Raw genomic sequence first — 126120 nt, 5'->3', positions numbered from 1 at the left:
GTGTTTAGGAAATCTGCAAGCAATATTTGTAGAATTATCAACAATTTAAAAGGTGTTTAAGTGCGGTTAAGCCTAATTTTTAAATAACATAGCGGACATATTTGTTTACATTTGAAACAGCAGAATAGTAGATTTGTTGCCAATCCAGAGAGTCTAAGCTTTGAAACAACAAAGGTAACGCCTTCATTTATTATTGCGAATTAAATGATGCTTAATCCTTTCTGGAATTTTTCGAGGAAAAAAGTGCTTAAGATTTACTTCGTAATTTTTAATATAGATATTTTAAGTTTTTATGCATTTTGTCTTGTCGCGAAGGGAGAACTAAATTAATTGAAGGAGATATACTGAATCGTCTGTAAAAAACTTTTTTTTTTTTTTTGTTTTTGTTTTTGTTTTATTTGCTTAATTTCTTTTATACATCGTTCTAGATTTATTATTATATTTGAATAGAACATGTGGCAAGGATTAGATAATTCTTCAAATGATATAAATTTATATGCATTCTGAGTTATAATATGAACAAAATGTAACGCTGCTAAGTGAACCTAGTGCCAGAGTGTCGCTATGGTAAACAATAACACTCGTAAATTTATGCGATCTGAGCTTTTGTTCAAGAGTGGTGGTGGTAGTAGCATTTTATAGTGGTGGTACTAAAGGTTTTCCATTCCGATCCACAAACCTCATTCCGATGAATTTCTGGTTCTAAGGTGTATTTTCTGTTTCTGATATCTAAGGTATACACAGCAAATCCACAAGATTTGTCAGAACTGAAAAGATGCCATATAACGGGAAGTAATACTGATTCCTTCTACGATTCCTGTCCGTCATTGTTGTCAAGAATCTGCAGCATGCTTTGAGATATCATCTGCGAAGGTGGACACCTTGAAAACTTGTAATTGCAATAAAAGTTTTTGTCCCTCTTCTTTGTGTTCATAAGTGCTTTAGAATGCTCTTCTTTGCAAATATTTTACGCCAGTAGTTTTCATGTCATTTCACAGCCGTTTGTTTCAAATCCACTGATCAAATCATTGTAGGGTAAAGTGGGTAACAATCGAAAATTCTAAAATTTATTTTTACATAACTGAAACCGTGAAAGCTCTATTATTTTAAATCCTCAAAATCTCGAGGACATACCTTTAAATAACAATATCTGAAATTTAATTTTGATTGCTTGAGTGGATAGGCTGCTAGGGGTTCATATATTGAGGAAGTTTTTTAAGACCATCTGTATATAATAAAATATATCCGTATTACAAATTTCAATAATATGTACTGCTAAATAGTAATTGCAGCTTCTGTTAAAATATTGTCGGAATTACATGAACTGAAATTCATTCCGTCACTAAGTAAAAACAGACTACAATTAATGAAGCGTATTAATTAAAAAAATGGTAGAAATCACACTAAATAGTAAGGGTTTCTTGTTATAGGTCCACTGCTGAAATTTTAACTCTGTTTTCTGCGAGCTATGTCATCAGTGTTAATAATAAAATTTAATGATAATGATGAAATTTCAAATTAACATATGGTTTATGATTTTCAAAATTTCCTTCCTTATTTTTATTTATTTATTATACAAAAGCGAATCTTCTTTTTAACACAGTAATTTAGTTTTTTATATTTTCATATGTTTCTCTTTTCACTGTTTTAAGTTGAAGAAAGGTAATGTTTAAAATTAAAAAAAGGTATGCACATATAAATGTCAACTAGAGCTTTCAAAATTTAAATTCTTTTGATTTTAAGCTTATATAATAAATTTTGTTATAAGACAGAGGTGTTAAAGATAATAGGTGCTAAAGACTTATTTTAAGTTGGGGAAGAAAATTAAAAAAAGTTTTTTTTTTTTTTTTTTTTAAAGGAAATTTTAAAAAATTTGCCTAAATGGGCATTAGCCCCAGAAGGGCTATGAGTCTCGAAACGGCATTTTGAACTAAATCACTTTTAAAGTCACTTTTCAGATTGCTGCCACAAAATATTATCGCTCTGTATTATATTTAAAGAAACTAAATAATGAAGAATTTACATGAATGTATGTTCCCCTCATTGTGAAAAAACAACGGAAACTAGTGTCATCAAATTTTGAATAACATACTCCTCCACCCGAATATGGGCACCTGGAAACACTTGGAATTTTCTTATTGTATACGTCATATTTTGTAAAACTTTAATGAATTTTTGATTAAAAAACTCAACAATTTCAAAGAAAGCAGTGGCAACACTTTAGGGAATAAAACAAGCCTAAATGCTCTCGAAATGTGCATATGTCTGTAAATGGGAGGGGGGAAAACAAACAAAAAACGCCCATTTAGGCGTAATATAAAGTCTGAAAGCTCTCAGTTTTTTTTTTTTTTTTTAATTTGTTTCCCCCATATCAAGAGAATAAAGAAAGGATGCTTTTAAATGCTGCTTTGGATTTGAAATCAAGGCCCAGATTTTGATAACATAGGCAATTTTTTTTTTTTTTTTTTGTTGTTGTTGTTTTTCGTACATGAACATGCTTGAGTATTTTCCTCTTTTAAAGCATTTTTTAAGTTTTTAAAGTATTTTTGAAAACTTAAAAAATACTTTTTAATGAAAACTTAAAAATTAAAGTATTTTTGAAGCGTTTTACGGCATTTGGGGGGGGATTTCAGAATATTTTGAGGAATATTCTGGTAATCAAACTTAAAAGAGAAAAAAAACATTCCTTTTAAATAACCCTGTATCAATTACTGTGAACTCATTCTTACTAGGCAAGCTTATCTTATCCACAGAAAACTGATTGTGTAATCTGTTAAACCTATTCATCACGGCAGACGTTTTCCTCAAAGTATGAGTGTCACTTCTAAGAATTTTTCCATACCGGTATTTCTTACCTCTTTGAGCCATTTTGTGCGTGATCAGTTCCACAGGACTACATGTAGAAAGGGAAAAGTATTCCACAGGAACATTCTTTGTTTGGTTTGGCTAGTTTATTTACTTACGGCAAAACACTCGAGGGCCATCTGCCTAAATGAAGGACTGCATTTGGGGGGACTTTCTACAGGTAACTGGCTCGTATTCACGTTACAGATGGGGGGACTTAGAAAACGTTTAAGCAGCCAGCCCATTCTCCGGGATTCGAACCCCGGATGGAACTACCAATGTTCAGCGATTTTTACCGCTTGAAGGAATGTTCTTGGAATTACACATTCTCCGCTGAATACAATACGTTTTTTCTAACCTTGATAAATCCACTTTATCTTTTTATTCTTTTTTTTTTCCCCCTTCTCAGCTCGTTTAGTTCCGTTTTGATTCAAATAGCACAGAAGTTTTATCCGCAGGAAACTTCCTTCAGGATCATTATTTCAACTATTACATCCTTACCAGAGCAAAATACAGAACTTGTCGATGCAGTATATTACTTTGATACATTAGGAAACGTTTTAAAAAAAGGCAAAAGACAAAATTTCGAACTGTGACTTCCAAACCATGGTAGAAATATTTCTCTTCTTAAACAGGAGGAGCACAATTCTTTTGAAACTGAAGACAATTTAATGACAAATGATGCAGTTTTTTTTTTAGTCCAAAGGGATTTGTCCCTGAAGGACTATTGTTTTCGTTTTGCGATTTTGCGTCGGACTCATAAACGTCGGTTCACTTTTCAAACTGTTGCCACAAAATGTTAGAGTCCTGCATTATATTTGAAGAAATTAAATAATGAAAAATCTGCATAAATGTACGTATATTTCTCGTATTGTGATAAAACAACGGTACATAGAGTCATCGAATTTTGAATAACGTAATCCTCCAACGAATATGAGCATGTGGAAGACCAAATTTGAAATTTGAAATTTGTTTTATGATCGATTTCCTATTTTTTAAAACTTTGACGAATTTTTGATTAACAAACTCAAGGATTTCAAAGCGAGCCATGGCAACGTTGTGCAGAAAAAACATTTTTATCTCCAGCGCGTGAGTCTCTGTATTGGAAATTCTAAAGATATGCTCGTTTTAAAACTATTTTGCGATATTGCTGTTGCACTGGATCTTATGGTTTAAGTGCGAGGAACATGATATTTAATAAAGAAAGGTAACACACAAAATGTTAAAAAACGCCCCTCTGGACGTAATTTAAAATCTGAAACATTTCAGATTTTTTTTTGTTTTTTTTTTTCCCAAGTGTGCTTCTATAATTCCAGTAGACCTTGAGAAAAGCTATTCACGATATAAAAAACTTATTGACAACAGAAGACCCTTACTTTCGAAGTACTTAGTAATTCAATTGTAATGCATTTGTCTGAAGTTGAGAATTCGGAAGACAAAAGGAAATTCAAGACACAGGTATGCGTAAATGTGTGGGTTTTAATCCCTTTGTCAATCGCGTCTTTTTTTTTTTTTTAATGTTATTACTTTTAGTTTTGGGGGACATTAAAAAAATTTTTTTGAGGACATTTTTTTCTATTTTAAGCACATTTCACTGCCATTTTTTAAGGCATTATCAGCTAAATTTTGTTATCAAATTCCTAGCTCTGATTTTAATATTACCGTAAATTGTACGTAGAATTAGCCCATCTCAAAATTTTTTGCCCGGAGAGGAGAAAAATATTGTTAAATAAATAATAAAAATTCTCCAAAGCGAGCAATCTTCTGCCAAATAATGCAACCACGCGCCAAAAGTGCTGCGGGCAGGGAATTCGGATATGGAGCGGATCTTTTTAGTAGCAGACGATACCCGCGGTAGACAAAGAGTCGCCACTCGAATCGCGCTAACTGCAGCCAACTCGCTCATCTGGTGGTTTAACGGGCAGACGATTAAACAGGGTTTTGGGAAGGAAGGGTTCCCACTGCAAGGACGTTCAAGGATGTCAAGTTCCTTTCTTTTCCTGTATTATTCCATTCACAACTTTTATGCATCCTCCGAATTTTTCTCCTCCTTTTGCTTTCGAATTCGAAAACTAATTTTTTCCAACAGTTGGATGGTAAGTTTTCTTTTCCTACATCAAAATTAATTAGTTAGATAAATTTAGAGGTGAGAAAATTTATAATGGCTTTTATGGATATGTATAAAAAGAGAAGAGTAATTTTCATTGATTATATATATTTTTTAAATATGCATAAAAAAGACGCAATATTTTAATGCGCAGACGAGTAGTCTGTGTTTTATTTAGTTGTAGTATTTGGAATTATACGCTTGTTTCATATTACTCTTTTCCTAAGTTCCTAAGAGCATTAAAGTATATATTCATTTATTTTTTTAATGTAAAATATTGATCAGTTCTAGTTCAAAAATGAAGAACAAATGGTAATATCTCATCACCACTTAACCCATTAAAAATACTTAAAACAATTTTAAGACATTGCTTTTATTAGCATAAATTTTATTACAGAATTTTCTTATTTACCTTTTTTTATATTCTTATGCTGCTTTCATACGCATTTCTTTTGCATATTGCGTTAACTATGTAAGTTTAAAATTATGTAAAAGTTAACGAATTATTAACAGAAGTTTTATTGAGAAACTGAGTGCATTTCAGAGCAACGTAACGTAAGTCTCTCTTTTTCAAGCAGCAGAAATATTTTGAAGAATACAATACTTTTCGCTTAATTAATCACTACAATGTAAATAATTAATTAATAATATCGTAGAATATTTTTAATTCTTTCAAAACTCAATACCTTTTATTCATTAAAACTGATATTAATCGGAGACACAGTTTTGCATAATTTCAAGTTCAGATGGCATATATCATTTTGCTATTTTAATAGATGCAAATCATTTTTATTTAATAATTTAAATTTTGTTTAAGCAGCCCTCATTGCTGAATAATATATTTTATCATAAAATTTTAATCCATTTTTAATTTGTAAGAATATGTTACTGAAATATGTATTGATAGTAACGTATGTATTATGCATTGATACAGGACGTCATATTTTGATGCATATTTCTTTTTCGTAAGTAATGCAGTAATAGGTTTTGCAACATCTAAAAAAGTGTGGAACATGTTATTAGGTTGTATGACGAAAACTTATCTACAAAATTCTTCTTTTATCTTTTGTAAACTTACGGTGAATGTAAATATCGAGTCCGAAAAATGTGATTCGGATTCCATATTTATTTCTTCTGAAAATTAAAATTGCCCGTTTCTTTTCTTTCTTTCTTTCTTTCTTTTTTTTTTTTTTTTTTTAGTCCAAAGGGATTTGAATCCCGAAGGACTATTAGTTTCGTTTTGGCATTTTGCGTCGGACTCATAAATGTCGGTTCACTTTTCAAACTGTTGCCACAAAATGTTAGAGTCCTGCATTATATTTGAAGAAATTAAATAATGAAAAATCTGCATAAATGTATGTATATTTCTCGTATTGTGATAAAACAACGGTACATAGAGTCATCGAATTTTGAATAACGTAATCCTCCAACGAATATGAGCATGTGGAAGACCAAATTTGAAATTTGAAATTTGTTTTATGATCGATTTCCTATTTTTTAAAACTTTGACGAATTTTTGATTAACAAACTCAAGGATTTCAAAGCGAGCCATGGCAACGTTGTGCAGAAAAAACATTTTTATCTCCAGCGCGTGAGTCTCTGTATTGGAAATTCTAAAGATATGCTCGTTTTAAAACTATTTTGCGATATTGCTGTTGCACTGGATCTTATGGTTTAAGTGCGAGGAACATGATATTTAATAAAGAAAGGTAACACACAAAATGTTAAAAAACGCTCCTTTGGACGTAATTTAAAATCTGAAACATTTCAGATTTTTTTTCCCCCTTCTTATTTCTTAAATAAAAAAATGCAGCTGCGTTGTGTAATATAAAGATATTAATTGTGAAAAACAGCTTAAAAAATTTATTATGCTAATTAACAAATAACGTGCAATGGATGTAACGTCATTAAAATGAAAATCTCTGATAATTGAAATAATGATTATAATTGTAATAATAAAAATATTTCATGTCTTAATAAGTTTAATAAAATCATTAGTGTTGTAATTACTCTTAGTTAAATAATATTACAACGATAATACCAATAACAACTGCAGTTGTACCATTCATACAACAGTAATAAAGAATATAGCTAGAAAGATTGTTACTTAAATATATGCATACTTTTTGCACGTATGTACGCAAAATCTGATTGAATTATTGATTATTTATTCTAATCTAATTACAGTAAACTTCCCTTAACACGAACTCGTTGCGAACGCTTGGTAAACACTAAGAAAATTTTCGTCCCGACAGCGATGCTCATGATCGTATAAGAAGTTGTATCGGTTAACGCGAATTTCGGTTTGCACGAATTACGAATGTTTTTAGTCCATTGCGTCATTGGATTTTTTTCATGGACCTTATAAGAAATAGACTAACCCAGTGGGTGGGGCGCGCGTCACCGACATGTCGGCAAAAAAGAGTAGGGACGATCTGGTTTACTTTAACACTGAAACCTGTGGCGTAAGTATCACATAACTCTTTTTAATTATTGAATGTGATACGCTGTATAGTGATGAGATTATGAAAGCCACAGTTTTTTCCAAATAGGATTTAATATATCTCATTAAAGCACTTTTTACTGCATTTCGCGCATTTTTTTTTTCACGCGTAATTCTTGTACAAACATCTTTACTTTGGTAAAACTGTAAAAACACTAAGCACAAAATTTATGAACTTAATTTTGCGTAAAAATAAAGTAAAATTAAATAAGATTGAAAGTACGCGATGGTTTAAAATAAATAAGTAAAATAAAATAAGATCTCATAATTTTTTTAAAAAATTTAATGAACATTTTCAGGCAGCGATTTTTCAAACTCTAATAACATTACAAAACGATCACATTTATTTGATTATATGATCATTAAATTATTAACATTAAAGTGGATTAGTTATTTTAATAATTCATAAAATACGGAGCATAAAATTTTCTGAGCATAACGAAGGAAAAAAAAAATATAAAATAAAATATAGAAGCACTCTTTTTTTAAAGTTTTGTGTGTTACCTATATTTATTGAATATCATGTTCTTCGCCTTTAAACCACATACATATGAAAACAGCATATCTTAAGAATTTCCGCACTAGAGATAAAACTGTTATTTTCCGTACAGTGCTCGCTCTGAACTCGTCGAGTTTGTTAATCAAAAATTCGTTAAAGTTTTACAAAATATGAAATAGATTAAAACAAATTCGAAATTCGGCCGTCCAGATGCCTATGTTCGAGTGGAGAATTACATTATTCAAAATTTGAATGCTCTAGATACTGTCGTTTTTGTCACAGTGCGAGAAACGTACATGTATTCATGCAGATTCTTCATTATTTAATTTCTTTACATATAATACAGGGCGATAATATTTGGTAACAACAATTTGCTAGGAGATACGGACATTTATAGTAAAACCGCGCAAAATGCCGCTTCGAAACTAACAGCCTTTCTAGGCTACCGCTCCTTTGGGCTAATAAATTAAATTAACAGTAAATAAAAAAAAAATCTTATGCAGAACTAAAAATAAATTCAAAAACTAATCACAATACAAGCAAAATTAATTATTACGGTTAAATACAATTTTAATATTAGAATTAAATGTATAAAAATTTTTAAGGAGTCAAAAGTGTTTATCACTATGATGTATTATGAAATATAATTGAAATAAAATCCCTTTATAGAAATTGTGCTATAATACTCATCTATAATTTTAAAAAAGCATCACAATTTAGAATTTTAAACAAAACTTTCAAAAATCCGTTTTTAAATATTTTAGTATTTTTTACTTATTTATACTAATAAAAAACATAAAAATTGCAAGATAAAATTGCTTGTTTGAAATTTTCTATTAGTTCAGATTTAAAATATTATTTTCTAAAAGAAGTAGTTACAAATTCCTTACAGTATAGGAAAAGCTAAAAAAATATCCAGTTCTGAAAGCATGCAATAGCTTTATAATTATTTGCAACGTTAATTATGCTTGATAAATATACTAAATTTTTAAAAATCGATCTCAGTTTCAAAAATAAAAATATGCAGAAATTCTAATTTGTGAAATGAGGCACTACAACGAGCTTTTTCTTGATAATTATACACGCTGCAATAGGCAACCAATGTTAAATTTCTGTAAGTCGTCCCTACTCCTCCGGATGTGATCAATGTGACAGCCGGGAACGCCTCAGACGAGGGAGAAAACCCATTTGGGATAGTCTATTTCTTATAAGGTCCATGATTGTACAGGATAGATTGGTCGGACAATGATGAATACTGCTAATGAACACCGAAGAATTAGCACTGGTCGCAGGTAGTTATTGAAATCACATTTGAAAGGATTATACGCAATAAACATCGGGCAACACATTAACCCAGGGGTCACCAAAGTGGTCTATATAGACCCCTAGAGGTCTATTTAACAACAGTAGGGGTCTCTCTGACCCAAGGGGTCGAATGGGGGTCTATTGGGACTCGAAGGAAAAACAGTTCTTAATACGCAAATCACACATATCTAACTGCGTACGTAAAAATTTAAAATATTTTTATAATTAATATTATATTCTTTATAGAAAATAAAATAATAAATCAGAAAACAATCTGCGCTTTTTTCCTTATGGGTTTTCGTATGTATACCGTAACGTCACAACTTGACCTTGTGACCAGTTTGAGTAGTTTGTAATTAAAAATTTAACAATACATAAATTTTGGACTAATATAAATATAAAGCAAAAATATGTGAAACTACTGTGATATGTACGTACGTGCGTACGTACGTATCTCGCATAACGCAAAAACGAGTAGCCTCAGAACGGTGAAATTTTGTATATAAGACTACTATAACATCTAGATGTTCATCTCGTATTTTGGTTTCAATCGGCCGCGCCAAACGTATATAAATATATTTAAAAATATATCCACTCTGTTACCCGGCTCAGTGATCTCAATTTCTTTACTCTTATATGTTTGTAAACTGTACATTTCTTGCTTTAAAAATGATTGAATTATGTTGTTTTTATCTTCCGTTTAAGGTTTTTATGCCTTTAGTAAATCTGTGTGCAATATTTTTAGAATTATCAACAAAGTGCCGCTAAGCCTTTTTTTTTATGGCGGCCATTGATTGTTTACATTTGAAACAGCAGACTAGTGGATTTGTTGCCAATCTAGAGAAACCTAGCTTCGCAACAACAAAGATAACGTTTTCATTATTGGCAATTAAATCATGCTGAATCCTTTCTAGAATTTTTTCGAGGAACTAAGTGTTTAAGATTTACTTCGTAATTTTTAATATAGATATTTTGAGTTTTTATGTATTTTTGCCTTCTCGCGACGTGAAAACTGAATTAATTGAATGAGAAATACTCAATCGTCTGTGAAAAACTGTTTCTTTTTTGTTTTATTCGCTTAATTTCTTTTATACATCGTTCTAGCTTTATTATAGTATTTGAATAGAACATGTGGCAACGATTAGATAATTCTGTTCTTTAAATGATATAAATTTTGTGCATTATGAGTTATAATATGAACGAAATATAATACTGTTAAGTGAATCTAGCGCCAGAGTGTCGCTATGGTAAACAAATACTAGATTGAATTTTAAAGAATGCATTTATTCTATTGTGGTTTATGCGCTGTCGGCGAAGTAGATTTAATTCAATCCAATAAGTTTAAATGAAATGCAAGAAAAAATGCGTAAAATTTAATATTCCTTACAAGGAAGTCATGTGGTGTACACATCATATTTTTTTGACTTGACATAGTGAAATAGGAGCAAAACGTTACATACAGTATCATGCATCAAGGAAATCAAACGAAAATGAACGAACATTTTTTCATTCTGTAAGAGCTATATAAATTCTATAAGAGCTATATATATTCTATATAAAGCTATTTTAAATTACGAAAATCAATAACGACTAGATAAAAAAAAGTCATTGAGATTAGATGAATTAGATGAATCAGTAACGATGGGTCCCTCATTATCATCTATTGCCCAGGGCCCCTAAGACTCTCAAAGACTACGGTCCTGAGAGTCTGTTGACTAATCCTTCATCTTCGAAGAAGACATTGTTCTGTGAAATCTAAATGTTAATAAGGGATATTGAAGATGAATCACAAATGAATGATAGATTAGCAGTAAATGAAACCTTTATTAAACATCGCGAGGAAACTTTTTTAGATTGATTATTATTTTCATTTCCTGGATTTATCATGGCAGAACAGAAAGTATTGTTACTTAAGAAACAAATATGTCTCAAGGCTCATGCGCATGCGATTCATTAAAATAGATTCACACCCATGCTTTGTGTAATTAAGTCTTTTCTTTATTAAAGAAATCCACAAATCTCCACGTGAAATAATTTACGGTGAAGTAATATAATTATGAATTTTTACTTTATTTTTGACCAATTCGTATTTTTACTTCCTTGTACTACGTAAAGGAAGTATTGTAATCACAAAAAATTTCGGGTATCATATTTGAACGAAGATATCCTTTTTGACCGCTATCGAATTCAATTTAACGATGTTTTTGAGTGACATCTGTACGTAAGGACAGAGTAAAGGACTTTTCTCCCCAAAACGGATAATAAAATTGATTTAAAATTGATCAGAAGAGATTTTTTTCGTGACGTCTGTACGTACGTATATATGTATCTCGCATAACTCAAAAACGAGTTGCCTCAGTTGCCATATATGCTTACTCCGTTACTCGGCTCGGTGAGCTCAGTTTTTTTTTCCTTATATGTTGGTAAATTGTGCATTTTTTGCTTTAAAAGTGATTCAGTTATATTGTTGTTATGTTTCGGTTAAGGATTGTAAGTCTTAGTTAAATATGCATGCAATAGTTGTAGAATTATCAACAACTTAAAAAGTTGTTTAAGTGCGACTAAGTATAATAGAGCAGCGATATTTGCTTACATTTGAAACTTTACATAACAGTGAATTCAGTTTCTGCACTTTCAGTGTTTTTTTTTACCGAGTGGAACCAAAAGTAAACTTTCAGTTTTGTGCACCGAAAAATCTGCCTTCTCGCCCGCTGGTCAAATCGCTTGTTTTTTCGTAGAAACTCTAATTTTAATTGTAAAAAATATTTTAACTGTTTTAATTGTGTTTGGTGTTTTATGTTTTTCTATATTTTTCAATTTTTAATGAAGATGTTTCCAGTTTTTATGTATTTTTGCCTTGCCGCGAAGTGAGAACTGAATTAAATGAATGAGACGTACATCTGTAATGAAATTCGAGGAAATAAGTTTAAATGAAATGCAGCAAAAATATGTATAATTTAATAGGCCGTACAAGGAAGTCATGTGTCCACATCAAATTTTTTTTTACAGTTGGTAAAGAATTAGTACTACAGTACTTCCGAAGAAATATACAGTTAGCTAGCTACAAGATTAGAAGAGAAGATTTGAATTTGAATAAAAACTTCTAAGCAACTGTTATCTAGTCTACTGAGAGATTAAAATCAGGACTTGACAGTTATAAACGAATAAAATCTTCCACCTGGATTTACGTATTTGTATGAAGTTGTTTGTTACACATTTTGTTTACTGTGAGACATCCGTTTAAACTGAATGCGGAAACAAAGAGGACTTGAAACCGGATCTAAAAAGCTGTTTATCGTAATACATGTAACAGGAGTTTAATGAAATCTAGTGAAATATAGTTAAGTGTATTGGGTACGTAAAGAACGTACTTTTTACCTTTGTTCTTTATTTAATTTATGTACAGTTTATATTTTTGAAAATCTACAGATAAAATTATATATTTGCGATAGATGTTTTTGTTATAAAAGATGCGATTTTGTATAAAATGTTATATATATACGCAAATACGTAATTTCCATTTGCAAATAATACTATTCATATTTAAGATTCCATATTATTGATTTTTATTTATACAGATATTTTCAATATACAGGCGCTTATTTTAAACTAAACCAAAAATATCACGATCTGTTATGAAAAACCGTTGGAACTTGGAATACCACCAAAAAAAAAAAAAAAAAAAAAAAAAAAATAAAATAAAATAAAATAAATAAATAAAAACAAAATCTGAAATGTTTCAGATTTTAAATTACGTCCAAAGGGGCGTTTTTTAACATTTTGTGTGTTACCTTTCTTTATTAAATATCATGTTCCTCGCACTTAAACCATAAGATCCAGTGCAACAGCAATATCGCAAAATAGTTTTAAAACGAGCATATCTTTAGAATTTCCGATACAGAGACTCACGCGCTGGAGATAAAAATGTTTTTTCTGCACAACGTTGCCATTGCTCGCTTTGAAATCCTTGAGTTTGTTAATCAAAAATTCGTCAAAGTTTTAAAAAATAGGAAATCGATCATAAAACAAATTTCAAATTTCAAATTTGGTCTTCCACATGCTCATATTCGTTGGAGGATTACGTTATTCAAAATTCGATGACTCTATGTACCGTTGTTTTATCACAATACGAGAAATATACATACATTTATGTAGATTTTTCATTATTTAATTTCTTCAAATATAATGCAGGACTCTAACATTTTGTGGCAACAGTTTGAAAAGTGAACCGACATTTATGAGTCCGACGCAAAATGCCAAAACGAAACTAATAGTCCTTCGGGATTCAAATCCCTTTGGACTAAAAAAAAAAAAAAAAAAAAAGATACGAAAATGGCGACATTGTTTGACTCGAGGACTGTTATGAGCATGGTTGCCTGAAGAATGATTATGCGCATGGTTGTCAGAATTTGGCACATTCTGAAGATTTGGCGATTTCTGCTGAGGTGCTTGTGATAATACGGAAGTAACAAAACTAATAATAAAGCTCGAAATGTTGTGAGAATTAAAGTTCTTCCGCCAGATTTAAGAATTGTGCCCTTTAAATAACTTTCATCTTATTTTATTTAGTGTTCTTTCTTATTTTTTATGATAGGCAAGTGACTTACTTATTTCAATCTCAGCACGATTGTGTATTAGCCCGTACTGCAAGCTAAACTAGTTCGATCTGCAAAATAGCGCTGAGAAACTTAATGAAAGATTATAAAAAACACAAATTATAAATATTTTTTGCTACACTTCATTTAAACTCATGGTACTTTTCTGTTTTGCCGGCGCAAACAATAAAGTCGCCAATAATGGTACAACAGATGCCAAACGGAATATTCTCGCTGGTAATCTTTTACACCTCATTTTCAAAACAAGTCGCAGCCATTTCTTATCAGATTCATTGGTTCTTTCAATACTGGCATACAATTACAAAGAAGTTTTATCAGATAGTACAATTTTATGCCCTAAGGCCATTCGCGGTAATTAAGTCAATTAGAATGCAATCACACCGCTCACCCGAAGGCGAAAATATTGGAAAGGCAAACTCAAGAGTTAAATTCATCCATTCTAATGAGAATACACGAACGAAGTAAAGCACTGTGGTTTTACATAATTTCTGAATAAGCTATTCGTAAGAATTGAAATAATTCTTGCATATAAACTTGTATTCCAAATTAAGATTTAACTTGAAATTAATGTAGATAATTACTGAGAGAATTAGATTTTTGTAGCGTAGTTTACGTGAGATGAGATCACTTGGGGGCACGTGATATGAACCGGAGAATCAGCTTGCTGAACCATGAAAGCTTAATAAATTCTTAAATTAATGTCTTTTTACAAATTTATTGTCTTTATTTATTGGCTTTTTACAAAATTTTAAGCGATATTAAAATGTTTACGCCTTCAAAATAAAAAATTCTTAGAAATAGCATTTGTTAACATTTTTTATGTGTATACTGTGTGTTGTCGCTAATAAACTCTGCTTGGCGAGATTTGCGGCGGCGGAACGGAAAAATACCAAACTCATTTCCTCGAATTGTTCTAACTTAAATAAACGATCGTTCAAGGCAAATTGAAAAAGACATCAAAAACTGCAGTTTTAAATTAAAATATCCCGATCAACTTTTGTCGTACGGGAGTCAAATTTCTTGCTTTTTTTTTTTTTTTTTTTTCAAAATAAGTACAAAGCTGTCCCAAATGTAAGCATAGGAACCGGACCAACCGCGTTAAAAGTTCGATTTCGTAATCTGTCCTTCTCCTAGAGCTGGTGTCACCAAACTATGGCCCACGAGCACTATACCAAATGTTTTTAAAATAATTTTATAACATTTAAAATAAGCAAGGTAACATACACATTAAATGTTCTTTATAACAACCAATCTATAAATACATTGCCTCTTACGCATATTCTTCGGAAATCATGTTATAAACATTGTACAATCGTGTCTAATGAGTGCAATGCAATAACGCTATTAAAAATTTGTCATTGTATTCTTTTACAAGACTAAAGGTTTTTTTGTATTGTCTTTACTTACCTTCACAGTAGTATTCTAGGTTTGTTAATAGAAACTTTTAGCATGGATTTTGTGTAAGTCTCTATTTTTGTTCTGTATATGTCAGGGGTGGCTAGCGAAACTCGCGAATCGCGTGCGAATATCGCAGGCGAATGGTACAGCTCTTATGGAAATAAAATATATGCATGAATCATGGTAAACTGAAATTACCGAATGTCCAAAAAAAAGTGGATAATTTATTTCGTTTCCTTTTACAAAATTATCAGACGTTTCGTCTTTCATTACTTTTAAAATGGTGTAAATACGGACTTGTGGCTTTTAGAAAATTTAGTTGCGGCCCTCGAACATTCCTGAATTCCAACATGCGGTTTTTACTGATACGAATTCGGCCACGCCTGGTGGCGAATTACAAATATGCTGTAATTTATTTTAATTTTGAAGATGCTTTCTTCACACGAATTTTGGCCAAAGTTTGAAACCTGTGAGTGAAACTTAAATAAATCAAAAGTTTGCACTTGTGATCAAAATGTAGACAAAATGCGCTGAATTATTATAACGATTAAAATTGAATTATCATCTATTTATCGCTGAATTATCATCTATTTAAAAGTAAACTTGCATTACAGACTGTAGAAACCTGTGATAGTCTGGGGCAAGAATGTTTGTGAAAATGTTTAAACAATTTTAAGAAATTTATGTTATGTGAAACTGTATGTCACATAACATAAATTTCTAAAAAATGACCCTTCGTTTTATCATAGTGGCATAGATCCAATCGCAAAAATTTCGCTACCTTGCATAAAAACATGTATATGCTATTCGTAATAGTTACATCACCTTGGTATAATGACTAACCAGGTCTTCCTCTCGAAGCTTCGCCCACGAGCGGCCGAGCGGTAAAGTCGCTGAACACTGGTAGTTCGGTCCGAGGTTCGAATCCCGCGAACAGGCTGGCTGCATGGGCGTTTTCGTGGTTTTCCCCATGTGTAACGTGTATACGAGCCAGTTTCCCTTAGAAAGTCCTCCACGAAGGCATCCCTTCCTTAGGCAGATAGCCCTCGAGGCTTTGCCATAATCACACACACCACACCACACCACCTCTCGAAGCTTCGTGAAAGAACCAATACGGCTGCGGCCTAAGAAGTTTGGAGACCCCTGGTCTACTGTACTGACTATTTTACGATTAATCTAGTACTGGTATGTAACATTCACCCAGCAACTATGAATTTTATTCCTTAAATACGGGCTGCTTTTTTGCCATGTGTTTGCATGAACTTCTATGTAAATCAAAATTATTATTTAAATTAGCAATAGCCCCTTAATTCTTCATTTTAATTTGAGTACTTCCCCTCTTTATTCTAAAAGTAGTATAATAACTTTTATGGACTGCGTCATTTTTAGATCAATCCGTATCATATGACTTTTAGTACATAACGATGATGACGTAGCCAAGTCGGAACTTAACTGAAAATTTCGAGAACCAAAACTAACTCATTCTGAATTAAGATCTCGTCCTGAACACAACTGACTTGCTTTCTGCACTTCAGCCTAGGTGGATTGCTGCTGGCTGCTTCTCTTTTTACCGCAAAGCTATCCAAAGTATAAATAAATGTTCGTGAAACGGCACGAGTAGTATGCCAGTTTGTTTGTGGCCGTAAACTGCTTACCGAAATAAAAATGAATGTTTACTCTGCCTCGGCTGCCAAGTTGCACTTCATTATGGATCAGCATTGTATGCAATCATTATTTCTACACCTAAGTTTCATTCTAAGTCCTATAATTACTAAAATAGATGGATGGATCTTCAAAATAATGTGATTGGTTAATAAATTATACGCTCAAGCCATTCTGCTTAGCTTTTCACAGAGCTAAACATTTATTTTGTGCCTATAAATATTTTAATCATCTTTTCAAATCCTCGCTTACATAAAATGCTCAATGGAAATATCCAGAAATGGAAAGAACAAAATGTATTCTATCATCATTCACTGCGGTGCTTAAAAATTCAATCCGAATATTTATACTAAAGTGATTTCAATGACAAGGCCAGATGTTTTTCGCCTACTTGACTTTTAAGCCCCGTTCACATGCAACGCTCCTTCGCACAGCTGCCGTTAGCAAGGGGAGAAAAAGGAGACATGAAAGAGTTTCGTCTTTAGGACCCGTTCAGAAGACCACCGTCTTCCTTCCCCTTTACACCTAAAGCTTCTGTGAACAATCATGTCTCCGATTTGGCAGATTTCTAATACTGTTTACACATTTTTAACGTGTTTTACTGTTGTTAATTTTGTAATCTGTACTTTCGCAACTGGTACCTGAACTTTCGTAATGGTTCCTGAAAAATATATGCTTTTTAATTATTATTATTATTATTTTATAAGCTGTTATTTAGTTCACTCTTGGTGCTTGTCGCTATGGTTAAAAGAGGGTAATGGATTTTTAAACTGCTTCCCGATAAGATATAGAACTCAAACTTTGTACATACACTGCTTGTGGATGTGGTGTCACGCTTTTGATTTTTAGAGAATTAGATTTTTTTTCAAATTTAAAGTTGAAACGACTTTTTGCAAATATTAACAGATAAACTGAGAATCTCAGAATATTATAGTTTGCACCATAACACACTGCGAAAGAAAAAAGAAATTAAATGAAATTTTAGCGTAATTTTTTAAAAAAATATTTTGGGAGAATTTTGTACTTTTTTGAAAGATATGCAATGAAGCAGAATGGAAAATATTAGTTCTTCTTGGGCATCAATTCGAAACATCGGTTTAAAAGTAATAATCTCATTATACCACACTATTTTTATGACATTATTTACGCTATATAAGTTGTTATTGTTACCAGTTGTTAGTTCAGCGTGAGATTGGAGATATTTCTGAGTTAACTTTCTCTTAAGATGCGTTTTGCATTCCGTTGTGTTTAACGTTCTTTAGATTGAAGCATAACTACTGATTATACTTAGTGATATGCTAAACACTTGTACGAGTATTTCTGTGGAAAATTCCAGAACTTTGAAGTGTTTATGTTGATAAAATAAACTTAATTAAGCTATCATCGGATTTGAGTGCAATTACAATCATTTACGAACTATTATCAATCTATTACAAACCCATACGCAAGCAGCAATATTAGAAGTAATTAATGTATTAAAATTGTTTTGAACGTGTTTTACAAAACAAAAACAGGTAAAGAAAAATTCTGCTTGCGTTTTATTAGTTTTTGCAATTTTTCTGGCCACATAAGGTTTTAAAAAAAGGATTGTAATTTATGTTTATATTTACCAATTGAATAAATAGCACTAGGTTTGATTTATATACATATGTTTATATTGAAATTCAGTAATAAAATTTTAAAGATTTGAAATGATTAAATGTCTATTTAGACAGTTTGAATTCTTTAAACTGCAAATGCAAACTGAGAAACTTTTGCACTTTTTTCAATAAATCCTTTTACTCCTAAAACATATACACGTATGGATTAAATTTTGTATTATTTTTACTGCTTATATAGAATTATATACTTTATAGAAACAAGGATGGATTTTGCAAAATACTTTCGGAAAAAATTATTTGAAATGAAAATGTGACTGAGATCATATTTGTTTTAAAGATTTTAGATAAAAGTGTATTTTTTTTCCCTCAGAAACTAATTCATTAATTGCAAAATCATTCCTTGAAGTTATTACGAACACTCTAATAAATACAATAAAAAAACTGGGGGGGGGGGAGACATTGAAAATTGTAGGAGAAGAAAGACATTTTAATTGTAAAATTTTTCTTCAAAAATTTAAATTAAAAAAATGCTAGCAAAAACTTTTTTTCAGCTTAAAATTATTTTGTCTCACAAAACCATTTAATAATATTCATAATTATTAAATGGATGATTCATAATTATTAAGTAGATGAAAATGCTTAAATTTAAAAAAAAATCATTCAAAAGGTAGAGTCCCTTTTTGCGTTGAAGCCGATATGCACTTGTTTTAACTTTAGTTTTAATTTGAACGATATTTCTGGATTACCTAGCATCAGATAACCTTGTCTGTATTTGCCTATAATTTCCGTATCTTGTACAGTTCTATCTAATCTGGGGGGGATCCCCAGACATCTATCAGCGCGATTGTTTCGCTGACAGTCCAGCGAGCAGTAACTAAAATTAAGTGAACCGCGCAGTATAGTACGGGAAATCTCCCCATTTGCCCTGCTCCCGAGAGGTAAGAAACATTCAACCAAGTTCTACCTCCAATTCGGCGAGGCAGTTAATGCTTGTCCCATGTGAACGGGGCACGTTGGAAGAACCGGTTTTCGCTACCGGTCGAATCTGCTCTTGTGAACGGGGCTTTAGATGTAAATGAACAGAGATGTCTTAGATCATGGGTGTCTAAACTATGACCGTTTGAGGGCCGGAATGCAAAGGAAAAAAAACTGCGGGGCCGCATTGCAAAGAAAAAAAAAAAAAAAAAAAATGCGGGGCCACACATACAATATTTTTTAACGAACTGAAATAAAAATTACCTCTATGTTGTTTTATTAAAATAAATTAACTTTTTATTATTAATTTTTAAAATTTGAATTAGGTACATATTTATTATTAATTTGTAAAATTTTCGTGTCATTTAGTTTGGATTCATAAAGATGGAAAAAGTTCAGACTAATGAGATGGATGAATTTGCTTTTGTTGAACAGCAAATCGATATCGGGTTCAATAGACGAGGTTCCAATTCTTATTGTACTTGTATTTTCAAGATGTTTGTCAGTGATCTTTGTCCTATTTTTGTTTTTTGTATGCTTCATTTTTTAAAATAATTGTTCACAAATATGGGTACTGCCAAAAGCCGAATATATTAGAAGATTCAGAAGTCGAACAACAAAAATCAGCGTTATATTTTCAAAATTTTCACAGGACTAGTTTCGATGGTTTTACGGAACCACCATCCTCAGCTGCAAAACCACAAATGAACAAGATAGGAAATAATGATTAGATGAGATAAGAAAGCGTGGACAAGAATAAGCAAGTGGCGCCATCTGTTGGTGAAACCAGAATTAAAACACAATTTCTTTAAAGGCCGAAGGCAAAGATGGATTTGAATTAGGATCGTTAACTAGAACAGAAAGATTTTTTTGAATGTGAAATGCCTCTAGGAAATCCAGTTCTCCAATGGAAGATGTTTTTTGAATAATTTTGGCAGCAGAAAAATTGAAAGTGTGATTTTCGGACCAACAATGTTGAGTGACAGAAGACTTCTGTGTTTCCTTTTTTCTAACATATGCCTCATGTTTCTTGACTCGAAATTTTAAGGCTCTCCTAGTTTGGCCAATGTAAATTAAATCACACTGCCAAGGAATCCTATAAATACCCTAGGAATTCATATCCGGAATGGGGTCCTTGAGTATGGAATCGGAATTTTATTGATGGGAGAATAAACGACCCGAAAGTTAAATTTCTGCAAAATGTTGCACATATTTTGCAGAAACTGTATTTTCTAGAGCCATTTCACATTCAAAAAAATCTTTCTGTTCTAGTTAACGATCCTAATTTAAATTTGACTTTGCCTTCGGCCTATAAAGAAATTATGTTTTAGTTCTGGTTTCAACAAAAGATGGCGCCACTTGCTTATTCTTGTCCATGCTTTCTTTTCTTATCTAATCATTATTTCCTATCTCGTTCATTTGCGATTTTGCAGCTGAGGATGGTGGTTCGGTAAAACCATCGAAACTAGTCCTGTGAAAATTTTGAAAATATAACGCTGATTTTTGTTGTTTGACTTCTGAATTAGTATTGGTACTTACGTATTATCGCAACCAGGTTGGCGCGATTTGTAAGTTTGAGTAAAAAGTATGAATGGAAAGAAAATGTACATTTATTAATTACAGATAATTTTTAATACAGTTTTTTATATTATTTTGTTTTAAAATATAAAATAGCAATTAAACCCGAATTTCGAATTTGAATAAGTTGCAGAATTATTTTTTTGGGGGGGGGGCGGAAATCTTTTGGCTATTGCTTTTAGCACTGATTGAAAACCGTCTTCGCCATTAACAGCTTGAGCTTGGCGCCATATAAATTCGATAAAGTATGAGTCAAGATGATGACGGGCTGTTCCTCTCTGTTTTTTGTTTCGCCATTTGGCTGAGCCCTACATGCGCTCTACATGTTGTGTGTGAACGCCCGTGTTGGGATCCACAAAGTTATATTTGTGATTAACAGTTCCATGCAGAAATCCAGCATTTTCGAACTCACTTGTATGGTATTCTTTCCAGCAATCCGAATGATGCTTCCTTCCTTGATATTTTCGCAAATTTTTTCCATGAGGGTAACGGCGCTTCTGTTAGGTACAGTAACCAGAAAAGTCTCTTTCTTTTCTCGGTAAATTCCGCCGAAAACCCATTGCTGTGGTAGTAGTACACGCCCAGTGTTATTTTTCTTTTTACAAAACTACGTATAACACGTAGGGTTGCCGTAAGTAGGGTCGCCAAATTTGGCGATTTATGCGAATTTCGGCCTGGTTGCGTTAAGACATAAGTACCTTAGTATTTGTTCGGCGTGTTATTGTGTCTTAACATTAGAAGATGCCAATTAATAAAGCATGATTGTGAAAATTAGGAAATTTATCGCAGAGTTTAAAACTTCAGTAAAGAAACATTTTTCAAATTTTTCTTTCAGTTGAAAATTGAATTTGTTTGGAGTTAATAACATCATGATACACCAAGATGTTTTTATTAAAATTTTTTATTTTAAATAAATGCTAACGAATGGATTATATATGAATCAAATTCAAATATTTATTTTTTTAATAAAAATGTGTAAATTTAAATACTTTCATAATTTGCGGGCCGCTCTTTAGACACCCATGTCTTAGGTGGAATAAACAGCGCTTCAGTTTTTATTCCATCCAATTCTATCGCTGCTCAGTAATGCGAAATTGATAAAAGTGCTATGGGTTTTTAGTTTAGCACGATGCCTTCGATTTAAGAATTTCGTAGCCTTTCATTTAACAATTTCGGAAAAGCATTTTGCTTGTGCAGTCAGAAAATGTGTGAATGCATTTAATGTTGTTACCTTGTTTTCCCGCACATTTCTTCAACATCGAAGCTGACGTCACGTCTTGATTTCTCCCTTCAGCGCATGCACGCTGAGAATCTCTTAATCTGCAGGACTGTCAAAAACACGCTTCCTGTCTGTTTTACAAGTTTATTTACACATTTCGATTTATTAAAAAAATTTACTTTTTACAAATTGGTGTTTAATAATTATCTAAAAATTGCAAGGAATTGCAAATGGAAGATAACAATAGTTAAACCATAATTTCTGCAACATTACTGTTATACTATTTATGATGTTAAAATATTAATTTATCAATATGAAACTTAATGTCATAAGTTTTCATATGCGTTACAGTTAATTAGAATTAGTAATGGTTGTGTAAAAGCTTTTATTTGGTATACTTGAGAGAAAAACAAGCGTGTGAAAAAAAATGACCCTTGCTTGAGTCTACGGAAAAAGTTTAAGTTTAAAAGTGCTAAATTGTCTAACTGAAATTCTAAAGTGTTTGAAATCAATATCAAGAAAGAAAATAGAAAAAAAAATCTGAAAGCCTTCAGGTTTTATAATTCGCCGAAAGGGGCGTTTTTTCCATTCATACAAACATACACGTTTCGAGAGCATTTGGGCTAACGCCCATTTAACTAAATACACTGCTCGACATTGAAAATGCAACACTAAGAAGGAGTGATCAGAAAGTGATGAAATTAGGAAAAAAGACAGGGACAGCAAGCAGCAATACGTGATCTTTATTTCAAAATGATAGTCAGAATATAGAGCGAGAACGGCGTCGGCTCAACAGGATGTAGGACCACCGCGGACAGCTGTGCACGAAGAAACACGTCTAGGCATTGAGTCAATAAGAGTGTCCTGAGGGATGGCTCTCCATTCCGTTTCAACCATTTGCCACAGTTCGTCTTCAGAATGAGGCATAGGCAGAATCTGCAAACGGCGTCCAATCACATCCCACACATGTTCGATTGGTGACAGGTCAGGAGAGTACGGTGGCCAGGGAAGCATCTGTATACCTTGCAGAGCATATTGGCAGATGCGAGCACTGTGTGGTCGGGCGTTATCCTGCTGAAAAATTGCATTAGGCAGCCTCTGAAGGTAGGGGATTGCCACCGGGCGCAGTACATTATCCAAGTATCGTTGGGCCGTCATAGTGCCCTGAATACGAACTAGAGGTGACCTGGAATCGTAGGCAATAGCGCCCCAAACCATTATGCCACATTGTCGCACTGTGGGGCGTTCCACAGTTACTGCCGGATTAGATCTGTCTCCACGTCGACGCCACACACGTATGCGGTGACTGTCACTGGATAAGCAGAAGCGTGACTCATCTGAGAGCACGACGTTTCGCCATTCTGTCATCCACATCGCTCCAGTCCGGCACCATTCTAAACGTTGGCGTCTATGCTGTGGGGTCAATGGCAGTCTTCTTAACGGACGCCGTGAGTGCAGGCCATGTTCAACCAATCGACAGGAAATGGTTCTGGTCGACATGGGAACATCCAGGGTATCTTGTACATGCTGCAGAATCGCGGTGCAAGTGACTTGCGGGACCGCCACAGCTTGTCGGCGGATGCGTCGATCCACGCGTGCTGACGTCACTCTGGCTGCACTTGCACCCTTCCTTCTTCCCACATTTTCTTGTTCCAACCACGTTCGCCATAGCCGATGCACCGTGCTCCCATCCATGTGGGTATCAGCTGCGATTTGACGTAAGGACCAACCCGCTGTTCTCAGCCCGATCACCATACCCCTCGTAAAATCGTCTATCTGCTGGAAGTGCCTTCGTTGACGGCGGCCTGGCATTCTCTCCTATTACACGTATCTTCCAGGACAAAAACCAACTTTCTTCAATAAGTCGTCTGGCAGAAATAACGACACGAATATTGCCCATTCTGCACGTTCATTTCCTTATATCTTACTTCACGTGCGTCGGAGAGCTGGGCATTTCGCATCATAACTCAGTGACGTGCGTCTACTCTAAAATTTGCATTAATTTCTGACCACTCCTTCTTCTTGTTGCATTTTCAATGTCGAGCAGTGTATATCTAAAAACAGCACATCTTTAGAATTTCCGATAGAGAGTCTCGCGGAGTCCCGATAGCGATAAAAATGTTTTATTCGGTCAATATTGCCACTGCTCGCTTTGAAATAGCTGAAATTTTTAATCAAAAATTCATTAAAAATTTTACAAAATATGAAACACATAATAAAACGAATTCAAAATTCGGGTTTCCAGGTGCCCATATTCAGGTGGAGGCTACTTATTCAAAATTGGATGGCTGTAGGTACCGTGTTTATTTCACAATACGAGAAACATACATACATTCATGTAAGATCCTTCATTATTCAATTTCTTTAAATATAATACAGGTCGGTAATATTTGGTGGCAACAATTTAAAAAGTGATTCAACGGTTTTAGTAATTCGATGCAAAATGCCGTTTTGAGATTAATAACCCTTCTGGGCTAACCCCCCCCCCAACCTTTGGGTTAAAGATATCATTTTGCTATGCCTTTCTATAAGTTAAATTTACAACTTACCTCTGTTTTACAACTAGTGATCATTTAAATTGTAAGTAAAAAGAAAATCATCCATCATTAATATTCTAACAAGTGATTCAAAGCCCTCAGGCTAATGTTTCATCTGCTTCCGTTTGCAATATGCAGGAAATAAGGTCATCGATCTTCGTGTCATTATTTTACACATTAGCTACTATTTAATAGGCTAATGTCAATCACGTTTTTTTCAGATGAGCAAGAACGAGAATTATGCTAAGGATTGCATCTAAATTTAGTGAAACATTCAAAGGAAATTTGATGGTGTTTGTAAAAAGAAAAAAAAAATGTTATTTAAAAGATGATTCAGTTTTTCTGAAATGATTCTGAATTTATAAATTTGTTGAATTTAATGTGATTTTGTTACTATGGTATGCTAAACGTTTTCATTACTATGATTACTTCGTTACTATTAAGTAATTTTAATTAAGTATTACTTTGAAATTTATATATTTAATACTGTCTTTTTTATTATATTATATTTTAAAAATTAAGTACTATTTTTATGAAAATAGTTCAAATTTTATGGTACCAAAAATGTTAATTTTCATTATTATGTTTAATAAAATTTAATGATGAATTTAAATTATTTTATTTAGGGAAGGTTATTAAAAATTACTGTAGTAATATTTAGAAATGAGATTATTGTTAAAAAATTTGAAATACTTTAGGACTGAGGTAAATGTAAAGATTGAAGTAATTTTGAAATATCACTACAGAAAAATAGATATAAAATTGTATTTTGAGTATAATATAGAAATTTCATATTTTGATAGTGAATATTGTTTAACGAATAAAGAAATAGAAAAATTTTAGAAATTGAGTATGAGTAATGTAATTAAAAATAAAATGTATAAAAAATCAAACTGAAATTATGGTAAATGAATGTTATAATTAATTAACAACTGTATAACGTATATTTGATTCATAATTTTATTTAAAGATACAGTATGTTGAGGGAGTACTGGTTCAGAAACAGAGGCTTGTTTTTACCTCTGTATAAGAGTTCCTTTTACTATGCTCATACATATGAGCTTTAAAGGCTCATACCTCATTTTTCATATGCAATTATTATTTTCATAATGGAGTGAAATTTAATTTTCTTATATATATGGAATTAGCAGTTTTAGAGCAGTTAAAGAAGGCCAGTTGCATTTAAATAAGGAGCGGAAGCCTTTTAAAAGTAACTGCCACAGCTTCCCTTGGCCACTGGTGCAAAACAAAAACACCAGTTAGTTCAAGTGTCTTTTCCCATAAGATGAATATCTCAGTATTTAGAGAAAGATGTGGATGTCTTCCAGTTTGTGTCAAATAAGAAAATTAGAAGTGTAATAATAATAATAATAATAATAATAATATTATACTCTGATGATGTTAAAATGCAAGTTATAATAATAAAAATTAGGTATGTTATGGAATTTTGAAATTTGTGGTGGTAATTCAAAATATGTAACGGATTTACAAAACTATTGTAACTGTGTGCAAAGTTTTGAAAAGCCTTCCCTGTGAATATGATTTTGTGGACTCTAAAACACAAAGACTTTTGAACTGAAAATTTTCATAGGACTATGAAATATTACTAAAGTTTATATTTTTCAGTTATTCAAACAATTATTTTGGACAAAATTTTATGATTTGTATTTTTCAAATTCTCTTGATTTGCTAATGCTTAAGCACTTTGTTTCTTAAAAAGGCTTTGTCGCCAAGCCTTTTTCTCTTTGAAGAGAGGGAATACGTAAGATAAAAAATATGTTAAATCAAAATTATAATTTAAATTAGCAATAGCCCCTTGATTTCTTATTTTGAGGACTTCTGTTCTTTAATCTAAAAGTAGTAGTAACTTTTCTGAGTTGCGCCATTTTAAGATCAATCCATATCATATGACTTTTACATAACGATGATGACATAGCAAATTCGGAACATATATTTCGAGAACGGAAACTAACTCATTCGTAATTACGATCTCATCCTGAACACAATTTACTTGCTTTCTACACTTCGGCCTAGATCTACCTAGCAGCAGCAGATCAGCAGTGCACTGGTGGTGACTAGTGATGAGTCGGTACTACCGAACCGGGTATTTTGTAACGGGTACTGAAAATCGGTACGTCCAAGTACCCGTTACTTCAGTACCGAAATCGGTACTTTTCGGTATTCGTTACTTCTGTACCGAAACGGGTACTTTTCGGTATTTGTTACTTCTGTACCGAAACGGGTACTTTTCGGTATTCGTTACTTCTGTACCGAAATAGGTACTTTTCGGTATTCGTTACTTCTGTACCGAAACGGATGCTTTTCGGTATTCGCTACTTTGTAACGAAAATATGCGTCTCTTCTCGGTATTTCGGTATTCGTTACTGGAGGATCGATGAGGGTTCAGCTCACTTCGGTTTTGGTACGAGCACAGTAGTATTTGGTTGTATTTGCGAAATGGTGATATGCGCTCCTTGTGTCCATGAATTGACACACATTGAGACACTTCCGTAGTTGACATGTTTTCTGCTATTCAAAATCTTACTCCGTACAGATAAAATCAAACACGTGGTGACGTGGCAGAGTTCCTTCAGTGCCCAAAATCGTTAGCTGCGTATTTCGGTACTCCAAATCGTTACTAGGGCACTTCGGTACTCCAGATCGTTACTAGGGTACTTTGGTACTCCGGTACAGCAAACCGTTACTAGGGTACTCCGGTACAGCAAACCGTTACTCCGGTATTTCGTTACTTCGGTACTCCAAATCGTTACTTGGGTACTGGGTACTTGAAATCGGTTTTCGGTACTTTTCAAAGTAACGGTTACTTGAGTAACGGGTATTTTGTACCGGGTACTTGTCTGTACCCGTTACTCTCGTACCGGGTACAAGAAAGTACCGAATTTGTCCATCACTACTGGTGACAGCTCATTTTACCGCAAAATGTAAATATTCTTGAAACGCACGCGTGCGTTTGTTTGTGTGCCAGTTTGTTTGTGGCCGTAAAATATTTACCGAAATAAAAATGAATATTTCATTTGTCTTGGCTGCCGAGCGGCTCTTCATTACCTTAATTTGGCTTAGCCGCCCAGATGGTATAGTGTTTAGGAGAGCCTGACAACGATACCCCTTTCAGGGGCGGTGGTTTCGCCTTGAAACCACATTTTCAACATTTTTTTCTAATTTAGAGAATTTGGTTTTATTTTCTCAAAACCGCTGCTAAAATTAAATTACTTCGTAAAGCTGATAACAGATGGCAGCACCAAACGTTTTTGGGCATTCATTAATTGATATGAATCATTCAAAAATAACTTGTTTTAGACACTATTCTTTTTGGGCTATTTTAAGAACAAAAAACCCAACAATTTTTAATTTTTCCACAATATATTTTATAAGCATGCATCAATGATTAATGAAATGTCCTTAGTTCACAAAAAAGTAATGGAAGCCTTTTAATTTTGAGTGGTTCGCGGTTCATCGCGGTTTCAGTATGAAACCATCGCCCCTCTGAGACATCGAAGAAAGGATCAGATGACGCAGTCGCGAGATTTTTTACAGTTGTGTTTATTGCTTTCGGATCACTGCTGTAAACAATTGCACCATATCTTCGTTTGAGTGGCTTCAAAGGTGAGGATTTATGGAGCTTTTGAGAGAGGAAAAACATTTCTTATTTTTTACAGAGACACAGAGCACACTGAAGAACACTCACAGTTGTGTTTTTATTCTACTTCTCTTAGCCGTCGCTTTTCTCTTTCTTCTAGTTCATAGTAAAATATTTGTATACATCTAAGTTTATTTTATTTTCACATATAATTTTCTTAGTTTTTAACATAATTTTTAAAAATATTTCATAGTTTTATGTAAGTAATTTAGTGCATTATTAGTTACTTTTTGTCTCGTATTTTTGTTTCCTGTTTTAAATTTTTTACTTATAATTAAACATGCGTGTTTATGCAAATATTACTTACTTCATTAGTTGTTCAGTAATTTACTAGTAAAATCTGCAATTTGGGTGACGTTCAGATAGTTTCCAGCAAAGTAAAGATAAATAAGCAATTGTTTAGTCTTAAATGCTGTAGACGAACGCTGGTTTCAATCGGTCCCCTTTACATAAAAGGGGACGAAAAAAAATTTTTTTTAAACTCATTTATGTTGTCTATAGGACAATTGCATGTCATTATGCTTACTTTTCCATAACTTTTAAAAAATCATAACATTGCGCCCCTGAAAGGGATACCGAAGGGCTCGGCTTCGAATCCCGGAGAAGGCATGAATGTAAAATTGTATATCCCTTCATAGGAGGTAACGGTGGCTGCCTGTTAGGTGCCTCCGCAATAAAATGGCTAACACTTCTGGCCTTAAGAGTGACCAGTGCCGTTATGGGGAAGTGGGCAATGGAAGAAGTCCCATTGGGGGGGGGCTGGAACTTAATTTGGCGTCGGTGTTTTAAGAGAATTTATTTGTTCCTGTAGAAGAAGAGTATATGTCTGCTCCTTTCGAAGCCGATAGACTTACTGATATAACAATTCCCTCCCCTCATTTTAAGTGGTTGACTAAAATCGAAACCAGGTTATATGCTTGGTTACTTAATCCTATATTCGACGACATTTATGTATATACATGAAGTTTTTATAATGCATCTTAAATTTATTTGGCGACTTAACTGCTTACGAAAAAAATTTATTCTATAATATTTTGTTCATATTAACCGAATTGTTGATCACGGAAAGCGATCTGTTTCCCATGTTTTCGTACACAAAAGGGCAGGATTTGGGCAATTCGATAACATTAACCGTGATCAGGGCCGGATTTGTACTTGATGAGGTCCTAAGCTGTTTAAAATATGGGGTCCTTTAGAAGTCTGTTATGCTATATTTTAATACTATATTTATACTATATTTTAAATATTTTGGGGGTCCCCAAGAAGGGACACAAATAAGCTAACTTGTGTGTAAATCCTGAACTGACCGTGATCACATTAAGCGACGGCTGTTGTAGTCACTTTTAAGTTTAATTTACGCCTAATGAAGGCAAGTGAACACAACAGTGAACACTTTGAAAGAGATTTCTACATCGTGTCCTTTGAATATGGACTTATCTTAACCTAAAATTAAGTTATTCACAGCCATCGAAATAACATTGGGCCCGCCCCATTGTATTCCAAGCTTACTCGTCTCCCAAACTTTGAAAATAATATTCATATTGCCACGACTGTCGTATTATGTAACAGTAAATCTTTAAAAAAAAGTATTTAAGATTAACGATTGGCCCACTTGTAGCCGACCGGTAAAACCGTTAAACGCTAGTAGTTCGGTTCGGGGTTCGAGTCCCGGAGAACTTATTTCCTCGAATTTCATTAGTCTTATATTTCTAATTTATCAATTCAGTTCTCACTTCGCGGCAAAGCAAAAATACATAACTCAATCTTCATTAAAATTTGAAAAATGCAGAAAAACCTAAAACACCAAACGTAGTTAAAACAGTTAAGAAAACAATTTTTAGAATTAAAACTGAAGTATTGTAGGCAAAGACAAGCATTTCGGCCTGCGGTCAAGAAGACAAATTTTTTGGTGTACAAAATCTTAGGTTAAATTTTGGTCATACTGTGCAAAAAAGACACTGAAGATGGTGCGCCGACTGACTTAATTCACTGTCCTACTAAGAGTGTCAAATGTAAGCAAATAAAGCACTCGTTAGGCTTAGCGCCTCTTTAAAGTTTTAAATTGTTGTTAATTCTACAATTATTATATGCAGATTAACTAAAGGCATAAAAACCGTAATAACAACATAAGACCAACATAAGGATTTTTAAAGCAAAAAAATGCGCAATTAACCAACATATCAGAATAAAAAACTCAGCTCATCAAGCCGGGTAGCAGAGTGTCAGTATGCTGACACGTTTACATACTGATACCATGGATCTTATAAGTGCAAAAATTTGCTTTTTGCGCTTTTGCAGCTGAGGATGCTGGTTTGGTAAAACCATCGAAACTAGTCCTGTGAAAATTTGAAAATATAACGCTGAATTTTGTTGTTTAACTTCTAAATTAATATTTGTTCAGCGTGTTACTGTATCTTAATTGTGTTCATATACGAGGGCTATCCAGAAAGTAGATTACGTTTTGGAATAAAAAAATAAACAAAGTATAGGAAACAAATTTTATTATATACAGATGAAAGCCACACTCAAATACTACTTTTCTACATAGTCACCATACAAATTAAGGCATTTATCGTAGCGATGTACGAGCTTGGAAATTCCTTCGTCGAAAAATTCGGCCGCCTGCGCCTTCAACCACTTTGTTACCTCTTCTTGCAGCTGTGCGTCGTCATCAAAACGCTGCATAGCCAGCCACTTCTTCATTGCTGGGAATAGGTGGAAGTCGCTCGGTGCCAGGTCGGGACTGTACGGCGGATGAGGAAACAACTCCCACTTAAAAGATTCAAGAACTTTACGAGTGACATTTGCCGTGTGGGGCCGGGCGTTGTCGTGAATCAACAAGATCTTAGAGCTCAACATTCCTCTGCGCTTGTTTTGAATTGCTCTTCTGAGTTTTTGGAGAGTTTGGCAATACCTTTGAGAGTTTATTGTAGTGCCTCTTTCCAGGAAGTCCACCAAAATTACACCTTTTCTGTCCCAAAAAACAGTCGCCATCATCTTCCTTGCCGACATTGTTTGCATGCATTTCTTGGGTTTTTGGGGAGAACTTGTGTGCCCCCACTGCATTGATTGCAATTTCGTTTCACAGTTCACATGTTTCACCCATGTTTCGTCACCAGTAACGATGCGATCGAGTAAAGAGTCACCATCCTTATGGTAAGCGTCCAAAAAGTTCAACGCTGCAGCCATTCGCTGATTTTTGTGGTCCTCTGTCAAGATTTTTGGAATCCATCTTGCACAAAACTTGTGGTAACCAAGCTTTTCGCTGATGATTTCGTGCAACAAACTTCGCGAAATTTGTGGAAAACTCAAAGAAAGTTCCGTTATTGTGAAATTTCGATTTTCACGGACTTTAGCATCGACTTTTTCGAGAAGTTCGGCGGTCACTATGCTGGGTCTCCCACTTCGATCTTCGTCGTGAACATTGGTTCGGCCATTTTGAAATCTTATGACCCACTGACGCACTCCACCTTCAGTGATAATGTTGTCCCCATACACTTCACGAAGCTGCCGATAGATTTCTATCGGTTTACAGTTTTTTGCAGTCAGAAACCTTATTACTGAGCGCACCTCGCAGCTCGCGGGATTTTCAATTAACGCAGACATTTCAAACCGTCACAGTATCTGAACGGAGCACAGCACGAACCTCTCACTAGCACGGCTAGATGCAGACTGAGCTGCGCAACGCTCTGACCCCAAGATGGCCGCGCTAGCCCCGCCCCTAGCGGACACAGACGGAAACGTAATCTACTTCCTGGATGGCCCTCGTATTTGAAATTTAAACGCTCGCGAGTGGTGAGATAGAATAAACTTAAAAGTGTTTCAGTTCTATGCCTGTTTGATGGCTAGATATTTTGGTGGTGACAATGCATCTCACAAATGTAACATCTTATTAATACAGTGTATATTTATAGTTATGTTATTTAGAACACATAACAAGTGTTACAACATAAGTATTTAGAAATGGTAATTTTTCCAGAATGTTTACTTTCGATTTCTTTCTGTAGGCAGTAATTTATAACAGTTAATTTCAGGTAGTGAATCCATAAATATCATCGACATTTTCTCCTAGAGGTAGTGCGCTTATGTAATCCTATATCAGGTATGGACTTTCAAGTCAGGCTTATTTTTTAATCACTTAAATAACCTCACTCTTCTTCAGAGCATCTAAGAGCTAAAAATATGTCTTTCAAATGCTTTACAGTCCTTTGTAAGTATCAGTTCATATTTACAGTGACAATTTTGAGTGATGGTCACAGGTAAGATGAGTAGCCTTTAATTCTCCAGACCTGTTCTCTGAGCATTAAGAATTAGATTTTTTTTATAACACCCTCAAAAAAAATCTTGATAAAATAAAAATATGAAAGCTTTCAGATTTTATATTACGCCCAAAGGGGCGTTTTTTAACGTTTTGTGTGTTACCTTTGCTTATTAAATATCATGTTCTTCGCACTTTAACCATACAATTCCATTCAACAACAATATCTCAAAATATTTTAAAGAGCATTTCTTTAGAATTTCCGATACACAGTCTGGAGTGCTGGAGATAAATTTTTTTTTTTTTTTTTTTTTCCGTACAGCATTGCCATTGCTCGCTTTGAAATCGTTGAATTGGTTAATCAAAAATTCTTTAATGTTGGAAAAATATGAAATAGTAGATAAATAGATAATAAAACAAAAACATAAATATGAAATAGATAAATTGATAAATAATAAAAATATGAATGATGATATGAAAATATGATAAACAAAAAATATGAAATAGATAAATAACAAAAATATGAAATAGATAAATAACAAAAATATGAAATAGATAAATAACAAAAATATGAAATAGATAATAAAACAAATTTTGGCTTCCAGATGCCCATATTCGAATGGAGGACTAATATTCAAAATTTGATATCTCTTGGTACTGTTGTTATTTCACAATGCGAGAAACATACATAAATTCATGTATATTCTTCTTTCTTTAATTTCTTTAAATATAATGCAGGACTTTAATATTTGGTGGCAACAATTTGAAAAGTGAACCGACGCAAAATGCCTAAACGAAATTAATAGCCGTCCTAGGCAAATTGCCTCTGTGGGCTAATTATTCCGTAAAAACCGTAACATATTATCATTTCTCATATTTTAAATCAACAAAAATATTAAAAGCATAAAAGTTAATAGCTAAATTTTATTTCACTTACAAAAGAAAGCAAATATTAGTCTGGATATTTTCCCTAAGCATTAAGAATAATATATGTTTTTGCAACCTTCCCAAATAAGACTCTTGATATTATTCTGTAAAAGATTATATACCGTAAAGTATTATAATTCCTCGTTATTTTAAATCAACAAAAATATTAAAAACATAAAAATAAGAGCTTAATTTTATTTCACTTACAAACGGTTCACTTACAAACGAAAGCAAATACTATATTTTGAACTCCAGGACGTCTGTTATATATTTATTACAGTAAAACTTTATAAATTGTGTAATTCTACCTAAGACATACGACATTCGCTTAATCGTTTAATCCAGATGAGTTGTTTTCGTATTCGTAATCTGAGATCTGTAAAGATAACGTATCTTAGTGACGGAAATTTAAAAAAGTCTCTTCCGGGCTTGAAACCTGCGCGGAGTTTGGTATGCAGAGGTAACAGGCCTCACTAACCAGACCAGTGTGGCCCCTGGACACAGACAGACGACCCACCAGATAACGGCACATTTTGTCTTTTGTTACTGTGACCCACTTCACTCTTTCAAGTTCGAATTCGGAGCGAGCGGTTTCTTCTTGTTTCCGATCCGTCGTCTGGAAAGAGAGGCAGAAGAGAAGATCCCTATCGGTTTCTTTCAAAATCTCCGCCCCTCCCACGTTCAATTTGAAGGCCTTTTTATTATTATGATTACTATTTAATTATTAATTATTATGATTACTATTTAATTATTATTATTACTATTTAACTATTTGGTTCGAATAACTTCGATTACTATTTAACTATTAAGCTCGATTTATTGTGAATACTATTTATCTATTAAGTTCGAATTATTACTACTTGATAATAAATAAACACATAATATAACGTATATTTTTCTGGATTCCAGTCATTGAATCCTACTATAGGAACTAAGTATTCTTATTTTGAAACCACTTGAAAATGAAATTAATTGTTGATTTAAAGAACATAAAACAGGGCAGTTTTTTTTATTAGCTCCAAAAGAGAAGGATTAAGAAGGATGTTTTAAGGGTTTATAGGATTTTATTTTTTATTAATTTTTATTTTTTCTCTTAATTACTATTCTGTTATTAAACAAGGGCCTTATATATTCAAAGCCGACATGATATAAGGTATTTCTCCCGCTTTCCAAACGTCCTTCGTGGTATAGTGGTTCTGCACGCTGGCCCGGTATTCCAGAGGTCCATGGTTCGATTCCCGGCGAAGGCGTTGCTAATTTTTCATCTTGCCTGCTTCCAAAAAAATATCCTAATGACTCTACAAGTGGCGCCCGAGCTAAAAGGGTTGTGGATGATGATTCTCCACACCCAGGATTTGGCGACTAGGTCCCCTAAAACCCTAGTCGCCCTTTAAAAAGGGGAGTATATAAGGTATTTCTCCCGCTTTCCAAGCGTCCTTCGTGGTGTAGTGGTTCTGCACGCTGGCCCGGTATTCCAGAGGTCCGTGGTTCGATTCCCGGCGAAGGCGTTGTTAATTTTTCATCTCTCCGGCCTCCAAAAAATATCCTAATGACTCTACAATGATAAGACCTTTTACTTTTCTAACAGTAGTTCCTTTACATCTTTTTTCAACCTTTTTCTGTAATTTTAAATAACAAAAATTAAAAAATCTTTTGTCTGAAGTTCCTTAATAAATAATTTTTGTCTCTTGCATCGATTTATATGCTCATATGCAGTTTTGAATGCATGTATCAGGATAAGGATTGATGATATATGTATCAGGATAAAGATTGCATCAAAATAAGAATTATCAGGATAATGATCTGCATGTATCAGGATAATAATGTATGTATCAGGATAATGATGATGCATGCATGATGATTGTATCAGGATAATGATTCGCATTTATTAGGATAAGGATTGATAATATAAGTATCAGTATTAAGGTGCATTTAACTAACACATTATCTTAGGTTATATATGTAATCATTTCAAAAACAGATTACAGAAATGTGTACATTTCTTTGCCAATGTATTAATAGATAACTGTAGTAATTAACGTCGTTAGGAAGAAGAAATAGACCTACGCAGTATTTTCTAATGAAGAAATTACAATAAAAAGAAATTTACTAACAAATTTCATGTTAAAAACTCATTAGTAACAAGAAATTTACTAACAAATTTCATGTTAAAAACTCATTAGTAACAAATTTCATTTTTATAAACCTAACAATTATCGTAAAACGAACTGAAATACATATCCATAAATTTTATTCTAGAATTAATGCAATTTGTAATTTTTTATAATCATGTGAGCTGAACATGTGCAAAATTTCAATGATTTTTGTCATCGCATGGTTGCATTTTTTTAATGTGAAAAATGTCCTCTTGAGATTCCTGGATGTTTCTTTCTTTCGAAATTTATGCATCTAGATCAGGACTCTCGCCCTGTTAAGTATTTTGTATTAGTTTATGAACATAAAAAGCTAGTTTTAGTCAAGTTTTGGTATTTATCAACGTTTTCTATACTTTTTGTGTTTAATTTATAACATACGTTAAAAATAATTTAAATCTAAATAAATAGGATGTATATGTATTTTTCGAGTCTGAAAAAGGAAAGTGGGCGGAAATGATTTTCTAGAAGTGGTAAAAGGGGTGCATAGAGCAAAATAGTTTGAGAACCTATGATCTAGATGAGCACAATTTGAATGAAACATTTTATGTATTTTTAACTGTATTATGTATAAATGTTACGGTGAAACACCGAAATCTGGAGAATGTCGACTTTCACCGGTGAATGTCAACATTCACATAGTCTCTTGGTGTATGTCGGAAATATTTTCCAAATACTCTTATTTCTGACCGGTCAATGTCGACATTCACCATGTACTAATGGTGAATGTTGAACATATAACAATATTATATTTTCTTCTCCGTCATTCAGTCGGGAATAAACGCACTTGACACTTGAAATAAGAACTTAAGAACATGAGAACCTAAAACACAGAATACATTCAAAATGAGAAAGGAAAATAATAGAAGTTAAAAACTTACGTAATTATACAGTACGTTCTAAATGAGAAAATAAAATAACAGTAATAAAAAAACTTACTAAATTATGTGATTCAAATCTTATTTATTGCAGCAACTTAAACTATTATGGCACTTCATGACCTCTCTTTTCGACTTTCACCAGAGCGTATCTGTGCTTGTCGACATACACCGGTGAGGGTCCGAATGTATAAGAATGTAGTGAAATATTCGGGCTTTCACCGACGTATTTGGTGAATGTTGATATCCTCCGGTGAAAGTCGACATTCTCCAATTTCTGTCTTTCACGGTAACATATGTTTATATATATCTTATCATTTTTATTATTTTTAAAACAGCCTCTTTACATTATAGGCCAGAGCATATCTGCGATTGTCGACATACACCGGTGAGGGTCCGAATATACAAGAATGTAGTGAAATATTCGGTCTTTCACCGACGTATTTGGTGAATGTTGATATTCTCCGGTGAAAGTCGACATTCTCCAATTTCGGTCTTTAACGGTAACATATGTTTATATATATATATCTTATAATTTTTATTATTTTTAAAACAGCCTCTTTACATTATAGGCCAAACTTAAAATTATATTCGCATAAGTTTTGAATAAAAACTCTATCGATTTCTTGGGAGATTAGATATCAGATCTGAGACTTCAGGAGCTTTGAAAAATTGTTCAGGACTTTTTAAAACAATGTTTTCAAATGTATTTTGCTTTTGAATAAAAGGGGTTTATGCCTTATTGCCCTTTAAGTTGTTAATTTCATTAAAAAAATCTACTGTAATTAAATTTTGTCTATTTACCTAGATTTAAAATACTGGAGTGTTTCTTTTCCATTTAAAAATACCCTTATTATGTATTTATTATTTCTTTAGAACTTTAGTTACTTTTAAAATAGCATTTTTTACATATTTTTCCTTCCTTCTACGAAGTAAAAAGGAAGTATTGTAATCGCGAAAAGTTTCATGCAGCATATTTCAACGAAAATATCCATTTTGATCGCTATCGAATGCAATTTAACGATGTTTTTGCGTGATATCTGTACGTAAGGACAGAATAGAAGACTCTTTTCCTCCAAAAAAATTATAAAACTGCTTTAAAATGAATTCTGAAGAGAATTTTTCGAGGCGTCTGTACGAACGTATGTACGTACGGCTCTCGCATAACTCAAAAACGAGTAGCCTCAGAACGTTGAAATTTTGTATATAGGACTGCTAATACATGTAGATGTGCACCTCGTATTTTGGTTGCAATCGGCTGTCACCAAACGTATATAAATATAAATATATATATATATATATATATATATATATATATATATAAGTATTTAGTATATCTGTATGCAATATTTTTAGAATTATCAACAATTTTAAAGTTGTTTAAGTGCCGCTAAGCCAATAATGCTTTTGATGGCGGCCATTGCTTGTTTACATTTGAAACAGCAGGATAGTGGATTTGTTGCCAATCTAGAGAAACTTAGCTTCGCAACAACAAAGATAACGCCTTCATTTATTATTGCGAATTATATCATGCTTAATCCTTTCTGGAATTTTTTCGAGGAAATAAGTGTTTATGATTTACTTCGTAATTTTTAATATAGCTATTTTGAGTTTTTATGTATTTTGTCGCGAAGTGATAACTGAATTAATTGAATGAGAAATACTCAATCGTCTGTGAAAAACTGTTTCTTTTTTGTTTTGGTTGCTTAATTTCTTTTATACATCGTTCTAGCTTTATTATAGTATTTGAATAGAACATGTGGCAACGATTAGATAATTCTATTCTTGATGATATAAATTTTGTGCATTCTGAGTTATAATATAAACGAAATATAATACTGTTATGTGAACCTAGCGCCAGAGTGTCGATATGGTAAACAAATAGAGTGAATTTTAAGGAATGCATTTATTCTATTGTGCTGTCGGCGAAGTAAATTTAATTCAATTCAAGAAGTTTAAATGAAATGCAAGAAAAAATGCGTATAATTCAATATTCCGTACAAGGAAGTCATGTGGTGTACACATCAGATTTTTTTTATCATTTCTATTATTACCAGTTGTTTATTATCTTCTGTGATTTTTTAAACTACATTCTTGTGTTTTCTTACCGTTTCTGTTACCTTTAAAACCGTATTCTCATGATGTTTTGATTTCTGTTACGCTTAAAAAAATATTCGTACGTATTTCTTATTTCTGTTAAAGCTGTGTTTTGGTGTGTTTCTTAACATTTCTATTACTACTAAAACCGCACTGTTATGTGTTTTGTACTATTTCTAGTACTTTTAAAACAACAGTCTGATGTGTTTCTAATAATCCTATTATGAAAAAAAAAAAAAAAATCTGAAAGGTTTCAGATTTTAAATTACGTCCAAAGGGGCGTTTTTTTATAACGTTTTATGTGTTAGTGTTACTTTTATTTATTAAATATCATGTTTCTTCGCACTTAACCTATAAAATACATTTCAACAGCAATATTGCAAAATAATTTTAAAGTGAGCATATCTTTAGAATTTCCGATACACAGTTCCACGCGCTGGAGATAAAAAGGTTCCCCCCCTCGTAGATTGTTGCCATTGCTCGCTTTTAAATCGTTGAGTTTGTTAATCAAAACTTCGTTAAAGTTTTACAAAATATATTAAATGGATATTAAGACAAATACGAAATTCGGGCTTCCAGATGCCCATGTTCGGGTGGAAATGTACGTTATTCAAAATTGGATGGCTCTAGGTAACTTTGTTTTACCACACTGCGAGAAACATACATACATTTATGCACATTCTTCATTATTTAATTTCTTTAAATATAATACAGGGCGATCATATTTGGTGGCAACAATTTGAAAAGTGAATCGGACATTTATAGTGAACCAACGCAAAAGGTCAAAACGAAAACAATAGTCCTTCAATGCAAATTGCCCCTTTGGACAGTAGTCTATGGATTTCTTCCTCAACCTTTGATTGAACGTTACAAGACCACCTTGCTGTTTAAAGGGCATTTGTGAATTATGATACTAGTTTTGAAGACGCTTGGATAATTTCACACTGAACATAATATGGAATTATGAAATTATTTAAATAAGTTAATAATATCACACTGCTGTTAAATGAAATTATTTAAATAAGTTAATAATATCACGATTATTAATAGTGATCAGTGTGTTAATAATATCACACTGATCACTATTAATAATCGTGACAAACGTCTATGAGCCATGATTATATTGATTAAAGACGTTTTCCATGCGTTGTTTACATTCATTATCATAATACATTTCTAAAACTTTCCTTAAATTTGTTACGCGTGTGTTGTACTAACGCTCTCATGTAACCTACTTCTGTTATTTAAATATTTAAAAAAAGTGCCCGGAATTGCTTTCGGGCTTCTGTGGATGCTTAGATGTTATTGATAGTTAGTGAGAAGAGGCTGTACTTGGTGAACTTTGAAGGTAGGTGTCTGTTCTCATTTCTACGTGTACAGATTTAATAGGCAATTTAATAATATTTTTTTATTTATAAAATATATGCAATGAACTAATTAAAATAAACAGCGATATCTTTATTATTGAATGTAAGCAAGGTATAAGTTTGCAAACCATATAAGCATTCTTTAAAAGGTAAATTTTATGATAGATAAATAAAAATAATAATAATAAAAAAAAATCTGGAAGTTTTTCAGATTTTAATAGTCGCCCAAAAGGCTCTGCTAAGGTTTTGTACGCTCTCGCTGAGCTCAGTTTTCTTGATAAGACGGCTTGCAAAACTTTTTTTGTCTTTTTATTATTAACATTTTGTATGTTAATTTTATTTACTAAATATCTTGTTTTTTGCACTTAAGCCACATTAAATTCAACAGCAAAATGACAAAAATATTTAAAAAAAGCATGTCTTTAAAATTTCCGAAAGATAGTCTTGCGCGCTAAAGAAAAGAATGTTTTACTCCGTACAGTGTTGTTTAGGCCCACCAGCGGCCGAGCGGTAAAGTCGCTGAACACTGGTAGTTCGGTCCGAGGTTCGGATCCCGCGAAAGGGCTGGCTGCATGGGCGTTTTCGTGATTTTCCCCATTTGTAACGTGTATACGAGCCAGTTTCCCTTAGAAAGTCCTCCACGAAGGCATCCCTCTCCTTAGGCAGATAGCCCTAGTGTGCTTTGCCATAATTAAATACGCCACACACCGTGCAGTGTTGCCACTGCTCCCTTTCAAATCGTAGAGTTTGTTAATAAAAAATTCTTTCAAATTTTACAAAATATGGAATAAATAATAAAGAATAAAGAACGTCATAGCATATTTTTAATTAGATAGATCATGAATTAAATGCGTTTTTATTGCTTAAATTAATCCGATTCCAAAGTAAGAAACGAATATTCTTAAGAGCTGCATTTGTTGCTTTGAAATAACTTAGTTTGTTAATCTACAAAAGACGATTCAGTCTAAAAGATAAATATCTTACATTTTACCAAATAATAACAGACTCGAATGAAAATTGGAACGATGTATTTATATTGATTCGAACGCAAAATCGCGTTTCGAGACCAATAGCCTTTCTGGGCCAATAAATTTAATGAAGTATATATCAAGACCTTGAAAGATCAAGACCTTGAAAGAGTACATATCTTTTAACTGGACGTAAGGACAAAACAAAGAATATTTACGTTTGAAAGCATAAAAATTCTAAACAGTATAATTATTTATCAATGAGAGAATTTTCATTTTATTACACTTCTTTATTAGAATGTTTCAGTTTCAGTATTATTGAATAGAATTTTAAGATATGTGTGTGTTAGTACGTAACAGGCCAGAGTCCAAACATTTTCGTCGCTCCAGACCAGGGTCTAGCCCATAGGGAGGCTAAAAAAGAGGATGAGATTTTACTTTTATATTTCATATTTTTGAATGAACTAGAAAATTTTACTGAAAAAGTAAGAAGGACATTTAAACATTTAAAAATTAGAAATGGCGAGAAAATAAATGCTACTTATAGCACTTAATGGAATTTTAAATTTACATAGTTAATTAATAAAGTTCATTAATAAATTAATCATTTTTTATAAAGTTTTACTCATAATTTTTCATGAGAAATACAGCCTAAGAATATATAGAAAAAGGAAGATAAATAACTGTATGAGGTTACCTCTTTAAAAATTGCTTAGTTAATTATCAAATTAATTTCTTTCATGTTTGTTAATCTGGTATATTGTTTTGGTGAAAATTATATATTTTCTTTTGTTTTCGCTTATTCTTAAAGTGTCATTAACATTTCTTACGCTTCCAAATCTTTATACGAATATATATTTACAACTTTTAAAACCTGAAAAATGCATTTGTGCGATGTTATCGTCATGCGATGATTTGTAGGTGCTTTATTTTTTACCACGATATTTTCGACGACGATGTTTTTAAACTTCGAAGTTTTTGAACCGTTTTATTTTCGGTCATGATATTTTGTACCACAAAGTTTTAGAACGACGTTTTCTCTTTTCTTTCTTTCCTCCCACGACGTTTTGTACCACAACGTTTTCGCCTTTCGTTGTTTTCTCTGCGACGTTTTCGTCCGCGATATTTTTGCCGCCATGTTTTCGGCGGACACCGCCGGAAAAATAGGGTTACAGGGGCAAGTCCATTTAACATCGAGTTAAATAATATATATCTCATCAATACCGCTAGTCAAGCGATTGTTTTGGCGACTCATTTTTGTTGATATATTAGGCAAGTAATCGTTAAATGTCGCCAAACTTGGCGGCGACTTAGCCACATTTTGGTTCGATCTCTGTGTAACTGCAACTAGTCCGATCCTTATATAACTGTAACTATATCTGACCCTATGTAATTTTAACTATATGCCTCCTAGCACTTTCGAGAAATCGAAGGTACTAGAAATTTCTCGGTGACTGAGAAGACTGAGAAAACTATCCCCGTGCCAGCTTTCGCTTTCCATTATCGTGTGCTCAGCATTCTTAATAGTTAGAAATGGTAACTACTGATTCTTCTTCGTCACACTGAGAACAGCTGTACGAGTACTTTTGTGTAAGAAGTTCAAGAACTGAAAAGTGCTTTATTTTAAGTAAACGTCATCAAGCATTCATTGGTTATGTGTGCATTCAATCCATTACGAACCTGTACGTAGGCAACAATAATAATTATAATAATAATAAACAGCTGTGCACTCTGCGCAGAAAAAAAGAAAGTTTGACAGTTCTATATCTACCGTTCTGCAGGGCTGATTGACGAAATTTGATTTGCATTTTTCATGTTTCGAAAGTTTCATGTTTCATGTTCATCACTTACAATATATATTAGATTATTTATACATAGCATTGCTCTAAAATAGGTATTTTAACACAAAATCGGACTTTTTCTGTAATGACGTACCAATTTAAAAACATATTTCGATTCTACGGCTCAAATTACGCCCAAATATTAAGTTTCACATCATTCGATGAAAAAGGCGCCCCAAAATTTCAGAATTTATTTTGGTGCAAATTTTTCAGTTTGTGCCAAGAATAATTAATTTACTTGGCAAAATTCTTAATTTATAGTAACTTATTTTTCCTTTCCCATTTTACGTTCTTGTACGAGGTAAAGGGAGTACTGTAATCTCGAAAAATTTCGGCAACCATATTTCAATGAAAATAGCCGTTTTAACCGCTCTCAAATCCAATTCAACGATGTTTTTGCGTGCCATATGTACCCTCGGACAGAATAAAGGACGCTTTTTCCCAAAGTGCATTATAAAATGGTTTTAAAATGGATTCAAAAGAGATTTTTTCGTGACCTCTGTATATATTTCGCATAATTCAAAAACCAGGAGCCTCAGAACGTTGAAATTTTGTATATGATACTGGTATAACATGCATTTATTGCTTTAAAACTGATAGAATTGTATTGTTCTTATGTTCTGGTTAAGGTTTTTATGCCTTTAGTTAATTTGCATGCAATAGTTGTAAAGTTATCAACAATTTAAAAAGTTGTTTAGGTGGTACTAAGCCTAACGAAGCCGCCATTGTTTACATTTGAAACTTTTACTAGAATAGTGATTTAAGTCACTTTGTGCACCAACTTCGGTGTCCTTTTGCCGAGTGGGACCAAAAGTTAACTTTCAGGTTTGTGCACCAAGTCTGTCCGAGCCGAATTGCTAGGTTTTCCGTGGAAACTCTAATTTTAATTCTAAAAATCGTTTTTCTTTAACTATTTTTTCTGTATTTCGTGTTTTATGTAGTTTACATGATATATTTTATGTATTTAATGAAGATGTTTTACGTTTTTATGTATTTTTGCCTTGCCGCGGAGTGAGAACTGAATTAATTGAATGAGAAATATATCTCTAATGAAATTCGAGGAAACAAGTTTAAATGAAATGCAGCAGGAAATATTTATAATTTAATAGGCCGTACAAGGAAGTAAATATGGTGTCCACATCAGATATTTTCATTGTGCACGAGCGGAAGGAAAAGGGTGCATCATTCATTCTTTCAAGTAATTTGAACAAAGTGCGTAAAGCACATTTGGCGTTATTATCGCTTGTAACATATATGCCAAGTTTCAAAACCCGCCAATATATAAATTAACATAGCTTTTTGGAAATTTTGAATAAAACTCTAATTTTTTGCTGGTATGCCTAGAAATACATCTACTTTAAGGTGATGGTAAAAATTTTAAGTTATAAATCAAAATTTTTCGAAGAATTTTTAAAAATTAATAAAAAATAGTATGGAATTTAAAAATAAAACTCGAAATAGGTGCGAATTTTTTTAAAATTGAACCTAATTTCGGATTTCAAAAGAAGGAAGTTTAATAACAAAAAAGATCATAATAAATATATGCCAAATTCAATTAACATTGAGGAGCTAAATTTTTGACAGTCTATTTTTTAGAAACTGCGCTTGCGATTTTTCGGAAACATGGCATGTGGCATAATTTGGGTCGTTGAAAAAAATATGGGAGAAAATAGGTATGGCATTTCAGAAAACTTCCGGTTTGGGGTTAAATACCTATATTAGAATAATGGCACTGTGGCATAATTTGAGTCGTAGAAACAAAATATGGAAAAAAAATAATTATGTCATTTCAGAAAAAGTCGATTTTGGGTCAGAATACCTATGTTAGAACAATGGCACTGTGGCATATTTTGAGTCGTAGAATCAAAATTAGAAAAACGATGGGTATGCCGTTACAGAAAAAGTCCCATTTTGGGTCAGAATACTATGTTAGAACAATGGCACTGTGGCATAATTTGAGTCGTAGAATCAAAATATGGAATAACGATGGGTATGCCGTTACAGAAAAAATCCGATTTTGGGTCAGAATACCTATGTTAGAACAATGGCACTGTGGCATATTTTGAGTCGTAGAATCAAAATTAGAAAAACGATGGGTATGCCGTTACAGAAAAAGTCCCATTTTGGGTCAGAATACTATGTTAGAGCAATGGCACTGTGGCATAATTAATAATATTAAAAAACGATGGGTATGCCGTTACAGAAAAAGTCCCAGTTTGGGTCAGAATATTATGTTAGAACAATGGCACTGTGGCATAATTTCAGTCATAGAATCAAAATATGGAAAAAAAAATAGGTATTTCATTTCAGAGAAAGTCCGATTTTGGGTCAGAATACCTATGTTAGAACAATGGCACTATGGCATAATTTGAGTCGTAGAATCAAAATATTAGTAAAAATAGGTATGTCATTTCAGAAAGAGTCCGATTTTGGGTCAGAATACCTATTAGAACAGTGCTGTGTATGGATCTAATACATATACTAAGTCGCGCTGTCGTGACGTGAAAAACGCAAGTAAAATTTTGTCAATCGCCTGGTAAAACGGGAGATACAGAATTGTTCCATTATTTGTGCAAAGTTTACGATGAATAGAGAAGGCAATTCATAAAAATTTTACAGATTCATAAAAATCTTTCTGATATTCTTCCAAACGCAGTGGCCTTCAAATTTTGGCGACTCACGGAACCTTTAGAACTCTTAAGGTGTTTTTAGAACCCATCCTACCCTTAGAAATGTATATCTTAAAATAATATTTAAAGTAGATGAACATGTTATAGGTATTTATATAAAGAGAAATAAAAAAAAATGTTCCGTATTTTTATTTCTTTGTAAGAAGTAAAGGAAGTTCTGTAATCGCGAAAAGTTTGAGGTATTATATTTCAACGAAAATATATCCATTTTGACTGTTCTAGAATCCGTATAAACGATTTTTTTTTTTTTTTTTTTTTTTTTTTTTCGTGACATGTACGTACGGACAGAATAAAGGACTAGTTTTTCCAAAACGGATTGTAAAATGTATTTAAAAGACTCGAGAATTTTTTCTTGAAATCTGTGAGTGCGTACGTATATATGTCGCATAACTCAGAAGAGATTACCCGTAGAACGTTGAAATTTTGTATATGAGACTGCAATGACATAGTTGTGCATCTCCCTTTTTCTTTGCAATCGGTTGCATCAAACGTGTAAGAAATAAATAGGAAGGTGTTTCGTCCTTTACTCAAGTAATAAGGCGATGCCAAACCGGCAATTCAAGCTAGGCTAAACATTTCCGTGAATAGAAGGGATTAAGAACTAATGCAGAGAACCAAAGAACTCATTCCGATTAAGCATTTTCGCTAATTCAATTTTGAGTGAAAAGCAATTTCTGCAGTAAAATTGATAAATTACTCGAGTAATTTTCCCCCGACACCCTCGTGTTTATGCATTTTAATTTAAAACTATTTTTAAAAATTAAACATTGGAAATTGGCATTATGAAATAGATCTCAAAGTAATTGAAATAAACATTAGAAAATTACGAAATATAAGAAATATAATGCAATCTTTGCAAAAACAAATCAAAAAATAAAAATTTAAATTTAAAGTATATATAATAAGAAAAGGGAATGTATATGAAGATATAAAAGGCCAGAAAAAGCATTAATTAACTTACGTTCTTTCTAGTGGGAATTGGGCAAAGTATTTTCTTCGCGTCTGACTCGGAAGGGTTGTGTTTCCGCAGTCGGTTAGACTTGTGTGAAGTAATTTATGGGAGTAGGAGTGACTAGGAATTCTTGAGGGACGTAGGTTGTGAAGTTCTTATTTGAGTGAAACCGTTTGTTAAAATTTTTGAAAATACTAGTGAATGGAAATTAATTAATTTCTGGCTAATTGTTGTGTCGTAACGAGGAAGAAATTAAGAAAAGTTAACTAATTTCCGATCAATGGCAATGATTACTTGCTTTTAATTTAATGACTTGCTTTTAATTTATTTCTTTTTACAATTGAAATTTTGTTATTCATGATTTAATTCAAGTCCCCGGTAAACATTTTTAACAATTTACATTCAAGTTACTTTAAAACAATTTTCGGAACTGAGCTTACTAACTGTGGATTCACTCTTTTAAGATAATTCTACTAAAATTAATCTTAAGAGATAATATAATCAATATTTCTTTAGTAAATGAATTATTATTAACTTACTTTGCAGCAATTGCGCAAGTAGTAGAATAACTCGATTTCGCACCAAGTGAATTTAAGATCATACAACTATTTATATATATGGATATCAGAGTGGGAATATATATGCAGTGCTGGCCATTAAAACTGCAACACCAGGAAAGGAATGATTTGACGAATGTCAAACTCACTTGAAAGGAAGAAGAGGTTGGAATATGCAAATGATTAGTATTTCAGCTCATTTAGACGACGCAGGACTGAGAAACGACATCTTCAGCACTGAATAAAAGAAAGTTGTGTTGTGAATTTCTCATTCGGAAAGCGCTTTGTAAGGTCTGAATTTGCTCCGAATATAGTGTTATGCTGCGAATGAGAAGAAGAATGCTTACCAGCAAGTGTCGGAATTCGGATCGTTGCCTATCGAGAGTGTGGATTATCGTTCCGTGATATCGCCCGTCGACATCCAACCGCTGTCATTCAAATATGCAATCACTGGGTTGCTGAGGGTCATACAGGGTATCACCGCCCTCCCATGATTAAAGTCCGAGAGGACAGACATATTGTGAGGTCAGCCCTGCAAAACCCTACTACCATGTCACGGACTATTAGTCAGGAAATGAGCATGTTTGTAGCATGCCCAGTGTCCGCTCGTACGTTTGCAACAGCCTGGACTATTCATTCGATTCCCGTCACTATCCAGCGTAGAGAGAGACGGAGACTTTGGTGCGTGGAACGACAAAGCTGGATATGAGTAGCACAATGTCGTCTTTTCAAACGAGTCCCGGTTCTGCGTGAAGTATTCTGATGGCCGTATACGTCATGTCTGGAAGCTTCGAGGAGACCGCACGTTGCCTACTTACATTCGATATCGGCGCAGGGGCCCTACACCTGGCGTGATGGTTTGGGCAGCCACTGGGTGCACGACACGCACATCTCTAGTTCGGATCGACGGTAATTTGAACGCAGATTGGTACATTTGTAACATCTTACGTGCAGTGGTTGTGCTCTATCTTCGAGGCCTGCCAAACGCCATCTTCCAACAAGATAATGCAAGACCACATGTTGCATGTCGTGTTCTGACCTTCCTCGATACACAGAGTATTCGACTGCTGTCCTGGCCTGCACGTTCTCCAGATATGTCCCTTATTGAAAACATCTGGTCATGGGTTGCTGAAAGACTGCTTTACCACCCCTCTGCAGCTAATACGCTTGATGAAGTGTGGTATAGACTTGAATCATCATGGATTGAGTTGCCCATTTCTGTCATCCAAGCCCAGTTCAACTTCATGCCTAACCGGCTAAGGGTCGTTTAGCTGCCTTGGGTGGCAGCTGTTTTTACTAATTTTCCTCCCCTGTAAACCCTCAAATTGTCCACAAATTTCTTAATTTTGACTTTACATACTGTTTACGTACAATACATATCTTTTTTGTATTTGCTTTCCTTAATGGTGTTGCAATTTTAATGGCAAGCAGTGTATATTTTCCCACCCTGTCATCCGGCTTGTTTAGTTCAGTATTTTTATTCTCATGTGTCGGTAAATTGTGCATTTTTTGCTTTAAAAGTGATTGAATCATGTTGTTATTATCTTCCTGTTAAAGGTTTTTGTGCCTTTAGTTAATCTGCATGCAACAGTTCTAGAATAATCAACAGTTTAAAAGTGGCGCTAGGCCTAACGAGGCTGCCATTTATTTACATTTGAGTTGGTGCCTGTCATCAGTGTCTTTTTGCCCAGTGGGATGAAAAGTTAACTTTCGTTTTTTTTGCACCGACGATTTGGGCTTCTTGCTCTTTGGCCGACTGGCTTATTTTGGCGTAGAAACTTAATTCTAAAAAAAAAAAAAAAAAAAAAAAAAAATTAATCTTTTGAACTGTGTTTGCTATTTTATATTTTCCTGTATTTTACAATTTTTAATGAAGATGTTTTGAGTTTCCAAGTACTTTTGCCTTGCCGAGAAATGAGAAGATGATAAATAAATCAAATTCGAGGAAATAAGTTTAAATGAAGTGCACGGAACAATGTCTATAATCTAATATGCCGTACAAAAGTCTTTTTCTACACATACTACTCTCGAAGTCTATCTGTAATGTTTCTGCAGTCGCATTTCATATTCTGCATTTAGTTTGTTTCTATATATTTTTTCTTTTTGTTGCTACATGAGTTGGGAAATATTTTTCACTTAAATGCCCTGTTCTGAATGACATCGTAATGTTTGTACCTCAGTGAGAAACTTTTCCAATAAAAATTTAGGAGCTTCTGTTAAATTTAGTTTTGAACGTTGATATGCTCATACGTCGATAAGTTTTTCCTCTTTCTTCATTAGCAAGATTTCTGATTTTTCGTTGAACTGTAAGGGATATTTTATCTAGTCATACTTAGTTTTTCCTTCTTGTAAATGTTCTGGTATAGTGTTATTCAACTGAAAAAGGTGCTCCATTATATAATTTTTAACACCGTCATTTTCCTTTAGAAAATTGTTAAATTTTGCAACGCATTGCATTTCATCCTTTTTGACATAAAATAACCGTATATTAAGTTTTAAAATAATCTGTATCTAAATGTACCTTTATGTATTTTAGTTAAGAAACATTAGTCAACTAGTATGTGAGGGTTTATATGTTTTCGAATTTTTATTTTGACTCGCGGAACCCTGGGGTTTGACTCGCAGATCGCCGGAATTCCCTGAAACACAGTTTGAAGACGACCACTGGTGTAACGTAAGCACACTTTGGATGAATATGTTGTGGTTCAGCTGTTAGAGAAACCGCAGTTATATTATTAGAGATACCCATGTTTCCGTAAATTCAGCGAAGTACGATCAAGTGCAGTCTGTATTAAATTTTGTGGTAATCCTAATATTTGTCAGGAGTTTCAGTATGCATATGTAGAAGACGTATGAGTTTTGCGTAACTCATCTATATACGTATCCGAATAAAGTCTTTAACATATACAAAGAAAGTTATAAAAGTTTAATCTTTTGCTTATAAAGTCAACATTTGAATTGCTCTTGTCATATTTATGCCTTTGCTTTTAGGCTGAAGTGGAAACAGATGTTTATTCTCAATGTGAATCTTAAGCAGTTGCAGAAAGCCTTAGATTGCATTTTTAAAGATACGGTGTTTTAATCAATATTATTTTTTTAAATGTAAGATGAATTGAAGAGCAGGTTTGATAGTTTGTTCATTGGGAAGTGAAATATCCTTAACTTGTGGAAACTGTCGAAAGAACTGCTATACATATACCTAGGATGTCTAGCTTTGCTTACAGATGTTTAAATATCTGCTGAATAGACAAAATACGAACTGTAAAACTCTAGACAGAGAGAGACTTATTATGTAATTAAAGATAAAATAAAAGTCCGTTTGAGTCCGTGTCCATGAAAGTTATTTTGCGGCCTTTCCATAACCGTCGGTCGTAGATATATATATCCAGTAATAAATATGTTTTAAATACGTGGATATTCTTGTTATGCTAGTTTTAAATTTAAAAAATCCGTTTTGTAAAAGTTACATAATCTAACATTGTTTACTCTTCCCCAGTCGCTGTATTTATTTATGTTTAGCAAAAGTTTGTTCTCATAAGTGTTATTTCCTGTGACATAAGTGTGAGTTCCTGTGACAGAAGTTGACTTAGACATTTATCGTTTACGATGACGTTTTCTAAAACTTAAGGGGTCATATATAAATTGAAGAGGGAAATATTTAAGTTTGCATAAAATGAAATATTAATTTAGGAAATAATTTCTAACGTTAATAGATTCAGTGGTCTCTAACTGGCGGCCTCCGGAGCAATTTTATACGGCCTTCGAATATATGTATTTTATGAAATATGGTGGTGTAAATGTTCCAATATCCTTTTCTAACTTTCATAACATGTTGAGGGACAATACGTGCTTCTAAACATAAATATGTCCTGTTGTTGCTGCTAATTCTTCAGATCTGAGCGTCATCCAAATCAGGTCCACAAATTTTACCGAGGTGAGATAGCGCGAAATTGGCAAAATGATGCAAAGCTGGCGATTGTTTTGGAGACTTATTTTTGTCAGCTAAATGTCGCCAAATTAATTTTTGTCACCAGAAGTCACCAAGCTTGGCGAAATTTGGGCGACAGTTGTGTAACTTTATCAATAGTTGCACGTGTCGCTGGGCTAGGCCTTGGAGACCTTGTTATCTCTTACGAGTACCTGTTATCCAACTTCGACCCAATATTGACGGAGAATCATTCCCCCTCCCCAAGGACGTATCCTATCTTCCCTTCATTCCTACGAGTACCATCTGTCTCTCGAGAGGACATTCAGCTTGAAGTGCTACTTACAACCATACCGTCAACAGAATTGGACACTGAGCAGTCGGCTCATCTACCACTATGCCAATGGGAGGGTAGGCAGAAAATGCGTGATGTCTGATATATGAATTATCACTGAGATTTCCATTTAAAGCTCAAGTGATCCCATAGATATCTTCGCATGGATAATGCTTATTACATGCCAATTATTTGTATTATTACAGTTGGCGCCGCGTAATGTGATGTGCAGGATTTGTCCACGGCTATTTTGATAACATTGTCAGAATAATCAGAAATGTCTCATGTGTACAACACGTGACTTTCATGTATGGAATTATTCAGTTATACACAATAATCAATACACAATAACAATACACCGTAATCAATTGAAACGCATAAAATTGCTTCGGGTGCTACGCGCAGCTCGCAGGCCGGCAAATTGAAACCACTGCCATAAGTCATTGAGGTACTGCTGGTAACTGTTAAGCTTTGGCCTCAAACTCTGAATTCTGATACAGAGGACCCCAGGGGCGGTCCGAAAGGTTTCACCTCTCGAGAAGAGTTTGTCTCACCGTGAGATTTTATTTGTCGAAAAGACATTATTCACTTACAAACGTCCATGCCTTTTCCGGGTTCGAGCGCGGGTCCTTTCATGCGGCAGTCAGCGTCAGTAGCCATTGTGCAGTCTGGGCAGTACTAACAACGAACAACAGAAATGACATATATACAAATTATCACTTCCAATTCGCTTAAATTTCTCTTTGCGTTATAGTCTCATCTTCTTTGGTAACATGAACTAAATGAGAAGGCTGGAAGACTTTAGAGAATCATCACCATGTCTTGAAATTTACAACAGAGGCTTGAGAAAAGGTGTAAAACACCGTTTTAATAACTCAGATAAATCAAGAGAAGGCACAGCTTGTACTTACAGAACCAGCCTGCATTTATGGTTAACTAAAAAATAAAGAATTTAACTTAATAAATCGTAAGTTAGCCCAAAGGCTACACAGACAAATTGCTGGCAAGATGGCTCATACCTAATATCGGCGTGGCAAGCCTAATGACCAGAATAACCAACGTAATATAATGCAATAATCTGCTGTCAAGAGATTCAACTAGTAACGTGGCCTTCAGCAGGGAGAACACGCTCTGGTTCTACAATTTGAAACCTTCTTTTAAATACTATCACTTTTCTACCTCATTTAAATACGTGCGAATTAGAAATTAGCATTCTAGCAGGAAAGCGGGAAAGACAATAAAGATAATGAACATAAAATAATTGGCTCGTAAAACTAAATAAATCCTTACAGAGTAATTAAAATATTCTTATGCGTGCTTTTAACTAATACCAAACAATTAAAAGCCTTGATTGTTACACTGAAGTCATTGTATATGCTATAATTAATGCATGAAATGGTTAGTTACTATGAAACGGCCGGGTAAAATTATAATTAACAGAAGGGTACCGTGAAAAAAAGAACTGTTCAGGAATTTTTTTATGAACGACATACAAAGCACTGTTTATAAGGTAAATGTTTATAAGGTTCTGCTTGAATTTTCAGTTTTTCTTTCTGGAGACATTCCTTTTATTTTGAGAGCTATGTTGAAATTCTTCCAGATATGGCAGGCATATTGTCTGAAAATCTGAGATAATTAAATTCGAGCTTAGTTTGTTCACCCACGTGGTCTCTTGTCCTTTGTGTCACGTGGTCTCTTGTCCTGTGATCGCACTTGCATCTATCTTCATTTTCCTTTTTCAATGGTTTCCTTTGAGCCGCTATAACAAAAAATTTTGGCATGATAAAAATCACGATATTTGTCTATGAACTTAATCGTCTTTGTCTTCCTCCATCCACAACTGTGTTTTCTCCTATTTTGTTTACAAATAAGTTAACACAAGCAATGAGGCTTGCTGCTGGTATGTTTTTATTGGCAGAAACTTCCTACTTTCAGGGAGTCGATCTTTTCGTTCTTGAATCACATTAAGTTTTTGACTTCATTAAATGTTTTAAGTATGATATTCAATGCATAAAGTGCTGAGATTTTCGTTCAAAATATCAGAAGATTTTCATCTAAATCATGGTTCTCAGCCTTTTTTGCCCCATGCACCTTTTCACCATTGCTAGATCATCCTCCCCTTTCAAAAACTCAAAAAATATATTGAGTAGAATCCCTTGTAATCAGCCTAAATGGGATTGAGGTTAACCGAAATTCCGGATAAAGCAGAGAGTGAAAAATGTATTTAATTGATGGAAATGCACTTTTGTATAGTTAAAATAAGTATTTATCAAATGTGTCAATTGATTACGAAAGTTATACACACCATTTGCATAGTTTCGCCATTTTTTTTAAAGCGTCACATCAGTGGTCGAAGCCGATGCTTGTTGTTCCACATAGCATAAGCCATTTCCAATGCTTTTGCTTCATCTGTATGTGATATGACGGAGATTGCAATGTCATCGATGTTGGAGTCACCGTCCTTGTAAACCACATTTGCATAGCTGCGATGATGTCGTGATTTGACAAAGTTTCTTGCTGAAGATCCCTGTCAATGATCAACCACCGCTGGACGTTTTCAACATCAACATCTTGGCATCCAATGAAACATTTGAATGACGACACAAAGTTTTGCGGTTCTTTGATACGGTGGCCAAAGTTTCCGCCAGGATTTTGTCACTGTAAATTCGGCAACCTCTTACCATGATTCAATTATCATATAAATAGCTTCCTTTATAGTAATTGCTTTCAACAAATCGATGATGCTTAAATCATAGTTAGCTTCCTTAGAGAGAGAGCTGTCAAAAGCTTTCTTCGATACCGTCTCTTTACATTTTCTGTCATATCGCGGTTCATGGGCAGATGTTACGCTTCATGGGCAGATGTTGATACATATGTTACGTGAGATGGCCAGAAGACTTCCTCAATATCACCCACTTTTAATTCATCTTAACTAGAATAAGAAGGAAGCATTGCCCAATAAAAGCAGTGTTAAGTTTTTTTTTTGACTTGATGTGTTTTATTGCAGCTGGAGAAAACTTACAATGAAACGAATATTTGAATAGCTGTTCATTTATCTAAGCAGTCCTTATAGCTCAATAGTGGACCTGGCAGGGACTTGAGGTTAATATTTTTAAACGCTCTTGGCTTTTGCTGATTTGCCAACAACCATCAAAGGGAGTTTATGAGTTTCAGCAGCGTTGCGGCATGCATGCAGTCTTTCTCTCTTTATATTTTTTATAGCCTGGTGCAGCGGCTTTTTTTATAGATGTTAATTTTTTTTACAGACCAGTTTCATTTACATTGTAAACTTGTACGTCGGATAAATGTTTTTCGTTAATAAGAGATTCCCATGTTTGTTTGAATTTTGTTGCAGCTTCACAATCGGCTAATAATTTTTCTCCCGAAATCGTGAGCATATGAATTCGGTTTCTTTGCTTCCATCTGTTAAACCACCCTTCTGCTTGCCTTAAAAATCATCGTCTCCGTGCATTTTCTGATGAAGCAAAACAGCGTTTTCTTTTCATATTGGTCCACTGATTGGCTTTCCCTTACTACGCTCTTAATTAAATCATAGGAGCAAAACATTGTCTAATTTTTCTCGAATCCCGGTTTCTTTACAGAGGATCGAAAATCGAGTGCACCTGTATCATCAAGTTTACTCCAAAATTACTTGTCGCATTCCTATTTTTCTTCCGATCACTTACATAAGTCTCGACCACACGAAAAGATTAAGCAGTAGATTTAAGTTTTTCATTTCTATCTATCCTTTTCCTCATTTTATCGACCTTCCATCGAGACAACAACGTGTTTTCCTTTACAGCAACTTGCCATTTTAAACAATTTTCCAAATCAAACAAATTTTCAACTTCCAATACGTTCGAATACAATCGGAAACAGTGTTTGGGAGATTTGGTCATTTTTTCTTTATTCCCCCCCCCTGCAACTATATTGTGACCATCTGACCAATCACCATTCTTCGAATTGCGATATGTGCGTGAGGGTCAACACGTGTTGTTTGTATTGAACTGCATTCTTGTCGACATCTTCCCCACCCATATTCCGGCATCCTTTTATTTTTGGAGTAAGAGGAGTGTCCGATACCATTAATTCACCAGGTATTTCATTTTCTTTTTAAAAATTTTATTTATTTTTTATTTCGTACTTAAAATATATAATTACGGAATTATCAATTTTTTTGTAATTGTTTTGCTTATTTTTTTATTTTCGTACTTGAATGAATTGCGGCCGGTTAAAGCGAAAATCCGATTAAACGGAAGCCGGTTAAGAGGGAGTACTCTGCATATACATTTATTTGGATTTAGTTTACTTTTTAACGCGTTTTATAAATTGAATAATAAAAAGTGTAGAAAATTTTATTAATTTTTTTATATTTATAAACTAAAATGTATTTATGCATTTATTTAGATTTAGTTTATATTTCAACATGTTTTAGAAATTAAACAACAAAAAAGGATAGAAAATAATGATAAATACTAGAAATTGAATAAAAACAGTATAAGAATAGTTTATATTCATAAACTAAAATGTAAAAGAATTTTTGAAGGTGTTTGTAAGAGGGAAAATTTTTATGCAAGTATGAGAACCTTATTTAATATGAACGTTATGTCTTGGAGGAATTCTGCAAGAATGATTATTAAATTGTTTAAATACTAAGCCTTGGTAATTCATCATGACCTGTTTTTTAAATGTTAGATTGACAGTTGAAATGTTGATTTATACGGTATAACAAGTATAGTAATGGGGATTATTTCATACATTTAGGGCAACGCAGCAGATAATTATTATCATGAGGATTTTTCCCTTACTGCAAAATAAACGTATTCCTTTTTGTAAATGAATACTTTTAAAGCACTTAACGCTTTAATTTTAACTATATGTTAACTTGAATAGGAAGAAATTCTTGAATCTCAAAAATACTGATCTATACAGGGTGTCCAGAATTGCCTACAGGCGAAAAAGTAAAAAAAATGTGAAAGTTTGTGGCGTCCTTAATGAAATCAGTAACAAGTATCGCCACCAAAGAACATTATATTAATAAATTACATATTTAGCCACATCTTTACAGTAGTTTTACAATTTTGTAAATTTTATTACAACAAAACTTGTTTCACATGTTGTCCATCCTTTTCGGCTGTCATCTGAAATCGCAAGATGGCACGTTCCACCGTTGACAGAATTGTGTGTTGGGAAATGCTGAGCACGTGCTGTGAAATGCTGGCTTTTTCAGATCAGGTAAAGTTCTTGGATTGTCACGACTTACCAGATATTTCATATGCTCCCAAAACCAAAAATCGCACAGACTGAGGCCTAGAAATAGGAGAAGCCACACAGTGCGAAAATGCCTGCTGATGACACATTCTTCTGTAAAATGACGTTTAAGAGTATTCGTAACACACTGGGCAACATTTTGCATAAAGCTCTATCATGTGGAAGAGCTATATCTTTCATAAAAATTGTGTGTGCAAGGCTCTGACGTGCTTTCAGAGCCAGAACAATTTGGTTCTCTAACAGCATTGCATATCGATGTCTGGTGATCGCGCATGTCACTGAACCTGTAGAGCTTAACTCCTCGAAGAAATACGGGCCGAAATTGAATGATGCAGAAAACCCACATCATACCGTTACTTTTGGTGAATGCAACGGAATCTCTAAGATAGGTCGCGGATTTTCTGGTTTCCAAATTCGGCAATTGTGAGTATTCACTGTACCATCCAAATGAAAATGCGCGTCGTCTGGCCAGAGAATATTCCAAGGCCATTCTGAATCGACCTCAAAGAAAATAAGAAATTGAAGTAAGAACCGAAGTCGAGTCTCAAAATGATGTGGAAGCAAAGGTTGCACCAGTGAAAGTCTGTAAGGATATTACGTAAGATCTTAGGAACAGTTGAACGTGGCCTACCCAACATCTCTGCTACACGTCGGACACTTGTGCTAGTCTCAAAGTGTGAAACTGTGTTCTCTATCACATGAAGCGCAGAAAATATCCCAAGGCCATTCTGAATCGACCTCAAAGAAAATAAGAAATTGAAGTAAGAACCGAAGTCGAGTCTCAAAATGATGTGGAAGCAAAGGTTGCACCAGTGAAAGTTTGTAAGGATATTACGTAAGATCTTAGGAACAGTTGAACGTGGCCTACCCAACATCTCTGCTACACGTCGGACACTTGTGCTAGTCTCAAAGTGTGAAACTGTGTTCTCTATCACATGAAGCGCAGAGAATATCCCAAGGCCATTCTGAATCGACCTCAAAGAAAATAAGAAATTGAAGTAAGAACCGAAGTCGAGTCTCAAAATGATGTGGAAGCAAAGGTTGCACCAGTGAAAGTTTGTAAGGATATTACGTAAGATCTTAGGAACAGTTGAACGTGGCCTACCCAACATCTCTGCTACACGTCGGACACTTGTGCTAGTCTCAAAGTGTGAAACTGTGTTCTCTATCACATGAAGCGCAGAGAATATCCCAAGGCCATTCTGAATCGACCTCAAAGAAAATAAGAAATTGAAGTAAGAACCGAAGTCGAGTCTCAAAATGATGTGGAAGCAAAGGTTGCACCAGTGAAAGTTTGTAAGGATATTACGTAAGATCTTAGGAACAGTTGAACGTGGCCTACCCAACATCTCTGCTACACGTCGGACACTTGTGCTAGTCTCAAAGTGTGAAACTGTGTTCTCTATCACATGAAGCGCAGAGAATATCCCAAGGCCATTCTGAATCGACCTCAAAGAAAATAAGAAATTGAAGTAAGAACCGAAGTCGAGTCTCAAAATGATGTGGAAGCAAAGGTTGCACCAGTGAAAGTTTGTAAGGATATTACGTAAGATCTTAGGAACAGTTGAACGTGGCCTACCCAACATCTCTGCTACACGTCGGACACTTGTGCTAGTCTCAAAGTGTGAAACTGTGTTCTCTATCACATGAAGCGCAGAGAATATCCCAAGGCCATTCTGAATCGACCTCAAAGAAAATAAGAAATTGAAGTAAGAACCGAAATCGAGTCTCAAAATGATGTGGAAGCAAAGGTTGCACCAGTGAAAGTTTGTAAGGATATTACGTAAGATCTTAGGAACAGTTGAACGTGGCCTACCCAACATCTCTGCTATACGTCGGACACTTGTGCTAGTCTCAAAGTGTGAAACTGTGTTCTCTATCACATGAAGCGTAACCCTCTGTGCTGCTTCTGCAGAAACGGGTGTCTTTTGCTTCACAAACAGAAAACGATCCTGTTCCATCAAATTTCTTTATCCTTTTTCGAAGATTTTTAACATTCATTGGACCTCGAATCTCTTTCGAAGTCCGAAATTTCTGTAGAGCAGCTATTGAGGAATTACTGTTTTAGTTGCCATCTCGTAAACTTATCGTCATCGTGAGTTGTAAGCACATTTTAAACAAAATCTTTGCGAATGTTTCTGGGTTTTATAACAGCAGCTGAAGCCGACAAAAATTTACATACTTGCTACAGGTTTCCAAAGTACAACGCCCTCTGGTAATGCTGTTTGTAACTAATTTTTTAATCTTGCTGAAAGACATTCCCATCCGTTCATTAAATCCGTCACAAAACTTAACGACTTTCTGATGACTGGTTTCGGATGTACAGGCAGGTTTGAAATAAGGTTTTTTTAATTCGAGACCCCCTGTATTCTGTTCTTCAATTGTAGATATCTAGTCTGAGAACAACAACATGAAAACTATTATGCTATATCAAAATATCTGAAAATGTGCGATTTTCAGATATTTCAGATATATTTTCGACATTCAGAGCTAACACTCACATCTTTTAGGTATTTGGCAAATGTCCATTCAGAAATTTCGGCAAATATTTGATTAGAAGTTCTGTAAATGTAAATTAGATATCAAGTTGAAACAAAAGAGTTTTGGTCAATATTTTATGATATTAACAAATCGTGTTTTTTTATTTAATTAGGAAGAAAGAAAAATTGAAATTCCACCTCACTTCTATTACGTAAAATGAAAGTTTTTATTACTTGTCGCAGTGGATATAAGTAGCATAGTAAAAATGGAAATATTTTTTCCGGAAATGTCGCATCACTAACGTATTCTATTTGATTGCCACTTCCGCTTCGGTTGTGATATGCGGAACTGTTGCCATCAGGAAATGATGAAAGCATTTCATTGAGAGATCTCGATGTGATTATGAGCTTCCTGTGAAAAGCTGACAGACTATGTAATTTTGAAAAGATAATCGTTTCTCTTTGTGCTTTGCCGTAGCTAAAGATATTTACAGATTTCTCTTCGTTATTGTGAATTATTTCATTGAATCCTACAGTTGCAATACTGTTTGATTCCTTTGTTACTTCTGCACAAGACACGTTATCTACTATATTCAAGCAAAATTGAGTCATCAATAATAATAATAATAAGTAAAAGAAAAGTTTGAAAGGGTTCAGATTTTAACGATCGCCCAAAGGGGTTTGTTAAGTTTTTTAGCGCTTTCTCTGAGCTTGCAGTCTACCAGTCTGGTTGTTACACTCACTCCTGCTAAACCAGTTCTTTTTGTCTTTTTAGCTTTATTATTACGCATCATTTTCTTCGCACTTATACAATTTAACAGGAAAATTACAAAAATTTTAAAAGTAGCATAACAGCATTATGTTTAGAATTTCTAAAGCAGTGTTAAGTGTTGACATGCATTTTTCTATATTTTCCAGTCTTTTCTCAGTTTATCGTATCAATCTTCAGTTTTCTTGGTAAGATTTATTTCAAAACTTTTTTGAATCTTTTTATAAGGAACGTTTTGTGCGTTAAATTTATTTATTTAATATCATGTTCTTCGCACTTACTGCACATAAAATTCGATTTAACAGCATAATTACAAAATACCTAAAAACAGCATATCTTTAGAATTTCCGACATACAGTCTTGCACGCTAGAGATAAAAATGATTTATTCCGCAGAGTGTTGCCACTCCTTGCTTTCAAATGTTAGAGTTTAATAATGGAAATTTTAGTAAAGTTTTACGAAATGTGAAATTTAAAATTTCAGGTGACTATGTTCCAGGTGTTCATGTTCGGGTAGTGGACTACGTTATTCAAAATTTGATGGCCGTAGGTACAGTGGTTTCTTCACGGTGTAAGGAACATGCGTACATACATGCAGATTCAGCACTTCGATGAAGCTTTTAAAAAATCAAAATACTTCGCCACAGTGTGTATAGCTTCAGCGATTATGTAAGGTTCTTTATTAAAGAAGAACATACATGCAGATTCTTCGTTATTTAATTTCTTGAAAAATAATACAGGGTGATAGTATTTGGTGGCAACAATCTGAAAAATGATTCGTCGTTTATAGTGTGCGATGCAAAATCGGATTTCGAGACTAATAGCCCATTCGTGACTAACTTTCTTTTCGGGCTAGTACTACTACTACGACTAATAACAATAATGATTCATCAACGTGGTTTTTATTGGAAGCTTTGAATACGACTTTTTTTTTAATTTACCAAAATAAATTTTACCGTCTTCGTGTAAATTTTGTTTTTACAATATGCATCTAAATTACATGCAAAACTTCTGCTTTCGTCAGAAGTTATGATTTATTTAAAAAATTCTTAATTACTGTCTGTCATATATTATATTCGTACTGGTTTTATTTCCAAGTTTTTGAATCTGTACCAGCATATATCAGCTTCAAAAACTGAAACGAAAAATTTCTGTTTAAACTTCTTTCAATAGGGTTCCGATAACGAGTTGGCTGCAAGGCATTTTAACTGTTTTGTAACATGTATAGGGTACAAGATTTGGAGGAGTTTAAATCAATGTCTTTCAGTCCCTAGTATACTACCAAGCTAGTTATCCCTCCATTTTGAATGACAGAATGCTGGGAAGATTAAAATAACCTTTTTATTAACTCTTTAAATTAAGAGTAGAAACCTCTTGTGCTTCGAAACAAAAGTCCTCTATGGGTTATTTAAAATGATATGAGTTGAAATCTAAATTCAAGTATCACTGGCAGAACTGGCGATAATACATAACTGTAAGCGAAGTTGCCAAAAGATGTTAACTCTACAACATTTAGAACCCTCGAGTTAAACAACTAATATGCATTCTGGTGAGAAATACGGAAAGGAGAAGTTATAATAAAAGTTTAAATCATAAAAAAAAAAAAAAAAAAAAAAAAAAAAAACTGAAATTTTTCAGATTTTAAATTACGTCCAAAGGGGCGTTTTTTTTAACGTTTTGAGTGTTACCTTTATTTATTAAATATCATGTTCTTTGCACTTAAACCATAAAATTCAGTTCAAGAGCAATATCGCAAAATAATGTTAAATTAAGCATATCTTTAGAATTTCCGATATACACAGTCTCGCGAGCTGGAGATAAAAGTATTTTTTTTCTATATAACGTTGCCATTTCCGCTTTTAAAGCATTGAGTTTGTAAATCAAAAATTCGTTAAAGTTTTACAAAATATAAAATCTATAATAAAACAAATTCCAAATTTGGGATTTCAGATGCCCATATTCGCAGTAGGATTTCGTCATTCAAAATTCGATGGCTCTATGTACCATTGTTTTATCACAATGCGAGAAATAGACAATCATTTATGCAGATTTTTCATTATTTAATTTCTTCAAATATAATGCAGGACTCTAACATTTTGTGGCAACAGTTTGAAAAGTGAACCGACGTTTATGAGTCCGACGCAAAATGCCAAAACGAAAGCAATAGTCCTTCGGGACTGAAATCTCTTTGGACTAATAATTGCTTAATTAGCATAAAATACATTATACATGTAACGTAATTACGAAATAAGCATATGTAAAGCATTATTATGAACTATTAGCATGCGTAAATATATTAGTTCTAGAGGTGTAATGTATCTAGGTTCCTTTAGAAAACTTTTCAAGGCAGCTCTTATAAAGCAGTTGTAGAAAGTTCGTAATTCTAAACATCTGTTTTTTCATTCATGACGCCAGTATGAATCGTTTATTATTTTTTTCCAACATAATTTGGGGAAAATATTGAAAGTAATCATAAAAATAATAATTATTTATTTAATAATAAAAATGGGAATAATATCTAATTTCCACGCGTATTTTCCCCTGTAGTGTTTTAGCTGTCGCAGACTATTAGCCGACGACACATTTAGGCGACAGCAGTTAGCCTCCAGGACAATAACTGCCCTGTGTCGGCTAAATTTCCGTGTCATTTAAATGTCCTGTAAGTTAAATGTCCTTGTCGGCTAAGTGTCTTGTCGGCTAAATGTCCGTGTCGATTAAATGTCTTGTCGGCTAAATGTCCGTGTCGGCTAAGCATCCTGTCGGTAAAATATCCGTGTCTGCTAAATGCCCTATCGGCTAACTATTCGTATTGTTAGTTAAGTGTCACGGACGCACGTTTAAATGCTAGGTTCTGAAAATTTAAAAATATTCGCATAATTTTCCCTTATCTCAAGACGTTCAGACAGTGAGCTCCCCTAAAATTTAAAATGGATTCGTCCACGCAGTGATTGTTTTCATTGAACTAATAAAGATAAACCCTCGCAAACTACGTGCGAAGGTCATGCCGAACCTTTCCTTTCAAACTGCCAAAACTGTTGAACGTTATGCCAGTTTAATACAAGAATCGACCGATTACAACGAAACAGACAGGAACTGAAGTTCGATGGACGATTTCATCGAGTCAGCTGCATATTCACCTCCTCTAATTATTTGTTGGACGATCTATAGCAGCAACAATAGTAAGAACGGGCGAGATTCAAGCTAGTGGCAGTGTAGAAATGCAGATCTTATTAGAATTAAAATAAAATATTAAAATAAGTTTTAGATTTTGCTGTAAGTATTTGAAAGTAAGAAAGATTCATTTTATTTTAGGGGTTGTTTTTCATATAGACATTTCATTATCGAATACTTGCTTTAATTGCGGTGTCTTATTTAGCGGACCATATAATGTTAATCTTAATGGAATCGATGATCTGACATATCCTAGGTCATGAGATTTTAGAGACATATAAAACTTTTTTTTGGGGGGGGGAGGGGTCGATTGACATTGGTTAGGTTCATCGATTAAATGAAAGTACACAAGAATTTATCTGTCTGAGGGAAGGAACGCATTCTTGGAGGACTTTTTAAAAGAAACTGTCTCGTATTCGCGTACACAAGGGAAAAATAACAACTTCCATGTAATCTATCGGTTCGCTAGAATTTAATACGAGTCTGATTTGGTGACGATGTCACGGATGTAGGTTCCTGGGCATCGCCCTACGACCCTGTATGTAGTACGTGAAATGAGGAACGTAACTTTGGATAAGCACAGCATATGGCTTTATCGGCGTCTGATTAAACCGAAGTTCTGCAAAGACTTATTGGCATAAGTACGTGTAATCCCAAAATACCTTAAGTACGCATAATCCGTACCATACCATAAATATGCATGCATTAATACATACCTTAATTAGTACCTAAGGTCATAACTAATACCTTAATACCATAAGTATAAATAATCCATGTATATCCTTGTCTGCCATATCTACTATCTTCTGTCAAGTTACTATAAGACATTGTACACTATCAGCAAGTTGGTGCCATTTAGCTGATGCTTCAAAGTGACCCCTAGAGATGGACAAAATCGTTTTTAATGAGATCGGTTCAGAAACGTTCTTTCACTGAAATGGATCAGTTCATTTTTTATGACTCAGCTCTCATTAACGATAACCGTGATGAAAAAGATCCGGAACAATGGATGAATCAATTTAAGTTAGTAAGGACGCAGCGAAGAACGGAAAGAATCGAACGAGCCGTGGGATCGGTAAAATCGATTTATTCAAGTGGTAACTGCCTGTTTTTCAACTGTAGTTGGGAAATTCCTTAAATTCTTCTTTCTGCACAGAATTAACAATAAAATTCTAGAACAAAAAGTTGGGAAATGAAAAAAAATTAACTCACTTTTTTAACATGAGGGGATATGTATTCTTTTCTTCCTAAAATGGAATTTTCTGGTACGTTTCCAGCCTCCTTCGCCTCTTTTTTCGCTCATCAGGCTTTTGCATGCTATCCTGGAAGTGTAAAAACTTGTTTCCTGCAATCAATGAGTAAATTCGCTAAGAAAAAGTTTTTGAATCAGTTCCGGAGCGAATCATCCAGCTCTAGGAACCATCATAAAGCTAGCACAACCTCCACTTTACTGTTGCAGTGGATCCTCGAAGTAGGAAGCGACCCATATCACTTTAGCGAAGAGGACAGACCCATATCAGCAAGTAGGGCCAACAGCCCGGCCCCTTATAAAAGACCTGATATAGTGGGTATTCGAGTACCTTGCATCGCCACTGCCGCAAGAATTCTGTGACAGCACTCGCATTATGATTTCACTCACTGTCATTGGGTATAATACGATTCGTCACCTGAGACATCATCAACAGGACAGGGTAGGGCTAAGTGTGGGAAGCACCAACACATCGCTATTGGCAGAACTGGCGTCGCTCCTTCACATTAACCGTCTTGAGAAAAACACCTCCACAGGGCGTACTTACGCCACGCATCGGTGTTAACTGAAACGTTATCATTAAGGCATACAGAACTTGTGGGCCGAAAGATACGGTTGCTGATGACAAAGACACCTGTACTCAGGAGAAAGCGAATCATGTTGATTGAGGACGAAGACCATCCTCTTCTATGACAATACACAGTGTCATATTGCGAGCGTTATCACGGATTTACTGTCACGGAAGGTACTAAACCACCTGCCATATTGGCAAGATTTTGAGTTCGTGTGACTGTTATCTCTTCACCAAAATGAAAGAAGGCATCAATGGATGTCCGATGTGCTGATGATGTAGGATGCCTTCCAGTAATAATATAGTAGAATAGTAGAGACCAGGCATGTGATGTAGTTGACGGACTGTCAATGTTTGTATCTTTGGTAATAAAGTCTTTGCAGGATTATCGAAGTGGAAAGGCGGTACGACAGTGCCCACGAAAAACGCGATCAGCATAGCTTTCAAGATACGGCACGAAAGTTCACGAGTTCAGTCCTTTGCCTAGCAGCATTAATCCAAAAGAACACGACCTTCTCAGGCGCTTCCTGTTGGCCAAACATAGCCATTAATATCTACTTGTATAGACTAAGGAGCAGTTGGTTCACAAGACCGATTATAGATGACCCCAGGAGACCGGCGGAGTCTAAAAACAACTAGCGGCTACAAAACCTCCCCCGCGGGTGTCTTGACATTACTTTTATCAAACCTTCTTAACAGTGTTCAACGGTTTTATCCGTACTGCCATTGTTTGGCTTGTAGAGGCATTATGTTATTTCGAAGCAGGAGACATGAAAAATGTGCAGTGCCCTCGCTTGGACTCGAACCTCGGACCTCTCGAATACGCGCCGAGTGTGATGTCCGTTACACCACGAAGGCATGCTAAGAAGGCAGGAGAAATATCTTATGTATTCCTCCTTTTATAGGATGACTGGGGATTAGGAGACACAATCGCCAAATCCTGGTGGTGGAGAATCCTCATCCACCACCTTTTTTACTTCGGGCGCCACTGTAGGTTCATAAGGTTATTTTAGAAGTCAGGAAGTTGATGAAATATGCAGTGCGCTTGCCTTGACTCGAGCCTGGACCTCCTCTCGAAATGCGCGCCGAGTGTACTAACCATTACACAACGAAGGCATGCAGAAAGGAGAGAGAAAATTCCCTACAGGCTTTTGGATGGAAAGAGGAGTAATGTAATTGATATTGAATTCGTGTGACCTTTTACCAGTAACCTATTTTATGTGAAAAACCACAACGTTGCTAATCTGTGAATAATAACAAAAGATATGCTAAAATAAAACACGAATTTGATTATTTGTTTCACATTGTCCGTGTAAACTAATGGAGTCGCGTACGAAAAATGAAAGTAAAATGTAGACAAAATAAAAATAAAATGTCTGTCTCACTTTCATTCTGTGTATTATTTATCATTCTGGTGTTAAAAATTTAAAATATAAAGCCATCTGTATGTAGTCATGCCAATCATTCGAATACCACTACATGATGTGAAGGGGCATTTGTTAGAAAGAACTAGAATGCAGTGGAGCTTGTGAAAATGAATCAGCATTATTAGGAGAAATATATAAGTTAGGTGATCTAGAAAACTGGGCGAACCGTAGCATTTGCTCCAGAGGCTTAATTTCCAATCATATATTCTATTTTCCGTATAATCTATGTATAAGGGAGCGCATCGTAGCTCACCAAATTCAAAATGAATAAAAAACTATACTTCAAAACAAAACTGCATTTTCCTAACTTTACTTATAAATTTGTGCTGATCTAGTGCAAATATATAGTCCTTAATGGAAGTTCGAGTCCAGAACTTTATTACCTGAAGATGAGCATTCTGCTCTGCCTAGCAAAGTCGGCATCCAGCTTCTAATATCTTCTAGAACAGAGGTCGGCAACACGGTGCATGGGCCTGTTGTTCAGATACCTAAATTTTAAATTTTAGATATTATGACAACGAACTCTCGTAATTGTAATGAATAATTTTATTAGAAATTCTTGTTTTATTCTCCGCATTTTAACTGTTGTACAAATTGTGTAATTGAACTTTTGTTAAAAACTGAATATTAGCGACATCTAGATAACACCACCACATGACTAGACGAATCAATTTCGACAGCCATAAAAATTGGGTCCCCTTTTGCAGTGAATAATTTTCTGTACCCATTATCCTCATACACTCTTTATAACCACGGCGTCCTACGCTTTACATCCGTAATCTCCGTTCATACATAAACCTATTATTTCATGAGTTTATATTTTCAGTTGTAAGCAGAGTACGCATTGAACTAAAATAATGATTATTGAAGGAATTAAAACAATAAGAATCAGCGTAATGTTCATAAATTTGCAGGAGTTTCGCTGGTTTAAATATAGAACCTTCTTCAGCTGCAGACATATAAATGAGAAAAGAGAAGCTATATTGATAAGACAAGGTAAGATACGGCGATAAGAATGAGAGGAAAGAAGTCCAGCTGCTGGCACCATCTATTGGTGAAAAATGAAAACAACTTGAAATAATTTCCTTGAAAGCTGAAGTGGTAAAGATGGATTGGAATTGGGATCGTTAGTGAGAATTGAAAGATTTTTATGAATGTGAATCGCTTCTAGAAAATCTAATTCACCAACGGAAGATATGTTTTGAATATTTTTTGGAGAAAAAAATTAAATGGGATTTTTTTTTACCAACAGTGTTGGGCACCAGAGGATTTATGCGTGTCTTTTTTCCTAACATATGCTCCATATTCCTTATCGCGAAATTTTTATTTCTCCTATATCGACTTCGAGAATTTCTTTTCTCCTGTATCGAAACTCATGAATAAATTTCCCTTACTCGACTCTAGCCGAAACTTAACACATTTCGTTTTCCAAAATAACTATACAAACGAACTGAGGGATTAACCATGCGAAGTCTTCTTAATCCTATCCCTTCTAATATTTATATGCATTATGAGGAATCAAAATTATTTGAAATTTTAAACTTCCAATTTGGTTTTCCGCTACGTTCTCCATATCTTTAGCCTATTGGATGGCAATAAATATGATTTAAGATTTGAATGAAATTCTTTCAGTAATAAGTTCTACTGATCCTGCCATTCAGTTCACTTTTGAACGTAAAGCATCCAATTCAATTCCGTTCCTCGACATTTTGATCACAAGCAACATATCTAACTTCAGTACTGCTGTTTACCATAAACCTTCTTCAGATCATGTCATTGGATTAAAAATTAGCTTTATTTTATTCCTTCTTTTTCCATTCTTACAAGGGCTTTTCACTTAACATTATTGACTAAGCGGTTAAAAAATTCTCATCTCAGCACATCAAAGAGCCGCAAAATACCGCTTAATGTGATTTATGTTTACGATATCATTCGGATAATTTTACCGAATTGTCGAAGTTTCACCTATTTGTTTATGAAAGCATGGAAAATGTTTCTCTTATTGTGATCAACAATTAGTTTAATGTAATCAGAATATTACAGAATAAATTTTATAAACTGAAGTAATGTCGTCAAATAATGTAAAAACGGATCTTAAAAATTGGGAAGTGACGAAGAAATGTCGCCAAGTAAGAGATTAAATCACCAGCTTGGTTTCGATATTAATCAACCATTTAAAATGAAGCAAAAAAGGCAACCTTAGTTTAGCATAGATTTTGTGTGCGGACAGATGTAGGTCCCTCTTCTCCGGTATCCCCCCTTCCCCGCCAAAAAACAAAATTCTGCAGAATTCTTTCTCCTTTTCGTTCCTTCTGAAAAAAAAAAAAAAAATTCTGAAGACATCTACTAAAGTTGCTACTTATGCCTAATTTTTAATTTTGAATTGGCATATTGTTTTTCAAAGAGGAATATCCTCAAAGATTAGAAGTGCAGCATCGGTCAGACAATTTTCATAAACAGTATGAAAAATTTATAAACAAACTTTCATTTTAAACAGTCCGTAAACAGATTTTTGCCTTTTCCTAATCAAAATACTGGAAAGTTTCTATTTATACGTTTCTGGTTATATTTTTGTTAAGGTACTTAAATTCCATTACTGATAAGTCTTATTTTTTCTTATGGTTTAATTTTATCATTCGGCTAATTTATCAAAGTAGCCGTGGATAAACTTGATCACATTAAGTGGCCCCTACTGTACATACTCTAAAAAGTATCTTCTCATTCAGACAGCTGTGAACAAACCTAGAAGCTTTACACACCTGGAGTTTTTTCAGTGGCGAATTTTTATCCATCTTATCTTTATGAAGAATTATATTTTCGTGAACATTCGTTTATTTTTATACGCATTATCAGCTTAGTTCCTGTTTGCCCCCCCTTCCCCCCGTAAACTGATTTGACATTTGCTGTGTCGGTAATTTCTCTATCTCTAGAAGGGTCTATAAACACACATTTGGATCTATAAAATGTCAGACGTCATAAGTTTGTTACCTGTTGGGTATTCTTAATCACAGCAAATTCAATACGCCCAAAAATATCGTTTTGGGTGTGGTATTTTTTGGTTTCGGATACTACTAAAGTATTCATAGGCAAAAATGCATCCAGTTGCCTTTTTGGCAATTCATGCTTAAAAAAAGTTCTGTTGGAGGACTAAATTTGAGGCCATTGTTGACCGAACACTTACAAGCCACAAACTGTAAGGTAAGCATTGTGAGAAGAACAAACTTAAATCTCTAAAGGCGATAAACAAAGTACTTGATACATATCGATCATAGAATGCTTAAAATGTCTCCTATCGATTAATCTTTAATCGATTTTTTTCCTTCATAACTCTTCCTTTGATTGTTCTATTTTCTCTCCTCCAGAGAGGGTTTCTCGATTTTGTCTCATTTATTTAAGTTTCCGAATTTGTATCTTAGTTATTAATAAAATAACTATAAAATTATGATCATATTAAAATACATTTAATGTGTTCTAAAGCACAGACTTTATTCGTACTGTAATGTTGATGCTTTTTTTTTTTTTTTTTTTCATTAAAGATTTTAACACCTATAGGAATTTTTTTAAAATGTGCTTGGTAACTGTGCTAAAGCTTTAAAATACTCGTCTTGATGAAGCTAGGAAAATAATTACTTTGGCAGACGTTTGTTAGTCGTATACTATATTTCGGATAATGTTAATTGTATTTTGCATAGAATTTCTATGTGGAATTAGGAAATGAAGTTTTCTGAAACTCTGAGGGGGTATTCCTCATCTGGGAACCCTTGAGCTAAAACTATGATATCATTTGCTGTCGCTGCTGTTATCTCACTCATTTTTTCTTTTGGTACTTTCTACAGACACTTTCATTTTACGCCGATGGCTTGTCTTAATAATTTTTCCATCTTTCCATAATAAATAAATTTACCTTTCTATTTCCTTGTATGAAGTAAAGGGAGTATTGTAACCGTGAAAAATTTCGTTTATCAGACTTCAACGGAAATATCCATTTTCACCGTTCCGCAATCCATTTTGACTATTTTTTACATGACGTCTGGTCTTGCGAATAGGATAAAAGACGCTTATTCCAAAAAGGATTATAAAATGAATTCAAAATGGATATTTTTCGTGACGATCTGTACGTACACATGCGTATCGCGTAAGGAAAAAATGCATAAAAACTGGAAACATTTTTATAAAAAACTGTAAAATACAGAACATCAAAAATAGTTACAAACAGTTAAAAAACAGTTTTTGAATTTAAAATTAGAGTTTCTACGTCAAAACAAGCAATTGGAACAACGGGCAGAAGGACAAAATTTTCGATGTACACAATTTAAAGTTAACTTTCGGTCCCACTGGGCAAAAAGACACTGAAGTTGGTGCACCTACTCAATTCACTATTCTGCTAAGAGTTTCAAATGTAAAGAAATGGCAGCCTCGTTAGCCGTAGCGCAACGTGGACTTTTAAATTGTTGATAATTCTACAACTATTACATGCAGATTATTTAAAGGAACAAACACCTTAAAAGCGGAATATACGAGCAACATAATTCAATAAGCAATTTAAAGCAAAAAATGCACAATTTATCAATAAAAGATTTGAATGTTATTTTCTATATCGAATCTCCTATGACATACATCCATAAAACAACAGCGTAATTCACGTTTGGTTGTATTTTTTTCCTGCTTAGTTTGATGGAAAATGTTTTTGCAGTTTTATGTATTTTTAAATTTCTTTTGAAATCTCTAAGCGTATCATGTGAAGGCAAACGTGAACCTTACAATCAAACACTGATCCTTACAATTATTGCTTTATATTCTTAACTAATCTATAAGATTTTAATTGAAATTAACGTAGTATAATTTTTGTTTTGTCCTTCCATTTTCTTTTAAAGTCGTCTTATATAATTAAATTAAGGAAAAACATAAAAGATGCATCATGTTAATTATTAGCGAATGGTATCATGTAGTCTAGGCCAATGGTCCAGATCTAGCCATTGATCTGATGGCTCTCCGAACAATTTGATGGCACTCAAATACATTTGTATGTTAATTAACATTAATATAATATTATATGTACTGAGTAGTCAAAATAAAACTGACGTAGCAAAACGTTTCGTGAAACGTACTCTAAACAGAAAAGAGATCATTGCGGCCAGTTTTATTTTGGCCAGCCTATGGCAAGCATTTAAAAAAGTTTAAGATTGTTTTGACTTTAATTCCAGTTTTACGTTATTTGAATTACCATTAAAAAAGAGAACGTAATTTACACTTTGATATATGTCTTATTCAAAGATTTGAAGATACAGTTGAAAGTAAAGGAAGTATTGTAATCGCGAAAAATTTTGGGCGTCATAATTCAACGAAAATATCCATTTTGATCGCTCTCGAATCCTTTCAAACAATTGCCTGACATTTGTACGTACGAGCATAATAAAGGGTTTCTTTCGCGACGTCTGTACATGCGTACGCATATATTCTACTCGCTTAACTCAGAAAAGATTTGTCGTAGAACGTTGAAATTCTGTATATCGGACTGCTATAACATGCAGTTGTGTCCCTGCTTTTTTTTTTTTTTTTTTTCTTCTATCGGCCCACCAAACGTGTAGGTTTGTAACTGTTTTACTATAAACACAAACGTCGGAGTTCTAAACGTATTTATTAACAGAGCACAGGAACAGTTACAGAGAAAATACATATGGGAACAGAATGTACACTAAAACTAAATATCTAACATTTAGAATTTACATTTAGAATTAAACGTTAGAATTACGGAGACATAATAGATAACGTATCCTCATCGCAGCTATACGTCGACTGACTGTAAATCTTTTCGTCGCCACTAGATGGCGTTCGATAGAATAGTTCGGTTACAGCTAAATAGTTCTCATACAACCTCTCCCTCTGACTTTGTAGACGTCTCGGCAAGATTTGTCTACTTTCTGCAGGTAGGTGGAGAATAAGGGGAACGTGCTCAAGTTTGATGAGTAGCAGGTTTAGATTCAGGAACATCTTTTGAAATACACCCATGTCCATAAATTAAGGATAATTCGGAGTCACGCGGAAATCGAACTCTAAAATAAATATATCACCTGCAAAATTACTACACACATCTTCAAGAATCATATGCAAATTTCAGGAAGTAACCAGATGACACCGATGGTACGTTACAATGACGAGAGTGTAAGAGAGTGATATATAACGAATACAGGCAAAGAAGTAAAATTGTTCGCAGGATATCACCCGTATGGCCAGCATTCTCACCGGACTTGAATCCAGTAGAGTATGTGTGGGACATGCTTGGCCGACGAGTTACAGCCCGTCAACCTCCTCCTACATGTCTACCGGAACTTCGGAGAGCATTGCTTTTTGAGTGGTGTAATATCCCCCAATGTCAGATCGATAATTTGATACTCAGCATGCCTAGGCGTTGCACGGACTGTATTGCATCGTCTGGGAGACATATAATGTATTAACAATCATACCAACCATGTAATATTGTTTTTATGTAAATAGTTTGTTTTTGTAATTTGCTCCAGGGAGAAAAAATCGCTAATTTTTTTAATAATATCAAACATATAGCATCTTTTTTTGCTATTTACCTTTTGTTTAGTAAATAAGCTTTACAAATAAGTCAAATTTGTTTTGCTTCTAACTCTTCCTTTGCCTGATTTTCCATTATCCTTAATTTATGGACATGAGTGTAGGTACAGATTCAGTGGGTATTACACGTTTTGGGCGTCCCCTTTTTGTAAAGGAGCGTCCGGAGTTACACGACCTGAAGTCTCAAACTTATATCGATCTTGGTATGATTTCAAGGCTGAAATATGATATTTACCGAGAATTTTGTTTGGTTCGTTGAGATCAGCAATATCAAAAGTCGTTGGAGCTCTGGTAGTCATTATCACGTAGGGACCTTCTCGCCTTAGGCATGAATCTAGTATTTTTCTTTAGAGGGCTTTTGCTGATAGAGTAGAGATTAACCCAGACTTTATCTCCAGGAGTAAATTTCGGTCATTTATTGTCAGCACACCGCTTCTATTTATCTTGGTGCAAATGGACTCTTTCTCGTACCTGTTGTACACTTCTCGCAAAACGTTTCAAATATGGAGTGATTTCTGGAACAAAATTATCGTCTCAATTGTGGCTTTTATATCATATTTTGTATCATTTAAGGTTCGTAATTCTCGTGAAAATTGGTATCAAGTTGAGTCACACTTAGCTGTGTTGAAACAAATCTTATTAATGGCAGTTTATCCTTCAATGCTCGATGGTCTTTACCCACAAGTATTGCTAAACGAGGTTCCGAGGAGAAGTATTCCTTGTTCTCTCTTTCAGCTGTGTTAGATTGTAGGTAAAGGTGATAGAGCATACAACTATGCTATATCTTGAACACCAGTGTTCAAGATGTAGCATAGTTGTTGCATGACAGCGCTCGTAAATTGAGCACCATTATCGCTTATTATTTTCCTGGGTAATCCGAATCGAAGGCCGACGTCTTCCAAAAAAGTCGTGACACATTCTATAGCCGTTGCGTCCTTTAGAGCAAATAGTTCTGTCCACTTCGTGGCACAGTCTTGCAATAAAAGCACATTTTCCACCAGATGTTGTTTCAGGAAGGAGACCGAAAAGGTCAAATGACGACAGGGTCTCAAAACTTTGAGCATAGACAGAAGTTTGAACTAACCCAAATGGCTTTATAGCGATATTGTATTATTAGGGGCTTTATAGCGACAGCATTCGAGACAGCTTTTGACATATTCCGCTATATCTCTTCTCATTCCAACCCAGTAGTATCGTTTTACTATTCGATGAAATGTTCCTTCAGATCCATAGTGAACTGCCCGTGGGTGAATCATGATTTTCTTTCAAGACTTCTCCTTTTATAATCGGTATAACTAGTTGTTCCTCTTCTTCTTCTGACTAAGGAGAATATCGGTACAATACACCTCTCCTCGTAATGTATCCTCTTCCAGTCAAAGTTGCGCAGTCCACTTCTTTCTCTGGACTCTCAAAAACTTTCAATGATCTTTAAAAGATCATAGTCTTCTAGCTGTGATTGATCTAATTCTGCAGGACTAGTAAGGATTTTGACGGCGACAACACAAAGTTGACAAGAATCTATAATTGTTCAGAAATAGGACTAGATAATAATAGATCAACAATAAAGTTCAATCTTTCAGGTATGTAATTGATAGTTAGATTGTAGGACTGGATTTGTAAAGCCCATCTTGTGAGCCTACCAGCTGAGGACTTTAAAAAGACATCAGTCACTTCAGTGGTTAGTGGTCAGAGGTGATTGTTGTAGGCTGACTTTCGACGTATCTTCTAAATCTGGTTGAGTGTCTGTAATATTGCTAGGTTTCTTTTTATGTGGTGTAATAGTTTCGTTCTGAGAAGGAGAGCAAGCGGCTGTCATATTTTATAGAGTATTCTTCATTTTTCTCCCCGGGGAACAATACTGCTCCAATGGCTACATTACTAGCATCTGTCCGAATGACAAAATGCTTCGTACCATCCGTTTACGAATTGGCGGGCTAATTAATTTTGATTTCAGCTCTTGAAAAGCATTTTCTTGTTGTACTTCACCCCCCCCACACACACACATTGATTTCTTCTTGGTTAAATAAGTCAGCTATTTGATAGAAATTTGGAATATATCGACGATACCAGGAGCAGGTTTATACAAAAGATTGTACTTGTTTGATATTTTTGGCGACGGTATGTCTGCCGTGGCAGCAATCTTCTGTGGATCTACAGATATACCGCCCTTGGTAAAGTAATGGCGTAAGTATTTCACTTCTGCACAGCAGAAATGACACTACTGTCGGTTGGCATTGAGCTTGAATAACGATAGACGTTTGAAAACTTGTTCTAAGTCAGAAAGATGTTTTTGGAAGGTAGGGGACAGCACGATGAAATCATCTAAATATGACTAATGCAAACACATTATTCAGGCCGGAACGGAACTGATCTGTCAATCTAGAAAAGGTGGCTGGAGCATTTTTCAATTCGAAGGACATTCGAGTAAATTTATATGTACCAAAGGAACAAATAAAAGCAGTCTTGTTTTGATCTCAGACTCTCTCATCGAGACTAACTCGATGGTAACCTGACCTCAAATCAGTAGTTGACATGTAATGTGTGGGCTTTGCTTCATTAAATAAATCACCTATTCGTGACAAAGGATAAATGTCTGGAACAGTCTGAGGATTCAAATTGCGATAATCAATGCATAGGCTCACTTTTCCATCCGGCTTGGGAATAGAAACCACAGGAGAGCTATAGGGACTTTCACATTCTTCTATGATATCTTGTTTTAGTAGAGAATCCAGCTCCTTTTTCATCGGTTCTTTCTTACTTGGGCTCATCCGATACGGAGGAACTGAAACAGGGGGATTGTTTCCTACTATGATGTTCAATGAGTGTAGTGGCTTACCCCCCGACTTTAAAGACAGTCTGATATTTGTTAAGTAAAGCATTAGTTTCAAGCCATTGGAATGTAGTTAACTGTTGTCCTTCATTTTCTCTTAGTTGGAAATTATTTGCAACCATTAATTTTTCTTCCATTCCTTTGGACTGATGTGGTTCCACAAAGCTACATTTTCTTCGTAGTTGGAAATTATTTACAACAATTGGGGTTTCTTCCATTCCTTTGGACTGATGTGGTTTCACAAAGCTACATTTTCTTCGTAGTTGAAAATTATTTACAAGGAGCGCAGTTTGTTCATTGCAAAGTATACCTCTTTTTCAGATACCAAACAATCAGCGAAAGACACCTGTAGTGTCGTCTTTTCAAATACTGCACCTAGTTGCTGCAGAGTATGAGTATGATAAAGTGATTCACTTGCTGTTGAGTGACTAGCACCACTGCCGGCGAAGGCAGTACCGGAAACGCCTTCAATACTTATTCGGAATGCAGCAGTCCATGTGGGAGACAAACATGGTTGGATGTTTCTCTCCCGCATCTAAATTTATCAAAAATAAGATAAATTTGAAGTCTTTGGGAGGTTGCAGTTTGTGCTATTTGACTTGATAAAAACCAATCTTTCCTCACCCATAGCATGTCAAAGGAGGTCGGTGTTCCCGTCTGTGCTGCTCACCAAAATTTGGATGGGTTTTACTAGTTCTCTGCACATCACCTGTTCCATTTTCTATTTTGTTTTTGGATGGATTAGTCACTTTAAAAGATTAGTTCCGCCTTACAGGGGGTTTATTTTTACAGTTCATATTTTTAACATGTACAGCTTCGTAATCATCCAATTTCTGTACTAATTCAGACGAACTCTTTATTTTCTCCCAAATGTTAACAAAATGATCCTTAACATCTTTACTGACTCTCTGAGCTTTTACGATTTTATCTAACAGAAAATCGTAGACAGTCAGTTTGTCTGAGAAACTCGTTGAAAATGATTCATTTTCTTTGTTCGCACATTCCAAACAGAGTTCTAAGCATTGTAAGCAAGCATTTTACAGCACGTGCTAAGAAATGAAGTGGACTTTGAGCAAATATATAAAAATATAAATCTTTGTTTCATGTAAATGCAAATCCTTCTTTTATATAAATATAAATGCTTGTTGCACATTAGTGAAAGCTATAACATTCACTTTAAGTATGGTTTCGACAGATAATAATTATGTTTTGGGAAACCGAATGTTACCCGACCAAAATTTTAATTCACCAAGCGTTCTTAATAAAATACAGGCCTGGAACTAATTTGCCATTTTTTCATGCAGAAAAGTATTCCATGTATTAGATTTTTATGATACTTATATTTTTCTTTAAGTATGATTTGAGAAAATAACCATAATTGCTTGGGAAATCGTATACTGCAAGACCGAAATTTTAACTGAGGAAACTTTCTTCGTAAAACACAACTGATTTGCCATTTTTGTTTGCTTGGCATGATATAGAAATACTAAAAGTATTCTATATATTAAGTTCTATGATATTTATATTTTACTTTAAATATGGTTTGAAAACATAACCATAATTGCTTCGGATATAGAACGTTGCATGACCGAAATTTTACGCAGCAAGCATTCTTCAAAAATTACAATACTGGAACTAATTTCCGAATAAGTATTTTTGTTTGCTTGACATAATATAGAGTATTCCATATATTAGATTCAGGGATATTTATCTATTATCATTTTCTTTCTTGACGGGCATAACTCCACATTTTAAAATTTGGATCACTTCCGTATATTTTTGATGATCCAAAATAAATAAATCATGTTTATAGATCTCCATGACGCCCATCTAAGCATACGCAGGGAGGGGTGAAAAGTTTTGAGTCGTCTCACAGAGAAGAAATGGTGTTAGGCAGTGTCGATGCTAGACCGTCGGCCGCCCACGTGCAAACTAAATAAAATTGGCTGTAATTTTTTACAGAAAAATTTTCATGTTTGATAATCATTTTGTTGCTCTTAAAATTGGTCGTCCACGTGCTGTGCACCATCTTGCCCTCTGCTAGGATCGGCCGTGGTCTTAAGTACCCATATATATTTCCGACTATAAGCTGATCCGTGTTATAAGCCAAGAGTGTGTTTTTTTCTGAAAGCATTTACGCATATAGTGATGATAGACTAAAGTCTATTAATTCTATCTGAAGCATCTTGAATTAGCGGAGAAGCCAAAATTCAGAAAGGTAGCATGTGCTCATTTTCCTTTACCCGGGCACAAATTTCGCCAGCGTTAGATTTTTTGTTTTGACGACGATCAGTCAGCAGTGTAATCAATTTCGAAAATAGAACAATATAAACGATCATTTTCAGAAAATTTAATAATTCAATCCATTTGAAATTTCTTTTTGTAAACTGAAGAAATAATTATAAACTAAAGAAATAAGAAGTGTACTATATTTGGCGATTTATCGCTTACGCCTGGCTAACGGAAAAGTACCCACGTTTTTGCAGGATAAGCGGATCCGAATATAAGCCGACCCCCGTAATTCTTCTTTTTTTATTTTGTCATCTATTAAAAGATTGAAATGTATAAAACTCTTTATTGTCTTTTCTGAGACCCGGTTCCAAGACCTTATGTTAACTTTAATAAAAATCTAGAAGCATGCCGAATTCATCCCTTATTTGATGACATAGCACTGTCATTTGGCGATCCGTGTGCTTTATTTCAACCTTGTCAGGCGATTTTAGTCTTTTATTTGGCGACATTACTTCAGTTTAAAAAAATTTATTCGATAATACCCCCCCCCCTTTTCCATTATCATTGGTCTGCCAGCTTCTGTCATGCATTTGGCCTTTGCATCGCCATTAGGGACAACCACTTCATGATAACCGGCACACAGCTTGCGTAAATAACTGAGCGTAGCTTGCATAAATGCAAGCAAGGCTTGGTATACATCGGAGTTAGGAAACTTGGAATTATTTCGATAACATTAAACGACTTGTTGATCACTATAAACGACGCATATTCCGTATTTTCATGCACAAATAGGCGAAAATTCGGCAATTCAGTAACAACGTCCGAATGATAATATTAACGGCGATCACGTTAAGCGGTACATACTGTATGTAAAGGTCAATCATTAAGATTTAAATAAATAAATAAATAAATAAATATAAATATAAATAAAAATCTGAAAGGTAGATTTTGTCCAGAGAAGCGTTTTTTAACATTTTGTGTGTTGCCTTTATTAAATATCACGCTCTTCGTACTTAAAAAACTTCATTTTTTCATTAATAATTTTTATTTCAGTTCAAGAACAATATCGCAAAATAATTTTAAATTGATCATATCTTTAGAATTTCGGATACACAGTCTCACGCGCTGGAGATAATACTTTTTCTGTACAACGTTGCCATCGCTCGCTTTGAAATCCTTGAGTTTGTTGATAAAAAATTGGTCAAAGGTTTACAAAATATGAAATCGATAATAAAACGAATTCCAAATTTCAAATTTGGGCTTCCAGATGCCCATATTCTCAGAAGGATTACGTTATTCAAAACTGGATGGCCTTTAAGTACCGTTGTTTTATCACAATGCGAGAAACATACATACATTTATGCGAATTCTTCATTATTTAATTTCTTTAAATAGAATACAGGACGATAATGTTTGGTGGCAACAATCTAAAACGTGAAACAACACTTGAGTGAATCAACGCAAAATGCCAAAACGAAATTAATAGTCCTTCTGGGCAAATCGCCCCTTTAGACTAAAAAAACTCGAAGCTATTTAAAATTATAAAGTATTAGGAACAAAAATTCAGAAAAGAATTCATGAAGTACTCACCAAGTTCTTGAACTCAACAAGAGAGTTTATGAGTTTAAGTAAGTCTAATAATTAAGCACTCAATAATTCATATATTGAGGCAAAAACGAAATAGAGATATTTCCATGTTGCAGAGGGATTGTAGACTCATATTGGTATCATTAATTAATTTTAACCTTAACTCGAAATGGCTAGGAATTTTAAATACATCTTCATGATGTTATTATTCACTGCAAGAAAGAATATTTTAAACTTTGGTTGTTAGTCTGTCTGCGCATATAAATACGGGTGCGCAACTATGCTGTGATGTAATTTAAAATTTCCTTTCTTGTAGATGGAAAATTTTAAACCAAAGAACACCATCTTAGATTCTGTCCGATACGGTGTTACGCTTAAAAAAATAGCAAAACCGTCTGATATTTTTTTTTTTTTTTTTTTTTTTTTTGCGAAGTGAAGAGAAAAAAAAAAAACTGGAACGATTGTTGCAGATTCCAGAGCCGAACATTAAGAATAAAGAATTTTATCTAAGTTCTGAAATCCGACAAAAAATCTTTTTTCGATTTTGGGCGCTTCATTTGTTACACGGATCTGATGCATCAACTATTTAACCCTTTTACACACGTGCCCAAAAGAATTCCAAAACACGCGCGGGAATTCCTGGAGCGTCTTCCGGAAAGAATAAATAAATAAATAATTTCAAATCCGCTCTCGTTCCACCACGGACACGAAAGAAATAATAAGTGGCGTATCAAACAATGCGGTAGAATTTTCCACGTCTCGTAAGTGCTAAACAAAGGTGAGTGAACGGCATTGGCCTTGACCCACTTGAAGGAAGCAAGCAGGATGTTTCAGCTCCATTGGGCTCTAGGAACGCGTGGAAGACAACGGCAGGAATTTGCATAAAGAAAAAATTTTCCAGCGGGGTAGCTCCGCAAAATGGGGTTGCAGGTGGTGATGCTCGTCAGACGTTGTTTCTGTTTTTCGGGGAACCTTTTGGATTGATTCTTAGCAATAAATTAAGCCTTTGACACTGGGAGGAAAATTGTTGGTTTTATATCCCTGTAGACAGTGAAATAAAATAGGTCAGGATCGGCTTCTAAAAAGGATACTTTCTTCGCAAGTGACTCCTCGCAATGTAAGTCATTTAAAATGAAATTTTGAGTAACTGGTGCCCAGTGTTATCCTTTCTGTGGAATATTTAAAACGAATATCTTCGCATAGCTTTGAAACTGTTTATGGATACATAAAAGTCTCTTTCTGGTTCGTGATTTATCCCGAAATTGACAAAATTCGATACTCCTGGCAATGTAAGTAATTTAAAATGAAATTTTGCATAGTTGTTGCCGAATGTTACCCTTAGGAATATTTTTAAAGAAATATCCTCGCAGTTTATGTGAAATAGTTTTCAAACTGTTTATGGATATGGATACCTAAAGTCTCGTATATTTTACATAATTTGTCGCAAAAATGACAGTATTCGATTAAGAGAAAACATTTAAATTATTTTTATGTTACGCAAACTGATAAAAGTAGAACTTTTTACGAATGCGAAGTGCAATATTTTTGCCATTTTCCGAGAAGAATTATATTTACTTTTGATAGAATATTTTTGCATTTTAAAATGATCCTATCGTTTGGACATAAGAATTAATATGTTTCTTTTTTCCGAAATCATTAAGATATGAAATGTTTCGTTGCAGGTTGTTTATTTGAAAGTTAATAGCGATATTTTTAAAGTTACATTTATATGGTAATGTGCTATGGAATATCGTTTCCTTGAAGAAGTGTAGTTTTTTTACTTTGTGTGTTACATGGAATTAGTTTAGAAATTCTTGAAAGCTTGAAAGTTTCTGACGAATATTAAATCGACGAATAAGCGTAAAATACTTATGGTAAAAAGCATTATTTATTTACTTTATACGAGGATTTATTTTATAGTTTTGAATTAATAATTTTGCGATAAATTTTTAATTCAGAACTATAAAAAAAATTCAGGATGTATGGTATTTTTTTTTTTTTTTTTCGCGGGAATTGAAGATATTTTCATGCGATTTCTAGTACCTGATTTTTTTTTCTATGAAAGTATAAAGTCAAAATACTGATTTTTGAAGAGAAATTGGAGGTAGCTACCGCATTCAGTCAGAACAGAACGTCAAGCTTCAATGTACTAAGATTATGTTATATTTTTTAAGGAAGATGTTTATTACCAACTTTCTAAACAATAAAAGAACGTTATAGGCAATGATAAAAATTTTTCGCTTGTAATTCCAAGGTCTTCTGTATATATCCCTGTATAAATATCTTATTTCAGCATTCATTATTATTAGTGTCTTATGATTTAGCAGATATTCTTATTGATCTCGAGTTATAACTTAACTTTATTACTCAAGAGAGAAAGAGAAAACATACATACAATAATCACCGCCTTGTTAGTTTGCAATTCTGGAATGTATTCTGAAGTAACTTATTGATTTTATGTTTCGTTATTACTTGTTCTTTTAGAAAATCTGCGATTTTTTCGTTAATGAATCTCGCTATCGTTTGGAAACAATATGAGTATTAGATTTGTGGGGTTTTCATCCGCAGAGAACCCGTTCGGGAGCGAACCCGTTGGCGCCGTTCCATTTTTACTCGCCAAGCTCGCGTTTCATCGACGCTTGAGGCGAGCCGTAAACGTGATACTTTGTAAACGTGATTTTTAGTGCATGTAAATTCTAGTTAGCAGACTAAACAATATATTAAGCATATGGTAGTAAAAATTCACAGATAATAAGCATGTAGATGTAAAACTAACAGGTTAAATGTGATATACGGAAATAAATTGGTATTAAATTTAAACAGAAATTAATTATTAACTTTTGTTATGAATTTTGCTGATTATGATACTTCTCATTTTAACCTATGCCATTTGACATAAAATCAACCTGCTACTTACTAAACCGCTAGCCTCACCAAGTATGTGACATTATGAGACAAAAAAAAAGTTACATAAAGTTAGTAAAATGTAAATGTCACTTCTTTCAAATATGCCCAACTATTATAAGTGTAAAATATTTAATGCTACTTGATCAATTACTTAAAGTTTATTTCATTTTCAAACTTATTAATAATTATGTTAATTCATGTTTAGTAATAATACATACTACTTATGGATCTATTTTATTTTTAGGATGGTATTACAAATGTGAAATGCAGGCATCGCTAATATTTTTAATTGAATTTATTCAGTTCGCGTTTACTCATAGGTCCTGAATTTTTTTCCATTAATGGTCCTTAATTTCTGTGTGCAGAAATGTGTATGAACTCTGATTAACAGTTTTCAGTATTTTTTTTTTTTTTTTATGTTACTTGCATGCAGGTTAAAGCAATTTACATTGAAACAAATACCCATCCTTTTCATAATTTATTTCACAATACTAATAACCTTCAACAGTAATCAAATTTTCTTCAGTAGCATTGTTAATAAAACTTGAACATTACACATTTCATTACTTTTCAAGAGTCATTTGAACTATATTCCTTACACCAGCAGTGGTTTGCTAATTTTGATGACCATGGGAATACATCAAACTATTCTGTCACAGATAATCAGTAATAAATAGTATTTATTATTAAAATTTAATAATCTATTTATGTCACACCTGCCATCCTCTGAAAGGTTATTGTAAGAAAAGCATTAACAATATATTGTTACAATTTTACGCCATAAAAATTGATTTATTATCATAGTTTTAGGTGAGAATAAACAATAATAAAAATAAAAGCATTACTTAATTATTTAAAACGCACATTTTTGCGGAGTACGAAAACGAATTATTTGAGCGTTTCGAACCTCATGGTTTTGCGTGCGTACAGCTGTTAATAATTAAGAACACAACGTGAACAGCCGTGTTACAAATTAGCATTCACCCCTCCCGCTTTATTTTCTTCCTTTCATCCCGAACCGAGAACCGGGATCCACGAAAATATTTCTATCTATTCGTTGTTAAAAAATTAAGAAAAAAAGTAATAAATAAAAGAAGAATAATAGAAATCTGCAAATGCGAAGAACCACAGTGATAACGAAACAAAATGGACGCAAGATGAATGGTTGCAACAAGCGAATAGGTTGAATCCGCTGGGTTACCAGATTTTAACTATTATCGCCAAATTTGGCAATGTTTACATTCACCGGGTTCTCTCCGGAAGTGCTTCCGATTTGTGAATGGAATAACGTAAATACAACTAATTTTTATCTCATTTTTATTATGAAAACTAAACTTTAATTAAAACCATCTGCATATAAAAGTGAAAGAAATTTCTTTTGTGTATTTTAGAAAAAAAATTAAATCAATCAAAGCATTTATTAATGTTTTTTCGGAGTAAATTAATTAAAAATTCTAATGCCTGACACATTACAAGATAAGAAGAAAATGCTCTTCAATACAGCTATGGAATTTTACTAATTTAATTTAAAAATATTAAGAAATATTGAATTGATAAGTTTCACAGCATTTAGTTAGGAAAATGCATAAGTTTTCGTATAAACTGTTCATAACGTTTCTGGGAAGAGTCTGACCGGTGCTGTACCCTAAATCTTCCTACTCGCTGAGCATTTCTGATATCAGTATTTATACGGAAATCACCGATTTCATGTTCACGTTCTTCAAAATGTTTATTATATGATGTGTTTGGATTTGTTTAGTAAATTTTAAAATTTATTATCTTATTAGCCCAAAGGAGAGTTAGATGAGAAGGGCTATTAATTTCGTTTTGGCATTTTGCGTCAATTCACTACAAACGGCGAATCGCTTTTGCAATTGTTGCCACCAAATATTATCGCCCTGTATTATATTTAAAGAAATTAAATAATGAAGAATCTGCGTAAATATATGTATGTTTCTCGCACTGTGAAAAAACAACGGTACCTAGAGTCATCCAGTTTAGAATTAGGCACGTCTCCACCGGAAGCCCAAATTTGGAATTTGTTGTACTATCTATCTCATATTTTGTAAAGCATTTATGGGATTTTGATTAAAAAAACTTAACGATTTCAGAGCAACCAATGGCAACACTGTACGGGGGACATTTTTATCTCAATTTTACGGAACTCAATTTTACGGTTTAAGTGCGAAGAAATGATATTTGATAAACAAAGGTAACCCACAAAATGTTAAGAAACGCCCCTTTGGACGTAATTTAAAACCTGAAACCTTTCTTTCTATTTTTATTTTTATTAGTCCAAAGGGGCTTTGTCCCTGAAGGACTATTGTTTTCGCTTTGCGATTTTGCGTCGGACTCATAAACGTCGGTTCACTTTTCAAACTGTTGCCACAAAATGTTAGAGTCCTGCATTATATTTGAAGAAATTAAATAATGAAAAATCTGCATAAATGATTGTCTATTTCTCGCATTGTGATAAAACAATGGTACATAGAGCCATCGAATTTTGAATGTCGAAATCCTACTACGAATATGGGCATCTGAAATCCCAAATTTGGAATTTGTTTTATTATAGATTTTATATTTTGTAAAACTTTAACGAATTTTTGATTTACAAACTCAATGCTTTAAAAGCGAGAAATGGCAACGTTATATAGAAAAAAAAAAAAAAAAAAAAAAAATACTTTTATCTCCAGCTCGCGAGACTGTGTATCGGAAATTCTAAAGATACGCTCTTTTAAATATTTTGCAATATTGCTCTTATGTTGAATTTTATGGTTCAAGTGCGAAGAGCATGAAATTTAACAAATAAAGATAACACACAAAACGTTAAAAAACGCCCCTTTGGCGTAATAATAAAATCTGAAAGCTTTCAGATTTTTTTATTTCTTTTGGAAGGAGGGGGGAGAATTTACATCGGTTTTAAAAATTCATTCTCTAACATTTTGATAACCTTAACTGAAATGTTGATCACAATAAGCGATTATTTTCCATGTTTTCGCATACAAACGGGCAATTCGATAACATAGCAGTATCCGAATGATAATATTAACTGCGATCACATTCAGCGGCGTCTACGTCAGTATAAATAACTTGCATAATATGAGATACAGAAAATGCGTTAAAAAACTCTCCTAGTGAGAAGTATTGAACTATAAATGATAAGAGAAGAAATGAGGATAATTCTTGTAAACATTAAAGAAAGAAGTCCAGTAAAGTAATATCTCTTCCGATAAAATGTAATCTTTTTCGTTTTCCATCTGGCGACCCGGAAGAAGTGCGGCCCGCATCTACGCTGTGGACGATCCGGAAATTCGACGTCTGGATCGACACAAATGATACATTCTATCACCACAGGCCGGCTGGGATGGAGCTACCGGAGAGTTATGGGGAAAGGGTGTGGGCGGAGGGGGCGTCTAGAAAGTTTGGTCTAGCCGGGGTGCCAATCGGCAGACGTTTGGCGCCGTCGAAAAGGCCACTGACCCAAAAGGGTTGCCAGGATCTCGGAGTTCGTAAAACTATTCTAAACTTTCTAAAATTGCCACTTCTATTCAAAAAGCTTCGAAAACTAGCAATTTCGATGAACATAATTCATCATAATGCTTAATTTTAGTATTAATAACTAAAATCTATTTAATGATGTATATTTTACAATTCTAGCTTTTGTCAAGGTATGTATGTAAATTTTCTAATTTTTGTAAAGATTAATTATTTCTATACTTTTAAAGTTACTCTAGAATTCAAGCATTATATTCAGTTTTTTTTCTTGGCGAAAAAAAATTCTGAGGTAGAGACAGATATAATTCAGGGATTGTGTATGCACTGAAATAAATAAATAAATAAATAAATAAAAATAAAAACTAAAAAATATAATTATATACATTCGCAAAAATGACCAACGTATATATGATACAGAAAAGTTACTAATAATTATTAATGAAAATTATCTCGCTATTAATAACAGGCATTTTCAAAATGTAAGATTACTTAATAATTAAATAAATTTTTAAAATAAATAAACATTCGAACGTTCAAGCTTCACAACTGTGAGAAACTTGTTTTCAAAATTTTTGATGGCGAAACAATTCATCAAACCATCAGTACTATCTTGCGCAACTTTATTTGTTGTTTAAGCTTTTATTATTATCATTATATATTATTGCTTATGTTTTTATGTATTATTGTATCATATCTCCCTCTTTTTATTATTATTTTACGTATTATTTTATTATCATTATTAATATTATAGTCCTCATGGTATTATATTTTATTATCCTTTATCATAGTATTATTTCTAGTTTTATTCATGTTACCAGCAATATATGAAGTGCCGGAATTCTGTGGAATACCTAGGCATTTTATAGAATGCCTAGCGTTTTTAGGCAAAGTATGAAATGCGAGAATTATTATATAGTTTCCCTATGTGTTGTATATAATATATAGGCATTCTGTAGAATGACAAATGCTATTTAGACAAAGTATTAAAAAAGGTCATGATGAGTCAATTATTTAAAAGATACGTATTCCTAAAAATATACTGTTATTTAAAAAAAATAATGAAAGAATGTCATTGAAAAATTTTATTCAAAATACGTAAAGAAAAATTAAAGTTGTACAAAAAAAAATTATATCTTTCTTGGGAAAGAAAACAATGTATAAGAATGTGGGAAATTACGGAATGAATGTATTAAATATATGGGTTATGTGTGAATGCATTAAATGTATGTATATTCGAAACGAATCGGAGATATATTTCATATTTTGCCGCTTTGTCATTTGGTATTCTATAGAATGCTTAGGAAATGTATGAAATGTTAATCTTTTCATGTATTAATTTCATTCTTTGATTCTCTTAGCTCTTCTAAGGTCTATACTTTTATTTCCTAGCTTTTAATTGAATTCTTTTTTGTTCTACTCGGGGCAAAGCTCAGGAAAATCTTAAAATCATAAAATTCTGTACATTAAAAACTAATTTCAATTTTAGATACCTGAGAAGTATTCATTATTGATGAAAAGAACAAATTGTTCTACCCTAAAAACTTACTTTTCTTCGAAAGAAGGTTGTAAATTATTTGATATTTATACTATGAGCAATAGTATAAATTTCATGTTATTTTAATATATTACTGCATTTACCCAAAATATGAGTGCGTATCCTGAAACATCTACGCAGAATACGAGCACACATACGCCATTATATACGTTTTTTTGTTTATTTTGATATAAACAATTTCTACCGAATAAAATCTGTTATGAAAAAAAATATTGATTTCACGTTCTAATCAAAAGTTTTAAGTTATCAATCATAGTGGAGTTTTATCTGTCACATCTAATTATTTAATTGAATGTAAATATCGTCTGCTGCGGAATTCTTAGCTATTAATTAGCTATTTTATCATTACTTATTAATCTTTTATTTATTAATTTATTCATTAATTTTATTTACCTTTCCTGACAGTCCGTTTTAGAAATTAAATCTTGATTTATAACTAGTTATTAATTGATGGGTAGGTTTTTTTCTAATGGTGCTTTGGAGAATTTATATCGATTGAAAATAAAATCTATAGAAATCCTTAAATTGGAATCTTTAAATTTTCTACTAAACATCATCTGTTAGGATTAAAGTTGCGATTAACTGATCTTTTTAAAGTGTATTATAAAGCCTTTTTAAATTTTTGTTTCAGGTGATGAACTAGTGTTTTGTTTTGCTTTTTATTTCACAAATTTGAGACAAAATATTTCTGCTTTTATGAAAGAAGAAAGTATCATGAAACTTATAATACCAGGGATATTCTGCTTTATGATGTTTATTCAAGTGAGTACTCAAATTCACAGTGTAATTTAACCTTATGTCACAATATACCGTGCTAATACATTTTTATCGTATTTATTTTTATGTCTTTATTATTTATGTATAAAAATAAATTTCTTAAATGCCTTTTTTTAAAGTTCAAAATTTATAGGATTACAATGAAGGAAATATTTTTAAAGTTATAATTTTATTATTTCCCCCCATTATTTACGTCTTTGTTAAAGTTTAATAATTGACTCCTTCATCAATATGAAAAGATAATTACTTGTGCAGGGAAAGTAAAATACGCATATTTAAGAAATATTTTGCATTTCATGTTTTTCAGCGAAAGAATTCTGGGGAAATATTTATGTTTTATTTTCAGTGAATTTCGAAATCTCTTTTATTTCTTCTTAATATATGTGTTTCTTTACAGTATTTATTAATACCATTTGTTATTATATTTTATCTGTTACTAAAAGACGTTAAAAATCATGCTGCAACTAAAGACACCAATAAAGTTATAAAATAAAATTCGAAATATTATAACTCAAAACGAAAATACTATGAGTTTTACTGTTAAAACTCATTTCAATGATTGTATTAGCTGTTTCATAATTTGGCTAAGTACTATTATGATACTGAACAGTAATTTTAATGCAAGCATTTTAATATGAAAAAAAATCTGAAAGCTTTCAGATTGTATATTACACCCAAAGGGGCGTTTTTTTAAAGTTTCATGTGCTAGCTTTATTTATTAAATATCATATATTCGCATTTAAACCACACAATATTCAATTCAACACCAATATTACAAAACACTTAAAACAGCATATCTTTAGAATTCTCCTGTGCTGGAAATAATTTTTCCCCCGTACAGTGTTGCCATTGTTATCTTTGAAATAGTTGAGTTTGTTAATAAAAAATTCGTTTAAGTTTTACAAAATATGAAATAGATAATAAAAATAATTCGAATTTCAAAATTCGGGTTTCCAGGTGTAACAGCTTTAAATAATATTAAAATCTTGTAGTTTAAATAATTTAAATAGATGAACATTAAGGTATTTGTGAATGGCAATATTTGAAATCAGACTCGAGTGCCTCGTGCGACTCTGGCACGAAGAATGTAATTTATTTTTAAATGTGAGAATATGTTTTCTTTTCTTGTTTGTATGTCGCCTTTTTGAGTGTTAAATAAAAGTTATTGCTGTGTTCCATCATTGGAGTTGCTTCATATCGCCAAAGAAGCATCACAGTCTTAATTATTTTGGGGGCACCGACCAAGATCGAATAATCGTGCTTATTTTTATTTTATTAGTTCATCACTGAACGCAATATTAGTGATACCAGATTATTACTTTCTGTTATTATTGAATTGCTTTATTTTATTAGTTCATCACTGAACGTAATATTAGTGATACCAGGTTATTACTTCCTGTTGATATTGAATTGCGTTATTGTATTAGTTCATCACTGAACGTAACTTCCTGTTGATATTGAATTGTCTTATTTTATTAGTTCATCACTGAACATAATATTAGTGATATCAGGTTATTACTTCCTGTTAACACTGAACTGCCTTATTTTATCAGTTTATCACTTGAATGTAAACTTAGTGATACCATTTTAATGCCGTTTCTACTAGAGCTCAAAGGAAAAGAAAAATAGCTGAAGAGCAGATCTTGGAACCGATGAAGGAAGAAAATAAAGCATCCAGAGATGTATTTGAAGAAGTTAAATCACCAGAATTAAACGTGGAAGATGTTCACGAAAATTTGAAAACGATAAAGAAATTAATATTGAGAATCATTTTGCAATGCAGCGTTATCATCATCTTTCGGCTTTTGATTTAATATCAAAGCCGCTACTAATAGACGAAGAAAAGAATTGTCGAAAGCAAATGACAAATGAATATTATCCGAAAGGCACAGATGAACTTAGGAAAGGCTTTGCTGTGAATTATAGCCGAGGAACTGGTCCACCAGGGAAGAGATCTAGGCGCCGTCAAGAAAAAAAAAAGAAGACTAATTTGAATACTGTCCATTTTCTTCCTATTTAAATGTGGTGTAAAAATATTTGTTTAAAATTTAAAATTTTCGGCCTGAAAATTTGGAAACTTATGAGAGAAGTTATCTTTTCTCTTTAAAGCAATGAACAAGCCGAGCTTATAAAACTTTCGAAATTTACAGAACTTTTCCCTTCGGTAAAAGTCTCTCCGTTGGGGGAGAGGTTGTAACAGCTTTAAATAATATTAAAATCTTGTAGTTTAAATAATTTAAATAGATGAACATTAAGGTATTTGTGAATGGCAATATTTGAAACCAGACTCGAGTGCCTCGTGCGACTCTGGCACGAAGAATGTAATTTATTTTTAAATGTGAGAATATGTTTTCTTTTCTTGTTTGTATGTCGCCTTTTTGAGTGTTAAATAAAAGTTATTGCTGTGTTCCATCATTGGAGTTGCTTCATATCGCCAAAGAAGCATCACACAGGTTCCCATCAAAACGTGATGGCTGTAGGAACCGTCGTTTTTTCACAATGAGTGTGTGTGTGTGTGTGTGTGATTATGGCAAAGCCTCGAGGGCTATCTGCCTAAGGGAAGGGATGCCTTCGTGGAGGACTTTCTAAGGGAAACTGGCTCGTATACACGTTACACATGGGGAAAACCACGAAAACGCCCATGCAGCCAGCCCGTTCGCGGGATTCGAAACTCGTACCGAACTACCAGTTTTCAGCGACTTTACCGCTCGGCCGCTGGTGGGCCTTTTCACAATGAGAGAAACATACATACATTTATGCAGATGCTTCGTTAATTAATTTCTTTAAATATAATACAATATGATGTTCATATGTTCCGGTGATGGTTTATATGCCTTTAGTTAATCTGCATGCAATAGTTGTAAAATTATCAACAATTTAAAAGTTGTTTAAGTGTGAAGTGGCTAACAAAGCCGCCATTTCTTTACATTTGATACTTTTAGTAGAACAGTGAATTAAGTCAGTTTGTGCATCAACTTCAGTGACATTTTAACCAAGTAGTACCAAAAATATTTTCAGTTTTGTGCACCGAAAAATTGGTTTTCCTACCCGCTGGCCGAATTGCTTGTTTTTCCGTAGAAATTCTAGTTTTAATTGCAAACATAGTTTTTTTTTAACTGTATCTGATGTTTTATGTTTTTCTGTATTTGATGACGAATTTTAATGAAAATGTTTTGAGTTTTTATTTATTTATTTAATTTTTTTTGACTTGCTGGGACGTGCGAACTAAATTGTTTGAATGAGAAATGTATATCAAATTAAATTCGAAGAAATAAGTTTAAATAAAGTTCAGCAAAAGAGGTGTGAAATTTAATAGGCCGTGCAAGGAAGTGAGTGATGTAGTGTCCACATCAGATTTTTTATTATTAAAAATAATCGTTCATAAGTTCCAAATGCAGTGTTTTTTTGAACGTTAATCGAAAGATATATCATTCATCATTCATATACTATTTCTGGAAACAAACTATATTAATTATCACAATTTTAATCTACTTCTAGATACAAAAAGAATTTGTTTCTCTGTGTTTACTACTGAGTAACTAAATTTTGAAGCCATACAACATTTCTTTCCATTCTTCCTTAAGAAGTATTCTGGAAATCAAACTCATTTCGGAAAGTATTTGCGTCTTGCTTAAACCTGAATGCATCATAAAGTTTTAAGTATTGTTTTCATGTGTTACTTGAAACGCAGTTTAAAAATCCCTCTATGTTTGAGCAAAACTTAACACAGAGCTTCAAAACATTTTCAGACTAAGTTTAACTTCGTTTATTGCAGATCTGCATATTTCAGCTTTTGAGTATTAAATATCAGTATTAAGAAAAGGAAAGAGAAAAAATAATATGGAGAATAAAAGTTTAAATTAGTCTCAAACGTATGTCCCCCGAACCAACTTTGACCGCTCACAAATTTATTTCAACTATGTAATTGTTGCAAAGATTATCAAGATTTTAGTTATTTGATGTTCGAGTTTACATTATTTTCATTACCATTAAAAGCAAATATGCATAATACATCAGAAAATCTATAAATGCAGCTAATTAATTTACAAAATGATATAAATATTGTTAAAAGATTTGAAAATGTATATTTTATTAAATTTTATTCACACATGTAGAAAAATAAATGTACTCAGTTGGAAAATTTTGCACTAAGAATAATGGTTTGTATAGGAATACATTTACATGTGACAGGTGTTTTTTACTTCCTTGTACGAAGTAAAAAGGAAGTATTGTAATCGCGAAAGGCTTCAGGCAGCATATTTGAACGAAAATATCCACTTTGACCGCTTTCGAATGCAATTTAACGATGTTTTTGCGTAATATCTATACGTAAAAACAGAATAAAAGACTCTTTGCCTCAAAAAAAAAAAAAAAAAAAAAAAACTGCTTTAAAATGTATTCTGAAGAGCATTTTTCGTGGCGTCTGTACGAACGTATGTACGTACGTACGTGCTACCGTACGTATCTCGCATAACTCAAAAACGAGTAGCCTCAGAACGTTGAAATTTTGTATATGACTACTATAACATGTGGATGTGCACCTCGTATTTTGGTTTCAATCGCCCGCGCCAAACGTATATAAATATATTTATAAATATATCCACTCTGTTACCCGGCTCAGTGATCTCAGTTTCTTTACTCTTATATGTTTGTACATTTTTTGCTTTAAAAATGATTGAATTATGTTGTTTTTATCTTCCGGGTAAAGTTTTTATGCCTTTCGTAATTCTGGAAAGAATATTTGTACAATTATCAACAATTTAAAAGCTGTTAAGTTTGAAATAACATGGCGGACATATTTGTTTACATTTGAAACAGCAGAATTGTAGATTTGTTGCCAATCTAGAGAGACTAAGCTTCGCAACACAAAAATAACGCCTTCATTTATTATTGCGAATTAAATCATGCTTAATCCTCTCTGGAATTTTTTCGAGGAAATAAGCGTTTAAGATTTACTTCGTAATTTTTAATACAGATAGTTTGAGTTTTTATGTATTTTTGCCTTATCGCGAAGTGAAAACTGAATTAATTGAATGAGAAATACTCAATCGTCGGTGAAAAACTGTTTCTTTTTCATTTTGTTTGCTTAATTTCTTTTATACATCGTTCTAGCTTTGTTATAGTATTTGAATAGAACATGTGACAATGATTAGATAATTCTTTAAATGATATACATTTTGTGCATTCTGAGTTATAATATGTATGAAATATAATACTGTTAAGTAAACCTAGCGTCAGAGTGTCGCTATGGTAAACAAATACTAGAGTGAATTTTAAAGAATGCATTTATTCTATTGTGGTTTATGCGCTGTCGGCGAAGTAGGTTTAATTCAATCCATTAAGTTAAATGAAATGCAAGAAAAAATGTGTGTAATTTAATATTCCGTACAAGGAAGTCATGTGGTGTACACATCAGATTTTTTATAGTTGAAACTTCGCAAGAAATAATCCCATTCATCATGAGCATCTACAGTGAGTGATGAAGATAATTTCCAGTAACTACTCTCCAAGGCTGCAGACTTTATCAAAATCGAAACGTCGTCAAGTGTCAATCTGTTGGAACTTTGTGACTATGCTGGACATCAACAGAGAAACATTATCCTGCTCTCGCCATTTCGTCATATAGTCCCGTGTAGGTCCTGACAGCGAAGAAACCTGAAGGGATCAATCTGTAGTAAGAACTAAAAAGTTTATAATACAAACATTTGTATTTTTATTTATGTGCCGAAAAAAATTTTAATAAAAAAGAGACTGGGTTGTCATTGTTTATTCTCAAGTTCTGTTCCATTTATAAAGTTTTCATAATTTGTTTATTTTTGTTTAAAGCAAGTCTTTCATGGATTAATCAAACATGTTATAATTATTTAAACGTGAAAATTAATATTAAGTTTTTGGCATATTTGAATTAAAAAGCGTAACCAACACAGTCCTAAAGGTTCCAACTTAAGTCCTAAAGGTACGTAGCGTATTCGGAAACTAAGTACCGTTTCATTCTAGCGCCGTCGCAGCGCTGTGGTAGGCGTCCCGCGCATGCGCACTAGTCTTTCTTGTTCACTGACTTTCAATTGTCGCCATTTTGGTTGCTCTATGTTGTGTTTTCAGTTTGCTGTGCACATTCAAAATGTTTAAGACAATTAGTTCTTCCGCTGACTGTGAGATTCGTGCCGTGATTAAATTGTTGAACGCGAGGAATGTTAAACCAGCCGAAACTTATCGTCGACTGACACTGACCGCTTGAATTATCGTAAGTGGCAAGCGCTTTGGATCTGACGATGACACGAAAAATGCTGTGGAGTCGTGGTTATCGAAACTGGCGGGAAGTTTCTTTGACGATGGTATACAAAAACTGGTCACCCGCTATGACAAGTGCTTGATCATTGGCGGAAACTATGTTGAAAAATAGTTTAAGACATGTATTTTCATGTAAAAATAAAATTGGATTCGAAAAAATTGTTTTATTTATTTATTTTTTTTTTCCAAAACGGTACTTAGTTTCCGAATACGCCTCGTAATAAACATTCGATTTCAAATAGAAAATAAATATGAATTTGAATTTTTACTTCGGGATATTATTTTTATCGTTTATGTACGTTATGATAAATATTTAGAAATGTTTTATTTATTTAAAATATTTTTTATTTTGTGAAAAGAAATTCTCGTCCGTCAACATTTAGGCCTTCCCGCTGGATTAAAGAGTAATCAATGATGTAAAATTCTTTTCAGAAACATAGAACACATTTAACTTTTTAACACTATCTTCAGTATAACGATCTTGATGATTTATAGCTTTTTACTTTACATTCTGCGCACATAAAAAAAGTTCTATATCTCCCTTTCTGCTGCAACGATTGACGAAATTTAATTTGTCCTTTTTCATATCTCTACAGCTCAACTCAAGACATATATATGGCATTGTTTTAATATAGGTATTTTGACGCAAAACCGAACTTTTTCTGATATATATACCGATTTTTCCATACTTCGATTTTACGATTAAAATCATGCCCAAATATTAAATTTTGTAAAATTTGGTGAGAAATTTACAAATTTATATTGGTGCACTTTGTCAATTTGCGCAAAGGTTAATTCAGTTGGCGAAATTCTTAATTTGTAGTAACCTATTTTTTCCCTCTCCCATTCATTGAACGAATGGGGAAAAAAGTGTATCTTTCGTACTTTCAAATAATTTTAAGGAAGTGCGTAAACCACGTTTGGCGTTATTACCTCCCAAAACAACTATACCAAATTTCAAAACGCGCCAATTTGTAAATTCATGTATATCTTGGGAAATGTTGAATAAAAAACTCGAACGTTTTACATGAAAGTACATCTACTTTAGAGTGATGGTAAAAATCTTATGCGTTGTGATTAAAAATTGCTTTTAAAAAAATCATAAAAATTACTAAAAAATACAAATTTAAAAATAAGAAAATATCTACAAATTTTATTGGAATTGAACCCAAATTTTGAAATGTGAAACAAAAAATCAACTAAATTTAATAAGAAATCCAAGTCGAGTGAATGGTTAGGCGGCATTTAGTAGCCTCTGCTACTTTAACCGTCTCTGTTGGAGATATGCCCTAAGGCGTTGGGAAGAATTAAAAATTAAGGTGATTTACACCGCACTGACAAAGGTGAAGCAGGAACATGTGCTAATGCACGTGAGTTGGTCAAGTAGACTTTGGAGAAGGAGGGTTCAAGCATCTGGCCGCCGTATAAGCTGTGATGTGTCTTCACTAGTTGAAGAAAGATGATACGTCGAGGCCAGTCACGTGGGTGGTCACCCACCCAAGTACTGACCCCGAGCTCTGCTGCTGTAAACAGGGGAACCTGTGTTTTTGAAAAGTGAAAAGAAATCATAAACATAGTGAAATTCCCTCAAATGCTTCTAAGCTGGTGATTATTCTTCACTTTCAGCAAATCTCATCAGTGTCATGGCTGCTTTGAACCCGGCAGTAAACTTTCTCAGCCGTGGTTTTTGCAGCGCGGATCTTCTCAACGTGCTCAACCACACTGTTCAGAAATTTTTTGACTTTAGGATCTTGGATCCAGTTTATGATATCCTTGTACTCTGTGGGTGGGTTTTCCAATTTTTTCTTTACTCTATCACTATAGAGAGGTTTCATCTGGGTTTTACTGCTGTTTTCCTTTGTTTCGATGAATTTCGGAAAATCTGCCGGCGTAGGGATCTTAGCTGCTGGCTTCGCCTGCTGCTTCTTTGCTTCATATCGCTTCTTGTACACGGGGCAACCCCTGTATGAACTTACATGCGGTAGTGAGCAGAAGATGCACTTAGGTTTTTCTTCTGGCTTTAGAGGGCATTCTTTACTTCTATGGTGCTGTCCACACTTGCAGCATCGCTCAGGATTTGAGCAAAGATGTTGCGAATGTCCATATTCTTGATATCTGTAGCATTGAATTACGCGTTTTTTCGGGGCAAACTTCTCGATCTTGACATTAACACTTAACATATTGTTGAGTCTATGAATTGCACGTCCTTCCTTCGTTTTCTTCAGCTCCAACAGGAAAATCGGAAGTTTCTCGATAGCGTCTCCTCTTCGTCTGGAAAACTGCTTGACTTTGCTTATCGGGAATTTCCTTCTCTCCAGATCTGCCTGGATTATTTCTTCCTTCATCGTCGATGGGAGGCCCTTAAGAACAACCTTAATAGGTTTTTCGCTGAGTAACTGGAAAGTATGAAATGGTATATTTCTTTTCTGAAAAAAATTTAATAAGAAGAAAGATTAATCTTTATATATATAAGCAGGTAAAGTGTGTGTCGCCGATAGTTTATTGTTGCCACTCGGAAAAATGAGCGCGGAAACTAATGTTTCCGCAGTTTTTAATTTATATCTCGGCCTATTAAAGTCGTACGAAGATGAGAACGGTACCGATGGGTTCGGAGAATTTTTTTGGAATCCGAGGATACGCGTCTCGAATTTCAACTCGGCGCCGTTCCGTAGATATTCGAGAAAAAAGAATTTGGCACGTAGGGAAAACCCAACAAAGAAAGTGGAAAACTTAGGGGAAAATTAGTTTTTAATTAATATATCGGCTAATTAAAGTCCCACGAAGACACGAATGGTCAAAATAGCGTACCACGGACCTGCAGAATACAACGGTGTGCTTCGCTAAGCCCGGAAGCCAGCCGTTTCGGAAGAGATGATGTTACTTCTCCCCATATATATATATATATGCGGCTTCAGTGTCTGTTTGTCGCCGATAGTTAATTGGTTGCTTGCGTACTAGCCAATGGGGTGAAGTTGCCACAACACACGGTTGCCGTTTCAATTGAGACGCAGACAATTTCCTGTAAAACTTGCCTTTGCTATGACCGTCCATAAGTCTCGGGGCCACACGCTTAAGCGTGTTGGCATTTTTTTACCTGAGCCTGCATTTGGACACGGTCAACTTTATGTTGCCTGTTTAAGAGTTCGTGAAAGAACCGATGTAAAATTAAAAATAATGGACGGTCCTCTGCAAGGCGAGCTTAAAAATGATGGAAAGATCTACACAAGAAATGTTGTGTACAAAGAGATCTTTGACATGTGAATTAACATTTTATTATTTAAATCGCCTTTATTGATTGAGCTAGCGGTAGCTCTTAAGAAATGTACCACCAGTGGTTTCCTTCATTGCACTCTACTTTAAGCAATTAAGAAAGTAGAAGGGGGAAACCCCGTGGGGCAGTAAGCAAAGAGGCATCATCGCCGCCTGCCCTGAGTAATTCAGTTTAAATTAGCAGACACCTTTGCACAAATCATTTTAATTACAATTTATAATATCTAGAACAGCGGTCATTTCGTATGACGGCCGGACTTTCTAGTAAATTATACCAAATTCAATTAATGTTAAGGAGCTAATTTTTTAAAAACTACTCGTGCAATTTTTATGAAACTGGACACTTTGGCATAATTTGAGTCGTAGAATCGAAATATGGAAAAAACGCGGTAAGTCATTTCAAGAAAAAGTCCGATTCTGTGTCAGAATTATGCTATATATAAATCCAATACATATCGTAATTCGCGCATTTAAGACACGAAAAACGCAAGTTAAATTTCGTCAATCATCCCGGTATAACGAGAGACATAGGACTAACCCCCCCTTTTTTTTTTTTTTTTTTTGCGCAAAGTGTATGGTCATGAAAAGCATGCGTCCTTTTGAAACATCAATGAATCTTCGCATGCCTGAATCCTAGCAATGACAGTTGTTAAGAGAAGGTCAACGAAACTCGAGTTAAGTGGCAATTTGTCCCGTTGCAAAGAAAAACGCAGTTATTTTCCAATTTCGGCTTGGTAAGTACAATTTCCGGAATGGCATCTATTAATAGCTTCGCTTTTTACGTATGGCTTCACCGCTGACGAAGGAGAAAAACAGTGAAAGCAGCTATACAGGAACTAATGCATCTGGTATGCGGATGTTATTTTAGTTAGACATTTCACTCTTAAACCATGTTTGTGAAATACTTCACGATATTCTGCAGTAATTTTGAAATTTTGATTTTCCTGGTGATTAATAAGTAATGGCAGCAAATGATAACTGAAAAGTTCATTGATGTTTTCGAAACATTTGCTAATTTGTTGGCTTGCTGTACTTTGTTATTTCTTCCCTCTTCTTATCTTTCGGCGAACGGAGTAAAAAACTTCGTAAATAAGTACAGAAACTGTTTACACATTTTTAGATGATTTTAATTGTATTTACAGGAATATTTTACCTGAAATTTTTATGTTTTAGATGATCTACTTGATAACCTTTATTTTTCACTGTCTTTCTACACCGTAATTTCCAAGGCAATAAAGCCTTTTCTAGTATTGGAAAACGTACTTTATTCCTTCCTCTTTGAACAGCTTTCCAAAGTATAAGGAGGTTGCAGGTTGACACTTGGTCAATCCCCTTTTGGACGTTTGTCCAAAAGCGCAAAAAACTGTGGGTCTGGAGATTTAGTAGGGCTATGAGTGATGGTTTATGACCTTGATACACGTTTCTGGTTGCATTTTTTTAGCAAATTATCAGTGGATTTTGGCATGCTGTTGCTTGCTTTGTCTTAATGCAGTTCTACTGATTGATATTACTGTGGATAAAGAAAGACAAGGTATTTCATATTTGAAAATTGGGTATAAAATATGCACCTGGTAATATGTGGAGTTCATCTTAAAATTTTTTTACACTTTATTATTCGTTTGCCGTTATATGAAAAATCAGCATCATTCTTTTTTCCTTTGAACCGTGTTTTAAGATTTTTTTTTCCTATTTGATGATAATAAATGTATCTCTTTTTATTGCGGTTATTTAAATATACCCAAGATTCATCTATTGTGACAACATTTTTCAATTTTTTTCGAATAATTGTTTCTCATAGACAATTCTGCAGCGCTTACTTCTTTGCGCGATATATCATGGAGAAAGACCGCGTATTACGTTTTTTTCACCTTTTTAAGATTCAAATCAGCATTGATATCTTTGATTACAATTGCCACTGAGCATTTTAATGATTATGCAACTGCCCTTTGACTTAGAAGATTTTCTTTTAATATTAAAGTTCTAATCTTTGCAACATTCGAAACATTCCGTTTTTCCCTTGGATACGTATTTGGAACACTTTTTTCCACATGAAGCCAAACTTCGATAATTTTTTCTTTTCTTGGTTGGTAGTATTACCTATCGTAGCTTTAGATACCGAAACACCATGGCTTTCACAGCGTTTTTTAATAATTAGATACGAATAATTTTTTTGGAGCAATAATTTTCTTCGGGAAGAGCATAAACATAGCCTTCGGTCCATTGCTTCATTAAAAGCGCCATTTTGCATAAAAGAAAACTGTCAAGTTGCAGACGATAATTCATACCTTCAAAGTTACAGTGAAAAAACTTTCTAATCAAGCAATTTTTTTGCAGCAAAGGAAAATCGTCTAAAAAATGAGCCCCCAGGAAATCTATAAATAGGAATTATTTTATTTACAATGTGATATAAATGTTATTCAGAGATTTGCACATACAGATTTTGTAAACATTTTTACGTCCTTAACAAAACGTCAGTACACCTAGTTTTGAATTTTTGCACTAAGAATAATCACTTCTTTTTAGAATATGTTTATACTTGAACAGCGTGTTTTCATAGCTAAACATTAACACGAAAAAATCAAATGTTATGATTTTAACTTTTACTGTAGCTTCTTCTCTCCGTAGGCCTCACCCGAAGGTAAATTAGTTGCTTGAGTATTTAATTGTAAAGTTCGAATGTTTCAGTGTTAGAGCTTTCAGAGGCCTTGCAGTAGCTTTCCCTAGGATTATTTCGGATTTAGCCATTTTGCTAGCCGATGTTAAAGTTGCGCCTTTAAATGTTTGAATCATCTTAAGTAGATCATTTACGCAATTTCCGACTACGTTACTTCAAGTATCCGTAAGTTGCGTCGTTTTGTTTAGTACGGACAAGACCTGCTTTCTGTTTAATTTAAAGAATTCATAAAAATGGTTATTTTAACCTTCGTAGAACTTTTGTCATCTATTCGTGTCCTTCCTTCCTTGTGTTTTGTATTGTCACTACCAGAAAAGCGTAACCGATGTAATAAAACACCTTGTATAGAAATCGCTTGTAAAATTTGAAAGGTTTTAATATTCACTTGCAAGACATTGAGAATATGGTTGTGTCAGCATGGCTTATAAAATCATGGAACTGTGACATATCTGATCTTATCAAGAAGAGCTAATTGCATTAAGGGTGTTACTGAATAACATTATTGAATTTCCCCTTTTTTCACCTAGCGAAAAGCAGCTTTAGTCAAGACAATACTTCGGAAAGCAAGAAACAGCGTGAATATTTTTGAAAAAGGGGATTTTAGATTTGCATTAAAGAATTGTATGCCAATTATTAAAAAAATGTACCAATTCATGAACCGCAGCCATATCGTATTCATTAAAATCGAAGTTTTGTGCAATTAGAATCTGTAAACTTGTTTCTGCAAATTTGTTTATATTTCTAGAATTTAATATAATAATAATAAGCAAAAAGTCTAATAAATCATTTTATTTTCAATGCTTTTGTTCGTATGCTTATTCTAATTTTTATCTTTAAGGTATTTATATGTAATTATTTGTATTATGATTATGTGGGATACAGTATATTAAAGAGAAAAATTTAAAGGAGTCGTTAAAGAAAACCATTCTTTTAAAAAGAGTAGATGGAAGAAAAAGGTTGGGAATCCCTGCTTTGACACAAAGCGTAAAGTAAATTCTAGATGTAAACTCCACACAAAAAAGAGGGGAGGCAGTTATATATCCCCCGTTATGTTTCGAAAGCGCGACTTGGGATATATATTAGATTTATATATAGCAGTTCTTCTAATATAGATATTTTGACATAAATCCGATTTTTTCTTAAATGACGATCCTACTACTCAAATTATGCCTAAATGTTAAATTTTTTCAAATTTGGTGAGAAGCTTACCAAAAATTTCAAAATGCTGACTTTTTTTAGTTCGCGCCACTTGGGGAAATTCTTCCCTTACACTGCGCACGAGCGGGACAAAAGGTGCATCTTTAATTCTTTCGAAAAATTTTATCAGAATGCTTAAACTACATTTGGCGTTATTTTCCCTTATAATAAATATGCGGAATTTCAAAAAGCGCCAATTATATATTCACGTATGTATTTATAAGCTTTGAACAAAAAAACTCAAATTTTTTGCAGGTATGTCTTGAAGTACATGTTTTTAAAGTAATGGTAAAAATACTATCATAGATTATAATTCAAAATGGTAATGAAAAACTTACAAAAATTTCTAAAAAATACGAATTTTAAACATAAATCAGAAAACGTCTGCGAATTTTATTTGGATTGAACCTAAATTTGGAACCGTGAAAGAAGCAATCGAAGTAAGTTTAATAAAAAAAAGTTATTAATAAATATGTACCAAATTCAGTAAACATTACGGAGCTATGCCATTTCAGAAGAAGTCTGGTTTTATGTCAAAATACCTATGTTTGAACAATGACATATATAAATCTAATATAATCATGATTCGCGCTTTTGAATCATGAAAAACGCAAGTTAAATTTTGTCAATCGGCGTTCTAGAACGGGAGATACAGAACTGCCTCTTTTTAGCCTAAAGAGGCAGGTAAATAGGTAAAAGTGCATAAGGCAACAGACACTTCACTACAGAATCGAATATGTGTTGCCCCAATACACTAAGCAGCTAGAATATGAAAAACTTGAACTGACTATGTGCTATTTCGAAGTAATACTGGAGTTATATGCATCGAAGTTGTTACATTTAAAACATAAGAGGAAAATAACATAAAATTACATAAAAAGTTATATTACAAAGTTACATAAATAACAAAAACTGTTTGGTGTATTCATTAAAATATTGGAGTAAGTGAAAATAGTAAAGTTGATATTTTGGAGATCATTGCACTGAAAATTTTGCATTTTTATGTAAGTGTATAAACATATGGGATTTGATTTTGCTAATATATTGTGAGTCAGATTCTTGTTATATGCGCAGATGGGTTATTAATTTCGTTTTGGCATTTTTCGTCATCCACTGTAAAACGGCGTTTCACTTTTCACATATAAGAGCCGTGCATTTTATTTAAAGAAATTAAATAATGAAGAATCTGCATGAATGTATGAATGTTTCTGTCAATGTGAATAAAAACGGTACCTAGAGGCATCAAATTTTGAATAACATAGCCTTCCACTCAAATATTGGCATCTGGAAGCGCGGATTTGGAATCTGGAATTTGTTTTATTATCTATTTCATATTTTGTGAAACTTTAACGAATTTTTAATTTCGGGAAAAATTATCTTCAGGCACGGGGAAAAAATTATCTTCAGGCCGCGAGTCTGTGTTTCGGGAATTCTGAAGATATGCTCTCTTCAATTATTTTGTGATATTGCTGTTGAATTGAATTTTATGGTTTAAGTGAGAAGACTATGATATTTTGTAAATAAAGGTAACATACAAAACGTTTAAAAAATCACCCATTTGGGCGTAATATAAAATCTGAAAGCCTTCAGATTTTTTACTTTTTATTGGTTTTATTTATTATTTACCTGCTCCCCCCCGTATGCAGAGTGTGCATTGTTCAAGTAAAATCACTATCTGTGGAGGAAAGATTCTGGTAAGTTAAATAATTATGCAAGACGAGCGACCAGCAGCGCTTGTTCTTCGTTTGGAAAAGGAACCGATTCAAGATTTTAGCTGGGGTATGAAAAAAAACAACCTTTTCTGGCTTTGCTCTATTAAGCTTGGCTTGCGTTCTGACTGTATGGTAGTTTTTTTATCAGCCCTGGTTTCATTTTTAGTTATGGTTACACATATAAGATATCTTTTGATTTTTAAACTAGAAAATCTAAAGACAGGAAATTCGAGGTAAAGGAAACCATCAGCTTACTACGTAAGATTATTTTTAATTAGCACTTCATCACTGCTTATCATGCAAATCAGTTTCCTTCATACGGGCACAACCTTTTATCGGTCACAGAAGTTACGCTCGTGTAGCCGTTTTTTCCGTCTGCATTTCAATAAACTTAATTGCCAAGATTCTTGCTCTGCAAGAACATGATCTGATGCACTTTTTACTCACCTCTCTTCTATTGGTCGACGCTGATAAAAAGGTAATGAATGAAACAGTAAATTTTCTGGTGCTTTTAATATTTTGCTTTATTACGATATACAAGGATTAGGAATAATATACAAGGATTTGTTCTTTTGCTTATGTCTGCGGCAAGTTATAATATTTTCTGTAACGCCATTTGTGTCGATATTGATTCTAGTATTATCCTTCATTTTAATTATAGAGGATGTTTATAAAGTCCCGGACCCATTTTGATGTTTAATAACTCATAAAATAATAAAGATAGATTAAAATTAATAACATAAATGGTTAGATAGACTCAAAAAGTATCATGACCCTTGTCAATGAACTTCCACGTGTGCCCCCTTCGTCGCACGGAGAATATCAAGTCGATATTCAATTTCACGCCAGGTACCGGCAAGCATGTCGGCATCCACAGAGTCTATTGCGGTTGTAATTCTGGCTTTTAGGTCATCCATGTTCGACACTCTCCTCCTGTAAACGTTGTCCTTTACAAATCCCCAAAGGAAAAAATCCGTAACATTGCAATAGTTGCCATAAACAAAAGAGAGAGAAATGCAATTAATAAGCAGACGATATTTAGAAAAGTACAGATATTTACACTGGAAAATGAAATTATCTGAAATTAACCACATGCGCAGACGATATTTACAAAAGTAAAGCTATTCAAACTTGAAAAGGAAAATATATAAGTTATTCCATCAATAAATGCCATAAGTTTGTTTACATCTTCATTATTTTATGAGTTATTAAATTTAAAATTAAATTATTAATTATTTATTAATTAAATTATTTTATTTATATTTCGTACGTTATTAAACATCAAAATGGGTCCGGGACTTTATAAACACCCTGTAGTTTCTTCTATCTTAAGATACTACATTCTTTCGAGAAATATGAGAAATTCTGTATTAAATGTTGCCTATCTGGAAAGGTATTAGAGACTTAACAAATTGTGATTACAGATGATTTTGATTCATTGATAATTGACAATCTGATCATTAAATAATACAGTGTGATTTAAAAATGGAGTCTCAATAGTTACTACATGTTTCTGTGAGTTACTGACACAGCTTTAGGTAAGTTTTTGTGACTGAACTTTGGGGGTTTTATATGCAAGTTAAAAGTGGCTTATAAATAGTTGATCAGAAATCAAATAATTGCAGAAATATTAATAATTAAAATGAACTAAAATGTGATTTTCATTTTATATAATCATAATGTACATTAATCAAATTAGCCAATATCAATATCCTACTCAGAATTTTGTGGAAATTCTGAGAAGTTTCGAATGGGGTCAATAGTGCGATCCGCTATTTCACGATTACTGTTGTCATCCGTTTCGTACGTAATATCATCTTCAGTTCCGTTCATAGCATTACTAATGCAACAGATTTAAACAATAGTTTCTGGTTTACGTTCGAATGTATGTGGACCTGACGCTCATCTTTAGCTCGTCTGATAGTTCTGGAAGGACAATTATTCGAATGCTTAGCGATATATAGCAGTGTGATACTTCTTTGGCAATATGAAGCAACTCCAATGATGGAACACAGAGCAAAAACTTTATTTAGCACTAAAAATGTCGACATACAGTGTCTCACAAAAGTGATGGGACACTTGTGCTTTACAAAAGGAAACTGTAGTAAAATAAATTAAAAAACATGTAAAAATTTTTTGTGGGTGTGTTTCATACTTAAATTTAGTAACAATTATTACATAACATACATTTTCTCAAAATATTAAAATAATAATTTCATAAAAATACAATTGTTTAGAACGGAGCAAAAAATAGCTCACATAAGTGATGGGATACCATTAGATACTACTACGTACTACAATAAAAATATTTTTTTGGGTTTTTATTTTTACTCAAAAGCAATTAGCAATAATTTATAAAATCGTCTACAATCTTTCTCTCCAGTTTGTTTTGGAATTTTTGTGTTTTTTAGCTCTGTGCAGCCATGAATGTTAAACGAAAAGAAACTTTGCCTGGAATTCGAATATTAGTTATTAATTTGCGTATTGAACGTGGAAAATCTATTAGAGAAACTGCTGAAACAGTTAATATGAGTCATTCAACAGTTTTCAATATCATTAAACGATATAAAAAGAATCATATGATTCAGGATAAAAGAAGACCTGGCCGACCATCAAAGCTATCCAATGGAATAAAGCGAATTATTGTTCAAAATATTAAAAAAAAATCCAAGAATGAGTGCTCCTAAAGTTGCTGCTGATTTACAAGCATTATATGGAGTAATTGTTAACCCTGAGACTATTAGAAGAGTAATTCGATCTGCTGGATGTCACGGTAGAGCAGCCAGGAAAAAATTCTTTGTAAGTGAAAAGAATAGAAAACTCAGACTGGCTTTCGCAAAATCCGACATAAATAAGAAGTCTGATTACTGGAATGAAGTTATATTTGCTGATGAGAGTAAATTTAATATATTTGGTTCTGACTGTAGAATCTTGGTGTAGAGAAAACCCAGGAAAGAATTTCGCAAACAGAACTTGGTGCGAACAGTAAAACATGGTGGAGGAGGAGTTATGGTATGGGGGTGTATGTCGTCCGCTGGAGTTGGTAATCTTGTTTTTATTGACAGTATAATGGATCAGGACAAGTATATTGACATTTTAAATCAAAATTTGAAATCTTCAGCACGAAAATTGACCCTTCATAACGATTTTAAATTCTACCAGGACAATGACCCCAAGCACACTGCTTTGAACGTTAGACTCTGGCTGCTGTATAACTGTCCTGAAATAATAAAAACACAATCTCCAGACTTAAATCCCATAGAGAATATTTGGCAAGAATTGGAATCAAGAATTCGCAAACACACCATTTCTTCAAAACAACAATTACAATCATTGCTTCAAGAAGAATGGGGTAAAATCACTCCAGAAATCACAAAAAAATTAGTCAAATCCATCACAAGAAGACTAAATCACGTTTTAAAAGTAAAAGGAAATCCAACAAAATATTAAAACATTTTAAAAAGTAATATTTTTGGATAAATATTTGATGGAAAAGTGAGTATCCCATCACTTATGTGAGCCATTTTTAGCTCCGTTCTAGACAGTTGTATTTTTATTACATTACTATTTTAATATTTTGAGAAAATGTATGTTATGTAATAATTGTTACTAAATTTAAGTATGAAACACACCCACAAAAATATTTTACATGTTTTTAAATTTATTTTACTACAGTTTCCTTTCGTAAAGCATAAGTGTCCCATCACTTTTGTGAGACACTGTACAAAACAAGAAGAAAAAAGAATTCTAACATTTAAAAATAAATTACATTCTTCGTGCGGGAGTCGCACGTGGCACTGGAGCCTGGTTTCAAATACTGCCATTCACAAATACCTTAATGTTCATCTATTTAAATTATTTATTTTAAACTACAAGATTTTAGTAATATTTAAAGCTGTTACATCAGCTTTTGACTTCAACAGCTGCAGTTGCAGCTGAAGGAGGCCATATTAGTCAGTGACTTAAAGCTTTAAAATAAAAACAAAATAGATACTTTATTAATTTAACGATAAAATTTAACGATAACTGTAGTTGCAATACCTTGTTTTTTATTGTACGTTATTTAGAGCTTTTATTAAAAAATTCCTTATCAGTTAATGTATAGATGCTTTCTACCTGTAGTGATAACGTAAATTTTTTATTTATATTTTTACTTCCTTGTACGCAGTAAAGGAAGTATTGGAATCGCGAAAAATTTCGATTATCCGATTTCAATGGACATATCCATTTTGATTCCATCTTGATTAGTTTTTTTTTTTGCATAATGTCTGTGCGTACGTATAGAATAAAGGGCTCTTTATTCCAAAACGGATTGTGAAATGAATGATGAATGAATGCAAAATAAATTTATTCGTGACATTTGTACGTACAAACAAAGACTGTATCTCGCTTAATTGAAAAATTATTAGCCATAGACCGTTGAAATTTTGTATATGGGGCTGATACATATGAGGAAAATATTTATATTTTTTCAATGTAAAATTTAAAAAAAAAAAAAAAAACCATTTTCGACAAATAACAAAATCTAACTTATAATGCGTTCTCCGAGTTCCAATATTTATATTTGGGAAAGTTTGTACTCTTTATGAAAAAATGCAATTATTTAACTCCCGTACGACAGAATGTGCTGGGATATTTAAATTCAATGTTTGCAATTTTTTATGTCATTTTCAATTTGCCTTGAGACGTCGGTTAATTAGAATAATTCAAGAAAGTAAGTTTAAATGGAGTGCTACAAAAAATTTGCATAATTTATTAGGCCGTGCGAGGAAGTCATGTAGTATCCACATGAGATTTTTTATCCTAAATATCTATGAATCGCCTCAATTATTTATTATAATATTTTGAATAACATTAAACAATTGTATATTTGAAGCTACCGCATCTTCCATAATACAGAGAAGACAGTAAAAATAAAAAGGCAGAATTGCTGGCAAAGATACATTTAGCTAAAATGTATTCATTTTCCCAATTAATGTTCAAAGCATTTAACTCAGTTTTTCCCGTTGGGAAAAAGACAAATCATTTTCTAGGAAACATATCATTCTTTCGTGTTACGGAAAACGTTTTCTCATGAGCTAGAAAATGTTTTTGCTTCTATTTGAAAATATTTTCTCATTTTCCTTCTATTGTAAGAACTTTCGTGTCCTAGACAGGCAATATTAAGGAGCTTCCAAATGCTGTTGTGGGGCAACGATTAGAATACCGTGTCAATTATATTTGGATAGTTTGAGACCCACTCCTAAGTTCTGTGTGGGCATTTAACTAAAAGGGGAGGACGTTTATTCGTCATATACGTAGGATTGACTATCTAAGCTTTCCTGTGTCCCCGAATCGTCTTTAGATAGGAAGACTGGGAAGAATTAGAAGCACTCCGCCTATCTGTTATTGTGATGCAACATTTAGCTTGTAAAACACATTATTTGGAAATCGTGTGTTAGACTTCGGGGAAGAAAAAATTTAATTTCAGATGTTTAAATTAAAATGTGTTCATGTGTTGGGAGAAATATATCTTTTCTGTTTCGAAAACATTCATTGCCCTGCTCGACATATTTCCTTTCAGTTTTAAAAACATTCACCTCATGTGACAGATATTTCCTTTCTGTTTCAAAGCCATTCGCCTGCTGTGAGAGATATTTGCTGTCTGTTTAGAATACATTCGTGTGTTGCGAGAACCATGCCTTTTTTCTTTCGAACACATTTATTGTTTGGCACACTTATTTTCTGTTTCTTTCAAATACGTTCATGTGTTGCAACGGACATATCCCTTTAGTTTCAAAATGTTCTCTTCGGAAGACTTAATTTATTATTTTAATTTTAACGTGGATTTAGGTTCCTTCGTGGTAGTTCAGATTAAGAAAGTGTGTACTATATCTAATTATTTTTTTCATAAAAAGTTAACTTTGTGGAACGCGATTTATCTTGTATTGTATCTTTTACTGTATCAAAGATTTGCTCTATCTGTATATTTTAGTGTTCAACAAAGTGAAAGGTAGCACGGTCTGAAAGTAGCTGACGGGCCGCAATTAAAAAAAAGTTTTCTTTTTTGTTAAGAAAACAAATTTGTTAACTAAATTTTTAAAAATTACCAGATATTTGTCAAAACATAAAAACGACGCAAAGAAAAATTTGCAAATTTATACTTATCTTCTGCCTGAAAATCTGACGTTGGTATTAGCAATAAATTTTTATTGGTGACAGTTTGTAATTCAAACATATTGACAGCTAAATATTAAAATTTTCAGATTGACATTTATTTAAGTAATTATAATGTACGATGTCTATCATTAAGGGACCCTATTTCAAAACTTCCAACAAATGAAACCACTGATCAGAAGAATGTTGTGGAATTTTGTGGCGCACTTAATGAAGGGACGAGAATTTCCCTCAGCGAAAACTTAGTTGCAATTAGCATCACCAGAGGGCATTATATTAATAAATTATACATTTAATTACACCTTTACAATAGTTTTACAAATTTATAAATTTTGTTAGAAAAAAAAAACATGTTTCACATGATGGCCATTATTTTCAGCTACCATCTGAAATCGCAAGATGGCATTGACCTAAGTGTGTGCTGAGAGATGTTCAGCACGTGACGTGAAATGCTGGCTTTAAGATCAGGTAAAGTTCTTGTATTTTCACGACTTACCAAATGTTGCAAATGTCTCCAAAGCCGAAAATCATATGGATTGAGGTCTGGGAATCGGGAAGGCCACACATTGCGAAAGTGCTGGCTAATAACACGTTCTTCAGTTAAATGATGTTTAACTTAACGTTAACATCACCCTTTTAAACGCAAATGCCATGGCCAAAGACGGATTGAAGGAACTTTCGATTCCAGTAAAGCCACCAGTTCCATAACATCAACGGAGATTGGCTTATAACTAAAATCATTGTAAGACTTAGAACTGGCCATCACATAAGACTGAAAATTGAAAGAGAGAATAGGAAAATCTACAGGAACTGTGACAACTGCCTGGGTACAGAACTGACAACTGCATACATTTTTCATTGTCTGGCTGTCCTTGTTGAATTCCTAAGAATTGGAAGCTCGTTTAAGAGACCGAACCTCTATGATGATAACATTTTGCAGATTGCCAGGGAACTATTTGAATATATCTCCGCCCATGGAACTATTTGAATAGGCTTAAGACGACAACAAGAATAATAAAAAAGAGTTGAAAATTATATGTAATATATGACGATGATTTTTATTCCGTTTTAAATATTAAACTTATTAATAGGTAAATAAGTATTTGATTTGGTTAACTGATTCCAAAAAGCGCTCGAATAATGTAAGTGCTAAAGAATAACAATAAATTTGTTATTTTAAAGTGGTGTTTCTTGATAGGTTTCAAAAGTTAACGATTATATTAATTTTTTTTAAATGTGTTTTGCATGCAGTTTAACTCCTATGCATATATCTTTTGTTTTCGGTTTGTAATATTATTTTCAGCATTATATATATTAGTGTTAAATTTTATTTCTTGAATTTTCGTTTGTTTGGGTTGTCGTTGATGTTGTGACCAATCTCACTTGTCTGATATTAGAACGAGCTCATGGAATTCATTGCGGCAAAGAGGCAATACTGCGCCTGTCGTTGGCAAGGTCACCATACAGGTGACAGTGCGACAGTTCCGCCCCCAGTTTTGAAAGAGAGCATCCGAGAGGGACGGGTACAAGGGTCTCCCAGCCCTCTCCCCCCTACGACAACCTTTGGAGAGGACTTTCGGCTGACCGCAGATTTCCGCATATTTAAAGTCCCTCCATGCGACTTTGCTCAGTTCCTGTACTCACGTATGCTTCACCGGCCTGATGTACCGCATCTAAGTTTGATTTCCCAAAACTCCAAACATTCCAAAATATCTTCCTTCGAAAAATCACGGGCGCGCCCTGTTTCATCCGTAACGAGGATTTACACAAAGATCTAAAAATCGAAGATATCAAAACACACAGCGGACATATTAACAATAACTTTTTCAACAAAGCGATTAGCAACGACACGGTTCATTTTGCCGATTACTTTAAGTATGAACTCTTAGAAGATGATTTAAACCTCCGCCCATATGCCACCCATCTATTAACATTTGATATCTGATTCCTGTCCTTTGCACAGTCACTTTTTATTTCTCATCTTTTCATATTCACAAAGGCCCTAAGGGACAATGTTGGTTTCACGTAGTAATTTCACACACATGCATCATACATAGGACATATTATGACACCTCACATCTCTGTGTTCTTGCAACACAATAATTACAGGAAAGGGCCTATATTTTTTCTCCACCTAGTTCACCCATTAGTGGCAATCCAAATAAGGTCTCGTATGCGTGGAATCCCTGTTAAGGGGCACCTGAGGTGCTGGCAAGAGCGCGATGAAGTTCGCGCTGAGACCAGCCTAAGTAATAGTAAACATCCGTCTCCAGTTTTGAAAGAGAGCATCCGGGAGGAACGGGTCCAAGGGTTTCCCATCCTTTTCCCCTACGAGAACCTCTGGAGAAGACCTTCGGCTCGCCGCAGATTTCCGCATATTTAAAGTGTCCGCTCGGGCACTAAACATTTACAAACATCCATGCCTTCTCCGGATTCGAACCCATGCCTTCTCCGGATTCGAACCCATGCCTTTCGGTATGGCACTCATCGCTTGTTTGTATCTCATAAATGTATATCTGTGATAAAGTTCTCATAAATGTGTGTCTATGACTTTTAACGGAGCAGCTTATCATATCATACATAATGCCGTATTTTCTACAAGATTGGCAAATATTGTTAGTTGAGCAAAGCCCAACAGAAATAGATGGTATTTATATTTTATATTTCTTCCTTTTTTGCATGTAATGATAATTTCATGTGGTGACGCAGAATATAATGACGGAGATGAAGCATAAAAATGTAATTGCTGTCATGGGTCGTTGACTATTTTTCATTCTTGACAAACATTCGGTACTATTTGATTTTCACGCCCCCCCCCCCGAGAAGCCGCTAGATATGTAAACCGCGTGAAATCATAATAATCTTTTTTTTCAATTTAACTTCTATTCGCTGAATGTGACAGACTGCGCAATATCGTAATTGTCTTTTTTCGGCTTACATATTTATGTAAAAAACGATACTTTCGCTTTCGATTTCTATTTGCCGAATTCGATGAACAGCGTAATATCGTAGTAGTCGTTTTTAAATTTAAACATAGCCAAAAGTGTTGACAATTTTTGATTTACCAAGGAGTGAGGAAGATGTATCGCGTTTCCAGGAAAAATATATATTATCTGGCAATCGAATATGCGTAAATGGCCACGAAATGAAATTATATGTAAAGGAAAGTATGTGGAGGTGCAACGTGAAATGTTGTAAACAACAAAAAAAAAAAAAAAAAAAAAAAAAAAAACATTCGATTCTACGACTGGTTTAGTAGTTCCAGAATACCATTTCTAACAGCGCGGTGTTTTGCGTACTGTTAGGCAGAGGAACTGACATCGCTCAAGTGGTGCGATAAACAGCTCAACGAGTGTTAAAATCCCACGATTGAGACTGGAACAATTTTATGAGTTTGTTCGCTAGATTTACTTCGACAACCTAAAGAACAACCTGAAACGTGGTGGACCTAGAAAAATAGATGAAATTGACGAGAGTTTGTGTTCGATTGGCGGAAAAACGACGATGGCAGGCTACTTCAACAATAATGAATATTCGGTAGGTTATGCCGTGAAAATGGCAAGTGCTTTCTTTGTTAGGTTCCATATCGGAAGCAAGCAGACTGGTATCAACGATTGTAAACCACATAGTGGAAGGATCAACAATAAATTTAGATTGTTGTTGAGCCTAGAAGACCTGGAAGAGGCTGGTTACAGGCATTTAACTGTGAATGAAATTGAATTTTGTTGATCCAACAACGAATGTTGACACACAAAATGTGCATCGATTCTGGGGCTCTGTTAATTGGAGAATCAAAAAGCACAGGGGTACGGCCAGATCCCCTAGATATTTGAGTTCTAGGGGGTGTTGGTACGGTTCGACATCATCTAGAGTCGCATCTTTTGGAATTCATGTGGGAAAGGCCTTTTGATGCCATAAAGCAGTCGCTTAGATATGGCAACCATAAACTATAAGCGAGTAGTTTAAACTTGGCGATCATCTTGATGCCGTTTTGATAACGGAAGCCGTGAAAATCGAGTGGCACCAAACCTTCTTGAATAAAAAATACTCGATGCAGTTTAACTGTACAAAACGCATTCTTGCTTTTAATAATTGCATACCTACTTTCTGCACTTTTATAACTGTGAGTAAAAAAAAAAAAAAAAAAAAAAACTGAAATGTTTCAGATTTTAAATTACGTCCAAAGGGGCGTTTTTTAACATTTTGTGTGTTACCTTTCTTTATTAAATATCATGTTCCTCGCACTTAAACCATAAGATCCAGTGTAACAGCAATATCGCAAAATAGTTTTAAAACGAGCATATCTTTAGAATTTCCGATACAGAGACTCACGCGCTGGAGATAAAAATGTTTTTTCTGCACAACGTTGCCATTCCTCGCTTTGAAATCCTTGAGTTTGTTAATCAAAAATTCGTCAAAGTTTTAAAAAATAGGAAATCGATCATAATACAAATTTCAAATTTCAAATTTGGTCTTCCACATGCTCATATTCGTTGGAGGATTACATTATTCAAAATTCGATGACTCTATGTACCGTTGTTTTATCACAATACGAGAAATATACATACATTTATGCAGATTTTTCATTATTTAATTTCTTCAAATATAATGCAGGACTCTAACATTTTGTGGCAACAGTTTGAAAAGTGAACCGACATTTATGAGTCCGACGCAAAATGCCGAAACGAAACTAATAGTCCTTCGGGATTCAAATCCCTTAGGACTAAAAAGAAAAAAAAAAAAAAAAAAGAAAAGAAAGAAAGCAGTAATGATCTGCGTTCTAACGAGGTAGAGAAAATGAGACGAATGCGTAGATTAGGATATGGATTAAGAATAGAGAAATTATGATTCTGCTTTATTTCTGTTGAGATGTTAAGAGTTTGGGTTTTCAAACTTGAACATTATTACTGCCCAAAAGACTTCAGTTTCACTTTTGTCTTTTTATAAATACATATTCTGAGCGTTATATAAGAATCTTATGACAGGGATTTATTTTCAAATGCCGCTGATAAGACAGATTTATTATAAGCATATTTCTTTTTTTAGTATAGAAAGAAGAAATAACCAAATAAAAAACCAGACTTGCCAATTAAAGTAATTTATTACCAATTAAAGTTACTTACCTATATCTATTTACTTATCAATTACTTATCACTAATTTAACTTGGAATTTTATCTTGTCTTTTCTATCCATACATATACCATATTTGTTTATCTAATCCATTCATGCATACATGAATATAATGATATTTTAAATACAGTAACGCCTTTTTATTTTGCAAACTAGGATCTACTTACGCATTATGATCTAATTTTATCTTTACTGTATATTGAACTCTAAAATTTGCTTCAATAATCTTCATCAGAAAATTATTGAAAAAATTAGGAATTTCGTAAGATAAACTTGCTACACAATTTCGAGCAATTAATGACAAATATTCTTCAGTTACTTTAATCAACAGATAGTATAATCATAAACTAATCTCTCTCTCTCTCTCTCTTTTTTTTTTTTTTTTTTTTTTTTTTTTTTTTTTTTTCTGCAGTATTGGATTAGTCTAAACGGTTTATTCAAATGCGCCTGGAGAATTGATAAAAAAGAGATTCTTTCGATGCTAAGAAGGATTATTCATATGAGTTCGGTCACCTTTCTTCGAAGGCGGAAAACAAAACAAAAAATACTGTAGATTGTTAGTAAAAGAAATTGCGAATCACCTGAAATAGACAGTATATGATGCAGTTGTTAATGATTTCAGGTATCTTTTGGAAAGATACATCAAGAAGATTATGATTTAATGGGTTCTTTTATGGGGAAAAGATTATGATTTAATGAGTTTCGATTATAGAATTTGATTTTTATGATGCTTCATCAACACTTTGTTCTTATGCGGCGTTTTTTAAGCAACATTTAATACGTAAAAGAATTTTATGCATGAGTGCGTATAGTATCTTGAATAGTTCTGCAGTTCTTTTCTTCTTTGAATTGTTGTGAATTTTGTATATATATGTAAGTCATTTTAATAATTTTATATGTGAAACTGTAGTTTTGTTTCCTGTATAATGTAACATGAAATGCTTAAAAGAGACAAAGATGTATCGGAAAAATAAGATTACAGAGGCAAGACCATTTCGAGGTAAAGGGCTATATCGGTAAATTAGCGAGATATCGATAAGCTAACGATGGTCTGGCGACTAAATTTTTGTGGCAAATTTGGCGAGAAATCCTCAAACATCGCCAAATTTGGCGACATTTTGGTCCGGTCCCTGTATAACTAGAATGGATATTGTAATTGAATAACTGTAACTGATGCTCTGTGTAACTGTAACCGTATTCGGCCCTCATATGCCTTTCAGTAATTTCTAGAAGCAGAAACTATATCTCGGCGGCCGGGAGAAATCTTGTAATTGATCCCTATATTTAACTGTAACCGTATCTGGCTCTCATATGCCTTTCAGTAATTTCGAGAAATGGAAGATACCAGAGATCTCTCCGCGGCCGAGGTAAAACTTAGCTTCGTTGTTTAGATGCGATTTGCATTGCGTTGTGTTTAACGTTCTTGTTGGTTTGAAGTGTAACTACTAATTGCGTTCTGTGATACTGAGAGTACTTTTATGGAAAGTTCTCTAACTGTAAATTATTCCTTTTGATAAATTAAATTTTATCAAGCTTTTATCGTTCTGTGTGCATTCATCTATTACGAGCCCGTATTCACTTAACAGTATCCTTTATTCAGATAAGCTTTATGAAGTTGCCAAAGAAGTAGGAGATTTTTACTTTCTTGTTTAGGGCAGGTTGTTAATCTGTTAAATATTTTATATTAACTGCAATCGTTATCAGTTTGTGACAATTCACTAGCGGTCTAAATCCGGTTAATGCTAGCAAGTCGACCCAAAATCAGATGCCTAGCTGTAGAGTTTTCGTTGTTTTCCCTGTGCATAATGCGAATGTGAACCAGTTTCTCTTAAAGATCCTTCACGAAAGCTTACCTCCTCTTAGACATGCAACCCTCTCGAATCTCTTGCTGTAATCAAATAATGGCAAAAGAAACAGAAGTATAGATGTTAAATAAAAATGAGCGAAATATGAAAGATAAATATAAAAAATCTGATGTGTACACCACATGACTTCCTTGTACGGAATATTAAATTATATGCATTTTTTCTTGCATTTCATTTAAACTTATTGGATTGAATTAAATCTACTTCGCCGACAGCGCATAAACCACAATAGAATAAACGCATTCTTTAAAATTCACTCTAGTATCTGTTTACCATAGCGACACTCTGGCGCTAGCTTCACTTAACCGTATTATATTTCGTTCATATTATAACTCATAATGCACAAAATTTATATCATTTAAAGAAGAGAATTATATAATCGTTGAATGCGTTATCTTTGTTGTTGCGAAGCTAAGTTTTTCTAGATTGGCAACAAATCCACTAGTCTCCTGTTTCAAATGTAAACATCAATGGCCGCCATAAAGAAAAAGGCTTAGCTGCATTTAGACAACTTTAAAATTGTTGATAATTCTAAAAATATTGCACACAGATTTAACTAAAGGCATAAAAACCTTAACCGGAAGATAAAATCAACACTATACAATAATTTTTAAAGCAAAAAATGTACAATTTACAAACATATAAGGGTAAAGAAACCGAGATCACTGAGCCGGGTAACAGAGTGGATATATATATATACGTTTGGTGCGGCCGATTGCAACCAAAATACGAGGTGCACATCTATATGTTATAGCAGTCCTATATACAAAATTTCAACGTTCTGAGGCTAGTCGTTTTCAACGTTCTGAGGCTAGTTATGCGAGAGCCGTACGTACATACGTTCGTACAGACGCCACGAAAAATTCTCTTCAGAATTAATTTTAAAGCAGTTGTATAATTTTTTTGAAGGAAAAGAGTCTTTTATTCTGTCCTTACGTACAGATATCACGCAAAAACATCATTAAATTGCATTCGATAGCGGTCCAAATGGATATTTTCGTTGAAATATGCTGTCTGAAACTTTTCGCGATTACAATACTTCCTTTTTATTTCGTAAAAGGAAGTAAAAATGTTAAGTTAATTTTTTAACTAACAGCAAATATTTTACAGTACTAAAAAAACTTAGCACTGAAAGAGCGGCTAAATCGCTGAGCACTGATAGTTCGGCACGGGTTCAAATCCGACTAAACGTGTTAGCTGCTTTGAAACATCTGTGGTTTTCGTATGTAACATGTGAATACCAGCTAGTTTTCTCTAGAAAGCCCTCCACCAAAATATCCCTTCTCTGATATAGATAGTAGTAGAGTATTTTGCCTTTATCCAGATAGATTCCAAGACAGAATCCAAATTCCAAGACAGAAATTTACATTAACTAGGAAAAAATAAGCAGAGTATTATTTTATATTTTACATCACAGAAACTATAGAGTGTAAAAATATACATTTAATAAAATGGGTAACGTAAATTATATCCTCTTATAATGTATAATATTATCATAATCATAATTCCATCATTATGCTATCAAAATGCCATCATAATACTATCAGAATACCAATCATACCATCATAATTACTATCATAACCATTACACCATCATAATCACAATCGTAATGCCATCATTATACCAACATATCATTATATCATCATAATACCATCCATAATCCTAATACCATCGTAATCGCAATTATAATACTTTCGTGATTCCGTCATTATACCATCATAATACCATTCATAATCATAATACCATCGTAATCACGATTATGATACCTTCGTAATTCCGTCATTATACAATCATAATACGATCATAATTAGAATCATAATACCATCATAATCACAATCATAATTCCATCATAGTCATAATACCATTTAACATAACATCTTTCCAAAGTTAGTGACTGCGCTTTGCAATCTGTATTAAGAAGTTGGATTCAGCATATCTGATCCAGGTGTGTGTAATTTTGAAAGTAGGGTATTGTTGTAAAAATCATCTGAAATTTATGACTTTACAAGTTGCTGTAGATTTGTCATTTTGTACGAGAAGAAATCCTTTTTAGCTTACATTATCCTCTTAAACTTGAAAAACTACCGAAAATGACTAATAAGTAAGTACTCGTTTAATTTTAAATTTGGAACCTTATGTTCCTATCACGGTTAAGCACTTGCAAGGGTTTAGTAACACTGCAACTCAGTTAATCACTGTAAGTTAGACATTAGACTGTGAGAATAGTTTTATGTTATTTCATATTGCAGAAGTTACAAGGTGAAATTGTGTGATATCGTTGCAAAACGAAAAACTGCTGCTGAAAAAATTTTGTAAAATTAATTTTAATACTAATAGTCAACAGGATAAGATATATTACAAAAGAATTTTTTCTTACTTTTATCATTTTATCTATAACTAGCAAGGCCTCCGATTCTCTAACGAATCCAATAAGCGAACGCGTGAAACTTTCTGCGATATGATTTACATGGGAATGAGAATCAGAAAATTAAAAAGTAGAGAATAAATCCACTTTTAAAGTTGTATATAAAATAAGATTAAACGAAATTAAATAATAAGGGAATAATATTTAAATAAAACTTAAACGAAGGTGGTGTTATCCTCTACCTTTTAATTTTTCCCTTCTATTATTGAATATTTTCCATTATATAATTTTTCCATTCCATAATCCATTTCCATAATTGAATTTTATTGTTTTATTTTACAACACGACTCAAATTTTGCGCAACAATGAGCAATAAAATTAACAAAATATATCAACTCATGGAATTAGTCAAAAACTTAACTCGACACACAGGGTTTTGGGTAAAAACACTGGTAAACATTAATAATAATGCCTAAAACCTAAAAACGAATTGCATCAATTTGAATCCTAAAAAACGTACTTTCACCTGATACGAGAAACGCACCGCATTGCAGATACCGAAAAATTTGGTCGCTCTTTCAAATTGCAAGAGGAAAGACGTTTTTCCCTTTGACCTTGTAAAATCAGCTGAGGGCATCCACGCTGCATACATTTTTTTTTTCTCCCCGCATTTTCTGACGCATGATTTCAATGTGGAGTAAATTCTGAATAATTCTAAATGTAATAAATTCTGAATGTGCAATAAAGAAAAGCGTATTCAAAAGATTAGGTTTAATCATTTATATCCGTATTGCTACGTTATTTCTTTTCTAAAACCAGTTGTTACGTTATTTTCTTCCTTCACGTTCGACTGGGTCCGTGAGGATTTGGAATGAATAATGACAATACTACTTAATGAAGTATCGAAACACACTTTATTGGCCAGTGTCGTCAGGATAGCTCCAAAACACGTTTTTACAGTCGTCGACGAACTACCATAAACACGCTGACACGATCAGCGACTCAGCCTCCAGGTTATCAGACTATCACGGTGGAGACAGCTCCACGGCAAAGCGCTAGAGTACAGCTCCCGACTCTTCGGTTCAGTCGTTCTCGGAGCTTAACACACTCTCTCGACGATGCACTAACCGCGATACAGTACGAGACTCTTTCGGTGCACTTGACGACCCACTTGGCACTCGCTGCCCGGCTGTCAACTCAATCGATTCCGCAGGGATTGACTCGCTAGACGAGACACCAACTCGATACTAACTATCAGCTCGCTAGCCGAGGCACACACACTAACTGACTGCGGACCAGCAAGGTTTATGTAGCTTTCGGCTTGTGTTCGAGAACATTCTGGGCTAAACCGGTAAGAATTCGTTCCAGAAGGTTGTGTTATATTATTCATGTTCGTTTTTAATGGTAATGAAAATAAATGTAATATAAACTCGGACATCAAATAATTAAAATCTTGAAATATTTGCAATATAAATATATTATTGAAATGTGTTCGCGGGCCGCATAATATTGTTTCGATGGCCCCAGTTGGAAATCATTCCGTTATTTCACTCGTAATCTAACAAAACACGTATTGAAATGTTAATAAAGCATTTTAAAAAAAAATCTGATGTGTACACCACATGACTTCCTTGTACGGAATGTTAAATTATACGCATTTTTTCTTGCATTTTATTTAAACTTATTAGATTGAACTAAACCTACTTCGCCGACAGCGCATAAACCACAATAGAATAAATGCATTCTTTAAAATTCACTTTGTTTACCATAGCGACACTCTGGCGCTAGGTTTACTTAACAGTATTATATTTCGTTCATATTATAACTCTAAAGGCACAAAATTTATATCATTTAAAGAATTATCTAATCGTTGCCACATGTTCTATTCAAATACTACAATAAAGCTAGAACTATGTTTAAAAGAAATTAAGCAAACAAAACAAAAAAGAAACAGTTTTTCACAGACGATTGAGTATTTCTCATTCAATTAATTCAGTTCTCACTTCGCGACAAGGCAAAAATACATAAAAACTCAACATATCTGTATTGAAAATTACGAAGTAAATCTCAAACGCATATTTCCTCGAAAAAATTCAAGAAAGAATTAAGCATGATTTAATTGGCAATAATAAATGAATGCGTTATCTTTGTTGTTGCGAAGTTAAGTTTCTCTAGATTGGCAACAAATCCACTAGTCTCCTGTTTCGAATGTAAACATCAACGGCCGCCATTAAAAAAAGGCTTAGCGGCACTTAAACAATTTTAAAATTGTTGATAATTCTAAAAATATTGCATACAGATTTACTAAAGGCATAAAACCCTTAACCGGAAGATAAAAACAACATAGTTCAATCATTTTTAAAGCAAAAAATGTACAATATATAAACATATAAGAGTAAAGAAACGGAGATCACTGAGCCGGGTAACAAAGTGGATATATTTATAAATATATTTATTTATATACGTTTGTCGCGGCCGATTGAAACCAAAATACGAGGCGCACATCTACATGTTATAGTAGTCTTACATACAAAATTTCAACGTTCTGAGGTTACTCGTTTTTGAGTTGTGCGGGATAGGTACGTACGCACGCACGTACATACGTTCGTACAGACGCCACGAAAAATTCCCTTTAGATTTCATTTTAAAGCAGTTTTTTTAGTTTTTTTGGAGGAAAAGAGTCTTTTATTCTGTCCTTACGTACAGATATCACGCAAAAACATTGTTAAATTGCATTCGAACGCGGTCAAAGTGGATATTTTCGTTGAAATATGCTGCCTGAAGCTTTTCGCGATTACAATACTTCCTTTTTACTTCGTACAAGGAAGTAAAAACATGTTTAGATTAGCCAAAGGGCCAAACACGCTTGATGATTTAAAATCTTGAGTGTAAATTTCAAACGTCTATAGTTGTATGGATTACAACAGCGGTTCTTAGTCAAAGAAGAATTCCCCTGATTAATTATTTAGTTTTAGTTTATGAATATAAAATGTTACTTTTATAAATGTTTTGGTATTTATCAACATTTTCTATACTTTTTTCTTTTTAATTTGTAAGGTATATTTTAATTTTATAATAAATTTAAATTTATTTTTAAATTTATATTTAAATTAAATTTTTTAATTAAATTCAATTTATTCTTATGAAACAATTAATTTTATAATAGTTATTTTAATTTAGTGAACCTTTCCTGTCTAATCTCTCTTCAACTTATAACTCCCAACCAGAGTGAGTTTTTAGAAGCACGTTAAATGCAAATAAGGAAGAGAATAGCATTTAAGTTTGCCGTTGGACTACGTCTCTCTTAAGCTGTTGTTATGCTCGGCCGTATTATGTGCCTTTTGATAGTTCGCCGACTAGTTTAAGATTACGGACCAACTACTTTAGAGTTGCATTAGCTTCGAGTAAATGTCTTAGTTAGTCATTAGTTAGTTCTTACTTCTTACTTTTGAGTTTTAAGCCCAAGTGGAGGCTTTGCTGTACGTTCGAAGAAAGGGACCTACTGTTAATCTTATTTTGAGTGAATAAAGGTAATTAACTCGCTTTCTGTTCTTTGAACCAAGCGATTATTCGCTTAATAGTTCACTAGGTTCTTTTCATTTAACAGGATAAAAGTGAGGGACTCTATAATTTTATAAAACAAGTTAAAAATAATTTAAATCTAAATAGATGTATACGGATTTTTCAAAATTTGGAAAGTAGGAACGGGCAAAATTGCTCTAAAAATGGCTAAAGGATTCAAGAAAAGTAAAAAAGGTAAAGAATTACCGGATTAGAAATGAAGAGATTTAAATTCAAAGGCTGTAAGTTAAATTTAATAGTTTTTAACATCACGCCGATAGCGCTGTATTATTAACTATTTAAAAGTTATAATATCAATATTAATAGGTAGCGTATTTGAGTTTCACTTTCTAATGCTATGCGCTTTAGCTGCGTTTGTTAAAATGATTAATTACCCAAGACTGCAATATTTGGTTTGTGTCATGTTTTCAAACTTAATTTTAATTGATTCCTGTGTATTTTTATCAATGAATCCGGAAATGACGTTCGTTTTTCCCATCACGTTAGAGTTTTTCGGAAATCGCAAATTTCAAAATTTATGATTGTCGATAAATAGCGAAAATAGGCGTAATTGTTTTTCTTATAAATGTTTTTTCAGCATATAGTAAGACAATGTACTTAAAATACGCAATTTTATTACATATGGACCATTTATGCTTTGTTTCGCGCTTTTCCTTTTATGTTTTTGATGGGGTATACATCGGGGTAACAATTAGCAATGATCAGTCATCATCGTAGAGTCCATTTTGCTTTTTGTACCTTCTTTTCATTTCTTTGATGTCTTGATGAATTCTTTCACCGACCGTTTCGCTAACACCACTCAGATTTTCAGGAAAGTAGTCCATATGTTAATTTAAGAAAAGAACCTTTAAGCTTATGGAACATCCTAAATTTTTGTACATTCTGCACACGAAAAAAAAAAAAAAAAAAAAAAAAAAAAATCCCGTTCTACCGAGCCGATTGATGAAACTTAAGTTGCATTTTTCATGGCTGGAAAGCGCGATTTAGATACATTGTTACGAAATGTTCAAGCTCGGTAAGATAGCTTCCCCGCAAAGCAGGTTTAGGGTTGCCAGAAAATTGTAAGTAAGGCTAGGGTTGCCACATTTGGCGACTAAATTGGCGATATGCCATAGACGGATGGAGAAACTTCTGAAACGAATTCTTACTGGTTTAGCCCAGAATGTTCTCGAACGCAAGCCAAGAGCTATATAAACTCTGCTAGTACGCGAAGAGTCAGTCAGTGCGGAGTTAGTATCGAGTTGACAGTCAATTACAGACTGCCTAGTCGAGTTAGTTAAGGGTCAGTGAGCAAGTGTCTTGAAGTCTAGTTGCCGAATTGGTCGTCGAATGCTTCGAGAGAGTTTCTTAGTCTATCGCCTAGTTTTATCTTAGGCTGCTATCACACGCCGGTTTTTTTTCGGAAGAACAACCGTTTGGAACAATTTTTCTGCTTTGTCCCAACAGCCAATCACCATAGATCGCTTTGGAGTCAACGCAGGGAAAACTGGTTCCCCATTACAAACAAGCGGATAGCATTCGAAGCTGGATAGCTGGTTGCTTGAAAACGAACAGCCTACAATTTTTTTTGGAAAGGAAGGAAAAAGTCGCATATCTTTCTTTCAATAGTAAACCAGGCAGAAAAATTGTCCGAAACAGTTGTTCGTGTGAAACAAACGCCGTGTGATATGGGTCTTAGAGTCTGTTGATCTCCGAGAACGACCGAACCGATCGGGAGCTTGTACTCTGGTGTATCGTCGAGTGCATCGCGAGTTGTAGCGTGGAGAGTCTCGAGAGTACGTAGAGTTCTTATAACGACCGAGCAGAGTCGGGAGGTGTACTCTTGTGCTTCGCAGTGAAGCTGTCTCCCCCGTTATATCCTGATACCCTGAAGGCTGTGATTGCTGATTGTTTCAGCGTTCTTGTCGTTTTTCTTCGACGACTGTAAACCTGCTTTTGGAGCTGCTTGAATAATACTGGCTAATAAATTGTGTTTCGACACTTCATCAAGTGTCGTTATTATTCACTCCAAGTCCATGAACCCCTACGTAGGAAAGGTACGTAACAATATGTATAGCATTCTTCTGACATAGGTATTTTGATGAAAACTTGAACGTTTTCTGATATTATTACATACTGATTTTTTCCATATTTCAATTCTACGACTCAAATTATGCCTAAATATTACATTTCTAACATTTGGTGAGAATCTTAGCGAGAAACTCAAACATTTAGTTTAACGCACTATTTCAGTTTGAGTGAAGAATAATTCACCCGACGAAATTCTTAAATTTATAGTAACCTATGTTCCTTTCCCTTTCCTTGTGCAGTAGCGGAAGAAACGATGCATCGTTCATTTTTTCAAATAATTTTAACAAAATCCGTAAACCGCATTCGGCGTTGTTATCGCTTACAACAAGTATGCGCAATTTCAAAACACGGCAATAACTGACATATATCTTGGAAATTTTCAGTAAAAAACTTTAAATTTTTTTTCCAGGTATGCCTAGAAATACATCTGCTTTAAGGTGATGGTAAAATTTTATAGGTTATAACTAAAATGTTTTCGAAAAATGTATAAAAATTACTAAAAAACACAAATTTTATAGGTTATAACTAAAATGTTTTCGAAAAATGTATAAAAATTACTAAAAAACAAATTAAAAAAATAAGTTAGAAAATATATTCGAATTTTATTTGGATTGAACCTAAATTTCGAACTGTGAAAGAAAGAATAGATAGAGTGAGTTCAATAAAAAAGAAGTATTAATAAATATGTACCAAATTCAATTAACATTGAGGAACTAAATTGTCGAGAGAGAATTTTTACAAATTGCTCGTGGATTATTACAAAACTTGGTGATTTGGCATAATTTCACTCGTAGAATCGAAATAGGGAGAAAAATAGGTATGTCGTTTCAGACAAATCCGATTTTGTGGCAAAATACCTATATCCTAAGCTGCGCTTTCGAAATACGAAAAATGCAAGGTAAATTTTGACAATTGGCCTAGTTGAACGGGAGGTGTAGTCCTCCCCCCCTCTCATTTTTTTGGTGCCAAAGTTTTTTTTTTTTTTTTTTCTTTCTAGCCGAAAGGAGCAATTTGCTCAGAAGGGCTATAAGTTCCTTTTGCCATTTTGCGTTGATTCACTATAAATGGCGAATCACATATTAAATAGTTGCCAACAAATATTAGAGCCCTGTATTATATTTAAAGAAATTAAATAATGAAGAATCTGCATATATGTATGTATGTTTCTCGCATTGTGAAAAAACAACGGTACCTAGAGACATCAAATTTTGAATAACGTACGTCTCCACTCGAATATGGGCATCTGGAAGCACAAATATGGAATCTGGAATTTGTTTTATTACCTATTTCATATTTTTTTTTGATTAAGAAACTCAAAGATTACAAAGCGAGCAATGGCAACACTATACGTGGGGGAAAAAACATTTTTATCTCCAGCGCGTGAGACTGTGTATCGGAAATTCTAAAGCTATGCTGTTTTAAATATTTTGGGATATTACTGTTGAATTGAATTTTA

The 126120-nt window shown here is 33.6% G+C and overlaps 1 long non-coding RNA gene across 1 annotated transcript; it reads left to right on the top strand.

Annotated features, from left to right (window-relative positions):
- The first annotated feature begins 4693 nt into the window (after window positions 1–4693).
- LOC118193733 (uncharacterized) lies at window positions 4694–94112 on the top strand. Its single transcript, XR_015039970.1, has 3 exons — window positions 4694–4940; window positions 88206–88336; window positions 93779–94112. It is a non-coding gene; the product is annotated as an uncharacterized LOC118193733 (long non-coding RNA).
- Window positions 94113–126120: the final 32008 nt, after the last annotated feature.

Source organism: Stegodyphus dumicola, chromosome 3 (genome assembly GCF_044657685.1).
Source record: "Stegodyphus dumicola isolate Sdum_Otavi_A_Nest chromosome 3, ASM4465768v1".
Classification (NCBI taxonomy): Eukaryota; Metazoa; Arthropoda; class Arachnida; order Araneae; family Eresidae; genus Stegodyphus; species Stegodyphus dumicola.
This window is presented reverse-complemented; position numbering and strand designations above follow the sequence as displayed.